The 121,617-nt window shown below is 44.5% G+C and overlaps 2 protein-coding genes across 2 annotated transcripts; one reads left to right on the top strand and one right to left on the bottom strand.

Moving 5' to 3' along the window:
* Positions 1–35,111: 35,111 nt before the first annotated feature.
* SIX6 (SIX homeobox 6) lies at positions 35,112–37,405 on the bottom strand. The gene is made up of 2 exons (XM_033062866.1): positions 36,625–37,405; positions 35,112–35,489 (listed from the first exon to the last, which is right to left on the bottom strand). The coding sequence occupies exons 1-2, from the start codon at positions 37,194–37,196 to the stop codon at positions 35,321–35,323; spliced, it is 741 nt and encodes a 246-aa protein (XP_032918757.1). The 5' UTR covers positions 37,197–37,405; the 3' UTR covers positions 35,112–35,320.
* Positions 37,406–47,651: 10,246 nt separating this feature from the next.
* Positions 47,652–72,772, top strand: C6H14orf39 (chromosome 6 C14orf39 homolog). The gene is made up of 17 exons (XM_042779378.1): positions 47,652–47,700; positions 48,020–48,076; positions 50,958–51,084; positions 54,663–54,752; positions 58,091–58,278; positions 58,735–58,777; positions 59,323–59,443; positions 60,557–60,651; positions 65,164–65,355; positions 65,756–65,849; positions 67,881–67,966; positions 68,060–68,124; positions 69,236–69,303; positions 69,624–69,763; positions 70,275–70,410; positions 71,811–71,868; positions 72,499–72,772. Exons 1-17 carry the CDS (start codon positions 47,652–47,654, stop codon positions 72,699–72,701), a joined length of 1,812 nt encoding a protein of 603 aa, XP_042635312.1. The 3' UTR covers positions 72,702–72,772.
* Positions 72,773–121,617: the final 48,845 nt, after the last annotated feature.

The raw sequence follows: 121,617 nt of genomic DNA, 5'->3' as shown, positions 1-121,617 counted from the left end.
GGGATTGCCAGCAGCTGGAATGAGTCCAGGTGTGTGGTACTGGCAGGATTAGGCCAAGGCATCCTGACTCCCTCTCTCCTGGGTAGGTGGTTTTATGGAGCTGCCTGTCACTTGGCAGCCAGTGGCTGCTTCTGCTGTTATCCAGCCTGAAGATAAAGTACTCTTTAACAATTGTTTAACTATTCCTGAAGTGCTTCAGGATCTGCAGGCTCTGTAAAAGAAACAGCACATGCCCGGAGATAACTCTTCACCTCTGAGCTTCTCCCTTGCTCCTGCTTTTCTCTGCACTGCAGCTCATGCGTGCTGCACAGGTGGGAAATCTCTCTGGCTGCCCACCCAATGTGCTTTGCTGTCAGTAATTTTGTACCCAAGGAAAATCTTGCTGCAGGGTGACACTGCTGGAGATTGTACAAGCAGCCTTCAGGGCAGGTGCTGCAGAAGAACACAGCAGAACACAGAGCTTTGCACATCCTGGCTGTGGCAATCTGTGTCCAAGGATGGATTTTGCTGTTCCTACTGGGGCTGAAGCTGTCAGGTTTTCTGAGGACACCAGGTGCTGTGTGGGGAGAGCAGAGGTGGCAGAGGCCGGATCTACAGGAGCTTGGGTGCAGTAACCTGAGATATTGTCATCTTTCCCAGCTGGATGTGGATGCAGTTTTAAATATGGAAATGGAGGAAAATTTGCTTTAATCTTCAGGCAGAGAGAGCAAATTACCAGGCTCCCCAAGAGATTTTTAGTGCTCACCCCAGGTGCTGCCTCAGGCTGCCTGGAAGGAGGGCACCAGGCTGAACCCCCATCCCGTGCCACCCTGTCCTTCCTTCCTTCCAGACTTTTCACCAAGTGCAGGAGCATTCCCTCTCTCCCTGTGGTTTGTAGCACTCATCCACATCTCCTCAAGTTTTAAAGAGAGGCTGAACTTTCTCTGAAGCATATAATCCCAATCCTAATAATGGGGTTAAAGAGGCAGATTTAGTTCAATTACGGTTTCCTGTTTTCATTTGTCCAGCGCTTTTGGAAAATACCTCTGTGGGCAGAGTGACTCCTCATCCCTGTCTTAGCTTCTCACCCACAGCTTAGTTCTGTAGGGATAGAGATGCTCTGGTGTCTGCTCAGACTCAGATGGATTTCAGCTGTGATAGAAAAGATATGGAAATCCTCATGCCTGCATCTCAGGATGGAAGAAAGGGGGAAAACTCTTCTTTTTCTGACTCCAGGATGGAAAAACTTATAAGATGATAGCTGGAGAGTGGATCAACCCTGTCCTACAGGAGGGGAAACTGAGACCTGGGGAGATGACAGACCTGCTGAAGGTCAGAGCAAGGGCAGGTGATGGGGTGGGGAGGGTGGAGGGTGCTCTGCACTCCCACACTGCCTCCCTTTATAGTCCCCATAATAGTCAGCACAGCTTATCATTATGTAACACAATATTCCTAATAACATGAGACAAAACCAATTGACTAAAAAACAATGCCAAATGAGGCTTGTGGCTAACACTCCCAGAAGAAATTGTCTCTTTTGTAGAACTGAAAAGAAAAAAAAACCCAACAACAAAAACAAACAAAAAACCCCACGCAAATTAGAAACAATTGAAAAATGAAATCACATCTGCAAACTATCAGGGTGCTTCTCCTGAGCCCCAAAGGGATCCTTTGTCCTCCCACCCCTGCTCCCACTGCCCTGTATGGGGTGGGTGTCACAGGGACATGCAGCTCTGTCCATAACAGCACAGGAGAGATTTTGTGGCAGTGATAGAAATGCTGGCAGACACAGCCTTGGTGCATGCTTCATTCAACAAAAGGGCAACATCATCCTATAGCAAATCAGAAATGTGTTTAGGGAATTAATATTTTCCTACACCTAATGTCCTGGAGCTGGCAGGGAAACACGAACAGAAAGAGTTGAAGAGGGAAAGAACTCCAATTTACAAACTGCTGTTCCCTTCCTGGGAGCCCTGTGAGGCTGGGCAGAGGCCCTGGCACAAAGGAACTGCAGAACTTACCCAGGAATGCTGCCAGGGGCTGCCTGGGTCTGCACAGCCAGCAGCTGCCCTCTGCCCACCCAGCAGGGCTTTGCTGCAGGGACAGCACCAAAGTGAGCAGGAGCTGGGAATGCTGTGCAGGCTCAGCAAAGCTCATTGCAGGGCACAGTTCTGTCCCCTGTGGTGGTGGCTTCCAGCCCTGTAGGCAAACAGGACCACTGAGGGTTTCCACCACGTGCCCTTCTCAGTGGATCTGGGATGGGGATGCTCTGCCTGTTCCAGCCACCCCCTGTGTTTGGGGTCTGTTGGGTCAAGAGTGGGGAAGCTCCTGGTTTTACACTGCTGGGACACTCAGGCTGGGACACACACCACTGCTGTCCTGTGGGAGGGGGAGAGGCTGAAGCTTGAGCCTGGAGGAATCCCCCAACCCTGGAAATGTTCAGGGCCAGGCTGGATGGGGCTCTGAGCAGCCTGGTCTAGTGGAAGGTGTCTGCCCATGGGATGGTCTTTAAAGCCCCTTCCAAGCCAAACCATTCTGTGATTTCTGTGATTCTATGATTTTCTATTTTCAGAAGTGCCCCTTCAGGCAACATCTCCAAAAGCCAAGGAGCTGCTTGATGAGGAGGTGGGATTATTTCTTGAGGGCAGCAACACAGGGGAAAGATGTGGGGCTGCTGAAGCTGTGCTGTTCCCAGGGACATGGTGCCTGCTGAAGTGGACAGACACCCTCAGAGCAACAAGCAGGCCACGAGGCTGGAGCCACCTGGAGCTGTACCAGCTGCATCTACTGTCCTTGTGGGCAGGATCTGCTTCTGATCCCCCCAGGTCACCTTCAGCTGGGTTCAAAAAGCCCTCAGGAGGGCAAAGGCAAAGCAGGGCTTGAGGATGGGGAACTGCAGGAGGCTTGCTCAGAGACCCCAGCTCTGCTCTGCCTCTGAACTCCCCAAAGGCAGGGCTGGGCTGGAGGAGACCTGCAGCAAAGGGACGTGGGCTCTGCTGCTGGCCTGAGAGACTTGTATCACCCCATGGGACCCTGCCTCTGGCGTGGTGGGGGACAGTGGTGTGGCCCAAGCCTGTGATGATCGTGGTGAGGATATCAGCAGCTGGTCACCCCCACCAGCCCACTCCAGCCTGCTCCCACTCAGGGCTGAATCCAAGCCTAGCAGAGGAGTTTTAGGATGGAGGAGAATAAAGCCCCTACATGGTGATGATTTTCAGGGAGGTGTTTAGCAGGCTTGATCCAGGCTCACAGCACACCAAACGTCCAAGCAGCTCATCACAGTCCCTTCTAGTTTATGGATGTGTCAAATTTGCTAATCTACTCTAGATGAGAAAAAGAGGTGATGCTGCAAGACCTGAAGGCATCAGTACAAGGGGGGTTTATTAAAATCCTCTAAACCAGAAGGAAAAGAGGCCAAAGGAGCCAAAGCTGTGAACAGGACTGAGACACAACAGGTTCTCCCAGCAAAGGGGAGTCCCAGGTGCACACCACAATAGCTCCACAGCAGCAGCAGAGTTAACTTCAAACCTAAAACATTTTCTGAAGGACAAACCCTGACTTGCAATGGTTGATTTTTTGTGCCATGCCCAAAAAACCTCCCAGAAACCCAGAGTGGATGTCTCATGGGTGCACTCAGCCCCTGCCACTCCGTGCCCTTGGGCAGCACACGAGGGGACTGTGCTGGCAGCAGAGCATCGAATGGGACTGCAGGATGAGCTGTCCTTGGGTGCCCCAGTATCTGGGTCTGCACCCCCTGTGCTCCTCTGGATGATGTTTGGGATGCTTGGCTTTGCTCTGTCCTCATCCCTCTCCTCTGCCAGGGTTACGTAGGCACAGCTATTTGCTGGTGGCCTCCAGGGAAACCGTATATCCTGCTCTGCAATCGGAGACCAGGTGCCCACGCAGCTGCCAGATTTGAAAGAGGAGCTGGCAGGAGGGGAAGAGGCCAAGATGGGTGTGCCGAGCGAGGGGGGAATCACATCCATCCCAAGCAGGGCTCATCCCATCCCTGCACAGGGAAGGACTATGGAGAGATGGGGAAAAAATCCTTATTTACAAGGAATCTCTCAAGGCAACACGCAAAGGGCCGGGGGCTGAGGGCAGATTTAAATTAAACCTCCTGCCCAGTGATCCATGAGGAAGGCTCGGGCGCTCAAACAATGAGCAGGGAAGGAAAGCTGAAATGATGGTCACCAGGAGAACCTGAAACCCGCGGTGGGGAAAACAAATAAATACAGCGAGGAGCCTTCCCCATCCCGGCTGAGGCAATCTGTGCTTATGCAACCCTACCCCAGGGCTCCCTATCTCTGTGTACAATCTGGGCTGATAAGATTGTTCCCTGCTGAAAATCAAAACCACAGGGATTCCAGGCGGCTCAGCCGGAGTCAGATTGTCCACCTGAACACCGGGGCACTTTCATGTGGAAAAATAATCGCATGGTTATTTAGCTGGAATAAGGAGAGGGGGGAGAGAGAGGTTCTTGGAGGGTTTGGAGGTGGGTGCTGGATGTGTGCAGGACGGAGGGGATGCCAGCAAAGGCCACCATCCCAGGGACGAGATGTCCCCACATGACAATTGTTGCCTGAAGCAATCGTAGGAAAAAAAGCAATGGGCTCTTGTCCAAACCTCGCTGGTTTTTAGTGAGAACATCGTGGGTTCTTTTAGGGTGCGGGGACTTGCAATTGGCAGCTCTGGTGCAATAAAGCCTCAAATAAAAGTCACAGGAGTGACAGTGGAAGCAGCCATTGCCACTTTTAAGGTTTTTTTGGGTGGAGCAGCACATGATTAATGTCTACACTGAGTGGGAGACGGAATACATAAACATCTCCTATATATACACATGTACACAGAGAGATAAATGTACCTGATAGAGCCACTGTGTAGAACAACTCACCTGATCAGCCATTCCCAGGAGCAAGATGTGCAGGATTAGATCCTTGTTTGCAGTTATAAAGTAGATAGTGGGGGGGTTTGTCTCTATTGTAGCTCTAAAAGCCGTGTTTTGGGGCATGTGCCTCATCAGCCAGCTGATTAGATCCCACCTGTTCTGAATGTCAGTCCTTCCACCAAGAAAAATATTGTTATTTGGGGAAAATGGCAGCAAGGGATTGCTTGGTGATGCTGCAAATGGAGCCTCTTTTCGCTGAGATGGGAGTGGGATGCTCAGATCCTGTGCCCTGAAGCAGAAGCAGGACAATACATGACCACCTGAAAAAGCATCTGTGTTTGTTTTATGCATTTAGCACCACATACTGACAAATTTTAAATGCTGTTGAGTGAATACATACAGCAGAAATGTCCACTGGAGGGGTGGCTGAGACAGGCTGGGAGTTGGGCTCCCAACCCCTTGCCAAGTTCCTAGTCCAAGGGCAAAGATCCTGGTAAAAAGCAGCTCCAAGTGCCATGTGCACTCCTATGACTCCTGCTCAGCAGCTTCACAATTGGCGTTTTCCCGGGGAATTTGTGGCTGACTTTCTGTCTCTCCCTGCTGCAGGAAAAACCATGTGAGCTAGGAGGGGATTAGCTCAACATACAGGGTGGGCTGGGCTGCACATGTGGCGTTATCACCTCAACAGACAGACTTGGCTAAAAAGGAATAAGAATCATTGCTCCCCCTGCTCTGACAGCTCTCCTCATCCCTCAGCTCCCTCCAGTTACAGCAATCCTGCTATAAAAGAAAATCTGTAAAACTGTGCTTGCATGGAATATATCCCTTTAATCTTGCAGAGGTGCTGTGTTCCCAGGGCCACTGCCAGCCCAGGAAAGGCTGCATATACACATACAAAAAAAACCAAAAAAAACCACACTCACAGGTTTTTGGGTGACTGATGAGAAGCAAAGTCCTTTATTCCTGCCCATGGGTATCATGTCCTGCAGTGGCTGTCCTTCTCAAGGGCTTGGTGTTCCTGGCAAAGCTTATGTGAAATGAAAATGCCTGTAATTTTCTGAAATTCCTTAATCCTGCTTATTTTCTCTCTTTCCCCGAGAGATCGGAAGCCGCAGTGGTCTCCTCGAGCCCACCCACTAATTACAAGACATGAGCTCAACCCACTGCCGGCCAGAAACAACATCACAGCACCAAACACCAGCAAGCAGCACTGAGCCCTCGCAGAAAACTGCCTGAGAGTCTGTCACCAAGAGCTTGGCAACGACACACCAGCCAAATCAAAGCCAGCAAGAAGGAAAATATCCCATTTTCCTTCCTCCCTCAGTAATCCTGCCTTTCCTAGAACCACTGCTCCTCCAGTGTCTGCATCCCACTTGTGTATCTCCTTTAGGTCTTGCTCTATTTGGTTGCCAATTTTTTTCCCCCAAATTTGTCCCATTAATCTTTCCAATTTGCTTGAAAAGGTCAAGCCCTTTCAGCAGCGCTGGGGAGAATGGGGGTTTCCAGCAGGAAGGTGGCATCTAGCAGAAAAAATCTTCTCCCTGGAGAAATTAGATCAGACAGAGCCCTGAGGAAGCTGGGCTAAAAATAAAGCCTGAACTCACAGAGGAGTTATAGGATGGGAACAGAGGCTGTGGTGCATCCCTGGTTTTATTCTTAGCAGGCACAACTGGAGAGATGGGTATAAATTTACTGGCATAAATCAGTACAGTTCATGGAAGGATGCTGTGTTTTCTTTAAATGTTGTGTTCACATTCACGGTTTTACAGCAGACCTGGTTCTTTGCCTAAATCCCCCAGGTTTGCAGTGGCTTGTGATTGCACTTTATCCAGGCTACCTTGATTTCAAGGACTGCTTCCCTCCTCCTGCTTTCCCTGTGCACAAACAACAGGCGTGTTCAGCCTCCTGCATCCCGAAAAGTGCTGCCAGAGCGAGGATGAGGCTGCTCCAGCTTTTATCCCTGCACCAAAACCTTGCCGTGCACAGGATTTCCTTGGACACCCTGCTCTGGCATGGGTTAGAAATAACATCCCAAATTCTGCTGCTGGGTGGTGGGTGAAACCACGAGGGTTGGGGATGCGCTGGGAGTGCCAGGGAGCTGGGAGTGCAGAAGTGGGAATAAAGGAGCGTGGCAGAGTGTGTGGATGTAGGGTTGGGACTGAAGTGTAGGATGGGGAGCGATGCTCGTTCCTGGGGCTGCAGTGCCACCTGCTGTCACCGCCGCTCCCCGTGCCGTGCCTCAGCTCCCTGCTGCTGGCAGAAATGAAGTTAGGCACGAAAAGGCAGCGCTGGGTCATAGGGGTGCAGTGACACCAGTGACATCCCGCTGTGCCAGCACCCCAGAGAGACCAAAGCACCCTGCAGGAATTTTCTCTTATCTCCTTCTGGATAGTCGGATGTGATTTTTCCTTCCTTCTGTGCTCAAATGTGTCCTTCAGCAGCTCTTCCCTGAATTATCACCACTTCTTGCTGGCTCTGTGAAAAGCCTGGAATTCCTCCGTGTCCATGTGCTGAGGTGGCTCAGAGCAGCTGCTCAGTCCCACCTCTGCAATTCAAGAAAACCTAAGTGTCCTTTTCTGGCTCACCCATCATCAAAAGAGGGGAGATTGAAATTGGATATTAAAAAAAAATTCTTTACTGTGAAGATGGTGAGGCCCTGGCACAGGTTGCCCACAGAAGCTGGGGATGTCCCACTCCTGGAAATGTTCAAGGCTGGGTTGGACAGGGCTTGGAGCAACCTGGGGTAGTGGAAGGTGTTCCTGCCCATGGCAAGGGGTTGGAACTGGATGGGCTTTAAGGTCCCTCCCAACCCAAACCCTTCTGAGATTCTGTAATCATTACCATTAACCTCTCAGTGGAAAAGAGAGTTTGTACCCTGCAGAAAAGCCCAAAAGAGCTGCCATTGCCTCCATTTGTGTTGAAGAAAAAGGATAGAAACCTCAAAAAAAAAAAAAAAGTTTAAAAATAATAATAATAATAATAATAATAAGAGCAGGGATAACTGAGTTGCTGAAAATTAAGCATTAAGAAAAAAAATGCTCACGAAAGCCAGATCCAGACCGGCTGGGCAGCTTTCAGAAACAACAACAATTAAGTTTGGAGGAAACCAGATACTCACCATGAAAATTTGCAATTCTTTGTTGAACAAATGTTTCCATGGAAAAGCTCTGTTTACCCTTCACTTGTCCTGTCAGCTCCTGAGCTGGGATGCTGTGCAGCTGGGCAGGCAATGCCCAGAGGACCCAGCAGATCTGGGACAGAGCACTGAGCCCCTGTTTGCCTTTTTAATCTTCTACCTGTGTGGGTAAGTGCATGAAATGCATTAATTCCTCACAGGCTGCCCAGTTTTGGGAAGGAGGGCTGCAAGGGCCTGATCCTGAACAGGGAGCAGCTCCAGCAGGGTATCCCAGAGCCTGGGATGTGCAGGGGCCAGTGGAGGATCATGCTGGGGATTTTAGGAGAAACCTGCTGGAAAAGCTCACCAGGTCCAGCCTTGATGACCAGAAGTGGACAAAACCATGAGACTCCTAGCAGGAAAAGCCTCATCTTTGAAAGATTAGACTCACACTCAAATGATCCAATTTCTTTTATTTCCTCAGCAGAGACATAAAGTAGCAGCACATTTCCAGTCCCTGCCATCCCATCCCGGGATCCAGCCGGGAATCTGCCGGGTGCAGCTTTCAGAGCCAGGGAGGTGCCCCAGACCCGAGGTTTTCTGACAGCCCTGCAGGGAGCAGGGGGGAGAGCAGGGACAGGGAGAGGCTGCATTCAAAACCACTCCTTGCACCCAGACAAAACCAATCTGGAAAAGCAAAAACGGAGGAAACTGCGGCTGCTCCTTTCGCAGGCTCCCTGCGCTGGGTCTTTAGAAGCAGAGAGGGAGAGGGGCTGGTTTGCTCTTTGCTGTGCCGTGTCCTGGGGAGCCGGGAAAGGAGCCAGGGAGAGGCTGGATCCTGGAAAGCAGCCAGAACACACTGCCAGAGGTGGGGAGCAGGGGAATCATGATGGGCTCCCCATCTCCTGTGCTGCTGGTGAGGGCTGGTCTGGGAGGAGCCCGGGTGTTGCTGGTACAGCACTCAGTGAGGATTTTTTGGGTGTCTTGTACCTGCACAGGGAAAAAGGTTTGGGGCCTTCACTGCCCTTCAAAGATCTGACTCTCAGGGTTGGTGCATCACATGCTGCTCTTGGCTGCATCCCTCTCTTCCTTGTCCAGTAGCTGTGGTCCCTGGATTGCTGGGAGCCTTTTCCTGCTGCTCCACACTCCTGTTGGGGACTGCCCCCTGCTCTGTGCAGCTCCAGCTCTGGTTTCAGCAGGAGCCTGTCCACAGCAGCTGCACCATTGTCATTTATGAGGCTGTGCTGACAAACACCAGCCAAGTTGGTGGGGACATGCCTTAATCCTCCCCTGCACCCATCCTCATGCTCCAGTGTGTGTTTGGGACTCATCTTTCATTCAGGTTCCGTCTGGTCCTCATCCCTGTCCTCTTCCCTGCCTCTCCTTTCCCCCTGAAGATGCTAAGTGCCTCTTCAGCATGCCCAGCTCCAGCATTTCATCTCAACAGGCCAAGCATTCACTCCGTGCCAAACTGGCAGGCAGCTCGCTTTCCTGGCACGTGGCCTCCTTGGCTTTCCATCCACACTGATTTCTTTTAATTTCATGGTTTCATTTTTCCTCATCTTTGAAATTCACCATTGGTTTTGATTAGGTGGACTTGCAGCCCTTGGGCTTCCAAGAACAGGAAAGGGGAGGTGGCAGCAGTGCCTCAACCCAGCTTACCTTGCTTTTGAGAGAGGGGAACTGCTCTGAGTCAGGGGACAAGAGGTGACCAAAGTGTTTTCTTTTATTCCAGCACACTCCCAGACTCCCTGCAGCTCCTGGGTCCCAGAAATGCCTCCTTGAGGAGGTGCAGGGTGAGGAGGGCATTGGTGGCAGAGAAAGGAGATGGGGCCAAGTTCCCAGCCATAAGAACTGGAATGATGGGGGCAGCCACAAAGAAAAAACAAATGTCTGAAAAGTGAAAGAAGTTGTTGATGCAGAGGAACCCCATGGTCAGCTTGGAGAAAGCAGAGATCAGTCCCTGCCTGGCAGTGACTTCCCAGGGGGAGGTTTAGAGAGGTTTAGAGCCACCTCTGATGGTCCCACACCGATCTCCAGACTGCTGAGGGTTTGTGCACCACATGCTCTCTGCTCACCTGGGACAGTCAGGCACAGAGTCTGACCTGCACAACCTTCCCCCTGTGAGCTAATTCCTTGGAGGGGGGAAATAAGAATTTTCCCTTATTGATTTTGTATGACCAGGGAATGTGGACCAACAAATAAGTTTTCATGGTTTGATCTTCAATGGTTTCACATCTGGATATAAATGTTGGAGCAAGGGAATGGCTCTGGGTTGACAGAATTTGCAAAGACATATTGGGGCATAACCAGAGCTCCCTTCCTGGAACAACATAATTGATTTGGGGTGTCAAGGAGACACATCTTCTCCCCCCAGTTCTGCTCACAGAGGCCATGGGCCAGCACAGGGGCAGGTTGGAGGGATGAAGAACTTGTGCTGGGAGCTGAGGAGGGTTTTGGGTGGGACATCTGCTCCTAGGACAGCATCTGCAGCAAACACTTCTACTTCCAGGGGAGATGTAGCAGGGATGAAGAGAAGCCTGCTGTCATCACTGCCATCCAAACAGCTCCTGGGAGTCCCAGCCTGCAGCCTCCATCCTCCCCCACATCAGGGAGAGAAGGCAGTGAGAGGAGAACCTGGCTCTGTCCCAGGGCTGAGCCCCACCACAGCAAAACTCAGCCCCACACACCCTGCATGCTTTGCCAGACCCCAAAATATCCCAGCCCCTCCACCCTGCTGCTGTTCTTTCATTTTATTTTTAGATCCATTGCTCCTGTTAGCTCTTTTCTATTTGTTTTTGGTTCTTATTATTCCTGGCTTCCCTCAGTGTTTTGCTTTCCCTCCTCAGCCCTCATCCGGATGTTTATTCTCACTGCTTGTTTTTCTGCTTTCCCGAGGTGCCTCCTGGTTGTAGCTGGGCAGAGATCTGTGTTTGGACTGGGCAAGAGCTCTCACATAGCTGGGCTGGGACCAGGCCATCATCTGGAGACACCAGCCTGGTCCAGGATGCTGTGTTTGATCCAAATGGAATGTGGCTGGTGTAGGAATGTGGCAGCCCTTGTAACAGAAGAGCTGGCAGCAGGGTGAAGGAAATGGGGAAAAAAAGGACTTATCCCATCTCTAAGGAAACCCAGGGAATAATAGTGATGAACCCAAGGTCACAGAGAGATCTGAGAGCTGCCTTACCCACGTGCCCACATCACCTCATTGCCAGTGTGGTTGTGCCTTGAAAACCAGGCTGGGCCATCAGTGCCTCTGCCTACTAAAACCCAGAAATTTCCCTTTTGAGGATAAATACACCCATGTTCACTCACTCCATACAGAGATGTTTCTGTGCATCTTCTCTCTGCTCACCCAGAAGTGATTTTCAAGCTTTGGGGGCTCCAGCTGAGACACATCCCCATGAGGAAGGTGGAAGGAGGTGTTTCCTCTACAGGCTGAGAACACATCAATGACTGAGGTCTATCACTGCTCCCCATTTGGGGCATGGGCTGGAGGGATCTTTTGGGCAAAGAGGTGGGTGCTAAGTGCACATTCCTTGTGGGAATGAGGCTTTGCCCCCAGCACTGTCAGCAGGGTCACAATAATCCCTCCACCTCTGGCTTTTGTTTTGTTTTCTGTCTCACTGGGAGACAAAGTGAAAAAGGCAGTGCAATATCTCACATCAAAGAGCCATGGTGGCTCTGGGTATTTTATTGCTGAATTGCAGATAAACACAGCACACACTGCATTTGCTGCCAGAAATATCCTGGATTCCCTAGTTAAATTATTTATTCCTGTGCAAGGGTGCAGATTTTTATGTTTTATTCTTTTGGTGTTCTTCTGTGTTCATCTTCCCATCCTATAACCTTTCTGACTGAGGTGCCCAGAGCCACATGGCCATGGGGCAAGGAAGCTCCCAGCTCATGGATGGGATGAGAACATTCTCTGATCTGTGGATATTTATTTGTAGAACAACTCAGTCATGAGACCAATGCAATAATCTGGAGCAGCCTTCCGCAGTTTTGGTACAGCTACAGTGAAATTTGCATCTGAGACATTAAAGGGCTGGTCTGGAACTCTGCACATGGGCACAGGGACTTTTTATTGCTCGACTTCAAAGAGGTTCAATAATGGGAACGAGTGTTCAGGTAGGGAAAAGCTCTTTCTTTCCATGTGCAAAAGCGTGCCAGAGGACACACAGGCATCCCTGCACACACGGAGTTACAGGGCTCTGGAGGGAGTTAAAACAGAGCAGGCTGAGGAGTTTGCATCAAAAATAGTATTATTTTTGGAAGGAAAAGTCAGCTGACACAATGGCCCAAGCTGTCAGGATCTTTTAGCTTTGGGGAGTGGGGGAGTGAGGGGGAGAAATCAAAATGAAAACCACTCAGTTGGCTGAAAGGAACCAAAACCATGGCAATTTTTGATCAGCTTGAGGCCAAAGCCTGCAGGGCTTCCTGAGAGGTGGAGTCTGGTGCTGTGGACACCAGCTCCAGTCCCATCTCTGTGCACTGGAGCAGCTGCCCTTGGACCATGCACAGGGTTGGGAGCCCCATCAAGGGCTGTAGGGGCAGGGTGCTCCCCAGTGGGACTGTCCCCAAGGGCTGGGGCTCCTGAGGGTCACAGGAGAAGAAATGTAAACCTTTCACTACACAGACACTGAGTCCTGTCCCTCCTGCATCAAAACTTGGCAATAAATCTGAGCTTTCTGCATGTATTTTTTTCCCCTGGATTATTGAATCTACAGGTAGAGCTGATTCTTTGTGGCTTGCTTGCTGTTTGGGGTGAAAACAAGTGTTAGGAAATCATGGGAAAAACTTCATTCATGTTTTAACCTGGGGAAACTTGGGTTTTCTGCATTCAGAAAAAGCCTCTTCCAGGAAATCACACACAGTGCAGGACATCTCCTGCAATGTGCTCACAGACATCCTTCCCTGCCCTTCCTCAGGATAAAAAAGGCTCATTTGTCAGATTCTCTGGTTTCTCTGTCATCCCTTTTGGCTCCATGGCACATGGGCACATGCTCATGCAGCTGTCCATGCCAGGGACCTGAACTTTCCCTTATCCCCAGGGAATGCAACAGCTGACATCACCTATTGCAGCTGAGGGCTGCAAGCATCAGCCACACCTGCAGAGGAGCATCTCTGGAAGTCTTAAATTTTTTGTTCTAATCTTTTCCTCCTCTGGTTTCCAGCCCATCACTGTGGGGTTTAACCCCTAACAGGGCATGCTGGCTCCGTGGACACTTTGATCCAAACAAGCCCCTCCACTGCTGCTTCCCATCCTTAAGCATCCTTAACTTTTCATATCCTTCCTGCTCTGTCCTGTACAGGAGAGAGCCAGGGCAGGGCTGAGGGCAGAGCCAGCTCTTCTCCTGCCAGGGTGTTTCACTAAATGGAAATAAACCCAAGGAAGTAATTCCAGGAGCCCTGTGCCAGCCGTGTTTGCAGAGGTTCTGTCTCTTCCTGGTCTGGTGAAGAGCATGGAGGCAGTGCCAGAATCCTTGGAAAAATATTCAAATGAAGTCTCAAAGAGGAGTGATGGTGCTGGAAAAGGGCCTGGCAGCCTGTCCTGTTTGTGGTGTGGGTGAGATGGATGGTGTTACACCCAGGCTCAGCTCCACACTTTGCTTTTGATTCCTAATAATTGTAAAGAGAAATAAAATTAGTCCTTATCAGCCTTGCCCATCCCATGGCTTTCCCTGCTCCTTTAAACATCCCCCCATTTTTTTCTTTCATCATAAACTCTTCATTGAGATCCTGAGATCCTTCACACCCTGTTTCTCCGGTTTTACCTGGACAGCAATTTCTGGAAAGCTGGGACTGCAGTGGTTTCCTGCCAATTTTCTGTAGCTCTGCAGTAAACCTGGGTCAAACCAGTGGCTCATGCTGTGCTCTGGATCCAAACCCGTGCTGACTCTGCTACCCAGCCCCAACCCAGGGATGCAAATCTGGACGAGCTGTAGGTGGTGGGGATGTGACACTTTGGCAGAAGGGGAGGGGGATCAGCCCCTCTCCGGCTGCCTGTTTCCAGAGGGAAGTGGTGCCAGCTCTGGGGCTGTTTCCCGGTGTTTTGTGAGCAGCAGTCCCGGGGGCTCAGCCCAGCTCTCACCTCCCGCTGCTCAGAACCTCCGCTGGCTGCGGATTTTAATTACCGGGGTTTGGCAAGCCCGGGAGGCAGCAGTGACCCCGCTGTGCCACCTCCGGGCTGGAGCCTGTGCTTGGGGACATTTCCTGGAGGATTGCTGGATCTATTCCCAGCACAGGGCACGGGTACAGATGTGCAGGGCAGGACCAGCAGCTGGAGCTGCCTGGGGTGGGCAGGGCAGTGAGGCTGGGACATCGCATACACAGCCTGAAACATTCCCTGTGCCTTTCTGTGCTCGGGGAGGGTGGGATCTGCTGACAGCAGGGAAGGACAGTGCTGTGGGACAGTGCCACAGTGCTGACCAGGTGCCAGCAACCACACCCAGGAGAACTGGAGGTGGCACCCAGGCCAGAGCAGTCTGACAGAGACGCTTTCCAGCAGATGTTGTTTCAGTGAACTGGTTTTGTCCCTTTCTGTTGATATACACATTTTTGGAAAGCCTTTTTTTCCCAGGCTGGAATGGTGCTCAGGTTAAGCACGGAGACAGTCAGCACAGAGCTGGCCATCCTTGATGCCACCTAAACCTTGGGGTGACAAATTTCCCTGGAGCACATTTGCCAACATCCAGCAGCAGCCACAGCCCTGGCTGGAATACAGAACTTCTCCCACATTCTGTCATTCCCATTGGCCTGCCAAGGCTCAGGGACAGGTCGATGTGGCACCACAGACCAATCTGCCACAGCACACACAGGGGAGGGATCAATCACACTTTAATTCCCCTGCAGGGGAACATTTACACCCTCGGGGCACAACCATCATCTCCTGGCACCTTGGAGGGAACAGCTGCTCTGATTTTGCTGCTGTATAAATGACATAGGAGGGACAAAATTCTGCATATCTCTGACAAGTCCTTTTCTGACAGATGAGCTCTGACCTACTTTGCAGTGGAGCCAGATGTTTAAATTTATGAATGCAGATGTATTTCCCTCAGACCTGGGAAGGAATGTTGTATTGCTGCCCATCTAGGCGGCCTCTTGGGCAGAGGAGCTGGATTTCACAGGAAAATATCACTTGTGGTTCAGTCCTGAAGGTTTTAAAGGAAAGGAAAACATGAGATCATGCCATGCCTTTTCAAAGGCAATCCCAATGGTACAAACCAAGGAATGTTCAAGTGATAACATTTATATCAAGCTGAAAACTGCTGCTAGGAAAGAATTCCTAACCTGACTTTTCAGAGGGTCATGTTTTCACAGTTTTTGTCTTGGCACTGGTTATGGCTCCTTCCCTGGGGTTTCACACTTGTTGGTATCCAAACAGAATTTTTATGGTACAGGGCACATTTTACCAAATATTTCCTCATTCTCTCAATAAATCCCTTGTTCAACCATGCAAATGTCAGAGCAGCATCCCTGGGACCCCCCTCCCAAAGCAGTGCTGATGTATCTGGAAAACAAACATTATTTTGCTGCTGACCTCCTGTGAGAGTTTTACTCCTTCCAAGTACCCCAGGTGGCAATACAAGTTTGCAAGAGCACCTTAAAAGTGCCAATATCCTGAAATACAAATTTGATATGAATCCCACTGACTGTATTTGATGTGGGTACCTGATTTAGGGTCATTTAATTTGCAGCTTTTACTGTTTTAGAAGTTATCGGGATTTCTGAACTGTAAGCCAGTTTAGAACCAACACACGGCTAAGACAAATTTAAATACAGAATAATGCACCAAGATATATAATATTTCTATCTATTTTCAGATTTTAAAGGTACTTGTTCATTGCCCACACTTCCCAAATTAAAACAACATAAAGATGCTTGGATTTGGTATCAGATACTGTTAGGGGCTGAAATCAGAGCATATAGGCTCAAAGGAAAATATTCAGAAAGATTTAAGGTATAAGATTTAAGATTGTACAAATTTTGTGTTCTGTGGGATGTCTGATGCTGTGTGATGTCTGGGAAAGGCTCTACCTGTCTTTTAGAGAAGTGTCACTAAGGCACTAATTTATCAGATTAGCCAAAATCTTTTCCTGCTGGAGGCAGTGAAGCAAGAGCCTGATGAACCAAGAGTAGAGCAAAATTCTTGACTTTGGTGTTGTCCAGATTCAACATGAGGAAGGAGTTCCCTCTGGCATCCTCCAATAAATCCATAACCCTACTGGCAAGGATGCTGTCCCAGGAGAGTTGCATTTGGAGTTCTTACAGCTGCAGTGCATGGGGCACACACAAATCCTCTTTTTTGGGTGATTTTTGATGGACACAAAGCACCTGTAAGTCCATTTAATAAGGACCTTGATCATGTCCAGGTATTAAAATTCCAAGAGACAGTGGAATTTCCTGGTTGCCCTTTTCCATGGGAGAGGACTTGTCCAGTGCAGGCTTGGCCAGCAGTGCAAGCATGGAGTATTTTCTGTTCCAGGCATCATGGGCAGGAATTCTCACCTTCCAGGCTGGCTGGCTGCTGAGCTGACATGAGTTTGCCCTGCACTTTTGGGGTTTCACACCTAAAGCTTGTCCAAGGCTCTCTCCAGCTCTCTCCATCCCTTTGGGAGCAGCTGCTTTTCCTGCTGCTCCTCTTGCCACGGGAGGGTGGAGGAGCACAGGGAGGAGCAGGCACGCACTTGTCCAACAGCTGAGGGCATCATTTGATGTGGCACAAGGCTCACAACGCTGTGGTGACAACACAAGTGACACTGACTGCCAGAGAACCACCCTCACACTGGAGGATCCTTGTTGTGATCTCTCAGGAGCTCGAGATGACACCTGGGTGTGTTAAAGGTCTCTGTAGTCCAGCCTGAGAGCCAGAGAGAGTCTGGAGTCTTCTTCTGTAGTTTCCAGAGGTTGTTTATTTTATCTTATCTCAGAAGTTCTTTCCCTGACCAGCTGAGGTCCGTTCAGCAGGTCAGTCCAAGGCACACTGCCCACCTTCAGGGCTGTATTATCTTTTTATACTAAAAACTACATGAGCATTATTTACAGTTATCTTCCAATGCCTATCACTTATATTGCACAGTCTAGTTCTACTCTAAACAAATCTAAAAGTGCCAACATCACCCAGAAGATGGATACCAAGAAGAAGGAGAAAGAACATGCCCAGATTTCTTCATCTTGACTCTGGACCCCTATTCTAAAAAGTCTTTAAAATTTACTTTTATACCTTGTGATAAACTAACTTATACACTACTTATTTTTTTGTGACTTGTAACTCTTCATGCAAAGGTGGTAATTTTTCCCAGGGGTTAAAATCAAAGGCACAGGGGTCTTGGGCTCTGTGCCAAGGCTTCTGAGCCCCCTGCCAGGGTCTCAATCCATCCAAGGCAGCCAGAGGGATGTGCTGGGTTCCCACAGATCCTCTTCCCTCCAGAGCAGCTTTACCTGAGCCTCAATGAGATCAGCTGCACCCCAAACTATTCCCCAGGCACCCGCACTCCGATGTGCTGTCCCTGAGGTGACAGTGGCGCTGGTGTCCGCAGGACAGCGAGCTTTCCACAAGGTGGCATTAAGAGACCTGGGCTTGCTCTCGCAGAGCTCAGATCCTGCAGGATTTGGGGTTTCCATGGGAGAGGGGAGGAGGTGGGATTTGTCCTTTGAGGGTCAGCCTGACACACGGCACTGCCTTCCTGATTTGTCCTCAAATCTCAGCAGGGAAGGGCAGGCACGGACAGCAAACACTCGGATGGATCGCCAAGGAAATCAGTGTGCTCCTCTCTGTGCAAAAAATCTGCAGCAGGGGGATGGGTGGGGAGGGAAAAGGAGCAGTGAGCAATGGGGAATGGCAGCAGGTACCAAAAACCCTCAGAGAGGATGATGTCCCAGCTTGATCCACAACTGATATATCCAGATGAGGTTAGTTTTTACAGGGCAGCAAAGTCAGAGAGAACCCCCAGAGAGGGGGGAACAAACACAACCTGTGGTCCTTTTTTCACAGCTCTAGAACAACCCCATGGTTTTATTCACTGTGGGCTGGGAGATGAGGTTTGCCAGCCCTTACCCCGCAAATATCATCCCTGGGGTGTGCCCGAGCTCCTGCTAAGCTTTTTGGAGGCAACACTCAGTTCTTCACCCCTCTGGGGCAGCCCTGGGTGAGCCCTTGGGAAGGGGGTATCTGCACCACTTAATTAGGGGCTTGTCTGCAGTTCCTTCTGTCTTCACTCAGAGTCAGGATTAAAAACACGAGGGAAATGAATTTCTCATGTTTGGGCTTGGTTGTTTATTAAATCTTATCTAAAGGGGGTTCAGCAACACTTCTAGCTATCAGCTAAAAGTGAGCAAAATAGAGGTGAATCCAGCTGCTACAAGGTCTCTTGAACAATCCAATAGAGAATTAACACCTATATTATCTATACTTTTGACCCAATAACCAAACTCCTGTTAACCACAGTGCAGCACCAACTGTCCAACCAGAAACTACTACCTGAGATCATGAAGAAGGAAGATGAACACCAAAAGAGACACCACCCAAAATCCTCCATCTTGTCCCTTACCTAATAGGTACTACATTATAAAAACCTCAAATTTAAAACCCTTCACCATGTGAAATCACACACTTCTATGTAACTACACACCTGTGATTCCAACTCCACCACTCAATTTTGGAGCCTTCTCCAAAGCCTCAGGTCACAGCAGTGTTCTCAGGGGTCAGTGCCAGAAAGCACAGAAAGCTCAAAATCCCAGGTTTCTGGGATCCAACAAGCCCTGGCTGGGCTTGGCACTGAGATGAGCAGTACATCAGGAGGATGGGATCAGACCCTGAGTAAAACATTTGAGTGTTGTTTTGGTTTTGGTGAGAGCCAGACTCCAGTGGGATTATTAAAGCATTGCAGCCCTTGGAGAGATTACAAACCAAACCAAAAAAATGACAAATGGGTGACCTCATCCTTTGGGCAGAAGCAGGAAAGGGGAATCATCTGTGTCCCACAGAGATCTGTCAGACACAGGGCAAAGCCAGCAGTGGGGTGACTGCAGGCTCTGAGGAGGTGCAGTGCAGCAGGCTGCAATTTGGGCAATATTTCACAAAATGCTGTCCACTGCTGCCATAACCAGAAGAAGCTGCACTGTGGATCAGTGTGCAGGGGTGGTGGCGTGTTGGTTTGCTTTTAAAAATTGTTGAAGTCAGTGAGTCAGAGGCCTCTCTGAATTCTCCAGAGAGAAATCAGTGTAGAGATTAAATTTAAAAATTTAGATGGATTGAAGTATGTTAAGCTACTCACACATAAAGCAGAAGTGTAAGTTTAAGTTATAAGTAAGTGAGTTAGTAAGCAAGTTTTAGTATGAGCTCTAATGCTTTAATAAATAAAAAGTTCAAATGCCAAAGAAAAAGTGCAAGTTTTAGTGAAGGTTGGAAAACATATTAGTGCTGTCAGTGGAGGCTTCAAGAATATACTTTTAAACATAATAGAACTGTAGTTAAAATATTGCTTACATTTTCCAAATAAAATAAAATAGACCATACATGTAGTTTATATGTAACTTGGCATGTTAAGAAACTAGAATTCTAATAGGTTAAGGAGTGGTGGTCCAAGAGTGTGTCTTAGCTTGTTGAGAAAATTCTGTATAAGAACATGTATTAGGAAGAGCTGGTACTTTTTCCCATTGTTTTTGCCACCACCTTTTGCCACTGCTTATTACCATTACTTTTGCTACCACTTTTTATCCTCCTTTTATACCATTACTTTGCTTTGCTTTGCTTTGCTCACCACCATCATCAACACCCAAAAAGAAGGTAAGAGCTACTGCAACAACATCAGCTTCCCTAGACCTTGACAGAAGCAGTTTCTGCTTGTGTTTGGAGCTTAGACTGATGCACCTTTGCAATAAACAACTTTTAAACAACAATTAACTGCTTTGCTCATTTTAGAAAACAACCCGACAAAGCTGGTGCCTGAGAGCACCCAAAGTCTAACCTCACAAAAAAACATTTTTAAACTTTAAAAGAAGACTAATAATGATGATAAAACAGTAACTAAGGGCACAGCTGTGTCTGTGGGAGCTGAGGTGCTCTCACATGGTGGAGCTCTTGCTCCGTGGCAGCGCAGCAGCCCCGGACCCCCACCCCAAGGGCTCACTTTTCTCTCAAAAACTCGGAATTTGGCTGTGGGACATGACAGCAAGAAGGGATGTATCCAAACCACCGCCTAAATTTCAGAGTGTTTTTTTTCAGAGCGAGCAGCTGAGTCAATGGGAGAGGCTTTAATCAGGTAGAGGGGGTTGAAGTGGGAATTGGAGGTCAGATCTTACCCAGAACTTTGCCTCAGGTGCACTTGGACCTCTTGGAGTGAGTCCAGAGAGGCCACGAAGATGCTCAGAGAGCTGGAGCAGCTTTCCTGTGGGGACAGGCTGAGAGCTGGGGAGTTCAGCCTGGGGAAGGGAAGGGGAGACTTCTAAACTGGGCTTATAATAAAGTGGGAAAATTACTTTTTACACAAGCAGGAAGCGGCAGGAAAAAGGGGGAGCAGTTTTAAATTAAAAGAGAATTAGGACTAAAAGATACCTAGATTAGGTATTAGGAAGAAATTCTTCCCAGTGAGGGTGGTGAGGCCCTGGTGCAGGTTTGCCCACAGAAGCTGTGGCTGCTCCAGCCTGGAAATGTTCAAGGCCAGGTTGGATGGAGCTTGGAGCAACCTGGTGGAAGGTGTCCCTGGCGTGGGGGCTGGAAAAAAATAGTCTTTAGCATTCCTTTCAACCCAAATGATTACCATTCTATGATAATTGTATTACTACCTAGGGAAAAAATAAATTCTGTCTAGAGAAAAATAAAATTTAAAAAGTCTCAACAGCTCTGGCTGCTCCTCCCTGAGCACAGGGACCCCCTGCTCCTGCTGCCTGTCCCTGCTGCCACCTCAGCTGTCCCAGGCCTTGACCAGCTCAGGATGGGTCCAGGGAGAGTTTGTGTGGCTGATCTGTGCAGTGATGATTGGTGCCAGCCTGGGGAGCCCTGCCCTGGCACTGAGACAGCAGAGCCTGACACTGCACCTGGACACACAGAGACAGCTCTGCTCATCCTTCATCACACACCTTCCATCCTCATCCACACCTGCATGCTCTCCTGGGCAGGGTGTTCTGGACCCCTTTTCTCTCTCCCACCCTCAGCAGCTCTGAGATCTCACTCCTTTCCAGGCACAGATTGGTAGCTGCAGGGAGTAGCTGGGGATCAATGGCACCTTTAAATAGCCTGACCCAAAGCCTCTCTAAGCAGCTGGCTCTGCCAAGCAGTGATAAAACTGCCTGGCTATAAGCTTTTCTATCCAAACATTTAATGTTAACATTGCCAGATAAATTCTTCCCTTCCTTTGCAGGCAGTGGAGGAAGACAATACCTGTCCCATGAGAGAGACACATCCACCTGAGCAGCAGCTTTTGTGTGAGAGGGTCATTACAGCCCTGGCATCCCAGTCCCAGATCCTGCACTCCATGGGCCAGCACTGAGCCTGGGAGCACCCTGGAGTATCCCAGGCGTTTTTTGAGAGGCTTTTCTGGGAAGCCAATGGGGCAGAAGATTGTGTTTAAGTGCTTCCCTGGCTTGGGGCTTGTATTTACTAATAATCATAGTTAATCTCTGCCTCATACAAGTCAGCCTGCACACACATCTCGTTTAAGCTTTATAAGATGTGCTTTTGTTTACTGCAACCACCTCTGAGCCATCATTTCCTCACAAATGGCCTATGAATAATCAGTTATGTGCTATTAATGTTGTATGGCAATGTTCAGTGGCAGAGGAGCAACAGAAATCTACTGGTCTTCAAAGGAAAACCTTGAATAACCCTGTGCAAATCCAAGTGTTTTCAGCCTGCTGCCAAGGCTATGAATATTGCAGATATTACATGTCTTTGTATGGTATTTGTTAAATAATTAAGATGGAGGAAGAGATTTTAGCCTAAATGGCTGCTTGAAGTTGCAGCATTATAGAGACCTGCAAAATTATTGCTGGAACCCATAAACACAGGTTTGCTTTTGGATTCAGTCTCTTAACATTTTGTATAGGTTAGGCAGCTGTTTCCCAAAGATCAAGTTCAGGTTACAGCTCATCCTGGAGTTGTGAAGAGACAAAAGGGAGAGAGAGATAATGAATGGACAGCAAAACCCTGTTGGGCTAAGAAAATCCAAGTGCTCTTGGGCATCATCCTCGATGATTTTTTACATTGTGCAGAAGGTGGTTATAGACTGGGGGGGTTGTTTGAAATATCCTCAGAATTCCCTGAGCTGGTATAGAGGAAATTTAATTCTCACAGAATCATAGAATTGTCAGGTCCAACTGATAACCCAGCACAGGCATGTTCATCAATAAATTGTGTTCCAAAGTGCCACATCCACAATGCCTTTTGAACATGTCAGGGTGGTGACTCCACCACTGCCCTGGGCTGCCTGTTCCAATGCCTGACCACCCTCTCAGTGAAGAAATGTTTTTAATATTAAATCTAAACCTACTCTGACACAACTGGAGGCCATTCCCTCTTGTCCTGTCACTTGTCACCCAAGAGAAGAGCCTGACCCCACCTGCCTGCCCCCTCCTGTCAGGGAGCAGTGGAGAGTGAAAAGTTCCCCCCAAGCCTGTTTTTCTGCAGGCTGAAAAACTCCTTGACTTGTCCCCTGGACCAAACTCCTTGCTGTCCTGTCCCCTGCCCCTTCCTATCTCTCTGGTCAATGCAGTGAAAGCCACACAGGAGCCACTCAGCTCCCCCAGAGCCCTGGAGAAGAGCTGCAGGATGGTGCCAAGCCAAGACCAAGCCTGTGTTTGTCAGGTTTTCATAGAATCACAGAACAGTTTGTGCTGTAAGTGACATTTAAAAGTCATCCAACCATCCCTCTGCAGTGACACCTTCAACCAGACCAGGCTGCTCAGAGATCTGTCCAACCTGGCCTTAAATGTTTCCAGGTCTGGGCAGGCTGTGCTGTGCCTCACCACCCTCATCAACAACAATTTCTTCCTCATATACACTCCACATTAGTTTAAAATAATTTTTAAAAAATCATTACCCTTTGTATTTTAGAAAGTTTGTCTCCACCAGTATTCGATGTGTTCAATTCAACAGCAGCTGAATCCTCATCCTTTGGTGGGTTGCACAGAAAGATCTGCCTCCTGGGATCAGCTGAAGCCATGGCTGGCAGGTTGGGCACCTTCACAGCCTCACATTGGGCTTCCAGGTGTGAGGGCTGCTGCCAACACCCAGGGGATTTTCACACATGCTGAGAGGCAGACAAGAAAAATGAACTCTCTCTGGCAACTCCGTATGGTTTTGTCTTTCCCATCAGCCATCTCCTGGGAAATGAGCTCCATCCTCCCCTGCCTGCAGGCTGCTGGGAGAGCAAAAGCAACTTGCAGTCACCCCAAATCCTGGTGCAGGGCCAAAACCCAGCTCAGGCCAACCCCTCTAAGCAGGGGAGAAGCCCCCCTAGAAGCAGCACCCCCAGCCCACTGTGCTGTTCAACCAGGCTTGACTGCTTTTTTTTCCCTGCAGTCACCTTTGGGCCCTGGCAGTAATCTCAAAGCATCTGCTCCAAATCATCCAGGATTACAGGAATTAAAAAAAAACCCAATTAGAGACCCAGGGTCCTGCAAGCACAAATCCGTTTAGCCCTAATCCAGGCTGCTGCCCCTTCCCAAAAGGCAAAGGGATGCTCCTTGGGGGCTGGTTTTTGTGTGCCTCAACACCTCCTCCTCTCCTCAGCCTGAATTCACCCATTTCTGCCCCAGCAGCAGCACCAGGGGACCTGCTCATGTCAGTGGGGAAATGAACACTTGGCTTTGGGTTCTCAAACCAGCAGCACAGACGTGGGGGGCAGTGCCAGCCCCTTCCCCTGGGCACACCCAGAGGGGCTCCCAGGGGACTGTGGATGGGCAGGGGTTGCAAACACATCTGAATGTGCCACAGTGCCTGTCAGGGTCTGGCCACCAGGCAGAGGCTCCTCCACACCTTGCTCACCACCGTGTCCATCCCTCTGTGCCACCAAGGCCACCCCCAGGGCTCTGCTGTGCTCTGCACTCACCATGGACTGGGACACCTGCAGTCCCATGCTCACTTTGCTGGCAATTCAGCTGGAAATGCTCTTCTGAGATAAGACACAGAAACTGGAGTCTTTCAGTAGAGCAGAGACTGAAAACCCATTAGGAAAATGTCTCCTTTCCTTTGAAATCCTCAATTTCTTTCAGTGCTTCTCCAGCTGGTTAAACCTTTCACCTGCAGTCCTAAACATCTAAGATAAAAATGCATTATCCATGGAGTGTCCCAGTACACCCATAAACTCTGAATAACACATTTTAATCAACACTGGATCCCTCTTGTGTGTGGTGACCTTTGCATCTGTTTGTAAATTTTACATCCAGAAGACATCCATAAGGAAAACAGTCAATGCTTTCATTGTTAATAATTGAATGGGAAAATCTTTGAATTAATATTCAAGAACTCAGGGGGTTTATATGCTTCTAAGAGATGGGTGAGTGTTACAGCAGGAGAGAAACAATGCTTTTTTTTTTTTTTGCTTGCTTTTTTTCTTATATGTAAAGCAAGAAAAGGTGCTCACAGCAGAGTTTCCAGATAGGTGATGCTGTGACAATTTAGGTGTGCTGACTAGGTGGTAAAAGCTTTCACAATTCAAAGGAAAATTGTGAAATTTGTGGGTGGGAAATGCTTTTCTGTCTCAAAAAGTCCCTCACTGTGGGGATCCTCCCTGCACCCTGATCTTTTCTGTCACTTCCTCCTGCTGCCAGGCCATGCTCAGCTCTGGGCTTGGTGTGACAAGGACAGGTGGGGGTTGTGGAAAAGATGTGTGTTGTTAGCAGAGGGGTCCTCGTTGGTGCCAGGTCTTTCTGTGAGCCTCAGTGGGGATTAGATAAGACCCAGAGAGATATGGGAGCAGGGCTTGTCCAAGGGTGATGGGAGAGGGCTGGAAAGGAGGGGACCACAGGGGTTGAAAAGATGCTGAAGCAAAAAGCACAAAGAGCACATGGACAAGGGAGAGTTTGTGATGAGCAAACAGACACCGCAGGGCAGAGGATCCACCGTGAGAACATCCAAGCACTTCCTCCAAGTGCTTCAGACTTGACCCAAACCCTGTTGGTTTTGGGGTCTGGCACCTCCAATGGCTCAGTGCTGCAGGGATCCCAGTTCCCTTTGGCTGGTGACTCTGAGGGTGTGAGATGGGGCTGTGGCAGGGCCACATTCGTCCTGTGAGCCTGGGCAATGCCAGGACATCTGTGTGCTTTGTCCTTGTGGGACACCAGAGCCATGACTCACCCACCATGGCAGCATAGCCCTCAGCTCACAGATTTCTGCATTTGCTGACTTTTACTAAAATCTTTGTTAATGTGGTGTATCCCTGACTTTCAGGTCCATCAGCTTCCTTGGAACCTGGAGCTTTCATCCATCTCCTGGTAGGAGATGCAGCTGGATGTGATCAGTCCTGACTTGTTAAGGACAGCACCCACTAAAGGACTCTCCTTGTGAAGAAAAATTTGCAAGATAAAAAATACAGGCAGCTCATTTTTCTAAGACTAGTTTCTGAAACTTCTCTGAGGCAGAAATGAAAGACAGGAATAACACCACACAACACCCAGAGCTGTGTACTTCTTCCATCCCTCACAAAGAGAAAAAGGCTGGAAGCTGAAAATAATCCTAGACTTCTGCATAATGGCTAATTTTAATTTGACTGAACTGTGGGTGCCCCATCTCTGGCAGTATTCAGGCCAGGTTGGACAGGGCTTGGAGCAACCTGGGAGAGTGGAAGATGACCCTGCCCATGGCAACAGGTTGGAATTGGATGGACTTTAATTCCCTTCCAAAGCAAAGCAAAGCAAACCAAACCAAACCAAACCAAACCATTCTATGTTTCTATGTTTCTATGATTCTATGATTCTATGATTTTATCCACTTTGACACCCAGCACAAGAGTTTCCTTCTAGCTCCAGAAGGGAATCTGCAGTCCATCTCTCCAAGGTCTAAGGCAGTGAGAAGAACTCTCTGAATTTTCTTAATGCCCAACAGCCCTGCCTCTGCTGGGGATACAATGCAGAATTGCAAGGGTGGAAAAAAATATCTTCTCTTAGGTCCTGTTGTAAAGCTAGTTAAAAAGTTTTTAATATTCAGGTAATTAAAGCCCTGAGGGTTGTAGTCTCATGCTGTTGTAGAAGGATTTGATCTAATGGCATGGAAGTCAGCAGGAGCCTGTCTTCTGGTCTTAAGATGGGTTTGGTTCTGGCTTGGATTGTACACAGTGTAGATCTCAGCAATAAATATGGAAGGAAATATTGCTTATATAGTTATGCAACAAATAATTAACACCATTCTATTAAAGAAATGAAAGCAATTCATTAATTACGCCTGCTTTGCAATGTAATGAAGGAATCATTCTGCTCCATCACTCTTGGTGTCTTCTGATACTTTGTGCTGCCAGGCACTTCATGTCTTCTCTGAGCTTAAATAAATGTTCTGTAAGTGCAAGAGATCACCAATGCCAGTGTGAGCAGCTGGGCCAAAGCCCTGGGCCAAGGCACTGTGCTCTCACGTGTGTGTGCTTGGAAGGTGAAACTCAGAAACATCCCAGTGACAGGGTCAGTCCTGTAACACAAACAAACCTGAACAGACAAAATGCATCCCTACAACCCCATGCAGGCAGTGGCACACAGAGGTGACATGTGAACAGCCAGCTGTAATGCCTGGAAGGCCGTGAGCGCCTTGGCAAGGTGACTTATTCCTTACAAAACACAGGAAATTGTTAAAAGCAATAAAGATATCAAATGAAAATCGTGCTGCAGCGCTGCTAAGAACAGCCTTTCTTCTGTCACCCTGTCCCACACAATGTGGGTAGGATCCTGCAGCCCCTCAGTGCTTCCTGGCACCACAAAAACCCCCCTGATGGCAGCAGGACTGCAGGGAGGCTGAGGAGCACTGATCATGAAGGTGACAGTGCAGGACCAGGGCAGCACACGGTGACAGATCAGCCCTGCTTCTGCAGTGCAGGGGAGCAGAAAAAAAAAGGCATTTTTGATGAAATAGTTGAAGCAGTGGGGATTCACTGAACCAGTGTTATGCTGTCCATGCAGCTTGCTCAGTTTGCTGTTGCTAGCAATTCAGATATTGTCCAAGCTGTCCTGCTCATCAGTGCATGAACTCTGAAAACACTTAGCCACTACCAGCTCTGTGCATTATTTCAGCTGGAAGAACCGTGGTAGGTAAAGCAGCGATGATGGATCTAAACGATAATAAAGTCTCCCTGTTAAAAATTTAAAGTGCTATACAACTATTTTTAGTGACCTCTCCAGCTGAGATAATGCAGAAAGCTAACTAGATGTGAACATCCATCTTAGGAGAATTGATTCTTGCAGTTGGCAAACCAAGGTGAACTGTAGAAGGTTAATGTTCATGCTCCAATACAAGAGATATCAGCTATATGAAAAGATGCATACTGTACATGTAAAGTAATAACCTATTCAAAGGCTAACGGGGATGCAATGGTTTTTTTCTTCCTTGAGCATGTTTATTTCCATAATGGACATTTATTTTAGACAGAACACTAAGAGCTCCCTCCATGGCAGCCTCCTCCCTCTCCTCTCTGTGTGTGTAATGTGTGGGCATGAGGGAGGGAGAAGAATCTGGTTTTGATTCAGGAAAGTGAGCATCCAAGCATTCAAGCAGGGCCCAAACCTAAGTTCTTGTGTCAGCATTTTTCAAATTCAGGCTTTTAAAATGAGGCAACTGCACTTTGTGGCTTCCTAAATAAAAGAGCTGAGCACCAGCAGCTCTCTCTCTGCAAGGAGATGGAGAGCACCGGGTGCCCTTGCAAAAATGCAGCACATATTCCAGGGCTGCTACAGCAAATTCTTTGCTTCTCAGAGCTCATTTATCTCAGAAGAGCTCCACATCCAGTAATGCAGCCTGCTGCCCTGCCCCTGCAAACCCTCAGATGGCAATTAGCAACATCAATAAGTAATAGAACAAATACTTTGTCTCTAAAAAAACAAGCCGCAGGCAGAGCAGCTCATTCACTTTACTCTGAGACTGTGCTAAAAAACTTAATTTTTAATATTTTATCTGCTTAAAGCCCCAGTCCTACAAACACTTAATTTTGAGATGAGACACTTGAAAGCCAAAGTGTGATGAAGGAAGGGTGAGAGGCAAGACCTGATGCTTGTAAAGAACCATATCCATCAAGTCTGGTGCACACCAAGGATGCTGCTGGGGAAGATTTTTAGCAGAGTTCCTATGGCTCACCTCTTTAGCAAAGAGACAATGATTTTTCCATCAGAAACAAAGCCTAAAGAAAATGGCAGAAAACAGCTAAAATACTGTAATAGGAACATTTATTAACATGAACTAGGAATAAATTGAAATATTACTGGGGAAAATAGCTTTAAAAAGTTGAAAAATAGTGAGACCACCAAGAAGCCATGAGCTTTGTGCTCTTAAGTAGCAACGTGGCTCTAGTGCTGCTTCAAGAACCATTCCTTGCAGAAGACATCCCACCACTGGAGCCCTGAAGTCCCTCTGACCCACGAGTGACCTGCCACACGAGTCTGCCAGGAAACACTCCAGCAGGTTAAGCTTAACAACCAAACTGGTTTGCATCTCTCCTTCAGCACCTGGGGCTCTCAGGGGATAAAAAGGATCACCGACTGAGTGGGAACAATACTCACAGAAATCAACTCTGGCCTCAGGAGTCTCCTCTCACTCTGCAGTCAATAGGCAGAGACGAGCCTTGGCAGACAGTGAACTTGATTAGAGAGATGATCTTGGTTAAAACTGCCTAGATCTCCTTGCTGCTAAGGACAGAGGGGGAGGAGGGTGGGGCTGGCTCTGAGGCAGCAGAGCCTGATTGACGGGGCTGGATTACTGCACCAGCGTAACCAGAGCGGGATTAGGTGCCCTGAGTCACCTACCTGAGCACTGCTCTCTCCCACTGACCTCACAGCAGCCCCTGGACATCCCCCCATGCCAGTTCTGGGGACATCTGTCCCCAAGGTGGCTCCAGGGACTGCTGCAGACCTGCTCTAGTGGAAGGTGTGGTAGAGAAAGTGGTTGCAAGCCAAGGTGATTTTGAAGAACAACCCATAAAGTCTTCAAATTGCATTAAGAAATGACCTGGCCTGAAGAGCAGTTTCCAATATAAATGTCCTGATAGAGATGTTTATGAGAGGGCTTTTTCCCCAGCCTGCAGACACAGTGATTTTCTCCCTGAAGAATGGTTGTTCTCGTGTTTCTTCGAGGTGTGTGAAAGACCCTGGGGCTGTGTGTCCCTGTGTGTGGCTGGTTCACTGTACATTTATGGGGAATTACCCTCCCATACCAAGACCTCTCATTCCATCCTCAGTTACCGTGGAGTTGCAGCTACATGTTATGAAAGCATTTCAAGAATTGTTTCTGAAGAGGCACATGCAATTTCAGTCAGGGAATGGGGAGGAATGGGATGACTTTGTTCTGAATGGAACCACTAATGGCATTGGAGCAAGATTCAGACCAGCAAAAGGCTTCCAGATTAAAAAAACCACAAACAAGTCCTGCTCTCCTGTTGTAGAGCTCTCTGTTGAAATCAACAGGTCTTGAAAAAGAAGATGTAGTGCTGGGTTAAAACTTACTGCTTGACCTAGAGAAGCCCCAGATAGTGTGCCATTGGGGTTACTATGGAGTTATTGAATAAAGGCTGAGAAGCTTGTTCTGCTGATCAATACCTGTGTGTGCATGCAGATCTCAGCAGTGGCTGTTTGTCTCTTAGAGGCTCCACTCTGAAACCTTTATCCAGCTTTTGTGGAGTTTTCAAAGGGCTTGAACTTCTGAGACCAGTGCAAATTAGTTGTGGATGCTCAGGACAAATAGATGCTTCCATTCTGTTCCCACCTCTAGATTGGTACAACCTCTCTTCTCACATCTTTGCTTTACATTAGACTGCTAAAAAAAAAAAGGAGGGAAAAAAAAGGGGTATCAGGAGGAACAGCTTTAAATGGAAATAAAGAGATGTGTCTAAATCCTTTAGGCTGTTTGGGATGTCTCAAGTGATTTAGTCTGGCTGTATCTGTACATTAAAGCATATGAGGGCACTGAGGTTCATCACTTATCCTATTAAAACGTTAGAAGAGTCCCTGGCTCGGGTTTGCCTCAGACCAGAGCTGTCTCACACGATCCCTGGGGAAGAGCTCAACAGCTAGCATGGCATGCAGAGTCTTTCCCATGAACACAGCCACCTTATTGGGAGGGCAAAGGGGCTGAAAATCATGGAGCAGTGACCCCACCAGCAGGCAGCAGTATCAGGACAAGTCATTTAATAGACCAGACATGGCAGAGTGCCTTCCTGCTCCGTGGCAATAAAGAGATAAAACCCTTCCAGGTGTTTTCCAGTCAGGAGCAGGTCCTGGATGAAGGTGTGATAGGGAAAAGAGAGACCACCCCTTAAGTCTGGTCTCTGTATGGACACCCTCCTGATGAGGCTATCCTGGTTACCTGAAAATGAGCTGCAAATGCAGATTTTGGAGACAGTGAGCTGCAAGTCTTGTCTGACACCATTTATTTGGCTGCCAGGTGGGGAGGAAGTCCTGGAGGTCCCACCAAGCCCCTCCTTGGGCATTCCTGGAAAGGAGATGCTTTTCCCTAGCAGTAAGTGGGGAGGATGAGGATCCCATCCTGCCCATGCTGGGTGTGAGGAGCACCCACAGAAGTGGGTTTAGCTCAGCACTGTCAGACAATCCCAAGATAAAAGACAAGTCTCCTGGGTTTTACTCCAGACAGTGAGAGAAGAGCTTGTAAAGGGAAAGCATGGATGACTGGCACGATTTTTAGGATTTCTGGGACAGAAATAGTGGAAACAGCAGTGAGGGCTGATCCTCTGGGTTCAAAGCTGGAAATTTCCTTCCAAACTGTATTTCTTGCAGGGGAAAGTGTGTGCCAGAGAGGTCTATGTCACAGATCAGAAGGCAGCAAGGTTAAAATGAGCTTTCTGGAGAATTTTTGTAATTTAGGGGAGTTTAGACTGGATGCAGCTAGTGATGAAGGAAGGGAAGCCTTTTCCTGGCCTTTGACTGGGGGTCTTGTAGCCAGTCCTGACAGAAGGGAATCTACATCCAAGGGCTTTTTCTGTCACCCTGGTGCCAAGAATAAATGCAGATAGAGTGCAAAGTGCTGTTAGCCTCGGAGGATCTAAGATGAAATGTTTCTTCCCTGGATCCTCAGCTAGGTTTCACCCTCTGGGCGCCCCTCATGGGGGCACACCAAGGTCAGCCCAGGGTTCAGGCTCCTTTGGGGTGCTGGGGACAGCGGGGTAGCCTTGGGGAAGGGACAAGGGAAAGGACAGATCAAAGTCTGGCAGTTCCTGCACCCCACAGTGCCCTTTCCTTTTGGCCTCTGACACTTCCATCCTCCTCTCCAGCGAACACAAGAGGATCTTCTCCTGGAGAAGAAAGAAATAACAGAAATATGGCAAAGCTGGTGCCTGGCATTGCTGAGAGGTGGGGGCAGACAGGGCTGGGGAGTATTACGCTCTCTCTCACGGTATTACCCCAGCAGCAGCCAGGGGTAACTGGATCTGCGAGAGTCTGATCCTCCCAAGCCGTTAATTGGATGCATGAAACATCCAAAATGCAGCTCACTCTCCTGCTTCCCACAGCTATGACACACACACACACTGTTCTTGTCACACAAGGGTGTTTCCCCCTGAACCCAGCCCCCTCCTACATCTCCCAGCACCCAGCTCCAGGCCAGCAAACTAAAGCTGACCCTGTACAGGAGCCCACCCAGCCAAGAGAAGTGCTGGTGGTGCAATATTCAATAGACTTCCAGACACCTCCTTTTTCTGTTCTGAAGATAAAACATCTTGGGGCAAAAGGGGCAAAAAAAGGCAGTGGCAGAACAAATAGGGAACAGTCCCTTTTGTGGGACTGGGCTTGGGGATGGAGTTGGGATGAACACTCTGCAAGGCTGTGCAAACTGGAGCACGAGGATGGGCGTGAGGGAGCACCCACATGAACCAGGCAGCAGCTGGGGCATCCCCCAGTCTGGAGAGGCTGGTGTGGCTGCTCCAAGGCTCTTGCATCCCCCAGCCCTCCCTCCACCCCAGTTTCCACTGCCAGCAGCAGCAGTTCTCTGCAGTGTGGGACTGGGACAATGCTCCCTGGATAAGTGGGCCTTCTGTCCCCAGCTGCACCAGAGCCAGGCTCTCTCCCCAACCTGCCAACCTACAAGCCTTTTGCTTCTTCCTTTTTTGTTGTTGTTGTTGCAAGGGTTTTTCCTGATTTTTTTTTTTTCGCTTGCAAAATCAATTTATGGACAGCTCACTCATTTTCCCCCTTGCAAACTTATTAGGTATTCAGTCCCGGCTAGCACTCGTAAGCATCCTTTGTCCCAGGGAGGGCTGGAGACCCCTTCATTAGCAGTGATTACCTCTGAGCAGTTTGACAGCCTCCCAGCCTGCTTACAAGACTTTCCCATTCAGCCCTGCCCGGGGCTGCCCCGTTTCTCAAAAGAAACGGAAATATTCAAACATTTCTCCCCCCTTCCCAGCTGAAGAGAGGAAAAGCTGTTTCTCTTCTCCGCCCTCCCCATTCACTTCACTTTTGATACAATATTTTCCTTCTTTGTTAAGCGAGAGAGAGAGGGGTCAAGGCAGACTTTTTAGTGACCCTTTTCGGAGCGTTTTGTTTAATGTAAATACAACCTCTTTCACTCTTACCCGTTTATAATTATTATTATTATTATTTTTAAAACAACCGGAGGCTCGGGAGGGCGACGGCTTGGGCTGAACTTTACGGGGAAAAAAAATTCTGAAAAAGCCAGAGGAAGGACATTCGATAAGAGAAGGGAAAGGACAGTTGAAAATAAAAATCAAACGGGGGGACGAGGTGGGGAAACCGCGGGTTTTTTTTATTTTGGGTCTTATTGGTGGAACTAAAGGCGCCGGCGCAGCCCCGCGGCCGCTGCAGAGCTCCGGCGGGGAAGAAGCGGAACTGCGAGACACTCGGTTCTCCGTTCTCCCACAGCAAGCAGGGCCGGGCAGAGGAGAGGGACTGCTCTTCCCACCGGAGCTCCGTGCTCCTTTCCCCTCCCCGGCCACTCTCTCCGAAGGGTTTGTGCTCTTTGCCGCCAGCATCCGAGGGAGGGTCCCTCCGCTGCCCGCATCCTTCGTGACACTCAAACCCTTTGTCGGAAGAGACACTATCATCCCCACTGCCTATGGAACAAATTCCAGGTGTTTTTACAGCGGGAGAGAAATCCCACGTTATCAGACGCTGAGCGCATGTGCTCTCCGCTCTCTTTCTATCTTTAATTCCCCACAATAAGCGCTGCTACTCTGCCCGCAGAAGCCGCCGGAGAAATTGAATCCAGTTCACTGATTTCTCGAGCAAGAAAAGAAATAAAGAAAGAGCGAGATGTATTCAAGCGGATTCCGTTTTGAGGGCGAACCCCGCTTTTGCTCCCAAAATAACCTCATGGGTGGGAAGTGCTGCCCCACCAGGGAACCCCAAACCCAAGGAAAAACCCCAACCTCGTTTGACGCTTAAACAGCACAGCCGGGCTCTTCTTGCACGGCTTAAATCCGGTGGGGTTCAGGAGGCAACAAATCTCAGAGTTTGGGGTGCAAAGCGCGCTCCGGACCCTCCCGTAGGTGGGTACCCCAAAATCAGGTGGAGACCCCGCTACCCGCCCTGCGATCCAACCCTTCCGCACTCCTAAAATGTAGATTATTCGCCTGTCACATCCCACTGGAGAAAGAGCTGCCTGAAAATTGACTTGGAAAACAGCAAAAAAATTCCTGCTACCTGCCCCATCCCTCGAGTAGTCTGTAAGGAAAACCAAGGCGCACGCATGTGGGGATGGAACGCAGATTTAGGCATAGCGGGCGTAAACGCCTTGAATCCAGGTTTTAAATTCAAACTTAGAGGGGGAACATCACTGGCGAGACGGGAATATACCTCCCGATATAAGGCAGCAGGGTTGAATTAAACTATCACGGAGCTGAAATGCCCCTGTGCCCCCCTGGCCGCTGCTCTTGCAGGCACCGGAGCCGAGCGGGAGCCGGGGCAGCTCCTGCTCCCAGCGCTGCCCGGCTTCCCCCAGTGCCAGGCTTCGGCTGCTAAATAAAACGAGCCAAGCAATCAGCTTACCGGGGAAGCATCTCTCTGAGGACAGGGGAGTAAACGCGATGAGACCGAGAAGACAAAAAAAGCACAGCTCAGGCGATTTAAAGATCAATGTCAAATTGTATAATATAAAATCCTTCGGCTGGGGAAAAAAGCTTAGCACGCTCCTTGGACCTGGCGTTTGGTCTCCTGCAGCAAAACCGCCGCAAAGCAAGGCGAGGGAGGCGGGTGGTGGGGACAGCCACAGGCACATCGCAGAGGCCGCGATTTGGGGAAATTTCGCCTCCGCTCTGGCCTTTCACTGGCATGGAGAACTGTTAATTCCCCATCTTCTCCTTGCCTTTGCCAGGTGAGGGAGGAAGCTTAGTTTCCCCGGCGGGGCTGTGCCCCAACCATTCCTCTCCATAATATTATTTTAATTTTTTTCCCTCCTCGTTCCTCTCAGAAAACTCGCCTCCGATAATCCCCAAAGCTTCAGCCCTTGGGAGAGAAGAAGATGCGGCGATGCCGCCTCCTTCCCTTCCTCGGGTACCCGCATTCCGGCTCCTCCCTGCTCCCTGCCTGGCAAAGACATCACCCCCGATCCCTGGGACCGGCTACTTCTGCTCCTGCTGAAATACCCGTGGCCTCGGAGATGTGCTCTGCGTAAACTGGAGGGCTTGAGACCGACACCGTCATTTCAAAGCAGATGCGAGGGTCGTTCACCAAATATTTTATTATGGTTTTAGGCTGCTTCATACAGTTTCGTCCTGCACATGCTCTACAAGTCACCTGTGCACATAGAGAACAAGCCAAAAATAATAATAATTAATAATAATAATAGAAAAAAAATCTACCATAGCAATCCCTTAAATAAGTAAATAAACATTATATATATATATATATAAAACCCTTTAAAGTAAAGCAAAACCCAACCAAAAGAACAGCGTCTTTTCAACATGAAACAACCCTGCGGGATAAGGGCAGGGGCTCAGACATTTTGCAACTTGGCATTCGGTTTTTTAATGATTTTTTTTTACGTTTTCCGGGCTTTCTTTAATTATTTCTTTTCAGACATCAATTCTGCAAATCCTCCCAAATAAAGGCGACAACGATTTTAACGACGTTTTTTTAATGCAGTCTGCTGCGGGGCTGGGAGGGAGGCGCGGGCGGGCGGGGAGCGCCCCGTACCCCGCGTTCGCCGGGCACTGCCAGCCCCGCTGTGCCACGGCGGTGTGTCAGATGTCACATTCACTGTCGCTGGATGTGATGGAGATGGCGGAGGTGGCCGCTTTGCTGGAGAGGCTGGCTGCGGGGCTGGAGGCGGCCCCCACCGCCTCCCCGCCGCTCTCCTCCTCCGCTTGCAGCGAGCGCACCGAGCCCTGCGTTAGGACCTGCTGCTGTAGCCTGCAAGGAAGCGGCACACACAGCATCACCGCCCACCCTCCGCACCCCGGCACCCTCCGACAGTCCCCGTGTCCCCCCCAGGGCTGCCCCACCGGCACCCCCGCTGCCCCCGACCTCCGGCTCTCACCAGTTACACCAGGTAGGGGAGAGCAATGGGTGGGCACTCGCTTCCTTAGTTCTGTCTGAAAAACCGGGTGCCCAAAGCAGGGTCAGCCCCGCTCCTCGGCTGGCACACCCAGGGGAAGGTTGTCCCTCTCCTGCCCATCCTGTCCCCAAACCGAGCCTCATCTTAGGGGTCACTAATGCCCTGCAGCAGCTCCCGGCGGTGTCTCCCGTCCAGTAGGCCTTACATCTTCCCTTAGTGGATAAAAAAGGGCTCCGGGTGACAGTACCCACGTCCCCGATGTGCGACAGCCCGGCTGAGGGGTGACAAGGGGAATTTTCCCCACCCCGGGATCCTGGGGAGGAGGTAAAGGGGGAACTCTGCTCCCTGCCCTGCTTGCCGGGACTTCTGCTTGTGTCACCAGCGTTGGGGTAACACTGCTCATTCAGAGCCGTGATTTTGTTCTGTAACATATATAATTTTTAAATTTATATATCTATTTACGTTGTATTTCTATTTTATATTTATATATATAAAATAGAAGCAAGAACAATATCCCAAGGAATGTTCCCGGATGGCTCGGGTGGAGGAACAGGGCACAGCGACTGTGGCAGGGCCCGCAGAGGGCACGGCCGGCTCTTCTCAGGATGTACATATCTCAAACCGGTATTTTTATGTCCGGGCCAAACTTTGAAGGGGGTCTGTCACCTGTAGGTGACTCTGCTCAGCCCCCCTCACGGCCCTTCTGCCGGTGGCTCCAGGTCGCCCCTCTCCTGCTCCCCCTGTCCCGCTCCCCCACAGGGCAGCCAAGAGGGAGCCCAGCGCGGGGATCCTCCCCTATTAAATCGAAGTGATTAAAAAGCCTTAGCGTTTCCCCGCTGCTCCTGCTTTGTCTCGCTGCATTTCCCGGGGACAATTCTCCCAGGCTCTTTTCCCCATCCTGTGCCGGCAGTCTCGCACCGCCTCCCCGCAGCCTCCGGCCTCGGCTCCCTAAGGAGCCCCGGTGTCCCGGCGGGACGGGCAGCACCTTACCTGTTCTTAGCGGCTGCTGCCCTGTCCCTTTGCCTGCGGTTTTTGAACCAGTTGCCCACTTGCGTGGGGGTAAGTCCCGTGGCCTGAGCCAGTTCCCGCTTTTTGCTGGGGTTAGGGTAAGGGTCCTGCAGGTACCACTCCCGCAGCAAATGCCTCGTCCGCTCCTTGAAGCAATGTGTCTTCTGCTCGCCGTCCCAGATGGTGCGGGGCAGCGGGAACTTCTTCCTCACCCGGTACTTGTCCACCGGCCCCAGGGGTCGGCCCCGCAGCTTCTCCGCCTCCTGGTAGTGCGCTTCCAGCCAGAGGGCTTGCAGTTTGGCGTGGGACTCCTTGGTGAACTTGTGGTTCTCCAGGATGTGGTAGAGCTCCCGGTAGTTCCCCGTGTGGAAGGCCACGATGGCCCGGGCTCTCAGCACCGACTCGTTCTTGTTGAGCGCCTCGCAGGCCGCAGGGGCCACGGGCAGGGACCAGAGGAAGCGCCCCAGGCGCTCGATGTCCCCGCTCTCCTCCAGGGTCTCGCATACCCCGGCCACCTGCTGCGGGCTGAAATTGAGGATGGGCAGCTGGAACATGGAGGCGGCGCCGGGCTCCGCTCCGCGCTCCGCGCACCCCCGGCGATGCCCGCCGCCACCGCGCTCAGCCCCGCGGCGGGGAAGGGGCAGCGGCCCCGGGCCGCCCCTCGCTCCGCTGCTGCCTCCGCCTGTGCCCGCGGAGCTGCGGCGGCACGGACGGCGGAGGGCGGAGAGGCGATGGGGACCGCTCGGCAGCTCCGGAGACTGGGGCGGTGGGCAGGGGCGAGGCGGAGGAGGATGGAGCGGGGAGGGAGGGCGGGCGGGGAGGAGGGAGGGAAGGGAAAAAAAAAAAAAAAAAAAAAAAAAAAAAGGAGGAGAAAAAAAAAAAGAAGAAGAAAAAAAGGAAACCAGAAAAGGCACAAGCGCAGCTCCCCGCCGCCGCCGCGCTGCTGCGGGAGCGGCTGATTTGCTGCGGGCTCGGCAGATTGGCTCCCAGGTTTCCATGGCGGGGCTGCCACTCACTGTCAGCCGCTGCCAATCACGGCGGAAGGCCCCGCACCGCCCCGCTCCCCGCCCCGCTCCCCGCCCCGCTCCCCGCGGCGCCCCGGCCGCTCCCCGGGCACCGCGACCCCGCCGCCCTGCCCCGCCGACCCGGGCAGGGCAGAGCCGCCCGGCCGCCCCGGGAAAGGCAGGGAGGGAGGGAAGCGGGGCCCCGCTGCAGGGCGCTGGGTGTTGGAGGGAGTGGTTTCAGCGGCAGGACTGCCGGGACCTCCGCATCCTCCCCGGTGAAGCTGCGGGGTACGGCCCGGTGATGCTCTCGCAGAGCTGCGCGCACCCGCGGGAGGAGAGGGCGATAAGGCAGAGCTGAGAAATCAGATAAAAAAAATTGGCTGCGTAACAGTGACAGTGATGCTGGGAGTGTCACTGACAATGGATGCAGCGGGAGGACCGCAGAAACAGCCGAGATTTAGGGAAAAACTACTCTTTCCCCTCTGTAGGTGACTTCTCATTTTGGTTAAGACGAGGAATTCTCTGCAAAGAGCCCAGTGCTCTTCCCCGTTCAACCAAAGCGGGGTTTTTTTTTGTTTTTGTTTTGTTTTGTTTTTTAACATTTAAGCCCTTATTGTTTTCGGCTGAATGGTCCTGAATAGACGCCGAGAATAGTCGCGAGGAGTGAGAAGTCATTTGTAGGTCAGGAAAGCGACTTAAAGCAGATTTCGGGAATCTTTTGAAATATTGATCACCTCGAAGTAATCATTCCCCGTGGGTTTTTCACCCCCTCGGTGCCCCGAGAGAGCGACAGCGGGGCTGGGTGCGAGGTGAGCCCCGGCCGCCCCTTCGGAGGAGCGGGGCCAGCTCCAGACGTCTCGGGGTGGGATGAAATCACTTTCTGAGCTGCGAGGATACTATTTATTTTCCGTAGAGAAAGGGAGGATGATCAGGAAGCCACTCTTCATCCTACAAATGGCTATTCAGTGGTTATTTCTTCACGGGAATATTAGGGACCATGCTCGGAAAGGCAGCATATATTTTGAATTAAACTCAATATGTTCTCCCCTCTGCTCTTTGCAATGTATTTTTTTCTAGAATGCTTGTCAAAAAAATCCCTTCTTAATTTGATAGCTTGTTATTGTCTCTTTTCCCCCTTATTATTTTTTTCTATTGTTTTTGTTTTCCTTTCTTCCTTTCTTTAAGAAAGCTCCTTTGCTAGTTGCCTGTAGACCGAAATTAAACAGATTTACATTTTCTCCAATCATTTCTCCGCAGAAATGGAGCTGGACTGAGGCTCGCCGTCTTTTCTTTAGTATCAAGTACAATTTGTCTTTTGCTTGTGAAGATTTGGTAAATCAGAAGGCAGATAGATAGCGCAGATGGTCGGAGGTGTCGGGTCAGATTATGGTACGCCTCAGTACAGTGCTAAGCTCATTCTGACGGAAAACCCTGATATTATTTTCACAGATCTACACAGTTCACTTGAAAAAAACCCTTCGAGCCATTTACATCATTTATGTGAGGCTCACAGCTAGCGGGATGGAAAAGCTTTCAATACTGCTCATTTTCATAAAACTCGACAGAGCTGGGGAGACATAAAAGCGCACACAAAACTCACGAGTTCAGAGATACTCTACAGAAACTTAAAAAAAATAAAAACAGTGACTTTTCAGCTTCACCCAGGTTTGATTTGCCGATCTGCTTAGGGGGGAAAAAAAGCAGGAGAAAAATTTAGACAAAAGGAGAATATAATCTATAAATATTGCCGGCAGTCCTCTTCCAGCCTTCCATCCCACCGCTGTCCTCTCCGTTAGGGAAAAACAATAATTTGACCAAGCCAACGAAAGATCCCAAATAACCTTTTCGGGCAGGAATTTAAAAAAGCCTCCAGAACTCCTCGGTATGAGCATCGGGCTTCCCCAGAGAGCGGGTGAGAAGGCGGCGACCTCGGCGGCTCCGGGCTCGTCCCCGCGGGCAGGAGCTGCCCCGCCACCCCCAGCCCACCCTGCTGAGCCCCCGGCAGCGTCCCGGGACGGGGCTGATGGAGGAAAACCTCTGCTGGGAGAGGTGTGGAAGGATAGAAAGCCTGTGTTAAAGGGTGGCTAATTTAGAACGGCCAGATGATGATGGTGGTGATGAAGGTGATTAGTAATGTTACTGAAGGGGTCTTTTTTTTTTTTTTTTTTCGCTATTTTTTAAAATCATGCACATGATCTGGCGAGGGAGCTACTGGGTTGCAGCCTAATGACCATGAACAGAGCGAGACAGGCTCTGTAATGAAAGCCAGGACTGTAGGCTAAAGAAATGAATCCTCATTATGAGCGGCTCGCAGGGGCGAGGGGCTGTCCCCCAGGTCCCCAGCCTTTGTTCCCCAGAAACCGGCCCGGATGGGGCGATGCTGGCGGCACTGCTGGGAGGGAAGAGGAAGAGAAAGAAAAGCGACACCGAAATGGACCCAGGAACCTTGTGTTAACCATTTAAAGGGTCACCCGAGGCGGAAAACCAGCCCAGCCGCAGTAGTTTTGCACCCTCTCCAACTGGGAACGATGGGTTGTGGTTTCATGAAGTGGCACGGTCCGGTGTGACTGGATTGCCCGTTTGGGAAAGGTCCTTTGGGCTCCTTGCTTTGTGCCACCTGGGCCGAGAGAGATCAGCTTCAAGGGGGCCCCTCCATCCCTTTCCCAGCTCTCAGGGAATTCTATCCATGGCCAGGACCTCGGCAGGTTGGCTCCACAAGAGCTCTACCGCCGTGCCGGGCAGGGCTTTGCCTCCGGAGCGCGACCCGCAGCGATCGCAGCGACCCCAGGAGCGACCCCATCCCCGTGGGACGCGCTGCCGCATCCGGAAAAGCCGAGATTCCTGCCGTGCCCAATTCCCGGCTCAGCCTCCATGTCTTATTAGAATTGTGGGCCAGCCTGGGGATGCACTTGGCCGTGCCTTCTTCGTTTCGGCCCTTTGCCCCCCATTTTCTTATTTCCCCCTCCCTCCTCCCATATAATAGAAACACTACCCGCGACATTAATACCCGGCAAGGATAATTACTTTTATTTAATTTTATTTTATTGACAACTTTGTCCCTTGGTACAGGTAGCGTGATGAGTTAACCCTGCAGAGACAAACCCGCTGGAGAACAAGAAATAAAATCGTATATGCAAAAATATTTATCAAAAGTATGACCAGGCATCTGTAGCATCTCGACGGCCTGCATGGAGACGGGGTTCTGGCCTCAGGATAGGACATGCTCCCCTCTCCTCAGAGCCTTAAAGCAAAAACACTCTAAGCAACATATCTATAAGCCTTCACATCAGCATTCGTCAGCTACCCTGAGTCCTGAAATCTCAGTCACTGGGGATTATTTATTTAGACGGAGCTTCGAACGCAGCAGAGGCGCGAATACATTTTTAAAGCCCTTGGTTGGCGTTAAGTAGTGTATTAAAAAATACCCTCGGGAAGGAGAAACCTCTCTTTAAAGTCTCGGTAGGATTGTCAGAGATATGGGAGTTCATTAAGGGATGCTGACCGGGAGAACCGGAGCGCAGGCAGTCCCTCGGGCGGATATCGGGGAAACCAGCCGGGATTTCCCGGCCTTGGATGGGTCTCGGCAGGACCCGGGCTGGTGCCGGGGAGCGCTGGGGACGGGAGGGGCTGGAGAGAGCGGGAGGTTCCCTGTCCTCCCCCTGGCTGGCTCCTACCCCGCTCCTGGAGCAGGTGGGGGATGCTCGGCCCAAGGACAGTGCCCGCTGTCGCGGATAGAAAAGGTAACTGGAAATGTCACCCCCCTGGAGGAGCGGGGTTTTCGGGAGCCTTTCCCACCCAGCCATCCGGGAGCTTCGATGGAGGACCTCAAGCTCTGGATGCTGGAGAGGGGGATGCTTGGTGGGGAAACGAACTGTGTTTCCATGTGTTTCACGCGCTTGCCTTATTATTTTAAAGAGTGCCATAACTGTTGAAATAAATATATCAATCGTTCCATTTCTTCCTAAAAATGAAGTTACATTTAAAGCTGTAATCTGCTTAATACTAGAGAGAGTGGGCAGGTTGTATCCACACTTAAGCTCCTGATACCTGTTGAAAGCACCGAAGAATCCCTAAAATGGTCTTGGGACAGGGAGAGGTGTTCATCCATTTTCTACTCTCACACTATATATTAATTAAATCTTTGTTCTTTGATGCATTATTTAAGTTACTTGTCAAAAGAAGAATCAGGCCACGGCTGGTATATCTGAAATTAAAATAAAGGTGCACTGAAACTCAAAATACCTAAATTATTTTGAGATTGGTAAGGAAAGACGTTTCTTGTACAGGTCCCTGGTCAAGGTTATGACTTCAGACAGAGAGGATCTACTGTCCAAGATTAATCTGTGATTTTCTTCCGGGTGTAGCTATGAAACTGGTTTTAAAGTTTCAAATCCTTTGGGATTCGTTTGGTTGCTGCCTTGACCTGCAGGTAAATAAATACACCGCCAAATCTCCTTCTACAATGAGATGTTTCTGCACAATCTTCAATCTGCTTCCATCAGGATTTCACTGAAAATTTCAACGAAAGCAACAAAACCACAAAATATTCAAATAAATAGGATTTTTAAATTAAAAATGGGAGAGAGTGTTGTCACGAAAACACTTAGCAGAAAGCAGGAATGAGGACAATTCGCAGGTTTGGGGGAGGTGAAGAACCACGGTCAGATACCCTGAGGTGTCTGAATGTTCCTGGGACTGAGCCCGGGAGAAATCCTGAGTCCCGGCTGGCCTGGGCGCTGGCACTGAGCTGGACCCCAGCCCTTCCTGGAGGAGACTCGCTGTGGTTGAAGGCTGCTCAGGAACAGGGGTCCCTCTTTTCTTGGGAGGGAGCTCCTCCGCAGCTTTGGGTACCATGTGGGAATCACACACCACCCCGGGCTTGGAAACAAGTTTGGGGCCACCGCTGAAGGCGAGCATCTGCGTGGGCTCCAGCATTGCAGCCCTGCTTCAAGGAGAAAATTTATCTCATGAGCAGCTTCGTGAGGACAGGAACCTTCCATCCCTTATCCTGGTTTCCGTCAGCTGGAAGAGCCGGCAATCAGGACTGGGGGCAGCCGCCAGAACACGGGAGAGGGGTGTGGAGCTCGACAAGAGGCAGCACAGGGACTGTCCACTGACAGGATGATGAATTTTGGGGTCTGCCAGCAGCGGGGAGAAGGTTTGGAAGCCTTTCCTGAGCCCTGACTTGACTACGTTCCTTTTCAGAGTGATGCAGCCCATTCATCATTGATTAGAGATGGTACTATGAAAGAACTCTTCCTTCTTGCCGTCGGAAATGAAAGTGGTTGTTTATGGCTTTGGGGTTAGTTGGGGACTTTTTAGAGGGATTCTGCTGGGAAGAAAGAGAAAACAAACAAGTCATAACCAGCGACATAGAAAATTCCCTTTTCTGCACTTCCGAAGGCGTTTTTTTGGTGGGTACAGAGTGACAACATCGGCTTGGAAGCCCTTATAATAAATAGATGGATAAAGGAGCTCCTAGGCCCTAAGGGGAATTAACGGGAAGTCCCTGCCGGCTTTATCCAAAGCCTGTTGAACCGACTGACCACCTTCCGGGTGAAACGGGGTCCTTGCCTCTGTGGGAACCTCAGCCTTCCTCGGCACTACTTAAATTACCGGGGCACGGCGAGGTGTTAATGTGCATCATTGAAGTCACCTCCTACTCTGCTCTTAAATTCCAATTTCGAGAAGTTTAGAGGTATTTAAATAATTGCTAAAGGCAGGACAAAGCTTTGAAGCCATTTCTCCTTGGAAAAATGTTTTGGGAAGACGGGGTGTCAAATACAGGGCCCCAGAGGCATCCCCAGAGGCATTCAGGAATTAGAGTGTCCCGAGGGGCGGCTCTCACCCTCCGGGACAGTCAGTGACATTGGTGGGAATGTTCCTGGAAAGGACAGAGCCTCACCACGGAGCAGAGGCCGCAGACATCTACCTTCCAAAAGCACATGCCTCTTTCCATATCCCTCTCTTTTTTATTTCCCTTCCTCGTGGCTGACCAGAAGCCAGGTAGGTCAGCTATTTCTCTTTGAAGGTGCATTTCTTGTTGGTTGAACTGACTGTTCTGAAAGCAGCATCGCACCTGACTGACACCTGGGCTGCACTTGGCAGAGTTTTCTGTGAGCCTCTCTCTTCAGTCCTGTTTCTATTTCTCTATCCATTCTTCTTTCATCGCCTGATGGTTTTCCCCCCTCCAGCTTGTACCTTACCCCGTAATTTATTTTCCTTTGTTTATTGATAATCTTAAATCCATCTTCTGACTCAGTAATCTCAGTTAAGAGTAAAAAACAAGCAAGTGTGAAGAATCACTTTCTAGTTTCTTGTACGCTCGGGCTGTGCATTTTTGCCTTATAATGCTGCACGTCCATAAATAAACAATTTTGTGAGCACAATTTGTGTTGAGCAAGTGATGGCATTCCACAGCATCCTTAGTGTGAAGCACTGCTCCGGGATGAGAAGGGAGATGCTTTAATGCCTTTTTAAACTATCTGAGGGCCAGGCCCGTGAGGGACTGAGGGAAGGGGGATTTAGGCTGATTTCCACCAGCTGGGTCAGCAACACGAGTGGGACCTGGAGGGCTGGATAAAGCACTTTGCACTCCTTATTTTTGTGCCACATCCCGGAGCGTGTATGTGTGTAATTAGCCCCCAGCAGGTTCCCAGACGATGTCCCGTTCTAGCGGCGCTGCCTTCCCTCCCTTCCCGGCCACCGCCCGCCTGCGCGCTGCCCCCGGTAGATGGAGCATCCTCATCGCTTTTTCGCCCGAAGCCCTCAGAAATGTTGGTCTTTCCCTCCTGAGTCCCACCGTTCAGGCAAACGGGTTTGGGGGGCACCTACGCCCCGCCGCGGTGTCCCGGGGGGAGCGGAGCGCCGCGGCCGCCGGCGATAAACCCGCTGGGTGAACGGGCTCAGCCCCTTCTCCCCACCACCGAAGCTGCTTTAGGCTTGCCCGACTAGCCCGGCTCCCAGCACCCCCGGCACGGAGCGCGGCACCTGCCGCCCTCTCCGCACCTCCGGCGGGGCTGAGGTGCCCGGGACGCGGGAGCTGCTCCGCGGGGCGTGGCCGGCGCTGAGGGGCAGCGTCCGGCGGTGAGCGGGGCTTGGCTCCTTCGTCCCTGGGTGAGTCTCTGGACGGCTCCTCGCCCTTTCCCTTGTGGCCGAGCCTGAGGCGATGCGGGGCCGCCACGTTCTGGTCGCTTTGTCGGAGCTGGTGGCCCCCAAAGGCCGAGGGTCCCCTGAGAGCCCCGGCCCCGCTCTCCGCCCTCAGGGACCCGCCGCCATTTTGTGGCGCTGTTCCGCAGCCCCCGTGGTGTCCCACCCGGTGGGGCTTTCCCCCCGTTTTTTTCTCTTTTGACAAAAATAGTTTTAGTTTTTAAGTCCCAGGACTTCAGGGAATAATTTGCAGCAAAAGCCTTTTGTTTGGTATGTGCCGAACTAAGTAAAGTGTGGAAATCTAGTGGATGCTTGCTTCAGGTCTCACGGGGTTCAGGTCTTCTCCAGGATTTCCTAAAACTGTGTGGTAAAAAAAGGGCAGGGGAGCATAAACAACACGATGAGAGGCACATTTTTATTTTATTTTATCAACAGAGATAAAAAGTCACGAAATCTAAGCTCTTCTAAATTTCAAGAAGATTCAAACAACCAGTCCCTCATAAACAGTAATGAATAGCACGGGAGAAGCACAGGTTTACTCTCAAAAGAGCCTCCCTAAAATGACAATTATTCGTATAGAGCCAACTGGAATTAATACTGCTTCACAGCCTGCAACTGGTAGAATCGAGATGTGGATTTTAAGGAAGATATTTACCTAATAGGTTATGGGTATTTTCCACCTTTTAATGAAGAACCTGCCTGTTGCCAGATGGGTTATTGAGAAGTGGATTATTAATGTTAGTGTATAATGGCTTGAGACCACATCAGGCACTTCGCTTGTGGGTTCTGCAGCCAATGCAATCTTCTAATATATGAAACTTTATTGCCGCGATTGAATTCCGTGTAATTACATTAATGCCGTGCAAAAATGCAAAATGCACAATAATAATTTTCTCCTGGCAGCATTCTGAATAGCCCCATTAGAAAGAATAGATGCAGTCTGAAGCTGGTTTACCCAGTCGCGTGTGTTACATATTTATCTTTAACAAAAATATCAGCCACAGAGGAGAATTTCCTCTGAATTAAGCAACATCCTGAGTTGGCTGATGTTTTATGCTACTTTTCTGCAGTATGTCCAAGAATCAGTCTTTGCTACAGTCATATCCCGGAAGGCATCAGATGTCAAAAGTTTGTTGCAGTCTGGTGTTACCTGCTGTTTCTAAAATCTGCAAACACCGAATGTATTAGCAGTGCAATTGAGTCTCTCAGCCCTTTTTGCTAGTGATACCTGTATCCTCTTAATTCACAGCACAGAATAGCATTTAACATTTGCAGTTACACTACTTCATTTTAACAATACCTGAATAACAAATATTTTACATGTGCATGCTTTCAGAAGCAGTATTTTCTGCAACTTTACCCTTTTCATAAATTTTATTGTAAGCCTATAGTGAAAGAAAATAAACACTTTAGTTCTCTCCAAAAGCATTATTACTCTTCTACAAAAATAGTCAAAAGATAAATATATTTGTATTTTTATGTGATGGTAATATAGTCTCTATCTTAATAATATACACCCATACAGTCTGCTCTACTGATGAACTTTGTGTTGCAGTTTATAAAACAATAAATAAAATTTCTTTGCCCCAATATCTTGCAGTTTTAATGGTGGCAGTTTCAGAAAACCAGCTAACAAACACTATTAAAATGTTTCTAGAGAACCGCTTTTAAATATATATGCTCAAAACTAATTTTTTTAATAGTAAGGAATTATTTTGGATTTTCTTTCACATAGTGTGAAAGCAAAAAATATTTCTTACTATTTTTCTTAGTATTTTCAGAAGATATTTTATTTGCTACTGTAAGTGTTTCCAGGCACTAGGAACTAGGATTTCAATCTTTTAAATTCATTTGGTAAAACTATTATCTCTTTCTCGGAGTTTTTTTCACAGCCTGTGCTAATCCAGTCACTTGGATTAGGTGTTCTGATCCTCCCTTAACTCAGAGACAAATTCATTTCTGTCAAACACCCAGCGTTTTAAACGCTGCCTCTGCCCCCTCCCGCTCCCACAGCCTCAGTGCTGCAGGATGCAGCCTTAATGCCACTTTAGTTAAATTCTGCAGTTGTTTTCTATTCCGTTTTATCCCGGATTAGGATCTCATTCTCATCGCCAATTTGTCGTGGCTTTGTTTCTCTTGCAGTGTGATGGTGAAGCCGCTGTGGGACAGTTAAAGCCCGGACAATTTCCCTCACTGTTAATGCACCTGAGCTCACGAGCTGTGTCCAGAGCGTCCTGGTGAACGGCGTTTGCATCCCTTTTAGAGACCTCCATCATCCCCATCTCTGTGAAAACAGATAACTGAATTTCTGCACACAGCAGCAGGTACAAACAGAAGGAAGAACTGATAACAATCTGTTTTCTATTTGATGAGAATTCTGTCTTTGCTCACACTTAGCATTCATCCACCTTGGGTTTAAAAGGACCTGCTGGTTGTACGGCAGGAGTGTGCAGGATGCTGAAGGAGCTTTTCCATCAGCAGCACTGCACTCCATAGGCTTAGTAACCAGCTGGAGTACAGGCTACACACTTTGCACACAAACATCTCTCCTTGCATTCTCCACTGCCTTCTGAGAACATTAAGCCTCTCAAACAGAACTGTTCTAGGAGCAACGCTTTACCTAAATTATAAATCTCCTTTTTTCCTAACTGTGGTTTAGATTCCTACAAGTCCCTTACCACCATCAGCGAGAAATTTGGTTCTACAGATGGTAATTCAAATGCAGTTAAAACTACTTTTCTCTCTTTTATATTAAAATGCGTGGTATTGTCTTGCAATTTTGACTTGTTTATTGTATCAACAAGGCATTTGACTGTGTAAATCTTTGCATTGCAGTTTTCTTTTGAAGTTTAAACAATGGATGATGTGGTTTGGACCAGCTTTGACAACGTTCTGGTCCAGATTGGTAAGTCATTATCTCACACATGTTTTATTAACAATTATGTATGCACTGCATATAGTGATATTTTCAGCTTTAAACAGTTTTATTAACTTCAAATAAATGTAGAATATTAAGCTTTTGCTTACATTATGTTTTGTTAGCTGGGAAGTTGTGGTGAGGGCTCCTGACAGCTATTTAATAGTGAAATTTCTATTGAGACATTTTGCTAAAATAATTGTTGATCAGAGTTTGTACAATTAATGCTGCACAGTATATGTTTGTTTCACAACTCCACTCATATATATATATATGTATATAATGAAGGGTTAATTTTCTTTTTAAGCTGTCGAGATAGGAAAAACTCGCAGTGCTAAGAAACAAGTGGATCATCAGATAAATTGTGAGTAGTGGTGAATTATCGTTTTATTGGGTGCTGAACACTGATTTTGTTTCATTAATCCTGGGACATGTTCTGTGTCTCGGGGGCGGAAGCAGGATGAACAATGGAAGCTGTCCCGTGTCCTGCTCTCACCCTGCCTCCTCTTTAGCCATCAATACTTGCTCATTCTCCCCAGCAGACTTTGCTTTTGCTCGAGATTTTAGCCGAGGCTGTTCAGCTGCCTCATGGACAGCCAGTTTCATGCTGCGCCATTTCCTGCTCTGACTCTGCAGCTCCTCGCAGTCTCTGGCAGCCCTTTGATTCAGCTGTGCTTGCTCAATACATCTGCCACTCGCCTCCCTTTCTTTCTTCATGTTTTTTGTTCTTTCCAGATTTGGACCTCTGCCTCACTGCATCTTCTCTCTTTCTGTTTTCTTAAAATAATGAAAGTTCTCTCAGTTGCTACTACGTACTCAAGCCTGGTTCTTCTTTTTTTGCAATCAAGCAGCTGGTTACTTTATTTGAAATTCAAAACAGTAAACCCAAAGAGAAAGTCTTGCTCTGCATCAAATTTGTTCTCCCCTGGGGCTTACAGACAACTTAATACTATGGACTTAAGTCTGGACTGACTTTTTAAACCATGCTGCTATGTGGAATCACTCATGAGAATGTCTGAAGAATAGTTTCTCTACCACAAACAGTGTGAGAACATCTGTGCTCACCTCTGGTACTTCATAGGTAGATATTCAAGCACATAGCCTCCATACAAAATAGAAAAGAAGAGAAAATTCTGGTCTAGTTTGTGTTCTTTTTGATATAACATTTCTAATAATCTTCACTGATATGTCCAAGCAAGTACTTACTCATTAAGAAGATTATCACAATTAAATTGAAGCATCTTAAACATGAAAACATCTGTAACACTAAATCTGGCACACCTTGCATTCTGGTTTAACTCTCCAGTCACACAACTGAACCTTAGGGATGAGGCTTTTCATGCAGCATTAGGGTAAATGCCCTTAGGGAAAGTCTGAAGGCTGTAGTAACATGGCATAGCTGCTTTTGTGTTAAGTTCAGAGATACCTAAATATGTGTAAACACACAACCAGCACTCAGACTTTCAGCAGTTTGAGTTAAGTCTTTATAGAACTTAGCAAAAAATAGTAACACTGATGTAATTTTGTCTCTGTGTGAGTATTACTTGGCAGATGAACAGCTGTAGCATTCAGCCTTGGACTTTCGGTATGAGATTCATCAGGCTGTTTGGCTACAGTCCCTTTCTTACCATGGAGGGTAGCAGGCACTTTTAGGGTGTGATTTCCCTTATCCTGAAGAAACAGTTTGAAATGGTTAGATAAAATAAACTTTAAAGGTGTCAGCTTGTCTCAGCTGGGTGTAGCTGCAGCCATGGGTGTGTTGTTCTGGAGAATTTCCCTGCACTAATGTTGGGTGAGATGGATCTCACCCACCAGGTCCTTGTGAAAGCACAGGTTAGTTGAACAGCTCACGGAAGTGCTTACCTGTAAAAAATTCTAAATGAGATGTGAAGTGTGTATTTTGTTAATAGGGTTGTGTTACATTTTGGTACATTCAAAAAGTCATCCACAGGGTTCTGCCACAGTCAGCTGTTTATTTACAGAAATGAAACCATTTCAGTTGCCCAATATTTATGCTTCATGCTAAGCAAAGGCAAGTTACTGACTTCAGATATTGAAAATATTAAGGGATTGAAGATAACCCAAGATTTAATTTACATTGAAAAATTTTTGGTTTTCACTGAGTGACATTTCTTTGTGAGAAGTGGTTTATTTTCTGCTGTAAATGCAGAGGCTGTTGAAAATTAATATATAGCAAGTAGTGTAAAACCAGAGCCAAATTTCAGGATGACCTGAAGTTTCAGAGCAGTAATTCCAACTCAAGGCCCATCTTACATCACTAAGATGCTTTAAGTAGATGAGAGAAAGACAGGATATGATTGACCTGTGTGTAGGGTCACCTACTCTGGCATTTAGTGCTTCAGGGCAGCAGTGATAGCAAGGGATGATTTAGCACTGAAATGTTGTATAGAAAAAAAGAACTAAAAAATGCAGAGAAAAAAATGTCACCAAGTTGTGCTTATTGCATTGCAAGGTGAGTATGCATGATAGCTCTCACAGCTTTTACTTGTGAAGAGAATACTAATCTTGTTCAACAACATGGATTCTCCTCTGACCACTCATTCAGAAAGTGTTATCAGCTGTCTGCTGTCAGAAGAGGCAGAATTAAGAGTTTGCCTTAAGAATCTCCACAAATACAGTGGAGAAGCTGTCATTATAATGCACTTTTAAATTAATTAACCTGTGTCCCATATTAATGTATCATACCTCACACATTCCTGTGTTGAGTAAAATTCCTTTTTATTTTAATTTTTCTCTTTCTGTTTTCCACTAATTGCTTATATGCCTTTTGTGATGTTTTTATTTTTCCTTTATTGTAGTCAACTTTGCCACTCAGAACATTTGACTTTCTGAGCTTTTGCAAAAGAATACAAATGTTTGAGAGAGGGTCCTGGTTCTGGCTAGAGAGTGAGTGAGCAGTGCATGGTTTGGAGTGTTTCAGTGGGAACACTGAATTGGAGGATACCCACTCACAGTTATTACTTCAGTTCTACACAGACTGGGATTCAGAAAGCGCACAAATGGCACTTTTACAATATTAGATGATTATTAAGGTACTCACCATGCAGCTGGAAATTTGACTCACTTTGTTGTTACCTTGCTTTACTGCAGGCTGTCCACTCACCTTGCATTTTGGAGATTAAGTTTTTGGGAAGGAATTTTTGATCACTCTGAATGCAGACTTTTATTTCATGGATTTTTTGAAAATGCATGAATATACTTTAAAATTTATTTTTAAATTTCAGTGTGCACTACAAAAATCACAGAAGAAGAGAATCAAATTGCTTGGTTGGAGGAAAATATAAAAAAAGATAAAGAGGAACTTGCTGATCTGCAAAAGCAAAATGAGGTCATCAAGAAGAGCTGTGATGTGTGAGTATAAAACAGCCTGAGCTCTGAGTAGTGGCTGGCATTAAGGAGTGAGGAAGGAAGGAAAAAATAAGTATGGGTGTGTTCTGACAGCAGTGATATTAAAGAAAACTTTAGTATTTTCTTGCTTTTTTTAAACTGCAAATCTTTAGGTATAAAATTTACAGTATTACCCATCTGCTGAAGAAGAATTATATATTTTATATATATATTATTTATTATAAATTTGGGTTAGTTTTTATTAAAATCCCGAGTTGTCAGAAGATCACAGGTACTATCTTTGCAGCATGCATTCATGTAGTGAGGTAATAGAAGCAGTTTTTCTACACTTGGATGCATCTGAATTTTGTCAAATTTGACCAATATTAAGAATACTGTTAAAAAAACCAACTTTCTAAAACCAAACATCCCTATTCTTAGTTCACAACAAGTTTCCTGTTACTTTTTGTCCTGTACATATTTTCACACAAGATGTGCCATAACTGCCTCTCCATACAAAGGTGAGTGCTTCTGCTGGCAGATTCCAGTATCAGTTTTGCTCCAGACTCCTATATTTGTCTTCTGGGCAATCTTTTGATGAATGCAAGGGCTGCCACTCACAGTTTTCCTTACATAAATGTTTGTATCAGAGAATTAGTTCAGGTTTTAAATGCTGATCATTTTTGGATCTTAGTAATCAGAAGCTTTTTAAGACATAATATATCTGCAAGGAGTTTTATCTTCCTGACACAAAATTTTTAAGAATTAAAACCTCAGGGTAGCTGAAAAGGCAAATCTACATTTGATAATACAGAGAGTGCATCCCATGTGATAAAATCCATCAGAGTGTTCCATTTCTCCACAATCTGACTAGTTCCTCAGCAGCTGGAGTGAGGATTTGTTGGCAAATTGTGTTTTGTTTTCTTATAATTCTATATCTAAAGGTAAATAATAAAAACATCTATTACATACATTTGAAATTTTTTTTTTGCTATGTGAATGCAGAGTGCGGGTGTTTCTGAGAATAAAGAGGGAAGCAAAGATGGCATTGGGGGTCCTTTCTAGGTTTATTTTGAACTCTCAGAAAGAAAAAGAAAGAATGGAATCATTAGTGAATAAAGTGAGTGTAGTGGCTGGCTTATTTGAATGAATTGCCATTCAATACTGATTTGTAGCTTTACCATTAAAAGAATTGGGAAAAGATCTAAACTTGGTAAAAAAATTCTTTTTTCCCATTTCATTAAGTTCTTTCCTCCAATGTAGTATAAAATGAACACTTACACAAGTTTATGAAACTATCCACACTGCTTCCTTTGATATATTTTGAAGCTGCAAATCTGTTTGCAAATGACAAACTGTTAAGTGATGCAAATGAAGGAGTAAAAAATTAAGGGTAGAACTAAGGATCTGATCTAAATTTTAATCATTTCATCAATTCAATGGGTTTTGGCTCAAGTCCTACAAAGAATAATTAATGGCATTAGTGTAAAGAGACTGAAAATGAGAAGTGACTCATTAATGAATACATGTATTCATAGAAGGACAATGCTTGCAGAAGAGTAGAGACTTTGTGTCTTAAATTATTGGAAATGTCATTTAACGACAGAGTGAAAACTGCAATAAACAAGGCCTGGCTATAAGATCAGACAATTAGAGCACTTACACAGTAGAATCACCCCAAACTTCTAAAATTTATTCTAGTTGACACTCCATCTATACTGGACATGATTCTAATGTTGGTTTTGTAAATTCAGATACTGTTTTGGAGTCACAATCACCCTCACAGCTGACTAATTGCCAGTGATGGAGCTCAATAGAGCTCTCAGAGAAACAACGTTGTGTCTGTGTTACCAGACATTATGAGTATATTGAAGCAGATTTGAAAACTTTGAACAAAATACAAGGTTCTTGTATTCAACAAGTCTAGAAAAAATATGATATATGGGATAGATATATTGGGATAATACTGTGTTTTCTGAAGAAATACATATTGGTCTATGTAAAAAAGAAAATGACCCAAATGAAACATATTTTTGGACAGGTGATGACATTTTGCTAATATTTAGTTTCTTGAAGGATTCAAACTAGAAATGTTGATCCCAGAGCAGTAAGGAATAACGAAATGCTGTTGGTGGAACCTATTCCAATTTTATTGTTTCTCTTACCATTTTAAAATTTGGATGCAAGGATGGTGGGATTTCATGGAAATAGAAGATAATTTTTAAAAAGCCACATGAACTCAGAATGTTCTTAGGAAAAGAAATTGTTGTCCCTCTAGCCAAACTGCAGGGTAATTTTATTGCTTTCAGAATACTGTGGATAAAGATTTTTTCTATACCCAGGCTGATGAAAGGAGGGACAAATAAATGTGATGGCTACCAAGGCCATCCATGAGACAGTGATGCATTTAGCAAACAAGTCAATGAGCTGCTTGAATCCTGCATACCTGCTTGTGTTCACAAACCACTGTTCTTGTACCACATGTGTTTTCTATGTCCATAGAATAGATCTGAACAAAAAATGTAACTCACAACATGGCTTGTAGTCTTATTAATAAAATCTCTATGAATTTTACATCTCAGGTTTTTTTCCTTCAAACAAAGTAATGGAGTTTTCTGAGTAAAAGAACATCACAGTGTCTGGTGTGCAGGCACATTTTAATATAAGTTTGTTGGTTCTTGCTTTTGAAAAAAATCTGACCCTTTTGAAATTGAGCTTTCTGCTGAATTTGCAGTAGATAAGGTGAAGTAACATTTTGTAGTTCCACTCTTAATCACCAGTGGTGTCCAAACATTTGTGCCAGGAGTGCTGGATTGTTTATGTTTCTTATACCTTCTTTTTTATTCCAGACAGGAGACTTTTTTTTCAAAAACTTTTTAGTATACCTCTCTTAAAGATCACATCTGAGTTTCACTTGAATCAGAAAGTCAATCTGGCAGTTTTTCCTGTGGTCCCTATCCAAGGCAGAGGTATCACTAATGCTTGGATGTTGAGAAAGTCCTGCTCTTTCAATAGTCAGAGTATTCTGTGAAGCTGCTCTGCTCTCAGTGCCATCTGCAGCATCCTGCTGTAGGAAAGTCACCTCAGTGCTTTCTGAGCAGGACTTGCTTAGAAAATGGAGGAAATTCTGAGTTTGTAGCTGCTGCTTGCATTTAGGTGTGAGATGGGTGCTGGTGATACTGGTGAGAATGAAGCTGTGGGTGTCTCCAACAAGGAGATTCAACATATCTAAAGGATTTCCTGATGTGTTGAGGACCTAAAGTATGGATTCAGATGCCTGGTTACTTAGCATTAGCTCCAAAAATTTAGGGTGTTCATTCCATTAATTCCTTAAAAAGTGCTTTGTAATGCTTCTTAATTCTAAATATTTATTTTTTCTTTTTATTTTTTCCTTGAATTTTCAGTTTTAAAATATTAATAAAATAAATGTCTGCAAAATATTTCTGTACTAAGAAATTGTTGTCCCTACTATGTTTAACTTTCAAAAAATTAATAAATCATTTGTAAGCTAGCTAAAGTAACTTGATGTCTTCTTTTCTAAGTGTTTTTTTACTAAGAAAGACTGCTAATATGCTTTTGTTTTCTGTTTACTTTGTCCACAGCTGGAAGCCTACCTATACAGTTCTTAAAAAGCATGAAGCATATTTGAAAAATGAAATTGCAGTTGTAAAGGAAGATATAGAAAATGAGAGGTATCTATGAATGGGATGAGATTTCCTGAAGTAGTACTGACTACACTGACTAAACTGATCAGCAAAATTAGTGCTGTCTGTATGAAAAAATTATTGCAAACTTTTCAGGAATTTGTAGTCATTTATAAGTGACTGAATAATTAATTTTTTTTGTTTACATTACTATGAGATGATATATTATTTTGTAGTTGCCAAAGAAATATGATAAAATATGAATTCTTGAAATTCAGTTGCTTTCCAAATGCCTATTACAGTTTTTCAGAACATTGTATGATTGAAGAAAAGCCCAATAAATAAAAACAATTAATTTTTTCAGGTAACAGTTAGAAGCATTCAGATAATTTTATGCTTTTCATTATTTCTGAATATGAATTGCATAGGATTATTGGAATATACAAATCAAGTTTTTGCATACTGTTGTATATTCTTCAAAATAATCACAGAACATACAAATTCACTCTTAGGTCCTGAAAAATGAGAAAGTGCCTCAGAAATGATCTGAAACCATTTCAAGACCAGTTGTAGGCAAGCTTCTAGTCAGCATTAATTGCAAATTCAATTCTGTTCAGTGAGTGGCATCTCAGGTGTTTTATTTTCATCAATTAGTCTCAGCATTGAAAAGAAATTATTAATTGTGTGATGTAGCTGCCTGCAGTCAGTGAAATAAAGAACAGACCCTGAAGATTCTCACCGAAATGTTCCAAATGTGCTGTGCCAGGGTAACCCTCCAAAGTTCTATTAAACAAAGTAAATCTATCTCCATTTTAGAGAGGCTGCTCACCTGCACTGCTCTGCCAGGGGGTGGAGGCTGCTTGGCCCTGGGGTGCAAAAGTCACAGCAGACCCCTCCAGATACCTAAATACCAGTTTAGAGTTGTAAATGTAGGTAATTTGAAACATTGGCTTTGAGTCTTTTGTAATCATTCTTTTTGCCAGTTGTCCAAGACAGCAGAAACAGCATGCCTGAGAGCCTTTAATTAACTCACTTAGTAGCTTATCTTTCTTCTTCCTGTTCAGAGCTCTAAATTTGGTGAAAAATAAGGCTAAATTGGCTTTCTATGAGTATATGATTAAGCCATTTTGGCTTTCACTAATTTGAGCTGACAAGCCAAAGAAGCATTACTTTTAAATTGCTTCTTTAGATAACTAGTTTCAATTCCAGCATTAAAGTGTTTGATCTGTTTTCCTGAGCTTAATTATAAGACATCATGACTACAAATCACAAAATAAATTTAATTCATGTATTTTTCAAAACTGTGCCCCAAATATAGTCTCTCTGCACCAAAGCATTTGATGATATGTTCAAATCAGCAAGATGTGCATCCAGCAAATTCCAATATTTAAATTAGGAAGAAAAATAAGTGTCTTTAGAACTTTATCAGCTGAATGTTCTCTTCAGTCTTGCATTTGGGGGGCACTGAGGACATGTAGCTTTAGATGGAAAGATGTTTTTAAAAGATGGGCAGATCAGTTCATGTTTAATTAGGCACATACAATGGAGGTTTATAACATGTTTTTAAATATTTTTTTTGTTGTTATTGGTTTCAAGAATGTACAAGAATGCATACATGAACTGGAAGTTAATCCTGGAAATAAGTGATATGAAGAAGGAAAAAGTAGTAAATTGCTATCCACATAATGTTCAGGGGGTTGTGAGTGCTGCCCTTTTCCTGTTGTAATTAGATTAAAACTTTTTCTAAATAATGTGAACAGTGGTGAATTCTCAATAGTCTCTGTTATCTGCATGAACTGGAGAACATAAATTACTTGGAGAAAATATTAAAAATAGTGGTGATTACTCAAGACCATAAATATTATCTGTGAAAAATAGATTTTTAGGAAAAGAATATAAAGTTTCAGGATTATATTCACAAGCTTGAAATGTACCTGTTACAACAAATTATTTCTCTTATTTATATGATTTAAATTTATTTGTAATGCATTCCAAGTTTATCAGCAAATTCATTTTTTGATCAGTTAATTAAATAGAACTGGATAGTTTTCATCTTTCATGCCTGGGAAATTTTGTACAGTATACAGAAATATTAAGCAAATCAAAAAACTTAGATACCTGAGACCACCTGTGTAGAAAAGCAAGTAGGTTAGTGTAATTTTCTGTGTGAAGTCTGGGAAATATCAATTCCAACCTTTGATTCACAGTGTTGCCTACAACTTCTCTCCCCTAAAGTTTAACAGTCACTTTAACAGGAACTCGTGCCTGGCGTGTAGTTTGATTTGAAAATTAGAATCTGACTGTGTTTTGCTTTGTGAAATTGTTTTCCTTTTGTAAGAGCAGAAGATTCTAATATTGAATTTGGACAGAAGTTTTTCTCTCTCCCATTGCCTGGCACAGCCAGTGGGCAGCCAGGACTGTCAAATGCAGCCTTTCAGTCATGCTGCAATTAAAATTAGAAGTTTGAGGTAAAATGTGTTCCTTAGAACCAAGTCCTGTGTGCTTTGCAAGCAGTGAGAGCTGGTCCTTAATGCAGGGCAGGTTAAGAGGTGGGTTTATGGCTTTATTTTCTTTAATGCACCATGGTTTTTCCCATAAAGGAATTTCTTACTAATCTTTACTAATAACTTGATATTTTAAAATTTGCTTGTCCATTGTTCACAGAAGCTTTTCCTGCATTCACTGATGCTACTTCAGTAATTCACAGCTATGTGCTCACATGATGTCAGTGAAGTTACACTCAGTGTGACATTAATTTACAGGGCAGCCCCACAAGAAGCTGAGCATTCTGGCTCTTTGCCACTTAAACATTTGAGTGTTTGCTTAACCTTAAGTATGAATAGTCCTGTTGTTTCAGTGTGACTGATGTGTGTGTTTAAGGCTTCCCTGAGATTACTCAGCATCTCCTTGGAGGCAGCTCTTAGTCCAGTGGTGCACCAGGCTGCTCTAAATATGGGAAGTTTGGCCAAATTCTCCTCTGCTGTAGCTTTGCTCCAGCTCTACCAAAAATGATGGAATTGTGCCAACATTCACCAGCAGAGACTTTGGCCTGCAGAGTGGGTTTCATGATAACTACACAGGGAAAAACACATTTGTCATCTGTCAGGCTGCCTTTGAGTATGGTATGATCTACATTTCCTTCAGAACAGGGAGGTTTGGCTGGTTTTTACATCATGAATATTCTTTGTTACATACAGCATAGTCTTCCTTGAATATAGGAGAAAAATTCCAAAAATAAAGGCAAATATTGTCATATTAAATATAATGTGACTTTTAGTTCTGTGGTAGCAGCAAATTAACTGAGCTGATGCCACAAATTTGTAGGTTTGTTCATTATAAACAATGGTTTCCTGTGGAAAAAAAATGAATTACCTGTATTTTTATAGGGAAATATATGAGAATTCCATAGCCCAGTGTAGAAAGACTTTGGAGGAATACCGCACAAAATATAAAGATTCTGCTCTTGCCCAGGAGTATTACAAAAAAAAGGAAGAAGTTGAAGAAATCCAAAAGAGAGCTTTGGAATGGCTTAAAAAATGCAAATGGAAAGAAGATACTTCCTTGGATGCTCTGGGTACTGCTATTGCCAATGCTTTTATAATGTGCACTGCACATTAAATATCCATACAGGAAACTTCTAATTTTCTGAAGTTTCCTATAAGTTAATAAACTATATTATCTTTGTTACACCATTTTTAGAAATAAAAAATCTGTAGGGAATAAAAATTTAGATTATACATAGTAATATAGTAATATTCCTTCCTCCAACCCATAAATGTAGTGGGGAGAGATTTGTGATTGAACTGCTTGGGGTAAAAAATTTCTAAGTTCTTTAGATCAGACCTCTCAATATTTTAAATTTAATTTTCATCATTTTTTAGTGCTGTTTTTAATGCCATTACTGTTCTACTGCATTTTTTGTTATCTATACTAAGCCAAGATAAATGATCTGATCTATTAATTTATCTTGTATTTATTAAGAAAATGGATTTGTTGGTTAATGGTCTGAAGGTAGATTTTATTTTTGCAGAGTCTTTTCCTTTGACATCCATAAATGCTTGGGCTGTATACATGTATCCTTGATTTCTAGTGTTTGTTCAGTTGGCAGGAAAGGAGTTTTATATTTACTTTTCACAACTTTCTATTAGAAAAGAAAATCATTATTTATATATTAATTTATATTAACATATTAAAACATTTATATATTAACATATTTATATATTTAAATATTCATATATTTATTTATATATATTTATATTATATTTTTATATTTATATGTTTAAAATATATTTATATATTTATGCATTTATGTTTAGAGTGGCAGCATTGGCATTTCTCTGTGAGAAAACTGAAGGTCAAATTTAGCTATTCAGTTTAAATTTATGGGAGCATTTTGGGGAAAGAAAATAAATTTAATTTAATAGCATAGCCATCAAAAGGCTTCATTTAGAAGAAGCTTAACTGATGTTAGAGTTGAATATTTTCCCAGGAAACGCAGCTTTTTCAGAGCTTCCTGCATCTCTAGCATTTGTTTTATGGCATAGAGAGGTCAGGGATCTGATGGCATCTCTTGCTTGGAAAAATACATTGTTGTAAAAGATATTCCATGACATGGAAGTGCCTCTGTGAGGAAAAAAGCACAGGAAACCATGGAGCTTGTTGAAGCTACTGTGCAGGAAACCATCAAACTGGAAAAAGAAGCAGAAGAATTGCCAAAGAAAATTGACTACTTAAAAAAGGTGACTGTATCTTGATTTTATTTTATATAAACATGTGTTATATATGTGGTCATACACAGTACCACTGGATTTTCTAAAACATAAAAAAAGTGGTGTGTTTTCCAGTGCACAGACCAACAGGATGATTTCAGCCTTATAATTACATTTCTATAGCATCACATGTGTTTTCTTAGAGAAGAGGAGTTTACAAATGTAAAGATTCTTAAATCTTGCTTTCTGCTCAGCTCAGTTTGTGTCACAGTTTCTGCTAAGGCACCGTGTCACTGACTTTGCTGTCAGCTCAGGAAAGTACACTTGAAAATAGATCAGGGCCACTCCTCAGAGAGCTCCAGGGGTGGAGTGTGCAGCTTTCCCAGGTCCTACTGAGTTTTGAAGGGTTTCTATTTAAGTATGCTTTGCAATAAGAATAATGGAAATTCCTTCTCTCTGTATTTTTTTCCCCAAAGTACATGTGTAGGTGTATAATGCCCAGCAGTAAAACTGGATGATTGACTAGGAGAAGCACTGATTCCAAAGGGAGAATCCTAAAAAAACTCAAAGGGATTTTATCAGTACAGAATTTGTACCTATTCCTCTGTAAAAGGTCTCTTCTAAGCCTGAGTAGCCCAGTCTTGTAAAGGTTTAGTAACTTTTTATTTTGCATTGCATCTGGGTGCTTTTACCTGTGTGCATCAGATGATCAAGGACTCCATTTACTGCCTCGTGCTGAGAACAGCACGTTTTGCACAGGTGGTTTTTTCTGTTTATATTCTGTAATCCTGTTTGACACTCCTAGTTCCAGACTCAAGTCCCCCATGTGGTTTGTGCTGTGTAAACATACAGGAAGAAGGGATGTGGTGAATTTGTTCATAGATATGAAGGAGACCATGTAAAGAGCTCCAGGTTCTGATATTTAGACCCATGCTCCAAAACTTCCATTTATTCTAGTTGTTACAGTTGATCCAACAAAAAATAGTGCTTTTAAACCTTATTCTCCTTATTTCTTCAAAACCTCTTGGCTACAGAAACTGCTACTGAGGACTAATTCATCAGGTTTAGAAAACTTTTGTAACATGTAGCTAAAATAGTTCAAGTTTTGTCAGTTTTTGTGCCTTTTGTTCTTTATCTTTTAAGACCTTCGAAGAGGCTAAAGAAAAGCAAAACAATTCCCAAAAGATTGAAGAAAAAAGTCAGAAAAGTCTTGAGAAGCCAGAAGAGTTTAAAGAAAGGTACACTTCAAAATTATTTTCCCCCCTTGCATTTATCCAGAGTACTACCTCAGAATTTATACAAAGACTGCTGCAAAACACAGATTGTTGTTAAATAACGACTGGCAAGCTTCTCTAATCCTGGTCATATGATTTCATTATGTAATTTAAAAAGTTTTCTATTTCTGTGGGTTAAGGTAGTGATAACTTTTGATTCTTGGAAGCTCAATGTATCTGGAAACATGCTATAAAAATATTTGTACAAGCATTTTCTCCTCAGCTACTGCTCAGAAATCTGTGTAAGCAGTTCTGAATGCAATTGCAGTGACTGTGCAGTCAGAGATAAAATAACATGAACTCTACTAAATATATATTTGGAAAAGGAGACAGGGTTCCACATGTCACTTGTCTTCACCTCTGAACTACTTAAGAAATTTAACTCTTAATTTAGTTCTTAAAAACAAGCATGAGTGAAAGTTTCATAGACAGGATTAATGGCTTAGTAAATTAGTCAGCGATCATTTACAGCTGGGACTCACTTTCATTTGAGCTCAATTACAATGACTGAAAATCACCACCAGGACTATCTTGCACTTATCTGCAGTCCTTGTGAATGTTGAAACATCTCCTGTTGAGCTGACACTTTTAGACCAAAATTCATTTTAAAGTGAAAATATGTCTGACTTTGTCTAAAGTGATTTTGTGTGCTTGAAAACAAAACCTTTTGGGGCTTTAGATAGGCATTTAGTGGAACATATCTATAAAAAAGTGCCATTTTAGTAATTCCTAAGATTCTTTCACAGGGACCTTTTTCATCTTTAATATCTTTTTACAAACCTGTGAATCATTCAGATGATAATTTCTTTGTGGTGTGGCCTGTGCACTCATTTTTTTACCTTCTCATGTAAGATTTTTGTAACTGGCAAGAACAGAAACATGGGGAAACAAGAAATCCCCTTAGTTTTAAGACAAGGTAAAAAAAGATGAGAAGCACTCTCTTTGAATTTTCAAACAAACCCATATGTGTTCAGTCTGCAGAACACAAAGTATCAGTTAAAGCCCTGCTGTAAGAGAGATCCATGCACTGGGTAGGGAGGTGTAAGAATCCCTCAGTGGTAAGGAATCCTCATGGAGCACTTCCAGACCTGCCATTTGTGCATTTCTTTTCCTGTCATGGAGTCTGCTTGTACCTTCACCTGAAGTTGGGTATGTTCCACAACATAAAGGCTTGTTGAAAATGGCATAAATTTGATTTCTGAATATCTTTATCTGACATTAGTGTATTAAAAAAAGCATGGAAGTCACCTCTTATGTAACTATTGTGTTCAAAAGGGAGGTATTATAAGGCTGTAAAACAAAACCAAACAAACTCTGGAAAAAAAACCCCACAACAAACAGAAACTGTATATTGAGAAAAAGAGCCCTAGGAAATAAAACCTTTGCAGACTCAAAGCAAGGTACAAAAATACAGCAGCAGAATGTGGGTACCAAAGGCAGGAGTTTCTTTTGGGCTGTCCTGCACACTACAAAGTTACTACTGAGCAAAAAGATCTTTGTGAAGAAAGGTGATATCTTCATTTTCTGCCACAAAAGAAGAAGAAATAAAAAGGAGTTGTACTGTGAATCTCCATGAACTGGTCCAGACCAGCATGGCACCAGTAGCATCAAGGGAAAGAACTGAAGAGAGCACTGAAAGCACTGGGCAGAACAATGTACAGTAATTTCACGATTAGAAGCCGCACCATTTTGACTAAAATTTTGGTCTGAACTCAGAAGTGCGGCTTATAATCAGGTGTGGCTTATATATGGACAGAGAATGAAAAGTTGCTGTTTTAGTTTGGAGGACAGGTGTCTGCTGAGAAAGGCAGGAACTTCTCTTTGAAATGGAGAATGTAAACCCCCTCCCTCCAAATTATTATAATTTTGAAATCAAAGGGCTCTCAGGCAAAGATATGGGAATTAGGAATAACAGTTCTTTTCTAGGGAAATTAAAATAGAAATACAGCACTACAAAGAAACAAACTGCAAACCCTGACACAGTCAGAGTACAACCTGACACCCGTCAGGCAGGGTGTTGGCAGCAGTCCCATTCCATGGTGGCTGCATCCTCCTGCAGTGACAGTTGTGGCTCAGTTGGAGCAGTGCTCCTGTACAAGGTGCAGTTTCCCTCCGGAGCTCCAGTGGGGATGTGGAGAAATCCGGTTTTCCTCTGGAGTCCAGTGGAGAAAGGGGCTCCCTTAGTGTCCCAAAACCTCTGTTTTTATCTTGGTAAGAAATGTTGGGCTCTTCCCCCTGGCTGGAGCAACTCCCAATGGGATGCAGTAATTTTATCAGTGCCACAGTGGGACTCAATGGCCATGAGCAGACAATGACTGGCTGGAGGAAGGATGGGTTGTGAAAAGATAAAGAACAATGCCCTGCCTGGTTTCAATGGATCTTTGCATCAGAAGTGATTGATTTCTACTGATCAAAGAAAAAAATTGGTAATATGAATCTTAGAAAAGTACTTACAAAGTTGTTTCTGGATTTCTCATGTGAACATACATAAAGATCCAGCTCCAAAGAATGCTCCTGATGAGAATACTGAACGTGGTTTCAGTAGCTGTAAATACCACAGAAGCAGGTGTGGTTCTTCATGTGTGTAATGAGATAAACTTGATTCCTTGGTGGAAATTAATATTAATCCTTGGGTTTCTTTATGCTACAAAGAAGAAAATAGTACTACGGAAATTTATTTTGCAATTCATTTTGGCTTAAAAATATCTGTTTTTCTCTTTACACTTAAAAAACCCCTGCAGAATGGATCAAGATAAAGAGTTTTTATCCACTCAGATGTCTAACAATGACACAGAAAAAGAAGACAAATTATTATTCTTGTTGCTGCAATTTGGATTGTTTTAAGCTTCATGATGCAATTTTATTTTTCTTCCAGAGCTATTAATTAATGTCAGAGAAGATGTGCATGGTTTATATTTCAGTAGTGCTTTTGTGGAGGAAAGGGAGGGGGTGTACTGCATACACACAGAGTTTAACTGCAGGCTCTTTTGGAAGGCTTTGGTACTTAAAGAATGAATATCTTAATATCTTCTGAGTTTGGTTTGTAACTCTGCCTTTGAAACATTATTCTGTATAGATATACATTGTAAGGGGATTTTTTATTTAATGGAGGGTAAGTCTTTAGATCTATACAGAAGCACAAGGAAACTGACTCCAGGTACTTTTAAAAACAGAGTTTGACATCCTAAGTTCTGAAAAAAACTCAAACCAACCAAACAAAAATTCCCCCAACCACAAAAGCCTCCCCTATTTATGGCTGTCTAACTGATGACCTCAGCCACAGTAGTTGATCTTTGCATGGTGATTGTGGTAAAATGAGCCATTTGGAACAAAGTAAAACAGTTTTAGACAGAGTTCTGTGCTCAGCTCTGTTTTGATTTCTCCTTGCTTTTGAGCTCCCTGCATCTGAATGTAAAGATACACCAGCCACACACATCTTGTTTTCTGTAGTATTCATTCTTGACACAGGTTTATCTAGAGCTAATGTAACTGAAAGATTGACTTTGGTTTTTAGTTTTTTAGGTGGTAGATGTTTCATACAGTTTGTTCAGTCTCAGGTATAAATGCAACTGCAAGAGAAAACAATCCTTTTCATCTGAGATACTTGGCTGAGGTGCTTTCAGGGTTTTATGTGAGCACAATTCACATGTGTGTGTATGAGTTTAATCTGGTAGGTCCTTATATTTAGCCAGTGCTTCTCAGTGGTATTTTTTATTTATGTTGCCAATTTTACTCCACATTATCTTATAAAATGTATGTTTTATCTTATTTTGATTTATGGAGAATTTGAAGAAGAAGAAAAAGACTGACTCAGTTCTTCATTTGTTCTGAACAGCATTGTTCAGTCAGCTACAAACCAGATGTTGTAGCTAGAAGCACAGAGGCACTAAGCAGGAATGCCAGAGAGAAAATAAAATAGGACTCATTATTCTAAAAAATAGTAAATGTTCCTGTGCCAAACAGCCGCTTTACTCTTCATTGTTCTGCTAACCTTTGTCTTTCTGCACTGTAAAGGGCTATTTACCCTACACAGATAATTACCTCACAAGTGAAAACACTTGCTGCAGTTTTCTCTTTTGTGTACATGTAGTGTGAGTATTCCAGACAATCTCAGCGAGAGAGAGAGAAAAAGTGGTTTTAAATGTGAAAATGTGATTTCAGAGCTACAATAATGAGGCACTTTAATCTAAGTGTAAAACTCCACAATACGAATAATTTTCTTTGATACTGACAAAATTCAAGCCATCAATGTTCTTATGATTGGCTTATTACTCCTTTATGGCTTCTTTTTCAGAGATATTCTCTCTGGTATTATTTAAAGAAAACTTCATTTTTATCCACTACTGGTGCTGAAAGTGGTAGAACTTCTTTGACAACATGCCATGCCCTTGAGAATTTCACTTATTTGAAGCAGTTGTATTTTATGATTTCTTTTCTTTTGCAATGATTTTTTTTTTTTAATTTAAATTTGTTTAGGGTGTTTGGAAAGCGTCAACAGCCATCTTTGCCAAAGGAGAGACGTCAGCTGCATAAAATATTACCTGTCCCCTGCATTCCTCAGAAATTTGTCCAGTCTGTACAGGGTTTTAGATTCTCAAAGCCACGACCAGAAACAGGTGTAGTGTGTTCAATGACTTCAGTGAACATTTTGGGTTATTTTTGTGGAAAGTAATGGGTAAGTGATGATAACAAATCTATTGAACTGCTCAACTACTTAGAGTTGAAGCTTTCAATGGAAATGGGTGCTTACCTTTTTTATGTTCTGGAAATCTTGTGTGTCTGATTTCTCCCCTATCTGTGCAATGAGTAAAGTAACATGACAGATACACCTGATGCATGGTGTCAGAAACATCTGAAAATAATTTAGTTTCAAATATAAAATACCTTTAGCACTGTTTGCATTAGTACAGTAAATATTCAATAACTGTTATTTGTTTGATACTTTAATATTTTGTGATAGGTTTCTTTTTGCTCTCTATTAAAAGGAAAATTTAAAAGGTTTGTTCCCAAGTTCTGTTTCACAATGCAGTGCTTTGGATACTTAATCTTTCTGACAATATTATGTAATATTTGCAAATTTAGGGAGAAAAGAAAAAGAGAAACCAGTGGAACTTTCAGTGCCCACCAGCTGTTCCTCCAGCCTTGCAGATAATTTATCAGAGGTGTGTTCCTCTCCCAGTGGTGAAAATATGAAATTATATAATGTTTTGTGTAGTTGTTTAAATTTAAAATACTTTAACTATGCCTCATGGTATTATGTCTTACATAAAACCTGTTAGCACTGTAAATTGCTAATCATGGTAATCTGCAACTGCTTGGTAATCACAGCAAAAATCTTTCTTTGGTGCCTTTTCATTCTGAAAATATCTGTGTTCTTACAAAGTGTATTCTAATGCCAAAATCGAGGTGGACCATCTTATCAATTCATTTTATATAACAGTTTTAACATTTAAAGTAAGTACTGTAGATTCTGTATGCAGCAAATACTTGGAACTCTAAAGGAAGGTCAGAATCTTCTGTTACTGATGAATCATGAGCCATCTGCTCCATAATGAAGGATTTAATAAAGGACTGAGTGCACAGGACAGCCCACAGTATAACAACTCCATTCTGAGGTTTAACCAGACACAGAAATCTGGGCTGAGAGGAATAAAACCATGGTCAAGACTCCTTGGTGCACTGCAGGAGCCCACAACTCCATTTTCTATCTCTCACCCATAAGGATATAGTTACTATGACATTTTTGAAATGGTGGAGTGAATTGCAGCTTTATTCAGATCCAGTATTTTTTATTCAAATACAATAATCTAATCCAGAAGAAAGCTGGAGGTACAAGTTGCAAAGTTGTGAAAACCACCAATAGTCTCATGGAGTGCAAGACTGTTCATAGGAGCAATAGATTGTTAAAATTTTAAATGGAGAAATCAGAGGAGATAAGGCCATAAGGGGTAGAAGAGTTTGTAACTGTGTTTCCTGTGCAGGAGCTTGGGCAAGTTTCTATCTCTAAACCATCTTTCTAAGGGACATCTCACTGCATCTATTTAAAATCAAAATTTAATGAACAACAAAAAATCAGGTAAAAAAAGTTAGCATAACCACTTGCACTTTTCTAAAGAATTTCAAGGGAACTGAAGAATCACTTCAGTGAATCACTAAGTGGTTTTGAGTGGAGCCTGTGTGAGGAGACAAAGCCTTCATAACACAAGACAAGATGAAGGGCAGTGGCAGGACTGAGTGGGACAAGACCAGAAGAAATTTCGAGCAATCCTGATTTGTGACTGGCTTAGGGAGTTGGACAAGATGAGGATGATGGAAGGGCTGTTGCCAGGGTAATCTAGAGATGAGGCTGGGAGTCTGGGACCTAGACAATTGTAGGAAGCAGTAAGTCAAGGTTAAGAGAACTTTAAGAAAGGGTGATGGCAACAAGGAAAAGAAGATGGAGTCTGAGGAAAAACAAAAAGATTGGAAGAAAGAAGGTTGCTATGCTTCAGGAAAGCTGTGCTGTATACTACAGGAGTTGAGTGGCAGGTAGATTCTGCAGAACCAGCTCTTTTGTCCCTTACCCTGAAAAGAATTCAGTTTGATACATTTTGTTAATTAAAAATAAAGAAGAACTAGACACTCCCTGTAAAATAATGTGTTATTTGATGCTGAGGCATAGATTCCTCACCCTGCTCTTAAGTCACAAATACATGCTACACAGAAGAGTGATGGCTTCTGTTCTAATGAAAACCTGTCTGGTGGACTATTTTCATGTTTTCTGCAGTTTTTCAATCCCCACATGAGACCTGTGCTGACTGAGACTGATGCAGATGCTCAGTTGGCCTTCACAGGCAGAGCCAGGCCTGGCCCCAGCCCTTTCTGTGTTGGCAAGCACAAGTAACCAGTCTGCTGCAGCAGCAGCAAACCTGCATGAAGTTTGTAAATGACATAGCATTATTTGTGTTACAGAAAAGTTAATTAACCACATCTAGTTATCAGTGCTGTGACTAAGACTTCATTAAACATTTACAGAAGTGATTTGGGGTATCATGCTGTCAAAATGTAGGTAAAACAAAGAAATAGTTTTTACATTGTCTGATTCTTAGTTTCTGGTTCAAAGGGATTTCCACAGTCTAAGGAGAAATCAGAGTGATATTGTTGCAGTAACAATTTCACTTGCTGCCTCATTTGAATTTTCTTCTGTCTTTTAGATGGCTACTGGCACTGCAGGGACTAAAAAGTCACAAACTACCCCAGTTCCATCAATAGTGAGCAAACAAAACCAAGTGAAATTCAGGTAAGTTTTGTTTAAAAAAATAGCTTTCATTCTTGAGGCTGGGGTTTATAGAAATAATTCACATTTAGACAAAAATTAAACTTTGTCTTTTAGACTGCCAGATCCTCCAAAGCAAATGACTTCCAATCAACAGTTTGAGACTGAAAATGCAGTAATAGGTAATGTATTACTGTAATTTTTTGATAAAATTGGATCATATAATTATAAACCAGAAGATTCTAGAGACCAGATTTTTATTCTGGCATTAAGAGGGCCACCATTTGCATTCTTTTCCACCTTGATTGTTTAGCTCAAAATTTGAGTGTAGCAGACAGGCAGAGTCCTAATTTAAATAGAGAGTTAACTGCTCAGTAATGTGGGATTTAGTCTGCACTGACCATTGTGAATGAAGGGATCTGTCCAACATCTCTTGTAAATTCACACTTGAGTCTCAAAATACTTGGTTAAAATGAAATCCAGTCTTAATATCTAACCAGAAGGGATGAGAAAGTGCAAAGTAAAGGGATATAATAAACCCAGTAATTTAGGTATCTTGAAGAATTGGATCAGGATTATTAAAGATGAAAATTAACTGGAGAAAAACGTGCAAAATGCTTACAGAAAAAACCAGGGTAGTTACAAATACACCTGTGGGTTTTGAAATCAGGACCTGAGCTTCAGTTTAAAAATTTCTTTTTCCAATTGTTTCTAATTCTAATTTCTAACTGCTGATGTAGATGCATGTAAAAGATTATAGCCTAGATTTTCTTACAAAGAGAATACTGAAATGTAGGACCTTAACCCACAGTGCCTGAGATAGCACCCTCTGAAGCTTAAAGGAGAAGCTCTGACAGCAGTCTGATAATGTTTCTTCTCATTTCTCATCCTGACTCTTGTCCAGTTCTTTAAACCACTCTTCATCTCTGTCACATGGATGTGCTTTTTATATTGTTCCCCCCGGTTTCTATTGACTGTTGGCACTCTCAGAGGGCAATAGCTGGAATAGAAAAACACAGCACTCTCAGGGAACAATGGGCAGGTTTGAAGAACACACCAAACCACAAGCAGCAGGCAGAGTGAAGCTTTGAAAACACTAAGTGGCAGAACAAGAGGTAATTGTTAAGGACAGAGCCACAAAGTGGGTTGTTAAGAAAATCAGTCAGAACACTTCCTTACCAATAGCAATGCCAAGCTAGTGAACTTTTCTCAAGGATTCTTTCCCACAATTCATTTTTATGTGTCTGTTTAAAATGCTGGTATAATACAGGCAGTGCTGTCTTTTTTGTGCAGCAAGACAAGAAGCCAAACATGTTGATGAAAAAGCAGATGAGGCCATGGACTGCTTGTATGTACCTCAAGTAAGAAAAGCATTTCTTATGTCATAAATAGGAAGTTTGTTTAGAACAGTCAAAGTACTTGATTCAGTTGGCAAGAGGCAAGTCTCAGAAATTTGTAAAGTATCAATTGGTGCATAACATTTTCATTAATGCTGATGTGATGAACTGCTGAAACTTTTTTTGGGGAAAAAAGTCTGCATTTGAAACTAATTTCTTGCACAGAACTATAAATAAACAGGCTCAGTGCTGGCTTCACTGAGAGCTTATTCATAGTTGAAATGACTATTGATATTTTGGGAAATTTTATGTTATAAACAGCATTGTTTATTTCTTTTTAATAGGGTGTGCACACAGCTTTTAAGCCAAATGAAGACAATCCCGACATAGCAGAAAAAAGTGCAGAACCTTTCTTAAGAGCACCTAAAACACCTGACTTGAAGGGGAAACACCCACACTTCTCAAAAACACCTCCCTTTGACTTGTATGATTTCAACTTTTATTTTGATTCTTAGCAAAGTTGTATTCATATTTATTGTATAAACATTTCTGCCCTTTTTGAAAGATACTAGAGAAAGAATTTTCTAGAACGCTCTCCTGAAAATATTCAGACTTTTATCCTGAGTTATGCTTGATATTTATTAAGTTTTCTTCTCATGGTGTAATTTCCAGTTGAAGCTGTTTTGAAAGATCAGTACTTTGCTTAGAAATATATGAGACACATTGTTTCTTCCTGCAGTAATATTTGTTGTTGTGATTTCTATCTTTAAACAGGCTTTTTGGCTTTTTCTGTTTAGAGGGCAGGGAGTTGGTAAGAACACCACCTCCCTTTACTTTAAAGAATTGTGTTATCTGTTCTGTGATGCAAAAAGCAATTATTGCTGGATGCTATGGGGATGTAAAAAAGTGAAAAAAGAGGAGAAGGAAAAAATAGAGGGAAAAAGCCATCTACTTAAAAAACTATTAGTATAGTTTCTACCTTTCTGTATTTACAGCATGAAAAATTTAGGTTGTGAAGAAGCAGAATCAAAATCTCCTGCTTTCTTTTCTGCCATGAACTTCTCCCAGAAGTCACCTGGCTTTAATTTGTTTGATTCTTCTCTGTTTGGAGCACAAAATTCATCTGATGAGGTAAAAATGATTAATTGTGAACATTAAATTTCCACAAAGCAAAATAAGTGAACCAAACAGCATTGACACTGAATGTGATTTTTCAGACTGGTTATCTTTGTAGCAAACATTTTTTTAATATCTTGATCACTTTTAAGTTTGATATTCTTTGAAAATGTGTAATTCCTTTCCTGGCAATCCCTCTATGATGATTTCTAACCAAGTATGAGTCTCTCTGATATGGATCATGTGCAAATACACAGTGACTCAATTCACCAAAAGGTTTCTGGTTCAGTGTTACAGTGCAAAATTAAAATTCTCTAGCAGACTTCACAACTCACATGCTTCTTCTGTGTGGTTTTGTCTTGATGAAGGGAAGAAAGGACAGTTTATTAGGGTTACTGAGCAGCAAATGTGGATTAGCTATACCCAAATGGAGGAGCTAGGTAGGCAACTAAATGGAACAGGGAATGGAATCCAGGTCTTAATTTATTTGCAGGTTCCCTAACTGCAGTGCTCTAGAGTAATTTTTCTTCTATTAGGTGGATAATTGGGGATCCAGGATAGATGTGTGCAGCAGACAGGGCTTAGGTATCACTTGGCAGTGTAGAGCCAAGCCCTGTTATACAAATCAGGGATTTGAGCCCAGGTAGCTCCTGTTGCAGGGATGTGCTCAGTCATGTGGTCACTGGCTGGGAGCTGGAGCAGGGATGAGGGAAAGCACCATTTTATTCTGGGTTTGGCAAGATTCATGTGGTTGGTATCTCACAGCATGAACTGTGGTCTAGGAGAGAACACACTGGTGTGTGGTTTGTGAATTGTTAAGGAATGAGGTGGGTTTTAGATCACCCAGTGTTGTCAGAACCCACATTATTTTGTGCCTGCTCAGCAGCAGAAAATAAGAATTTACCAGGCTGTAGCAGATCTGGGATTCTTTAAAGTTAGATGAGAATTTTGAAAGACTTCAATATCTATTTTAAATCTAGCCTAAGAACTCATTTTAAGAGTGACAAGTGGTTATCCTGCTACTCCTGGCAATATCAGGCCCTACTCAGTAGGAATTATTTGTGTTGTTGCTCAGAGATTTTATAAAATGTCACAGTTTTGAATAATTTTGAATCTTTTAGATTTAAAAACCCAACACTAAGTCAGGTCAGCTTTTGGACTGTTATCAGTCTGTTTTTTTCCTAGAAAAAAGGAGGAAGAGCATTTGCAGCAAATATCATAAAACCCATCTGATCAAAGAATTTACCTTGCAACTATGGGGACTGATACGTACCTTTAAATCCAGATTTTTTAAAGTCTGCTAACATTCACTGAGGCAGTGTTTTTCTCACTAAAAGCAAATGAACATATATCAGCATTAAAGTTTACATTTTTCTTTTATAATTTGTTAAATTAAAAATTTGTTTACATTTCAGACAGAGGAAAGTTTTTCTGTGGGAAACCTGGGCTCTGTGTCCCCACAGAAACATACTGGTAAGTCTGAAACTCAGATGTACTTGTGTATGTCAGCTCTCTTCTGCTTGTGTTCCTGTGACTGACAGGCTCATGGTCCAGCTTAACAGAGCTCCTTTGGTTGTCTGAAAGGATGTTCAGCTGTGATAATGTAGCTCAGTAGTTTATTGTGCTCATTTGTGTTTTAACTAAAACTTTAGCTTAAATCTTGCCTCGCATGTTGGGCTCCAAACGTGTGATGTATCATGGAAAAGAAGAATGAGAAAGGGAGAAATAGGGATAGTGTAAGGTGTGTTTGAAGCAAAATGAGAGGACTTGCAAGGGAGAAGAAAAAGTCCAAGTATTTCAATGATTGATCACATTTTTCTCTAAATAAGCACTTTTGCAGATTCTGTTTACAAATAGCTCTGTTGCATCATGCAGAAGTGTTTTGTTGTTCTAAACCATTCAAGTGCTCCACCCTTTCTTCAATGTCAATTCTAATAACAGCCTCCTAGAAATACCAACTCTAGTGCAGCAATAAACACACAACTGTAGAGTGGTGCTCAGTGGATATTTGGCACAGTATGTTAATAAAGAATATGCTGAATGCAGTTAGATTACATCTCTCATATTTAATCTAATAACAAATATTATATGTATTCCATATAGGAAACTTCTTTGGGAAGTCAGAAAATGAGGATGCATTTACCTTTCCCTTCCTCTCAGAATCAACTTCTCATGCATTTGGAGATGGAAAAGATGATGTTGGTTTTTCATTTGCATTTGGACAGGATCAGAGATCACCAGAGTCTCCTTCTATGGGAGGTTTTCATTCTAGCACACAAAGTACAAAGCCATTTTCACTCTTTTGAATACCTTTGACTTCCTTTTAAATTCTTGTTCTACTTAGCCTTGACAAATGTTTCCAGTTTCTTGAGTTAAATACAAAGCATTTCTTCTCCTTCCATTTCTTGCAAGGATACATTATTACAATTGCTTCAATGTGTGTTCATCAACCATGCCTTTTGAGATTTTCTTGTTTATTTTTGAAATGTGTTTGTTCATAAAATGTTGTTGTATGCTCTTGCTAAATTGGCACTCATAAGCAGAAATACCATTTGAGTGTAGAGTGTTAATTCAATGTCTGTGAGAGCATTTAAACATATAGATGAGAACTTTCAGCTTCTGATAGAAACTAAATTACTTGTGTTAGTAAGAATGACTGTTGTAGCAGTTAAAGCTGAATTTGAATTAAAGACAATGTTCTTGAGTGTTCTCTGTATATCAACTGATTAATAAAATACTTAAAATAAACATTTTTTGTTAATTTTATGTGACGTTTTGTAGGTATTTCTTAACATCTGAAGTGGAATAACATTGCAATTGTAACACTTAACATCTTTCTTTTCTTTCTTTCTTTCTTTTCTTTCTTTCTTTCTTTCCTTATTTATTCTCAAAATCCCCAAATCAGGTTTCTTCCTCTTTTTCTAATGTCTTTGAAAAACAGACAGAGACAATTCCCAGAGTCCATTTGTGGTCAGTACAGGTTCTCCACAAAGGCCTTTCCTTATGGAAAGAATGGCTGTTAGGACAACGTCAGGGTTACTCAGCAAGGGATGCTGACTGTTCTGAGCCACCAGAGCACTGTGCCCTGGGAATCCCTCAGAACCATCTTCTCTAGAACCACAACTTTCATATTTATGGCCTTTGAAGGAAATACCAGATCATTCTGAAGCTATTTCTCTTTTACATATGAAACGTAGGTCACTCATTTTTGAAACTCTTCACGAATTTATGAGGGAATTTGGTTTCACAGTCACTTACTATGAGAAAACTCCCTGCCTGACAGCAGGCAAGCAAAATAAAGAGAGGTGCACATCATTCAGCAGACTTCAGAGAAGAGATGGCACATGCACAAACGAGTCAGAAGGGCACACAGACTGAGCGTGGCCAAAAAGCATCCTACCTGTAGAGTCTGCACACTCTGCCAAAAAAATGCCAACAAAGTCCCAAGGGGAGTAGAGTCCCTTCCCCCCTGCTCCCTGCAAAACCCTTAATTACCAAAAGCTTGATTATCTGTGCCACTGTTTCTTTTCTGCCAAACTCCTAAATGCCTCAGGACTATTTTAATGCCCAGAGATTTGTGAAAATTGGATTTTTTTTTTTTTAACTGGAAGTGAATCAGGAAGTTTTAGTGAAATCCTGCTGAGGTCCAGCTACTAAGGAGTGAGACAGATTTTCTAATCTACTGCCTGCCTGTCAATCTGAAAAACCTAAGGTAGAGGCAAGTTTGAGTCTGTAATTTGGGGCAGTGTTTATGGTACATTGCTGGCAGATATTCTCAGATCATTTAGAAAGCCAAAAGTTTAATTTTGTTAGCTCAGTCATTCCATAACTGAAGACCTTCCTGACGAATTCTGTTATCCATACCTAAGATATTCCAGTATAGAAGTCAAGGCTGCAGGTTGAAGTGGGAGAAACCACAGTCCTAGATCTTGCTGGATGCTAACTGACACAAATTGGATAGGCTGATTAATAACAAAGCAGGGAAAGCTGCTTCAGAAGAGCTCTCAGCATTTGGGATACTTCTCTGAGGTTTAGGACCATGAACTGCTTATGAACACACATTGGGATTTTTTCTTTGGTACCTGCCAGTTCCATCCTAGAAATGGTCCATGGTTTATGTCTATAAAATCAATAGCAGTGGTGTTGATGGGTTGCTGACACTGGTACATCTCTCACTGCCCAGTGTCGTTTTGGTTTGCCCTTTGCACACTCACTGCACCCATTCCTAGCCTGAAAGTTGAGTGAAGAGAGTTTCTCAAGGTCTGCTTGAGAACAAAACCCAGGTACTGCAGGCATCCCACACATGGCTGCAGCTGAACTGGAGCCCAGGAACCTCCAGAAGTGAGGACAGCTGGGAGCTGTAATCCCTGCAAAGCTGTGCAGCTGTCAGCAAAGGGGCAGCATGGTGACACCGTGCACTTGTGCTGTGAGTCTTTGGATGTGGGGCTGCCTTCTTGTTCTCTCCTTGGATTGCACTGAGTAAAACAGAGCTCAGGCTCACAACCCTAAAGTACTAGCAGCAAAAACCCCCTCTTAAATAAACAAGGCAGGGATTTGACTTTGAATCTTATAAAAGTGTCCTAACCAGAAGGTAGATGTTTATTTAGAGCCCTGATTTTTACTGTTCCACTTAGGTTTTTAGTGATGTTTTTGACAGAAAACCACTTCACTTGAAATATTGCTTGTAAAAGCTAATGTGCCACACTCCATTGGGTTAAATAAATAGTAATAATAAATATTTTGTGTCACCACTCTTGTAGGAAATATAATGATACCTGAATAAATAATTTTTTAAATTTGTTGAGTAAAAAACTTTGAAGAAATTTACTGATGAAACTTACACTCTTATCTGCTGCAGTGGTGAGGAAGACACCAATGCCTTGGTTTTCTTTCTCCCACAGAAATAACAGCTGTATGGTAATATCATTTTTCATTCTGCAAAGTGATCTTCCTGTAAAAAAAAATGTTTTCATTTCTAAAGTAACATAACATCATGACTGGAGCACCATTTACTATTTTTCTGATAATTTTACTGATACATAAATATAAAGCATGTTTATAAACCATTCAGGATATTTGGCTGACAAATAAGTAACTATTGTATAAGTTTGACACTAAAAAATTAATTTAGAAACTATGAGGTAAAGACTAATGTAATGACTTCCAGGGTTGTGGAATATAAGATTTATTTTCATGTACTGCTGTTTTATGCCTTCAGACACCACTTTTAATAGGAAATAAGACATTCAACAAGCTGTTCCCACTCAAAATGTTCAGAGCAATTTGTGAATTTTCTGTCACTTCAGTCCAAGAATATTGATCTAAAGTGCATATGCCCAACACAGCACTCTGCAGGACAAATTTTGTTGTGCTGTTATGTATAATACTTAAGGTGATACAACCACAAGAGTTATTTATATTTTATATCAGAAAAACTGTATGAATAGGCCAACTGATAGTGTTAAATTTCTCTTTATCACACTGAAGTGTCAATGGTATGGTGTGAGTATTCTGAGAAAAACAAAACATTTATGTTATGACATTGTAGGCTCATCTAATTGATCACTGATTTTATGTGTAATATTACAAGAGCAACCAGAATTCTGAGCTGGAAAAACTGCAGTGGTACAAGTGGTACAAACCTGGAGTCTCAGCCCACAGAGAACATTGTAGATAAGTAGTGCTTTATTTCTAACTACCTCTTAAATTACAGCACTGAACCCCATAGAAATTCTGTGCATCATTTCATCCCTAGTCTGGACTCTATACAGAAAAAAAAAAGTTTTAATTTTTTATTTCAAGACTATGAGCATAATTAAAACTTTGTGTTGGGAGTAACAGTGCATGTCTGCATGTATGTGGGTAAATGCAGGCTTTGGGGGCAGGTGAATCTCTGCATCCCAAGAAAACAATCTCACACTACAGCATTAATACGTTTAAGTATTTCAAGGAAATAAGCTTTAAGTGCTACATATTGTAACAGATTGGAATGTGTAGACTTACAGTATTAGATGGGCATAATCCCCCCAGTGCAAGGCTGATTGCAGGGCTAGCAAGAGTTGGCTAATCCTTTTGGGCCAATGGCATAGAACAAGGATTAGTTTTTCATTTACTGCAACTGAGTGGGTCATTAGGATCCAAAGACACTAATGAGCCTGAACAGGCAATTGGATTCTGGTTTCAAAGTTATGGGCTAGTTTGAAAGGAGATTGATTGTGTCTTTTAATGATTTAAAACATGATGTTTTGGTGACCTTTTGCCTGAGAAAAATGAATGAAGGCTATAACCATGGAGCACAAACCTGGAATGCTGACTTTTTTCCTCCTAAAACTTGAGTTGTTGCCAGATTCATTGCCTTAGAGGCTGAATGGCTCATTTAGAAATATCTCTGTTGCCTTGCTTTTATGTTCTGCTCTTGATGTCTCCAGAGTTGACACGAGTCACATGCAATCAAGTCTGTGCTCCTGGTGGACAGGCACTGTCCTAATATTCTCTGACTCACACCCAGGTTGTTTGCAGCTCAGCAGTTCTGCTTCCAGACACATCACTTTGTGTTCTGATGCTAACATCTTGCTGAGAAATTGCCTCTTGGCACGTTGTTTCTTGGATCCTGTACCTTGCTTGATTTGATGTGAAGATGATGCTCTTTTTAGCACTTGCAACACGTTACCTTTGGAAAGGTAAATCTCTCCCCTCATCCTACTACATCCCAGATTTTTTAATTTTCAGAAATCACTTGAATTCAACAATAATAGGTAGCTCCTATTTGGCTTAATTCAAATTAAATAAGGGTATGAATGAAACATCAAAAGATGGCCATTACCATGCTAATAGAATGTTTAGACAGGCACAAAAGGAAAATACTTTGACTGTTATGACTCTATGGGAGAAATAGTGTCAGTAGTTTTAATAACATGAACCTTATTTTCTGTATCATACCACAGTCTACAAAGCATCCACAAAATTATTTCATACAGCACAGGACTTGATCCATAATCCTTTGAGGCTTGGCTTGGGGAAGGGAAAGAAGTAGAGGATCAAGTTACAAAAAGTTCTTGCTAGTGGGGAACTAGCTCTGCTGACTGGTGGGAAGCTTGGAAGCTGACAGTCCTCACTGAAACTCAGTTTTGAGCTTGCAGTTCTTATTTGCTCCCTTCTGCCAGAGCAGGACTGCCTTGAGCTAAGTGTGGTCTCTTGCTGCCCTTTTCTTTTTCTTGGGGCACACGAGTGGCAAGTTTTAACTGTTTCCACAAAATTCATGATGCTGTGATCAGTGATGTTGCTCACTGCCACAGCTGCAAAGGGCTCCTGTCCAGAAGTTATGGGTAAAAAGTGGTTAAAAATGTTCCTTAACAATTCCAAAGCACTGTTTCCTTTGCATTCCAGGGAGATGCCAAGCCTCTGAAGCACTCTAGCCATTACCCAAGCTGTAAAACACAGTTTCTAATCGTGCCACATGGGCTTAAAAAATCCCTGGGCACAATGCATTTTTCAAGGTGATTTTTTTTTCCCTTGGGAATGAACACCACCACTCATGTATCTCACTCTGCATACATTGAAGGAGCTATCATAGGCAGCTGCTTATTTATTTTTCTTTCTCACAGCTGGAAAAGGCTCTTGGAAAACAGGCAAGTTGTTGCCAGTAGGATCTTTAGTGAGGAGGTGTTAAACCAAGGGTCACCACCTCTGCTCAGTGCACACCAGTGTTGCCACTGCTGTTGTTTTGTTGAAGGAGAGTGATGCAGAGCCATGGCTTCTCAGACTTCTAAAAATTTTTCTTCTTGATCTAATACTTATGACTTGTCATCAGAAACTAAAGAGCAGTAAAGTTCTGATAAAAAAAAAAAAGATATAAATCACAAATACATGGAAATCACCACTGAACCTCAGGGGTGCTTTTTTTTTTTTCCTCCCCAGGTTGGCCATCCAGCCAGAGCACTGAAAAGAAGCTGGTTCTGTGAAGTAGGTCATGTCTTCATGCAAACCTCCACTTCATCTTGGATTGTGCTCTTCCCAGCTTTCCAAAAAATAGATCTTTAATAAATTTCCAGCACAGGAGAAGCATTCTGATCACATAAACAGAGGGATCAGTGTTTGGGTAGCTTTTTCTGCTTTAATACTTGTAGACAGAGTGATGTCAAAATTACCAATTGTAGTGGCAAGTTTTTTAAGAATTGTTAAAAGAGCAAATACTTGGATAGACAGAAGAGATGAATTCTCCAGATCTTTCTTTTAAATAGTGCTGAGATATTCTTGTTGCTTATCAATATACAAGATACTTGGATTATTTGTCTTGTGCTGCACTGGAATCATGTATGGCCCTTAGGTGAGTTTTGCCACATTATCACAGTCATTGAGCATCCACAATCCTCCTTAACATAACAATGAACAGAGTTTGGGGGCAGATTGTCCTAAAGCAGAAAAATTTCTGTACAGTCTGAATCTCCTTGGCATTACCTTGGGAGCCTCTGTGATCCAGAGCAGAAGCAGAGGGTCAGAGTGTTGAAGCACAAGTGTTTTTTTTGGTGCACTGCATATTTATCACAGCTAGCTCACATATTGCAGTGTCAATATTTTATCAGAGAATACTTAACAACACAAAAAGGGAAAATAAAAAAAAAAAAGGATGCTCCATTGGATGCTGTATATGTTTCAGATTCCTCTGTTGAGTTTTATCTGAGCTGGCATTACTGGAATAAAGTAGATTGTCAAAGGCTGGGCAGGGTGCTTTTATCATTTGCAAGTATTGGCATAGAGTAAAATAATGATTCAAATTTCTGTTTTCTGTCTTTTGTGGCTTACTCTGTCAGTTACAGTGATGCTTTTGACAAGGGAGTGCTGCTGGGTTAGTGATTTCTTCCAGAGCTTCAGAAACAGTGAAGTTATCTGGTATCATCAGCAGATCAAGGCTGACAGCTGATGGTCAGTGCTTACATATTGTCTTTGTGAATTACAAAATCAAGTCAGGAGCAGCAAATGCATCTCTCCACTTTCATAAGGCTAATTCCATGGGATTATTTGCCAGATACTTAGATCCAGATTGGGTAAAATTTTTGGTAGTGGTTAGGTTGTGCAGAACAACTTCAGATAAGATATTGTTTGGGTTTAATGGGTGGTTTTTAGTTTGTTTTGGTTTTTATTGTTTTGGTTTTTTAGGCAGGGAAGATGAAAGTTTTATACACTGAGCATATATTTTGAAAGCTTGTAGTGTTATGGAAATATTTAGATCTCTACAGGCTCCTGAGTGGAAACTGTTATTATAAAAAATGTGGGCTTCTATTATCTGTTTTTGCCAGGTGTCACAGTACAGTGGCTCTGTCACCAATGCAGCTTTATAACCTAATGATCCACACAGGTAACATTTAATATTACCTGGAAATTATATGATATGATATATAATATTTATATTAACATGAAACATCCCCAGCTGAAGCCCTGGTCTTTGTGTAGACAGTTCTGTTATTGAGGGTTGTGATATGAATACAGTTTAATCAATGGGACTTACTTGGTCTAGTGGAGGTGTTCCTGCCCATGGCAGGGGTTGGAGCTGGATGGTCTTTAAGATTCCTTCCAAGGAATTCCTTCCAAGCCATTCCATTATTCTGTGATTCTATATTGAAAAGAAAATAGGGAGAGAGAACAGAAAATTTTAAATATTGCAGTCAAAATTAGCTGTTTACTCACATGACAAAATCATAAATAAGTACCAAGGCACACAACTGCCTTGTGCTGTATTTGGAATGTAGACCTGTGGAGTTATAATCAGTGTGACTGAGCAAGAGAAAACAATAGTCACTGCTGAATCATGTTGGTAAATGTGGCTGAGATATCAGGAATCATGTAGTAAATAAATTAAAAATAAAAAACTAAATAAAACTTAGATTTATGCAATCAGTTGCTCCTAAATAATTTAATCAGCAGACTTTTTTAATCACTGTGGGTGAGAACTGGGTAAATTTTGTGTACATAGCCCTAGTTGGGAAAACATCACTGCTGTTATGACTTGACAGATTGTTTTGTGAGCAATCCTTCCCACTCCCCACCAGTGAAAGCAAGGATGTGTCTGAATTACTGTGTAGTTATAGCTGGGAGAGCCATGCAGCAATTATCATTTATATTAGAGTGCCCACGGGGCACAGCTTTGTTTAGAGCCTCATTGTGTTACACACAATGAAAGAGTGCAGCCCTTAAACACTTTACAACTTAAAAAGACTGGCAGACAATGTAGGGATGGATGATAAAATGCTGAGTGCTTCCCAAAACTTCCAAGCAAGTTGACTGGAAATCAAATGTGACCAGTACCAGTCAGTTTGAGCTATGCAGAATCCATTACAAAGAAACTATCAACTAAAATAGTAAAGAACAGACAATTACCACTAATTTCATAGCATTTGCAGAAGGGAGAAAAACCTTAAACTAAATTCTAGGCCTTTGGGAATTGAGCTTGTTGGAAATAAAATGGAATTCCTTTCATTGATATTTCAGGAAGGAACTGTGCACCAAATTCAAACCAGGTCATTTCCACTAGATCGATGTTCCTGACGAGCTGTGCTCTGAGCACAGTTGTCATCAGGAACTTAAGCTGGGAGAAATTTATAAAATCTGATAAACAGCAGCTTTCAAAGTGTTGAATGTCCTTTCAAGTGCTTGTCAGTCTAGGAAGATGACGAAAGAGCAAATCTGATGAGGGAAAGAGAGGCAAACGGCAAGAAGGAGAAAGTTGTAGGGGGAAAAAGAGACAGACTGAGATGTAACACATTTCCTCCTGCTTACCCCTAGATTGTAGCCAAGACTTTAGGCAGGATTGATCAATGTCTGCATGTGTCAGTGCTTTCAGAGGTGGATTCAAGCAGAGGAAGGTGGATCTGTATCATAGGTGCACATCCCCAGCCCTTGGCACATTTCTTTTTATCAGGGGCTGCAGCAACAGGGCAGTGTCAGCATGAGGGACTCCAGGCAGCCCCAGGATGCTGGGTTAGTGGCCTGGGAAACCTTGTTTTTCCTATCATGAATACTGGCTCTGTTGGGGCCATTTTTATTGTCATTGCTCCAGTCAGCACTGCAGCCTCTGGCAGCTGCTGAGGAGGCAGAAAGGAGGCTGCCCATATGGCATCCTACCAAAGGTGCCTCAGTGTTTGGGAAGATCCCTACAAATGTCACTGGTGGGTCACTTCAGGCCTGATTTTATTTCAGCAAAGTCAATAGGGATTTTGGCATTTATTAGTAGGAGCAGGAACAAAACCTTAATCCCTGGTAATTCTGTTTGTATTACATTATATGCAGTGTCACAGATGTGCACGGGATACTGTGAAAAACACGGGCTCATATGCTGCTGTCACCTGCTCTGCCAAAACAATGGGGCTGAAGCCAGAGTGGACCTGCAGGAAGGCAGCTTTGGGCCACTGGTTTAGGCCACCAATTTCAGTTTTTTGCATGCTCTGGGAGAAAAACTAAATTTTGGGGAAGTAGATGTGTAAATCTAAGCTTATTGATGCCATCTCCAGTCTGACTGCTGGTGAGCTCTCAAGATGCTGAGAGTATCATTTGGCCAGATACAACCTTAGTTCCTGCTGGTGTTGTGAGATCTGGAGCAGAATGACAGACACGAGGTGAAGGCAGGGGCATTGAGACAGAGCTTCAAGCAGGGGAGGACAAGCAGGAAAACACAAAATAAGCAAGAAAGCAGGATATGAGAAAAAGAACAGGACCATGAAGCGTGAAGAAGGAACACTGGGTGGGAAAATAGATCCCCAAATGGGTCCTGTTAGTTCCAGCTGAGTCAGTGTTCTTTGACCCAAATGCTTTATCTCCTCAGTGTCTCCTCCCTGCTGGGAGCTGGCTCCAGCGAGCGCTGGGCACCACTCTGAGGACATGGCCAAATCCTGCTAGGCAGGGAGCTCTGCCTTCCTACTGCTACTGCAGCTCATTGTGAGGACCACAATGGCTGATTGCATCAACTCAGATGGGCACTGGTCTGAGGAGAGGCTGAAGTAAAGACACAGCAAGTAAAACCATTGCTGGGACAGACAGCAGCAAAGCAACGTGGAAACCCTGGTGCAGAAAGTGTCTGTGTGCTCCTGCTTATGTAACTGGCCCGTTGTGCAAAGAGCCAGCCCTGGCACTCAGCTCTGCCACACTGGCCTGGCCTGCCCAAGGCATGAAGGATCTCTTCATTTGCAGCCTGCTGACAACGTGCCCCGTTGTTCTGCAGTGCTGACCTGGACGGGCCAAGCGGGCGCTCCTCGTTTGTGAAGTGGGCTGCACTTAATCCAGGCACTGCTCCAGACCCCAGGCTCCACAAAGGAGAGCAGCTGAGCTGCTCACATGCTACAGAGCAGGACCTGTGCCCGGCCAGCTTCTTGGATATACTCTTGGGAGTGCAAGCACACCTAGAGCATGACTGGAGGATGCTTCTGTCACTGGGGTGGGATTCTTGGAATGAGCTCAGAGCTCGCTTCTTTCCCCATCTCCTTGTGACAGCCAGAGGTACCTCTGAACTTCAGCAAATGGTTTTGTTGAGGCAATTGTCCATAAGTGGCAATATCTATCGTGATAAATTTGTTTCATTTGAATTGTTTGTTTAATAAGAATTCAAGTGTTAACTGAGTCTGGTTGCACTCCAGAGCCGGGGAAGGCAGAGCAAGGACACAGCACACGTTGATTTTCAGCTTTGTCCCTCTTGCTGATACTTACAGCCTGTTAGAAGCACCACTCACAGGCTCCTGTGCCTGGCAGATCTGGCTGTTTGTGTCTTTATGATCACAAGAACTTTGTTTTCATAAACTGAATATGTGCAAGCAGGGGTAAGTGCAGGTGGAAGCAGCACAATTCCTGCTCCACACCCCCTTCAGCTGTCAGCCTCCTGCTTCCCAAAGCCCTTGTGGCTGCAGAAAGGTGTGGAATCAGTGCAGAGTCCAAATAAACTGCTGATGGATGTAAGGCACTAACAGAACCCCAGAATGGCTTGGGTTGGAAGGGATCTTAAAGATAACCTAAAGATGATCCTAACACCCCTGCCACAGGTAGGAACACCTTTCACTAGACCAGATTGTTGAAAACCCATCCAACTTGGCCTGGAACACTTCAAGGGATAGGGCATTGACTTCCTGGTGTGCTAGTGCCATTAAATAAACTTCTAATTAGAACAGCTATAAACACTATGTCACCATTTCTGGGGCCAGGCTTATTTTATTTATGTCAATCATGAGTCTCTAAATTTATTTGTTTTATGTAACCTCTGGAGAGCTGGGCCTATCTCTGGACAGTCTCCCAGTATCTCTTGTTTTCAAAGGGCCTAAAAATCAACATGTTAATAATGGCTTTGTCACCATCATCATTGTTTTTGTATGCCACAAGGTCCACACATTTTTTTAACACTTACAGGGATGGTAATTCCATCATTTCCCTGGGCAGGCTGTTCCAATACTTTTATTAGACTGAACAAGTGGGAGAAAAAGCTGAGTTGGTTAATCTGATTTAATTTCAGTTGTGATGGTGCATATTTTGGTTGTTTGAGCTGCATATTGAACAGAGTACAATTAATCTTTCCTGGAAGCAAGCTGAGTGTCTCTTACATAAAGGCTTATCCTCTGAGCATGAAGTCATGATTCTGATAAATCTGAATTATGATCTTAATAATGCACAAACACGATTCACCCCAGGATTCCCATTGAAAACACACCCATATGCCACTGAAATGCCACCATCATAGGACATTTGTTGGGAATAAATACTGTGAAGCTGTGCTGAGCTTTTAGCTCCAGGAGTTTCAGGTGAAAACCTAGTGCAAGCAGTTCTAAGTTTTGGTTGAGAAAAATGTTTTGGGTTTTATTTTTATTCACCAGGAGCACAGTCCTTGTTTCCAGGGAAGATACAGTCTTTCTAAAGCTGTTAGCAGGAAAATCCAACACTGTTCACTTGGATGTTTAATCCAAGATGTCCCTCCATGCTGGAGCTCTTCCCTTTCTGAGCCCCTGGAGCTGCTGTGGGTGCTGTGGGATGAGTCTGATCACATCAGCTTTTTGTTACAGTCCCAGATGGATAGAAAGGGTCCCCCCCTCCCCAGCAAATAAACTCTGATCAATAGAACACACTAAAGATAATAATCAGTGTTAGACCATCCCCCTGTGTCTTTATTTCCTTTATTTGATCAGGGGAGGTATTTTACTAATGCAAAATGCCACTCACCTTCCCATGCTGCAATGGAAAGACTGGAACACCCAGCATCCAAACCTCAGCTGGGGAGACAGAAAAACCCCAATTCCCAGCATTTTCACCAATCAGGATACAAGATTTATTGACTATTTACTCTTACATCTCAACCGTCATCCCTTGTGCCAGAACATTTCTTTCCTCAGCCCCACAGATCCTGTTTCCAAGACCAGCTCTCCTTGTGCATGTGCAAAACAAACCAGATTCTGCTCTACTTTCATTGTGCTTTGTGTGTGTGCTTGTGACATCATTTAAATAAGCTTATCCTGCTCAGAAAGAAAAAAACATTCCTACCACAGTTTAGGTAAACCAAGCAATTATTCTGTTACTAAGTGTAATTAATGCCTAATGATTTGCTTTGATTAATAGGACAATCAGCATCTGCTCCTAGAAATAGGGATTAGTAACCCAAGCCATCTCTAGTATTAGAAGGCAGGGGGTCCTTTTGTGCTAAACCCTATTTTTCCACATTCATCTCAAAGCAGAAAAGCCCTGTGCTATATTCTCAAAGCAGAATAAATGGGAGGTAGTACATTTTTGAAAAAAACACAGAGAAAGCTTTTTAATGTTGTCATGAATTTGTGTTTTTGAGTGAAATCAGTGCATCTCCATCCTTTAAGAAAGAAATTACTCAGATCAAATTCTCTGATAATTTTTACAAACAAAGTTAGAACCAAAGCATTTAAGATTTTGCACCTGCTAGGCTGGAACAGCAAGTTGAACTAAGTAAGAACCTATGTTTGATATTTCTGTGAGGCTGATTACTGCTGAATATTCCCAGTATAGGAAGTAACAAAATGGTATTTTATAGACATGATGTCAATTTTTCTAAATCCCCTGATCAGTTTATCTTTTTTTCCCCTCTGTGACTGAAGAATCACAACACACAATGCAGCTGCAAGGCTAATCATTCTTTAGCATCTTCTATTGATCCTGGAGCTAGAGCTGCACTGGGGTTAGGTCCAAACACTAATCCAATCGTATAACAGACATCCCCATATGGTTAGTCCCCAGCTTTGCCTTAAGCCAATCAATAATCACTTTGACAAAGAAAAATATATTGGGATTTTTTTTTTTCCCCCTGTGGAAAGGTTGGGCTCTGAATGCTCCATCTACCAAGTGTTCTGGACTTCTCAGTCACTTCAGTGTCCACTCTGAAACAGAGCTTGCAATGACTGGTAGATAACCAAGGAAATGGTCTCATTTCTGGGATTAATACTGAGACAAGGACAGAATTAACTTGAGCCACACATCTTGCTTCTAAAAGCCTTTAAAAGACACTGAACACCTTGTGAATGAGTGGGGCTTTCTTTTTAATACAAAAATGTCCTTGAAGAAACAATGCCAGTTGGAGTTACGGAACTTGGGAGGGGTGTGAGCCTCACCTGGAGGCTTTTCCTCACTACTCAGGGTTTGGACAACACAAGAACACAGAGATGTCTGCAGTAGGCACCTGGTAAGACCTTGGTTTATTCCATTTCTTGATGTTTTCACAGGAGTGTTCATCTGCTGTGATGTGTGAGTGCTGAATGCAGTGAAGAGACACCATAAATGCCAACTTTTCACGTGGCTCTGCTTCAGCTCCTCTCCAATTCTGCCTGGTTGAGGGCTGACTCCAGTGTTTGGCCTTAGGCCTCAGAAATAGCAGCTCTACAGTAATTTCACGATTATAAGCTGCACCATTTTGACTAAAATTTTGGTCTGAACCCAAAGTGCAGCTTATAATCAGGTGCGGCTTATATATGGACAAAGAACAAAAAGTTGCTGTTTTAGTTTGGAGGACAGGTGTCTACTGAGAAAGGCAGGAGCTTCTCTTTGAAATGGAGAATGTAAACCCCCTTCCTCCAAATTATTATAATTTTGAAATCAAGGGGCTCTCAAGCAAAGATATGGGAATTAGGAATAACAGTTCTTTACTAGGGAAATTAAAATAGAAATACAGCACTACAAAAAAACAAACTCCAAACCCTGACACAGTCAGAGTACAACCTGACACCCGTCAGGCAGGGTGTTGGCAGCAGTCCCATCCCATGGTGGCTGCATCCTCCTGCAGTGACAGATGTGGCTCAGCTGGAGCAGTGCTCCTGTACAAGGTGCAGTTTCCCTCCGGAGCTCCAGTGGTGATGTGGAGAAATCCGGTTTTCCTCTGGAGTCCAGTGGAGAAAGGGGCTTCCTTAGTGTCCCAAACCCTCTGTTTTATCTTGGTAAGAAATGTTGGGCTCTTTCCCCTGGCTGGAGCAACTCCCAATGGGATGCAGTAATTTTATCAGTGCCACAGTGGGACTCAATGGCCATGAGCAGAAAATGACTGGCTGGAGGAAGGATGGGTTGTGAAAAGATAAAGAACAATGCCCTGCCTGGTTTCAATGGATGGCCCATTAGCAGAATATCTCCCATGGAGATCAGGATCACTGCCCCCACCCTCAACAGATGGTGATAGAACAGATACCTTTTATCACACTCTGTATTGTAACCCAAGACAGTTGCAAACACCTGGACATGCGGCTTATAATCGTGAAATTACTCCCAGGAATTCATGCTGCAATTGCAGGACTCTGCCAGGTCAGGACTGGTGGTGAAGGATGATGACTGAAGATCAAATGCTCCCTGAAAGTTCAGGTTAATCCAGCGAATAATTCTCTGATACCAAAACTTCAACATTCAGAATGAACTGCCTTTGACCAGGTGGGAGCTGAAACAAAAGGATCATTCATGGACAGGCATAGGAAATTTTCCCCAGCAGGTCTTTAAATCAGGGAATCTAAACACCAGCAGGTACCAAGCACTTGAGATGTCAGAAAGTTCTTTGTAAGCCAGAATAGTGCAAAGTAGGAACCCAGCAAAAATAACCTGCCTAAAAGATGATAAAATCCAACTTCTGGGAAAAGTCTTTCCTGACCTTTCTCCAGCTGGAGGATGAGACTCTTTAGGTGTCTGTTCTCCAGTGGGTCCCTGAATTCCTCATTGCACTGTGGTGCATATTTTTACTTTTGCTCATAATTAGAGCTGCTTTGTGATTGGTCTTGACAGCAGTTTGAAGTGGGTTTTTGTTCAGAAATGCCACAGGAAGTTTATTAATGGAGAGATGCCAAAGGTATTAAAAGCTGTGAAGTCCCACATTACAATGGAGAGAAATTCTTGTGTATATTCCAGTGCAATCTTTGAAATACAAAAGCAGAGACAAAACATCCCTGGTGTTTCTTTCCTCCCTTGAATTCCATCTTTCACCACCCTCTTCCCTTTGCAGGTTGGTGAGTGGCTGTTGCTAAATATATGCATAATAGTGAAAAACACTACATAATACAATGCATTGAAAAAAGGTCCTGCCAGGCTTCTAGGTCAAGGGAAGGAATATCTCTTTCTTCCCTAGTTATCTTATCTGCCCATTTGTCTCCTTTTGCTTTATGAAAGAGCTGATGGGGAAGGCCTCCAGTTGATGGAACTATTCAGAAAAACAACTGACATTTTGAATCAAAATTCAGGCTGCCTCCAAGCATCACATCCCTGGTGCTATTAAACAATAATGAAATATAATGAAATCCTTATTTACTCTGAAAACAGAAGGTACACAGGTATTTGACTTCAGAAAACCCAGGAAATTGGCTTAAAAATGAAATCTGTGACAGATGGCTGTGGAATGGGTGATTTGGGTAGAACATGAAAAAAAGTAATTCTTAAACCTTTGGGAAGGAGACACAGGAGCCAACAGCAGGCAGAAGCACAGATGTTTGCACTCTTATTCTATAGAGAAGTGCATAGAAACATGGGGAAAAGGCCTGGAAAGGGATCCCCACTTCACCAAAGTTCAGCACTGGGATCACAAGCAGTGCTGACAAATTCAGGCTCAGAGGGCTCCCAGCACAGCACACATCAGTCCCCACATGCCAGTGAGTGTCCCTGCCTGCCTCTCTGACACTGACAGTGATTTTAACACCCCTGGTGTGTTAAATTTGCACCTTCAGGGTGTTTAACACTTCTGTTGTGTGGCAGTGAGGACTTGGGTGGCATTGAGGAGGATAATTTATCCCGTTCTGTGGGTAAAAGTTAAAAGCTGTAGCCTAAACCAATGACATGTCTGCCTGATTTATGCACAGATTCCTTCTTTGCCCCAAGCCTGTCATCAGTTTGACCCTGACTTTGTGATAAATCACCCACTGCTTGAGAGCTTTCTGGACATCAGCAGAAGAAACAACTCATGAAAATCCATCTACAGGTTGATGTTTCTAAGGAAGCTGGGGATAAACATCCCCAAATCCCAAAAATGCCAATAATTGTGGAAAAAAATCTTCTCAGAGTCTTGTAAATGGTTTTTCAGAGATGCAGGTTAAGTGGTTTTGTCTTACTTGCTGATTTCAGCACCTTCAGATCTCACATAGTCCTGACATGGGCTCTGCTGCCATGGAAATTGGAAATTGTCACAGACCAAGCTCTGTGCCACCCCCCTGGCCAAGGAGCACCTGAGTAATGTCTCTCTCAGGGTGACTCCTCCACCCCTGCTCCTCAGAGCTGCTCTTTGTGAGATGATTCCTGAGCTGTGAACTGATCTTGTTGCACGGCCAGGTGGGAATTACCTGTGTGTGCTCAAATTCCAGTATCAGGATTGGCACTGCCTTTCCTGTACCTGCCATGGGTGTGTGACCACACAGGATAATGCCAGAGCACAAAGCCAGGCAGGTGAAGAAGGTCTCTGTGTGCAGTTTGTCACCCTTAAAGTGTCAGTGACCCTTTAAAGTGTCACTTTAAAGCCACTGCCAGGAGCTGGGTTGAGCAGGAACACCACGAGGGCTGGGAGAGAAGCATTTGGGTGAAGAGTCACAGATTGCAAAAGCCTGTACGTGTCCCACACAACTTCACACAGTTTGCCACAGCCAATATTTCTGTAATGCATCTCCAGGCAGAGTAATTCTGCAGTGATGACCACAACCAGGGGCAACTTGGAGATGCTCCCTGGCCTCCCACCTAACAGCATCCCTGAGACCTGAGCCCTGCAGCAGGATGGGGAGGATCAGGGAATTGTGCCATGCCCATGAGATTTTTTGGTGCTGATCCCCAGAGCAGCAGCAGTTTGTGTGTAAGCAGAGTGGATCCTGCTGCAGAGTGAGGTGTGTTGGGTTTCTCCTGTTGAAATCCCCCTGTAAAAGCTTTGACTTTGTGCTCTCAGGATGTGCACCCACAGCTCCCACAGCGCTCACCAGGGTGAACTCATCTGCCTGCTGCTGACAGGACATCCCAAGGTGGCTGAGCACTGCAGGAAGCTCCATGTCCTTCAGAGGCTGGATAAGAAATGTCATTGAGCTAAAGAAAACATCAGCATTGCTACAACCACCCACTGTGCTTCACAAGAGAGATGTCTCCATCAGCTCCTGCCCCTGCCCTGCCTTCCCTCCCTCCCAGCTGCAGGTTTACACATCTCCAAAGCTTCCTGGGACAAAACTTCCCTCTGCAGCCCTCATTGCACCTCTCAGGCTCTTATTCAATGTATAACCAACACCCACTCAGCACAAAGTTCATTCTTGATACCAGAGGAAAAGTTAATGTATGAAGGAATAGAGGAATGTGTAATTGAGATTTCCCCAGAGCAGAAAGGAGTGCAGGAATCTGCCACTGCACATCATGCATCTCACTAACAGATCCATATTCATTGTGCTTAAATGCGTTCTGGTAGTTCTTATGTATTCCTTGTAGTTCCTAACAATTATATCTGATCTCTTTGTTAGGGACAGAAAATGTAGGCTTAATAGGATGTCAACAGACAAGGAGTATAAAGTAATTGCCCATTACACTATAAATGTGTTATAATCATTTGCCAGAGGCAGAAAAAGTCTAATTGAATGAAAACTCTTGATGGTTTCATTATGCTTCTATTAAAAGGCAGTCAGGCCTCTTGATCCAAATACAAGGCTTGACTCTTCTTTCATTTACATCTGTAAAAAACTGGGGGCAAGTACAATGTTAGTGATGGATTTGCAGCGACACAGAACTGGAGTAAAAGAGCTCAGAGTGAGTCCTGAGCATTTCTGAGTCAAGATGAAAGGAAAACATTTACCACACGTGGTAGAGAAAGAAAAATTCAATACAAATGACTGAATAAAATGCCAGCGCATTTATTCAAATGCAAAGCTGAATAAGATACCAGAGCTGCTCCCAGAAATTGTGGGAATCAAAATCTGTGTGTGTGGAGAAAGCACAGGAAGGGGCCAAATTCTGCCTTTCAAACTACACTCATAAAAATCCACACTAATTATTTGCTTATTAGTTACTAAATATAACTTCCTTTTCTCCATCCTCCCTGACACCCAGTCAGAACAGAGCTGTTGAAATCCTTTTCTGTCTTTGCCAAGATCAGCCCAGCCTTTCACAAGCACTCACTAACTCCCCCTTTCTCTGCTGCATCTCATTCAAGCTCCTTGTCCTTGCCTCTGTGCCCTGCACAATTCCAGCTCCCCCCTGCATTTTCCATGCCCTACGAACTCCTCTGCACTTTCCCCTCCCAGCCCTCCCCAGGTGCTCCACAAAGTCATCCCCTCACTGACTCCCAATAGTTTTTGGAGACCCTTTTCTCCCATGACCTTAAATAAACACAACCCTTGGTATCTCCACCACTAACCACACGACAACAGGGGCTGTTGTTCCTCCTCTGCATCAGCCTCTCCAAATGTGGATTTTCAGTGCTGGTGTGTTTGTCCCTGCTTCCCCAGCCCATCCACCCCAGTGCCTGCTGTGGAGTCATTTTTGAGCTCTGTGGGATGGGAATGGTGAGTTGTAGGGAGGTCCCACCTTTTGTGGAAAATGTAGATTTGGGTTTTATTCTTTCTTTCCATTGAAAGAGTAATTTGGGAAATTCTCTCTCTTTGTGCTCTGACTGAATCCAGCTGTGGCTCCTGCAGCAGGGCATGGGGGGTGAGAGGTGATCAGGCTAGGAAAGGGTGAGGGGTGACCATGGTTTAGGATTTAGGAAGAAATTCTTCCCTGTGAGGGTGGTGAGGCCTGGCACAGGGTGCCCAGAGAAGCTGTGGCTGCTCCATCCCTGGGAATGTTCAGGCTAACAAGGCTCTGAGCAGTGTGGTCTGGTGGAAGCTGTCCCTGCCCATGGAAAGGGGGTGGGATTAGATGATCTTTGAGGTCTCTTCCAACCCATACCACTCTGATTCCATGGTTCTCTGTGCTTGGGTCAGCCTGGGGTGATTGCTGGTCCCCTGCCCACAGAGGGAAGCCCTCAATGTCTCATCAGCTGCCCACAGACCTGCATGGGACAGGATTTATGCCTGGGGAGTCCTGGACTCAGGAGAATTTTGGGATGTGGCTCATAAGGTCAGAGACATCCCTAAGCTAAGCTGTCTCAGTAAAACCACTTCCAGCTTGTTTTGATTGATAAATGTTTTTGGTTTTTGTTTTTTTTTTCCCAGCAGGAGCAAGCACTGATATTTCATGCCTTTTAAAGGCTGACTTCTCTTAATTGCCCTTGGTGGGTCTCTGAAGCATCACACACAAATCCCCAAGGGTCTGCAGGCCACTGATGGGAGAGTGTTTACCACTCACTCCCTGGCTTCCTCTGAGCAGGCAAATTATTGAAGCTACCTGAGCAGAGGTGTTTGTGTGAGCTGAGGCTGTGCTCTGGAGGTAGCAAGGAGCAGAGATCTCCCCTGCACGGGGATTTTAAAGTGGTTTTAAAGCCAGGCAGCTGCTCCTCATGCTCCCTTGCACAGATGCAAGATGCTTGTGTAAGCTATAAGACAACACAAACCCCCACTGGCCATTATATTGGTTGCAGAGATGATGCTCTAACTGGAACCATCACCCAAAACAGAGAGAAAATAAATATCTATATACACTTAGCAGCAAATCTTTCCCCCAGGCTGCCCTGGCTTTCTCTCTCTGAGTACCTGCCTTCCCAGACACTTTGTTGAACACCAAGTCTTTTGCAGACTGAGAATGCAGCAAAGTTTTGCTTTCCTCTCCCCCTTTCTCAATCTGGCACTCTTTTAGATCTGCTCTGAACTTGCATCATTACCAGCACCTTTTTCAAAGCTCACAGTCAGGGTTCAGCACAGCAAGCACCTGAGTTGGTTATGTGAAAAGCAGTGAAGCTGATGTTTGGGCATGCATGACCCTTCTGTATAATATTTTGAAGGGGAAATCTCACCTTTTCATTGAGTTTGTTCTAGAAGGAACCACACTGTGCTTGGACCTCGCTGGGTGTTTTCAATCACGTCTGAAATGTTGATTTCTTTGCAGTACTCCTGAGCAGGAGCAGAAGGGAGGCAGGTGCAGGAAGGACAGGCAGAGTACAGCTGTTTCCCCATGTCCAGATGTGAACATTTGGCCAAGCAGCACCTCAGCTGAGGTGAGGTGGGGGTGGCAGCCAAGGGCAGAGATTTGGGGGACAAAGAGCACACCCCCACTGCAACTGAGACATCATCACTTCATGTTACAGCATTGCTTCATTGCCCTGTGCTGCTTTTTCATCTGCATTTGATTGGCTTGTGCATGAACAAACCACTGTATAATTCTTGGGCTGTGAATCACAGAGTAATTCAGCTTGGAAAAGCCCTCTAAGATCCTCAAACCCAGCTGTTAACCCAGCACTGCCAAGGCCACCACTCACCCATGGCCCCAAGTGCCACATCCACACACCTTCTAAACCCCTCCAGGGATGGGGACTCGATCACTGCCCTGTCCCAGTGCTTGACAACTCCTTTGGTGAAGAAATTTTCCCAAATATCTAAACTAAACCTCCCTTGTGTCTTAGTTTGGAGGACAGGTGTCTGCTGAGAAAGGCAGGAACTTCTCTTTGAAATGGAGAATGTAAACCTCCTCCCTCCAAATTATCATAATTTTGAAATCAAGGGGCTTTCAGGCAAAAATATGGGAATTAGGAATAACAGTTCTTTACTAGGGAAATTAAAATAGAAATACAGCACTACAAAGAACAAACCCCAAACCCTGACACAGTCAGAGTACAGCCTGACACCCGTCAGGCAGGGTGTTGGCAGCAGTCCCATCCCATGGTGGCTGCATCCTCCTGCAGTGACAGATGTGGCTCAGCTGGAGCAGTGCTCCTGTACAAGGTGCAGTTTCCCTCCGGAGCTCCAGTGGGGATGTGGAGAAATCCGGTTTTCCTCTGGAGTCCAGTGGAGAAAGGGGCTCCCTTAGTGTCCCAAAACCTCTGTTTTTATCTCGGTAAGAAATGTTGGGCTCTTCCCCCTGGCTGGAGCAACTCCCAATGGGATGCAGTAATTTTATCAGTCCCACAGTGGGACTCAATGGCCATGAGCAGAAAATGACTGGCTGGAGGAAGGATGGGTTGTGAAAAGATAAAGAACAATGCCCTGCCTGGTTTCAATGGATGCCCATTAGCAGAATATCTCCCACGGAGATCAGGATCACTGCCCCACCCTCAACAGATGGTGATAGAACAGATACCTTTTATCACATCCTGTATTGAACCCAAGACACCTTGGCACAACTTGAAGCTGTTTCCTCCTGTCCTGTCCTGTTCCTTGTTACTTGAAGGAAAGTTCTTTCTGGGAGCTGTACAGAGGAATTAACTGCACATTACTGTCACAGATCCTTGTACACAGCAGTGGGATTAGCATCCCTGTCTCTGTTGTTTTATATAAATACAGATACTCTCTGTTCAGGAAACCCCAGTAGAAGAAATGTGGCTGAAATGCTGCACTATGAACAGCCCTGTGTGCTGGCTGCTTTATTTGGAGGAAAAAATAAATATAATGAATGACATGATAAACTGAAGCTGGCACAAAAGATAAACAAGGATCACTAAACCCATGTTGTTTAAAGATTAAATATTGCTGCTGCTTTTAACATTACAAAACCAAGTTCATTCTAAATTATCAGGAAGATTTTATCACTTTTGATTTGCATCTAAAACTTGGTAGTTTTAACATTTTCTTTTGGTTTAATACATCCAAATAAAGGATATAAAAATGTTAGCAGAAATTAGAAGTAATTCTGCTAAAATCTCTAGACAAAATTTTCAGCTTGGAAATATTAAAACGGATTTATATGTATTTCTTTAGAAAATCTGACTTTTAGTGAGAATTGAACCATTATCTTTCCTGGTCTTGCAAATCCCCTTCAAACATAGTTACATTCTGACTTCAAAAACATTAGTATTTTAAATGTTCCACCTGATGTCTTGGAATTTCAGCTCTGAGAGGAAAGTTTTGGAAAGTTATCAAAGCATAGATTTAGGAGACTAATTTTAAGCACTCAGCCTTGAAGTTTTGACCAGTGGGATTACATTTGTAGAAACAACAGCAAAGCCCCAAATCTGGGGAAAATGACAAAGCAGAAAGATCTTCTGAAGGAAGGGCATTCCACCTCCTAGAAAAGCTGCCAAGGATTACTGTAAAGCAATAATTAATGACCATTGCTGCTGGGTCTCTAACTGATGCAGGGGGAATATTGATATAATCCTATTAGTGTGTTGCTCTCATTAATGTACTTATGTCAATTAGCTGAGCATTTTAGCAGAAAGGTGAATTTATGATTTTTTTTCCTCCATCCAACATAGATTTCCATTGCAAAAATCAATTTTGAACAACCACCAAAGATCAAGGTCCATTAATGAATCTTATCTGACACTAATGTTGTCTAATTACATTAAAATGTCACAACTAATTTAATGGCAGCAGAGCTCCCTACTCCATAAACAAACACAAGTTTGGTAACATTTCTGAAGAATTTAATGTTTGATCAGAAAAATAATGAATGGAAATTCCAGTTTTGATAATTTTCTGCATTTCTGACATTCTTGAGTGTTTTGAAATAAAGAGAAAGAAAAACCTGGGCTCAGAAGAACATTCCAGGCACTGAGGAGACCTTAGAACTGCTTCCAGTACTTTAGAAGGGTCCAAGAGAGCTGGAGAGGGAATTTCAACAAGGGTATGGAGTGATGGGCCAAGGGAAAATGGCTTTGACCTGACAAATGGCAGGTTCAGATTAAATATTAGGAATTTTTTTTGTCTGCAGGGTGGTGAGGCCCTGGCACAGTTTGCCCAGAGAAGCTGTGGCTGCCCCATCTGGATGGGTCTTTGGGCAACCTGGCTGCTCAAAAAGGGGGAGCAGAGACTGCAGGGAAAACACAGTGAGAGTTTTCATCCCCACCACAGACCTGAGCCTTGAAAATGAGTTAAAATAAGACACTGAACATCTCTTCACATGACTGAGAACTGGGGCAAGGAGGGGAGAACTTAACCTAGTTCCCACTGGGTTTTTTTTCCTTCCACAAAACAAAACAGCAGACTCTTTCACAGTTGCCAGAGCTGGAGCCTCAGTGAGAGATTATGAGGGATGTAGCCAGTGACTAAGTTCAGATACAAAAGCATTTCTGATTGGTTTCCCACCAGATGAAATTCTGTTATAAAACCTGCTGCTCATTTTCCATTGAAAGAGTAATTTGGGAAACTGTCTCTCTTTGTGCTCTAACTAGGCAGCAGATGGCTCCAGATATGTTTTACTTGGTCCTATTGATTTCACTGCACGATTTAATTTTATCTCTCAGCAGAGCAGATTAAAATATGAGAGATGCTTTATATGCTCCTGAAATGACAGAAATGTGGCCTGAGAAAGCTCCAACATCAGTCCCTCACCAAGAGCACCTCTTTTCCTTGTGTCAGCTCAGAGACATCCCTTCCTCCCCACAGTCTCCAGTAGCATTTTTTGGGTCCACGGAATAGTTTTGTCAAACCCAGTTCAAAACACAGACAACAAACAGCCAAAGGAGAAATGAGAGACCCAGAAAAAGAAGTGCAGTGTGGTGGGTTTTTTTTAAAAAAGCCCATCCCCAGTGTGTGCTTAATAAATAATTAATTGCTGTTATTTCCAAGCTCAGATCCATTTTCACACAAATGCACTTTTAACTTCAGTGATAAAAAAAAAGGGGATTTTTTTTGTTGATTCTTCTTCAAGGCAGCCTTGAAGCAATAAACCAAATTGACTGCTAAATTTAGACAAGAATACAGTCTGGCCAAGTCATCTCAGAGTCCATAAATTTATTAATAAGTGAGATCACGACGAGTCAGAAAACAATCCCTGAGATGCAGACCTGCCTCTTCTTTTACTGGGTCAAGGATAGTTTGGGGTATGAAACACATATTGTGCTCTCCAATTTATATGTCTAAGTTTGGATTTATTCTCTTAACTGTGAAAAAAACTGCATGGAGGAAGAAAGACTTCCCCTGCTGAGGGGCTGCTTGTTCCAGACCTGTGACTCCACACTTCTCCCACCCTTAGGATTTCTGCCTTTTCCAGCAGAGAGAGGGTATAAGCAGTGTTTCTATATTTTTATCTCTATATTTATCTTTTATAAGTAATATTTCCTTAATGGCAAAGGAGTCCCTGAGAGTGTATTTGAATCCCACACTGCCATCTGCGTTTTTGTGAGGACTGATGCTCAGTCACATTCCCCACACAATTCCTAACTTTTTGTCTCAGGCATGGTATGAAGGTATCCCACACATTTTTCCAGGTTAGAAAACAAACCCACAGCAAGAACAAGTGATCTGTTTCCAGTGCTGCTACAGGCAATTAAAGATCCTGTGGTGAGGTGGGAAAAGAAAGAGGTGGGATATGAATGGGGAATCCACTCCCCTCCCTGGAGAGAGGAACTGAGTCTCACCTTCCTGGGAGGAGAACAACAAGCAGGTGTCACCTCAGAGTAGTTAATGCCATCATCAGTCCTCCTGCTCTTCATCATCTCCTCCTACTTCACAAGCAAGGCATGACAAAAACCTTCCTGAAGAAGCCTGGAAATTTCTCCAGACACTGCACATGAGCCCTGGCCTTGAGAAACATCTCCCATTTCTCTCATTATCTTCCTGCCCCACAATGAACTTCTGCAGTTGCAACACTGCTACAGTGAGCAGGTCATAGATTTTATCACAGTTTTATGTGTTACACCTGGGAAAAAAACTTTGGGCAGACCTTGTGTCCCACTGGTCAGTGTTGTGAGAGGGACCGGGCATTTCCTTGGAGCTGCCCCTCTCATCTTTCTCCCCCACCATGTCCTGTATCTTCCCCACTCTTCTCCCATTCATGCCTGGGACTGGTGGCTGAAGAGGGCTCTGCTTTGCACAGACAGATTGTGGCAACAGCTGCACCTGTAACAAGGTGCATTAAAAACTGGGAGAGCCAAGAGGGAGCTGGGAGTGAGGAGGAAAGGCACCAGGTGACAGTGGGGGTGGGCTGTACCTTGTCCTCCTGGAGAGCCTGTTTTCCTGCAGTAATGCATTCTCCAGGAGCTGCTGGAGGCAAACGTGGATGGATGCTGCAGTGACTTTGGGGTGAGAGCTTGCACTCAGGAAAATCACAGCATTTTAGTGACTTAGCAGGAACTTTCCTCTGCCAGAACACTTGTGTGTCCATCACCCTCAGAGTCTGGGAAAGGCAAGAACTTGTTCTGTGCTCACCTCAGCCCAAGGCTGGGGTGGTGCCATGAGCTCTACCCTGTCACTAACAGAATGTAATTTAATCACCAGGTTTTCAGTATTGATCTATGATTGTGAATATTTCAACTCGGACTCCACCACAATTATGGGTGCAAGTCATTCCCAGACTACACTTGAAGTCCAAGCTCATGGAATCACAGAATTGTAGAATGGTTGGGTTGGAGGGGGACGGAGAGATCATCCATTTCCAACAGGAGGGTTAGAAATAGATGCTCTGGAGGGATCATTTGGGTGGATGGCTGGATCTAGATGATCCCTACCAGATCTAGATGATCCCTACCAGATCTCTGCAACCTTCCACTATCCCAGGTCATTCCTCATCCAGCCTGGCCTTGAGCACTCCCAGGGATGGAGCAGCCACAGCTTCTCTGGGCACCCTGTGCCAGGGCCTCCCCACCCTCCCAGCCAAGGATTTCATCCTAATATCCAGCCTAACCCTGTCCTCTGTCAGTTCAAAGCCATTTTCCCTTGTCCTTGTGAAAACCTCTTCCTCATGGACATTGATCAGGTAGTGCTCATTAATCCACCTGCTCCTGGTGACCGAGGCTGCCCCCAGAGAAGAGAAGCTTCTTCTTTGCAGAGAAGCTGATAGAGCCTGGTACAATTTACAGTTCTGGTGCCTTTTACACCGAGCTCCTGCTTAGAAAGAGCTACTTAACAGTCTTTAGGATTTTTTTTTTCTTCCTTTTCCTTTAAATTGCTCAAGTTGAGCACTCCACTGAGCAAAGAGGGGACAGTCCCCCAGAAGCAACAACTGCCACCTAATTTCACCAGCAGCACTTCTCCCATCTGCCTGGCCATTCTTCTTAAATTGCTGTCTAATTTTCAGTATAAAGAGTGTCTAAGGTACACACTTCCCATGATCGCAGCTTTATTGCAAACCTGTGAGAAGAAAAAAGAGCTTTTGTTGGTTTAATTCCTTGGAACTTCTGAATTGAGCTCCCCCAAAACACATGCACAGAGAAAGAAGAAAAAAAGTACTGTTTGAAAGAGTGCAAGGAAAAAGCAGTGAAACACATTTTCATGTCATTTTATTTTAAAAATAAAAAACCCAAGCAAATAATCACATATCTGCAATTAGAACATTCATCAAATATTCTGTGTTTTGAATTAGCTGTTGGAATAAAAACTAAAATTAAAATCAATGTATTTATCAGAGTGACTGATGGGTGTAAACTGGGGGTGTAATTCTCAAACACAGATCCATTCTCAGAACAACACAGACCTTCACAAATACAACTAATGGCTGATCAGCAGGTGAAAAATAAGAGCAAGAATAAGAGCAAAAAAAAGCAGGGTAAACACTTGCTGTTTGGTTGACTTCTTCCACTACAAATCTAGGCCAGATGCAGCCCTGGGTTTCCAGTCATTGAAGAACGAGCCTCGTATAAAGAAAATCTATTTTGCAAAATACACAAGTGAAAGAGCTTGGAAGGTCACCAAACCTAAACAGTTAAAAGCAATCACGTTTCAATTAGGATGAATTGAAACAAACAGGCTTTAGAGAGGATGGTAAACACAGCAATGTTTCACTGAGCATTAAGATGAACAAAGAGCATACATCTCCTGAAATGCCTTTTAAGAGCCATCTCATCCCAGCCCCGCCACGAGAGGCTGCGCCGCCCGAGCCGCCCAACTTCTCCCCGCCAAGCAAAGCACAAAAATCAAATAGTTTTTTTATCCTCCCCGTTAATTTTGAGATTAAATTAATTTCGAGATTAAACGGCATCGAGAGGACCACGTGAAGCAAAAGGGAGAGGAATGGCTGTGTGGTATTAAGAGAGTTAATTATAGATGCAGATTAAAAGGCAAGACTGAGTGGTGGAAGAAAAGGGAAGAGTAACCTCCGGCACAGAGATAGTGACATGCAGCAGTTGTCAGTCACCTAGCAACAAGTTTCCTATCCCTGCTGTGCTCTTTAATTCAGCAAATCTGCTCAGGATGTTGGGCTGTTCTCCTGACAAAACGCATTATGTAGTAGACTAAAGGATACAAAAATCCACTGTACACAACACTCTGCTCCCTATTGACCACTGATCCTTTCTCTCAACCCACAAAAGAGCCTTGCATAATGCTCTGAAAAGAGAAAAGTCTCAACAGAGAAAACATTTGCTTGTAATTGAGATTGACTACATAACGAAAATGATGTTCTTTTTTAAATTCAGCTTGTTGAGGCCATGCTTTTTGTCTCCTGGCTCTCAAAACCCATCCCTGCTGGGAAAAGGGGCAAACATTGTACAAACTCAAACCTGTGGGTTTTTTTCCCTTCTTTTCACTGGGAGCACACACGCGCACGCATGCACGCACACGCATTTTGTGGCTAAATGGGCAAGACGGGCTCCTGAAGACTTAAACAAGTTTGGGGAAAAAAAAAAAAGAGGAGACAAATAAGAAAATTGTGGAGTGTTTCTGTGTTGAAGGGAAGCTGCCTTCTGAATGGAAGCTGAGGTGAGAAAGGCAGAATGTATTTTATAATTGTTCTGGCTAACTAAGGAGCAGCACTGTCTGAGAAAATGAGTTGTTTTATTCCCAAATCCACAGAGTAAGTTATCAGCAAACTCAGGAATCACAGAATGGTCTGGGTATGAGGGGATCTTAAGGATTGTTTCTTTCCAACCCCCTGCCTAGGGCAGGGATGTCCCTCACTAGTTCAGGTTGCTCCAAGCCCATCCAGGCTGGCCTGGAACTATCCCAGGGATGGGGCAGCCAAAGCTTCTCTGAGCAACCTTAGCCAGGGCCTCACCATCCTCACAGTCAAGAACTTCTTCCTCATATCCCAGCTAAACCTGCTCTGGCTCCCTGACTGCGTTCCCAGACACACACATCCCTAGACTGTGCTCTGAGACAGTAATTACTTAAATATGAAGAATAAAAAAGGGAGTGAGTTTAAAAGACCTGAATTTTGACACAATGAACTCTACTGTGGCCCATGGCAGAGGTTTGGGTGAGTGCTCCTCACAGAGTGGCTGCTCCAGGGAGCTGGACCAGCAGCACCTTCCTAAGATTGATTATTAGATCTCATCTGGAGTCCAGAAGGAAGCAGAACGAGAGAAGGTAATGGCAGAGAAACTAAAGCCCATGCAGCTCACACAGGAGCCCACAGCAACCTCAGCAGAAGGAAACAAGACCCTGAAGAGGGGACTGATCCCACTGGCACACTCAGCTCTTTGGGGATGGAGTGAGTGCAGTTTGTCCAGTCTGTAGAACACTTTAACAGCCAAGGATCAGCATCCTGGGAGCTCCCCAAGTGCAGAAAATGGCAATGAGTCATGTCAGGCTTTTCTTCTGACATCAGCCAGCTGAGTCTGCAACTGTGCAACTCCAGGTGAACCAGTGGTAATGCCCAAAATCATCTGGAATTCTTCCACCTTCCACCAGACCAGGTTGCTCTGAGCCACATCCAGCCTGGGTTTGAACACTTCCAGGGATGGGGCATCCACAGCTTCTCTGGGCACCCTGTGCCAGTGTTTTACCATCCTCATTGCACAAACTTCTTCCTTATATTCAATCTCACTTGGCCCTCTTTTAGTTTAAAACCACTGCAGCTAAAAATTGAGTTCCCTTCCTATGGCTCCCAGTATCCAAAAAAGAGAGGTGGCTGAGCACCAGGCAATGCAGCAGAGCAATTTCCACTCCAAAAAGCTCCACAAAAGACTGAAAAAGCACCTTGGTGCCCCAGCTGAGAGAAAATGGAAAGGTGATTGTATGATTTATGGCACAAAGCTGACAGAACAGCATCACTTGGAGATTGTAGCCAGGGTGAGGGTGGTGAGAACAAAACTTCATCCCAGGAAAACAAACCCACTTGGGTTTTGCTCAAGCTCAGCAGCTTCCACCCTCACCTCTCCTAGAAAGGAAAGGGATGAAGGGCAAGGGCCATCATTTACGCAGTCTGTATTTCCAGGAATGGGAAAACACTAAAAAAATGTCCCCATTTGTACCTATAACCTCCCAAATATAACACAGACTATCACAAAGCCTGTTCAAATTAAAGGATTGGGAAGTGCTGGCATGAATATGTTATTCAGCCACAACCAAGAGAAAATAGACTTTTAAAGTTCTCTCTCTTTAAAGGTTTTGTTCCTTTGGAAACAATCAAATAGTTTTCATTTTTTTTCCTCCCCTTTTTAAACAAAACAAAAAATTATTTTCAATCAGAAAATATAAATTATGCAAGAATTGATTTCAACTGATAAGTATGAACTTAAGGGACGTCTTCAGGAGCTGGGAATGTTCAGAAGGTGATGAGCAGCAGTAGGAGAGGAGGTTTTGTGAATCCTCTCAAGAGACGCTAAAAATAAAAACCTGAAATAGTAGAAGGTTTAGAGGAATGCAATGTGGAAGAAAAGATGTGAAAAATTGTAGTGCAGGGGAAATACATCTTGTATTCTCCATAAATAAATAAAGAGTTGGTTACTGTAGAATTTAAGACTCTCTGTCATTCAGAGACTGCTTCAGACAGATTCCATAGACATGACCAAGAAAATTCCATGTGAGGATCAGTCATAGAAAATGTGAGAAAAAATATACTGAAAAAGAAAAAAGAAAAAAAAGAAAAAATAAAAGAAATAAAGAAAAAAGAAAAAAAGTAAAAAGAAAAAAAAGGAGAAAAAAAAAGGAAAAAAGAAAAAAGGAGGGAAAAATAAAAAATAAAAAAGGAAAAAATAAAAAATAAAAAAGGAAAAAGAAAAAAGGAAGAAGAAAAAAGAAAAAAGAAAAAAAAAGGAAAACCCCACAAACTAAGCAGTAATTCCTAGTAATAAATATAAGAACACACAAGAAAGTATTTCCACATAGTTTCTGGAGATTTTAAAACATGGTCTGCAGGGATATTTGTTGGAATCCACTTCCAATAACCACCAATGTAAATCTTGCCCTGGCTTAGCCCTGGGTAGCCCAAGCACACAAGCTGCAAAGGGGATCTTGTCTCCAAAAAGCAGAATTTCTGCTAAGCAGGATATTAATTTTCAGGGATAGTTTTTAGAGAAGTTTTCTCTCAGAAAAGCTAAAATTAAAGTGGACACCGGGGTCAACCCGGAATAGTTGGATCACGTCCTACCAAAAATAGGAACCACGAGGGATTCTCCTGTTGATATTTTAAACTTTTGTTCATGCAAGTTTTAATCAATTAAAATGCATTATCTACCCTCTTAACTTTCTCAGAGAGGATTATCTGACATTTACTATTCACCAGTTTTTGCTGAAAAGGTTAATAGTTCACGGGCTGGAGTTAGGGGTAAACAGAATTGATCATTCCTAATGCCCTGGCTGCAGCAGAGGGGCTTTGTGTTGACAGGCTGGGAGATGTAATGAGCCTCTAGTACATTCTTAAGGCTTGTTTCATTTGCTCTGTGAATGGGGAAAGTAAAATTATAGTCTATAGGTGTTTTCCATGGTTCTTTCATAAGCAGGCCTCCTGACACCAATTAAAGAGATTATGTCATCAACTGAAAAGAAAGCTATAACCTTGTATGTTAATGCCGTGATTACTCAAGACAGGGTCACTGGACCCAATAGAACAGGGAATGACCTTGGTGAAATTAACTTCAGAGCTCAATTCCTAATTAACTGTTTTCAATGAAAGAATGTGTGATTTCAGGCTATTGGTTAAAATAGTCACTTTTTTCTGTACAAGGACTTTGCCACCAGAAGTTAGTCTCCAGCAGCATTAAAAAAAACCAAAAAACACAAAAACCAAAAAACAAAACAGGAATAAGATTAGGAGATGGCAAACAGCATGTTCAGAGCTTCATGAAAGCAGATATTGTCCCCTGGATACTTTGCCTGAAAAAACTTATTCTTTTGAGGTTTCTTTGCCCACAGTGCAAAATTTACAGTCCTCTGGAGGAAATGACACATTTGAACACACATCCAGGGCAGAAGAAATAGAAAAAAAAAAGTTGAAAACACAGCACTACTAAGATGTAGCTATGTATAAAATATAAGTCTGTATTTGTAAGTATTTTAAATTTACCATTTTTTCAATGGAATTGCAGCATATATAAGAATTTGGCCAGGGAAGCTGTATTTTGTATTATTGGAGGAATATGAAAAGAAGGCAGGGAAGGATTTTAAGCAGCTGTCTCTCAGGTAAGGGTGGTAATGAGGTTCCAGAGGATGGCAGACTGCCAGGGCATCTCTGGACTTTGAGCTCTATTGGAGATGCTCACTCAGAGCTGCACTCTCAGTCCAGGTGGAGGCACTGACAGGGGCTGTGCAGTCCCCTTGAAACCTTTTTTTGGCACTGAACCTACCTTGGATCTCTGACCAGCTGTGCTAAAGTCACACCTGTACCTGCTTAACTTTCCCAGGAAGAAATGCACACCTGAAACATTTTCAACACTAATATCCAGCTGATCAGGTGGTCAAAAAGTAAGTTTAACCTGTCAGCCTTTTTCTACTTTCTTAAATAACTTTTTAGGTGTGGTTCAAGTCATGCTCAGACTGGGAGTACAAGTCCTGAAGATGCTGCTTATCCAACACTCCAGCAAACAGCAAATTCCCTTTCAAAATGGTTGCACAGTTAATGGCAATTGTGGAAAGACTTTAGAGCTGAGCTGCCCCTCTGAGCAGGTTCCACTCCCACAGGGTTGGGTTTCAGAGAATCATTCAATAGTTTGGGCTGGGAGGAACCTTTAAAGGTCCAGTCCCCATCCTCAGCTGTGGTTTACAGGGCTCTGTTATGTCTGAACAGGGCAGAGGTTCCCTCCTCTGCAGGCTGTGAGCAAGGCAAGCAGAGTGGATCTCCAGGGTGTCAGGGTGTCACTGTCCCCAGCCCTGGATCTGCTGCTGCTACAGAACTGGGAGATGGAGCTCGCTCCCCTCTGGCAGCTGTGATGGGATGGACATCAGAGGAGGTCATGAGGGGGAAGCAGGAACCTCTGCCATCTTCCCACATCCTATTCTAAAGAAGTGATTACACAAAGTGTCCCAGAGAAGGCAGACACCTGACATTCAGAGACAGCAGAGGTAGCTCTGTGTCACCCCAAAGGGAGCCTGCAGCAAAGCCAAGCATGGACCAGCCTCCTGAAACTCCATGAGTGTTCACAATCCACATCTGTGCCAACCCCAGAGCATTCCTGGTTGACCACTGAGCCAGCTGCTCTGCTCACCTAGAGTAAAAATCCTCCTGGGCTTGGGCACTGACACTGACTGCTCACAGGAACACTGAAATATCAGAGCACAAAAAGACTTGTCCCACGGTCCCCAGGTCATCCACAGCATGTTCCAGTGAGGAGCCAGCTCTAGGGGACAGCTAAAGGGGAATAACCCTGGTGTGATCACTGATACCTGCCTGGAGACACAGGACAGGAAGGAGTCAAAGAAACATAAAGGTCTCTGAACCTGTGACCTTCTATTGCAGGCACAAAAACATTCAATTCCCTTCAAACCAACCAAATGTGGGCAGCTGCTTTCTCTAAGCAGCAAGAAAACAGAACCTCATATGGCTTCCTGGCTTTGTTTTCATTCCAGGGCTGAAACATCCCTCAGACAGGGCACAGATGAAATCAAACAAACCCCAGGGTTGGATATCACCACCCTCCCAGAGCACACTTTGGGTACCCACCTTTCACACCCCAGCCTCTGGTAAATAAATGGCACAAGAGCATTTGGCAAATTTGCTGAAAGGTGCAATTAAAAGCAAATAGGGACATTCTGCCTGCTGAAGGCAGTGTATTCTTTACTGCTTGTTTGTGGAGGAGGGAAAAGAAAAAGAAAGGAAAAGATTCCCCTCTTTCCTGTGGACCACCCATGGAACTTTTTTGTCCTCTAATTCTGACACCAGAAGAAAAAGTGGTGCTTGTTGCTCACAGCTCCCATGCACACCCCTCCCCATACAGTAAGGCTTTGGGAAGTTAATTGCATTAATGTGTTCCCTGAATAAAACAGGTGTTGTAACACCTGCATTTTCTAAAGCTGGATTTCTCTGAGCATGTGGTTTATACAGAGGTGATATTTAAGGGACTTGGGACTGCCCAGAACCACTAAATTGGGGAAGTTCATAGTGTGTGCTATAAAATCCTGCAAATTATTGATGTCCAGAGCTAAGCCTGGAGAATGCTGATCTATCTGCAGGAATTCAGTATGGGTGTGATTTTCAGGGAGTGGCCCTGGAGTCCCTGTGTGTGATTGCCCTTTAGTCCCTGCCAGGACCTGACAAAGATGCTCAGCACTTTACAGGACGCAGCTCCTGAGCCCATGGGACTGAAGCCTCCATGCTCTGTGCCACCACCTGTGCCAGGCCAGAGTGGATGGGATGAGGCAGCTTTTAGGGAATAAATATTGTAGTTGTAAAGAACATGACAGCAACAACACTACGGCTGGAAAGCCTCCTGGACTGAGGATTTCCTATCAACAGGGAGCAGCTTACAGGCTACAGGGGCTGAAGTGGAAGATCTGCTTACTCACAGGAGTAAGGGCTACTAGCAGTAGGAAGGATTGCAAGATTAAGCTCTTAAGGAATGAAGTGCTAATGGGTCTGGCGGTGAAGTGGCTCTGCAGTTGCTCACCCAGCTGAGGAGATGGCCTGTGACATAACACGCTCAGCCATGCAAGCTCCATGTGTACATGTCCATGTCATGATACCAGCAACCTGTTAAGTGCACATCATCCCTCCCACCAGAGACACGGGGGGTGCCTCCTTGTAAAAAGCATGTTCAGATCCTGAGAATATCCACTGCCTTGTGCCAACACTCATCTGCACATTGAGCCATGTCAGGGGATGCATCTGGGGTGAGATGCCCTTCCCTCTGTCCTCCCCCCCCTTCTCTGGGTTTTTCTGTGCTCTAAAGGGTCAGAGCCACAGGAAAGGGTTTGGGAAGCTCTGTTAAGGGCAGGAAGAAGATTCCTGCAGTGGAGACACAGCTTTCACCTTCCAGGGACATGTTGTGGTGCTCAGGGTGTGCAGAATGCAGACCACAAAGAGGCAAACCACTGAAAAAAGGTAAGTGATAATTAAGACAACGTGGAGAGCTCATTCAGACACAAGTGGAATTGGGGCTTTCCTCATGGTTGACAATATCCAGAAAGTATTTAAAATCTGTGAACATGAGTCCAACTCTGTGTCCTTCTAAGTACCATGGCCATGTTTCATGCAGCTTCAAATTAATAATTAATATCCAATTCTATTAGGTTATTATGATTATTACTGTCATTCCTGCTCACATCCAGCCTTATCATACTCTCATGATCTGTAAATAAAGTGCTGTATGATTTCATTCCAACTCACTACAATTTTTTAGCCCAATCAAACCTTTTGCAGACAATTGCCAGTTGCCAGCAAACACAGAGGGAAATGCTGCTTTTTTCCCCCCACTGGGTGCACTGAGTTTCCTGGCTGGAATGCAGCACTTCCATGGGATGTTTGTTGTCCTGGACACACAGGCTAGAAACACACCACAAGGGAAATAGTTTAAATGCTGGTATCAATCAAAATGTTTAGTTCAAATGCTTTAGAGCACAGAAAACCACTGGAAGGCTCTAAATATCTCCTTCAGAAAGCAGATTTACCTTGTAATGAATGTGGAATAAAATTTTCCGAGGGGAAATGAGAGATGAGCAGCAGAAATGACTGACATCCGTTTCCTTCCTTCTGTTGTGGGCTATTTTCAGACACGGATGACAATGTCTTTCCTTGCTTCTGAAGTCTCCTCTAGTAAATTCAGAATCATAGAACTGCAGAATTGTTTTGGTTGGTAAAGTCCTCTAAGACCATTGAGCCCAGCCATTAACATGGCATTGCCAAGGCCACCACTGACATGTCCCCAAGCGCCGCAGCCACACAAGTTTTAAATCCCTCCAGGGATGATGACTCCACCATTGCCCTGGGCAGTTTGTGCCAGAGCTTGACAAACCCCTCTGTGAAAAAATTACTCCTAATAGCCAAAGTAAAACTGTCCTGGCTCAACTTGAGGCTGTTTTCTCTTGTCCTGTTGTTTGCTCCTTGGGAGCAGAGCCTGACCCCACCTGGCTCCTCCCTCCTGTCAGGAGTTGTGGAGAGTGAGAAGATCCCCCTGAGCCTCCTCTTGTCCAGGCTGAGCTCCCCCACATCCCTGAGCTGCTCCTGCTGCTCCAGACCCATCCCCAGCTCCATTCCCTTCTCTGGACCAGCTCCAGCCCCTCAGTGTCCTCCTTGCACATCCTTTTCACAGGCTGAGTTGTCTGCAGTAGACACAAGAAAGAGCTCTCCTTTGCCTTTGGTTAGTTTTTCTGGCTAGCTGAGGCAAAGAAGTTCCCTAAATGATAGTTTGTTTAACTTTTTCTTAAAATTGTTCAAACCTGCTCTGGACTAAAAACCCAAGGAAGCACCTGGAGCTCACACCTGTGGCTCCCTGGGCTTGGGCTGGGCTGTGACATTTCCCAGAGCTGGAGGAACTAATACCAGAATGAGTGAGCTGGGCTGCAACCCAGGAAGAATTTCTGAATTTATCGTCTCCCTCAGAACAGCGAGAGGTTGTGCTGTTTAACATTGTTCATTTTTGTGCCTGGGAGTGCTTTGCCTTTTAAATAAACACGTTTTGTTCCCACTTCTCTCTGAAGAAATATTTTCCCGAACCAGCTGGGGGAGGAACTGCTTCAATCTGTTTCCTAGATAATCCCAATTCAGGGGTTTCCTCCCAGATTTGCCCTGAACCCAGACACAGACATTGCTCCATCCATCCCTGGGAGCGCAGAGCCAGCACACACACCAAGGACTGCTCCTCTCAGCCTCCTCACCAGCTGAGAGGTTTTTTATCCCTGACTAAAGGAGCTGGAGCCCTCTTGTGTTGAGCCCTGCATTTGCAGCGATCCCTTCGGAAATCCCTTCGGATGGAGCCACCCCAGATTCACCGGGATGCTGCAGGCGAGCTGCTATTAATAGGAACCCATCTGCACTGCTTGTCTCTGCTTCTGTAGCAGCAGTGCACATAATAAGGGGAGGAAATGGATTGCAGCTTCCAAAGACACGTGGTTATTTATAAAAAGATAAATTAAAATCTGATTATTTAAAGCCCTCCTACTCGAATCTCAGCTTCTGAAAAATGTGGCTTTTTCATCGACTCAGAGAAGCACAGAATGGTTTGGGTTGGAAGGAACATTAAAGATCATCCAGTCCCACCCCCTGCCACGGCAGGGACAGCTTCCACTATCCCAGCTTGTCCAAGTCTCATCCAATGTGGCCTTGAACGCTGCCAGGGATGGGGCAGCTTCTCTGGGCAGCCTATGCCAGAGCCTCAGAACCCTCACAGAGAAGAATTTCTTCCTAAACTCTGATCTAACCCTGCCCTCTGTCAGTCTGAAGCCATTCCCCCATGTCCTGGCACTCCATGCCCTTGTCCAAAATCCCTCTCCAGCTCTCCTGGAGCCCCTTTGGGCACTGGAAGGGGCTTTGAGGTGTCCCCAGAGCCTTCTCTTGCCAGGCTGAGCACCCCCAGCTCTCAGCCTGTCTGCAGAGCAAAGGAGCTCCAGCCCTCTGTGCATCTCCCTGGCCTCCTCTGGATTTGCTCCAACAGGTCCACTTTTTAAATCCCTGCTGTTTAATTAATAGGATACACTATGTACCAAACAGGTGGGAAGTGTGTGTTGGGAAGATGACTGTAGGAGCTGCAATTTCACTCAGATTTCAGAGATGCATGGGATAAATCAATCTGCTCACACCTGCTCCAGAGCTGTGCAATGTGAATGATTTCCACTGATTTCCACTCAGTTTGTCTAAACCTGATCTTCCAGTTTGTGGCTACAGTAGAACAGCACAAACACTTGGGAAGGGGTGGCACCTTAATGGCTGAGAATTTCCGAGATTATTGGAAACTGATGCAAATTTGGTGTTACTTTTCATTATTTTTATGTCTAAATAATGCTTTTCTGCTTCATTTAGTAATAGCAGCTTGACAGTGAATGCTGATGTTGAAACCACTTCAAATAGAAGCATCAGGCTTTTATTTTGGAAAGCTATTACTTAAGCAACCACAGTCATGTCATTTGTTCAAAGTTGGGCATAAACTGGGATGATTTTTTGCTTTAGGTTTGTATGTTTGGAGGTATTTATATTTGATAAAAGATTCTCTGCAGCAGTTGGAGCTTTCTGAGCTAAACACAGGGATGTGGCTTTCTATGACCTCCCCTTCCAAAATTCAGGCCTTTTAAGATGCTTCCAGTTGTTTATTCATGGAAAAATAAATTTATAAAAATGCCCCCAAATATTAATCACTAAAACAAAATCTGTCAGCATTTGGTTGTAAGCACAGCTATATTCAGTACAGGTAAAGGTTATATTTGATCTTTCTCCATTTTGCCTCCTGGTTCTCACCCCATGTCAAAGCCCTTGATTATAATCTGCCACAAAAGCTTCTTTGGCAGGTGATGCATTTCCTCTGCTTGTGGTTAAACACAACACCTACAGGCAAAATGATCTTCTAAGGTTCAGGACTGCGTGGCAACAGCTGGGAGAGGTGACTGGTGGGTATTTCAGCTTTTATGCTCTGGGTTTCAGAGGCATCAGGGCCTGAGTGGCAGTGAGCAGTGGCTGAGTCCCACCCCAGCACAGCTGAAAGGGAAATAATTGATGCTGATGGTACCTTTAACTGAGAGAGAATCCTTAATACCTCCTGCCAACAGCAGCTGTGTCTGAGCCAAAGCAAGGAGGGAAGGCTCTGACAGAAGACATTATGGTAATGTACTCTAATGGGACTTGCTGATTTAAATAAAGTAGCATGTTAAACACTCCAGAGTCTCCTTGCTGTGTGCCATGCCCCTATTTACAACTCTATATTTAAGATATTTGCACTCAATACAATTTGAGACAAGCCAACGCGCCCACATTACAGTATTTTTCCATTTATTTTATTCTTAAAAATTTAAAAAGGGTGCATAGAAACTTTGTCCCTTGGTGGAAACCTGACAGCTCAGAACAAGCTTTGCAGCAGCATTGCCATAGTTTACCCCTCGGATGCATCTTTTGCTGGGAAATGCTTGTCCCAAGCCCAAGGTCAGCACAAAGTCACCTGTCACTGGAAGGCAGCACTGCTGATCTCAGCAAAGAGCTAACACTTGGGTTTGTAGTTGTTAGAGCAACAAACATGCTTGATTACCCATTCATAATGGGGAAAAAAAAAGAGCAAATATTAATAAGTGTACATACTAATGGCTGCAGAGCCCATAACCTGTGTTACGGCTCTGGAGAGCACTGGTGCTGCAGCTGAGTCAGAGCAGCAGCCTGGGATGGATGTGCTGATAATGCTCACATTAAATGATTACACTGATAATGTTCACATTAAATTATTACACTGATAATGCTCACATTAAATGATTACACTGATAATGCTCACATTAAATGATTACACTCTGCTGCTCCCCTGACCTCTGCAGCGCTCTGTTCTTCAAACACCCTTTGCAATCCAGCCTCTCACATCCAGATGAGAGCAGACATTCTTCCTTCTGCTGCACAAACCCTGTCCCAAATACCTCCCCCCACCACCTTCCCTTTGTTAAATCATGCTTGTCTTCATCACCAATGGGCCAGGGGCTGTAGGTGTCTGTCCTGGGGGAAGCTGGTGGAGCTTCTCCTGCTCAGCCCCTGCACTGCTGCTCTTGGACCAGAGAATTAAAACCTGATCCTCTTCCCATCCCTTCCATCCACACAGATTACAACCTGCATTTATAAAAAGTCAGGGTTTCTTTAAACTGCAAATATCATTTGAAGTTTTAATTTCATCTTGTGTTTAACTTGAAATAAGAAACCTTTGTTTTTTTCTAAGTACTTTGACACAATTTTCTTTAAATTAAGGAATCTTAAAATGAAGAATTCTCATAGAAATCAAAATGTTTAACATTACTAAAGGCAAAAAGGTTTCTATTAACAGCTTGCATCAACATGATTCACAGCTTCCTGAAATATTTGAACCAGTGATTATTTGTTTACTCATTAGATATTCATCTTGTCCGAGATATTTTGAAGCTAAATCTTTCTCCCTCTTTTACATGGGGACACTGCTGAGTCCTTGTGGTCACACAATGATAGAATGGTTTGGGATGGAAGGAACCTTAAAGATCATCTCATTCCAACCCCTGCCAAGGGCAGGGACACCTTCCCCTGGGCTGTCCACAGAAGTTGTGGCTCCTCCATTCCTGGGAGTGTTCCAGGCCAGGTTGGATGGGACTTGGAGCAACCTGGGGTAGTGGAAGGTGTCCCTGCCTGACACCTGCCCAAGGCAGCAGGGTTGGAACAAGATGATCTTTAAAGTCCTTTCCAATCCAAACCCTTTGAGTCTGTGATTCTGGTCTTTATGGCCTTAATTGAATGTCTCTGGTGACTGCAAATAGGTGACTCTTGTCTTGAGAAGATCAGTGCTGATGAACAGGCTGCTGAAACCTGCTGACTGTGACAAACTAAGAGGAGCTCTGTGGGTGATTTTCTGTCCCTTTTGAGAGGTGCAGATGGTTACAAGCTGACACCACCCATCACAGGATGCCATGCCATGGGATGTGAAGCTGAAAAGGACAACCACCCCCAGAGCCTGTGGTGGGGCTGGTGCCTGGAAAGGCTGACCTGGAACAGAGACTGGACAGAGCAAAAGGGATAAAACTGGAATTTATTGAAAGGATTCACCTTGGGCAGTGCAAGAACCTGACCAGGGCTACACTCAAATCAAATCCAGGATGGATCCTGGTCAGGAGTTTCACACTTTTATCAGTTTTGGTTCATCTTGGGGTCAATTATCCAACCCCAGCCCCAGGCTGTGAAGTCTCAGCCCCTGCCTTGCCCCCTTTCCCTCGCTGCTGTTTCTGCTTTTTGGGTACTGGGTGTCCTGGATTCTCCAGCTGGGAAGGGATTGTTTTGTCACCACCCTGTGAAGAGAACTCACTGACACCTGATATGAAGTTTCAGAGGAACACACTAAAACAGAGATTCTGAAAAATATAAAAGCTAAAACCCAAGGCATCAGGGCAAGTGCCCATCTTCTCCCAGCCTTCTGCTGCTGCAGGAGCCTTCTGCAATGGGAGTGGTGGGATGGGAAGGCAGGCAGGGGCTGGTGTGGGGGCAGGGGCAGCTGTGACACTGTGCTGCAATGTCACAGGCTGCTGCTGCTGCTCGTGGGGCACTGGAGAATTCATGAGAATTGACAGTGAGGTCAGGGAGATAATCTGAAGGAGCTAAAGCAGCTGGAAACCTGGAGAGAAAAATGACAAATTCTTTTGCACTTTTTGAAGCTGAACCTTATTTACTTCTGGGGACAGATCATCAGAAGGACAGATGCACACCAGTGGCTAAGGTAGAAATTCCAGGAGAGTAAGAGAGCATCCCTTTAGAAATGTAGGTAATGAGTAGTAGAGGAAAAAGAGGCAAATGGATAATTTTGGATCTGAGATCAATGCTACTGGAATTTTTCTTTTGATTTAAGAAAATTTGCAGAAGAGATCTCATTGTTCAAAACCCCCAACGATACACCCAGATGCATTTCAGCATGAGTAGATCTGAAGTGTAATTCTCTCAGTGACATGACTGTCACCGTGGGTTTTTTTAGCATATGTAGGGAGGAAGGAGACAGCAGTCAGGAAGCAGCTTCCCTGAAAAGCCAAATCCTTCATTTTGCATAAAACTAAGATAATTCCTTTATTGCCACTGAATTCCTGGTTCATAGCCCTCTGTGAGCAGGTGTTTTAGGGCACAGGTTAGTTCAACACAGAGAGAACTTGTTGAGTGTCCCAAGTTTAAGTGCATCACGTTTTGGGTTCTGTAAATGCAGGAATACAAATAGACCACAAACTTTTGTGAATTGGACCATGAGTCATGATTAATTTATCATGCTGTTCTAAATGCACCAACTAAAATAACAGAAATATAAACAGGAGTTATGTAATTCCTCCTTGCCTGTGCTTGGGCCTTGCTTGTGATGGTGGAACATAAACTGAACTAGAGTGTATAAAAAGATTTCCAAGAAAAAGCCTTTGTTTAATGTTTCCTATGCATCAGATATTCCACTTGCCTCCCAGATGCATATATTCCAAATCATGCTTTTGCTGTCCACAGAAAATTCCTCCATCTATTTATACTTTCAAATCTATGATCTTATACATTAATAAATAGTAATGAAGTCCTGAAGTAAATACCAATGTGACGGTTTCACTGGAGATCTTGCTGACATTTATAAATATCTGCAGCTTTCATGGTTCAGGACACTGGCAGAGCTCACAGATTCTGTTAAACTTTATCACATAATTGTACATATGGTCCCTCTTTTGAAAGTATAATGCATGGGGTTGATGGAATATTCCTGTTAGGCAGCACTGCTTTATGAAAAGCCATGTTCCTGTGCAGATGTATTGTATTTGAGCTAAACCCACCATTTTTCATCTCAGCTGACACCAAACAGCACACACAGTCTGGACTTCCCCAAGCTATGGAAATATTGCTATCTTGTGCTTACTCACTGCTCTGACTGAGTCATCCATTTGAGTGTCTGTGCATTTATACTCCAGGAGATAATCCAACCACACTAAAAGCCATTGCACTCCTTGTGCTTGCCTTTGTCTGTCAAAGGGATTACAGGACTTGGGTCCCCATGGTGGAAACTTTACTCAGTGACCCAAGAAATACTTCCCAATTGAATTCTGTCATTGCCCTGCTCCAAAAGGTGAGACAGGGGAATTTCACAGCCCAGAACTGAACCTTGCATGAGACAACCCTAGGTCAGGGATTTTGTTGCTGTGATAAAGCCAAGGTGAAGAGCTGTAAAGCATAAATAGCAATGAATTTGAGTCCAGCTTTTCCATGTTTAAGTGATCAATGGCAAAGGACTTGAGATGGAAATTAAAATCAGCCTCAGATTCAGGGGTGGCACAGGGATTTCTGAGCCAGTTTCTTGCTGGAAACATTCAGTTCTGCCTAACTGTGCAAAAAGACAAATTTCTCAATAGACAGAGCCCTGCACACTCAGTTATCTCCCAATTACACCACAAGATGGGGAAGTGGGAGGGAATTCTCCACTCCAGAGAGCTCTGGAGGACTTTGCTCCTCATGTAACAGGGAATATCCTCACAGGCTTTAGTCTCCAAAGGTCCTGCCAGCTGAGCAGGAATCAAATAGCTGCCATCCCTGATATCTGCTAAAACTGCCAGGAAATCGATAACTTCCAGATAAAATCATGGCTGAAACTTCCTTTTTGCCATTTTTTAAATGCCCTCAGTTAAACTTTCACACTCTGAGGGAGTTCCATGCTCAGACACCCCCATCTGACTTTGGATGGAGTCCTTGGGACAGCCAGAATGAAGGGAACTGCCCAGAAAAAACTCAGTTTGTGTGCAGGTGAGACACAGGGCTGCTCCCAGAACTGCACTGGGGTGGTGAAAGGAACTTCCATCACCTGCTGGATGCATTCTGCCAGCACTTCTGAAACCCCAGCACTGCTCACATTTAAACCCAGTTAAAAGTGCTATCACTCCAGGAAACTTCTTAAAAATGAACTCCTGGGAACTGTTGTTTTAATCCTCTGGTCACTAGGGACATGAGACCTGTGTTTGGCACTGCTGCTGCTGAGATGGGGCTGGAAGAGAGCAGCCAAGGCAGAAGTGAACACTAAACCCCAGACCAGGTGGGATTTCTGCTTGCAGGCTGCAGGATGGCAGCTCTGAGCACACTACACAAACCCAGATTTTTCAGACCGTGCACAAAGCACCTTTAGACTCTCTCCAGATTTCCAGAGATGTATTTCTACTGGCCTAAAATAAATGTAACACAGAGGAAGGGAGAAGGGCTTGCTGCATATGCCACAATACAGATCAAGTCAAGCGAAAAAGGCAGTGTTGGTGGCACATGAAAAATTAGCTCCCTGGAGCAAAGAGGCAACAACTTATTTATGCTGGCTGCAAAAACTGCTTGTTCTACACACTTGTTTTCCCCTTACCTACAGCTCTCCCCAGGTAAGGATAACCAGCCTGGTAATTTTGCATATCAGATCTTTTTGCTGGTGATATTTGTAGGTGCTGGATGTGTGAGTTAGCCAATGATTCATTGCCAAGTAATTTAAGATATGTAACCCATCCTCAATTATCATTCTCATAAAGGGAGGAAAAGCAGTGATGAAAGCGTGTGCCTAAAGAAAGGTTGTGAAGTTGTGTTCTGATCCATATCTCAGAGAGTCACAGAGTTAGAGTATCCTGAACTGGGAGGGACCCACAAGGATCATCAAGGTCCAACTCCTGGCTTTTCCTCTGCTTTTCCTCCTCTGGCTGAAGACTTTGTCCAGTTTGGACATGTGTGTGACCCCAACAAATGCTGCATGTCACCACTTGAGACCCAGGGGCTGTGCAGGGCACAATCCTTGTGAAGTTTGGTTTAAAACCTGCAGAATTGGAGTGTAGGTGAGCTGGGGCAGGAGGGAAGGGTGAGGGCAGCCAGGGGCAGGAGGAAATTTCAAACCTCTTCAGCTTGCACCAGGGTAGGTTTGAAATACATATTAGGAAAAAATTCACTACTGAAAAGGAAGTTGGGCATTGGAACAGGCTTCTCAGGATGGTAGAATCATCCCTGGAAGGGCTCAAAAAAAAGTGTGGATGTGGCACTTGGGGACATGGTTTTGTGGTGAACACGGTGGTGCTGTGTGAAACAGTAGGACTCAATAATTTTAAAGGTATTTTCCAACCTTAATTACTCCATGATTCCATGAATGTTGCTAAAAATGACCACTGGAAAAATGAAGTTTAAACAGCCTTAGGTGAACTCACCAAATTAGTGCCCTGGTTGCCTGATTGGATGGATCATGCAATTCATGCAATTTCTCAAGCTGTTCTCCTGCTAACATGGATAATTACTCACAGCTCAGATAAGCCCAAAGGTACCAAAATAACATCCTTCCCACTTTTTTTTTTTTTTTAAAATTTTGATTCTCCGAAGACGAGGTCTTTTAAAGGTCACATCTTGACAGGAATTCCCCTTCCTTAACCCCCTGTTGTGCTAGAATAGATCAGTATTATTGACCTTGACAACAATGCCTGAGAGGTTTAGTGGCAATCCATTCTGTATCAACGAGCACGGAAAACTGCTGCTCATGGGCTGGGGCAGAGAGATCGGCTTCTCCTGACAAGGCACGGGCTAAAAAGATTTAATGCATCCATCTGAACGTGAATTGGATCGTAGCCTCCTGACATGAGATCCCCAGCCCCAGGGAGAGCCCTGCCCGGCGCTGTGGAGCCGCATTAGTGGCTCGTAATAGCCACGAGAAGAAACAGAGCATGACAAGAGCTAAATAACATCGGAGAGGGGAAAGGGCCAGGTTTGCCCAGCCCCTCTGATCTCCCAGACTTTTTAAAAGGTGGAAAGCAATGAAATGTGTTTAAAGGGTGGTTATTTTGCCTTTGGAACCGCTCTTTTTGTTGAAATAAGCATTGAGGAGGGGATGTGGCATAATGAAAAAAGCACCCACGGGTGGCTCGTGTTTGCTGCTCTCCCACGTTTGACTCCAGTGGATGCTCTTACACCTGCTCTGGGACAAGAGGTCCCCGTTAATTGAATTCTTCTTTTCCTCTTTTCCTCCCTGATGCCCTCTCCAAAATGATCAACAAAAATAAGAGTTGAAACTCTGGCCTCAACAAGGGCAAATCGAGTGTGCCCGTGGTGTCAGCAGGGGCAGGATTTCACTTGTTCAGTCAGAAACAGGTTTTGCCAGAATCCTGACTCTTTCCCCTCGAGTTATGGTGATTACTGGGGGAGAGGGGAAGGGGGAAGGGAGAGGGAAGAGCTATAATAGATAAAGAGGTAGATTAAAAAATTAATATCATACACAGTGGTAAAATGTACCCTTACTATTGTTATTCTGGTGGTTTATAATAAAATTTGGAAAATGAAGAAAAGAAGACAAGATAAAAATGAAGGGGTTTGTTTCAGAGGTTACCTTTCTCTGGTTTGAGGAGTTATAAATAATCCCTCCTCAAGGGCTGAGTTACCTCCCATCATTGGTCTTATCTCCACAATGCCTGTTCTATCATGCTCATTTCAGGGTCAAAAAATTCACCTTGAAAAGCCAGCAGCACACAGCAGATTTGCCTGGGATCCAAGCAGGGAGACTTGTTTACCAGCCCTTGCACTATTCCAGCACTGGGAAACCAACAGAGGCTTTGTGTGCTTGGCCTCAGGGTGTCTTTCCCTGGATCACTGTGTCTGGAAGTGCCATGGAAGCAAACTAACAGCCCTTCATGGTCTCTTCTGGAGGTGCAGGATTGCTGCCCAAGGATCAATAGCTTCTGTTTCAGTACATATATCATTGAATTGGTATGATTGAAAACAACCTTTGGGAAGAGGAGTGACACAAGTCCCAGGAGAGTCCCAGAGCAGTGAGTACAGAGACCATTGGAGACAACAAAGGTGAGAGAGCTCGGGCTTTTCATCCTGGAGAAGAAAAGGTTCCAGGGAGACCCTAAAGCCCCTCCCAGTGCCTGAAGGGGCTCCAGGAGAGCTGGACAGGGACTGTTTACAAAGGTTTGGAGGGGTAGGACAAGGGGAAATGGCTTCAAACTGACAGAGGACAGTGGAGGATGGGATGTTAGGAAAAAATTCTTCCCCACGAGGGTGGTGAGGCCCTGGCACAGGGTGCCCCGAGAAGCTGTGGATGATTCCATCATCTTGTTCTAACTCATGGACAGGGACACCTTCCACTAGAAGTGGCCCCTCCAACCCAGCCTGGAACACTCCCAGGGATGGGGCAGCCACAGCTTCTCTGGCAACCTGTGCCAGTGCATCTGTAAGGTTCCTTCCAACCCAAACCATTCCCTGATTCTGTGATTCTTCCCATCTGTTGGGGACAAGAGCCCAAACTTGGAGGAACATTTGTCTGCACACACATTTCCAAGCCCCAGTGTTTATGCAGAGACTCCTAGAAATCCACCCTCCTTTCCTTCTCAAAAGGAAGAGCACAGTGTTACTCTCCCAGTTAAAAGATGTTTCTTTATTTCATATTTCACATTTCACCCATATGAGCTCATTTGATTCCTGCAGCAGCAGAAAGTACAAAGAATTGCCAGAAGAGAGCTTTGAGAAAGCTCAGCAGCATTGCACATCTCTGGTGAGCAGAGAATCCTTTCCATCACCTACAGCATCAGTTTGGTGCCACACAGCTGCTGCAGGCCCAAGAAATCCAGCTTGGGTGGCTGGGGAAGCAAATTCCTGCCTCAGTCAGTCAGTTTGCAGATCAAAGGGGTCCTGGTGAAAAGCAAGGCACAGGTTACTCGAAATACAATCTGGGCTGGAATGAGCCGCTGTGGGGTTCCCTACCTCCAGTTGCTGCTGTTGGAATGCAAACAAAAGGGGGAGGGAGCAGAGGATGAACAAAACTCCCCAAAAGTCAAGGAAAGAACGAGGAGGAAAAGAGAAAAGATTAATAATTCCATCGCCAGCACACTCCTGAGCGGTCCATTTGTTCTTCCCGCAGGACCAGCCCCTCCTTTGCCACCCGCAGCAATCACCTGGCCCCTGGCTGCCTTCAGCCCTGTCCCGGTTTGCAGCCCGTAATTATCGGCTCCAGGGCCTCCAGCCCATCCCGGTGCCGCTCCCATTCACACGGGGAGCGCTGCAATCCGGCTGCATTGTCGGGGCACGGAGGGGACGGAAATGGGAATTACCGGGAGGGAAATGGGAATTAGCGGGGAACAAAGGGCAGGACACTGCGGAGCTGTGCCGAGTGACAGCGGGCTGGGGACACGGCACAGCCCGGGCATGGCAGAGGGGCTGGCAGGAGCTGCAGCTGCAGCAGCCACAGCCGGCCAGCCCAGGCACAGCCCTGAGTGCCAAACCCCACCAGGGCTGCTTCAGGGAGGGGTTTCAGGGGTAGGATGCTCGGTGCTGATGGAGGGTGCTCAGGTCAGGCAGTGTCACCCCCTGAATGTCACCCCATTCCATCTCTGGATGCCTCACACCGTGTGGGGTGGTCCTTTGGGCTCGGAGTGGCTCCAGGCTTTGCTGGTGGCTGCATTAGGGATCAGGTGCAGGGACGGGAAGGCTGTGAAAAGCCGTGATGCTGCTTCTTTGTTCGGCTGAAACTCCTGGAATTTGCCTGTTGCACCCATCCCTTTGTCTGGGGCAGGAACTCTCCTCAGCCAGGGCTGATCCGCCCCTGGGCTCTGCTGTAAAACAAATTCACAGTGACAATGATAACCACAGGAAAGTGAGAACTGAGATGGTTGAGGCTCGCAGCTCTGTCCTTTGAGTTGGTTTGATGCACTAAGTCCAGGTATGGATGATGAAGGGGCTCCCCCCTTAGCCCTGACTTTGTGCACACATAGAACCACAAGGAGTTTATGTTGGAAAGGACCTTAAAGATCAAGCCATCTTCCACTAGACCAGGTTGCCCAGGGCCCCATCCAACCTGGTCATTGTGAGATTTCTTGCAAGATGCTTCCAATCTTTTTGCACCTACCTGAATCACACCATGTCCTGTGTTTCCCTCCCAGAAAAATCCCAACAAAAATCCCAGTGGCCTTAAACTGAAAGAGAATAGGTTTAGATGGGATATTAGGGAGAAATCCTTCCCTGTGAGGGTGCTGAGGCCCTGGTACAGGGTGCCCAGAGAAGCTGTGGCTGCTCCATCCTGAGCAGTGTTCCAGGCTGGGTTGGGTGGGGCTTGGAACAACCTGGGGTAGTGGAAGGTGACCCTGCCCTTGGCAGGAAGGTTGGAACAAGGCGATTTTCCAACCCATCCATTTGATAACTCCGTGGTTCTGTGGTCCAGGGGAGGGCAGCAGGCACCTTCCTGCTCTTCCTGCAGATGCTTCTGACTCATGCTGATCTCCCAGAGATTAGGGAATCCAGCTTTTGAAGTGCTCTGAAACATGTGTTATAAAAGAAAATAAATTAATTGAAGCAACATTGGTCTGAGCCCTATCAATGCTGAAATCAGACAGAGGCAGGAGGAATGTCCTTTTTTCCATAGCTCCCTCTGACCCATGGGCTGGAGGAGGAAGTGGGCAGATATTTTAAACGGAGACATTACATCACCATTTTTTATATTCTCCATCTGTATGAACTGTAAGACAAAGTGGAGCCAAGTGTAATTATTCCTAAAGAAATTAAGGCATGAGCACATGCACAGCATCAAGGTGGAGATCCCAATATGGGAATCTTCCCAATTTGGCTTCTCTTTGGGCCAAATGAAGATCTGTCCCTTCTTCCTACCACCTCCACCTCCCTCTTATAAACCTGTAAAGCTCCCAGGACACCTGGCCATGCCCTGGACCATCTGTGCACTCTCTGAGACTGGTGTGACTTAAAACCAGGAGCACTGGGAAATAAATCTCTTGAGGGACACTCCTTTTACTGGGCATTTGAAACAGCAGTTTCAGCCTTGCCATTTGATGCAGTAAATATTTCTCTCATGAACAACTTATTCTAAATTGGAAAGGAGCAGCATAAAAAAGTAATAAAGCCTGCCTATCTGCAAATTGGACTTGATCCCAAGCACTGTAGGACATGGGCTCACCAGTGGGATCAGGATCCTATTCCACATGAAGCCCTCACCAGGTTTTTGCCTGTTTCTCCACGGTTTGCCCAGGTCACCCCACAATTACCCTTAGA

Source organism: Catharus ustulatus, chromosome 6 (genome assembly GCF_009819885.2).
Source record: "Catharus ustulatus isolate bCatUst1 chromosome 6, bCatUst1.pri.v2, whole genome shotgun sequence".
Taxonomy (NCBI): domain Eukaryota; kingdom Metazoa; phylum Chordata; class Aves; order Passeriformes; family Turdidae; genus Catharus; species Catharus ustulatus.
The sequence above is the reverse complement of the archived record's forward strand: the minus strand, read 5'-3'. Positions and strand labels throughout refer to the sequence as shown.

Bases quoted from the DNA above. Each gene is read 5' to 3' on its own strand.
- SIX6 (XM_033062866.1), bottom strand. From the start codon at position 37,196: ATGTTCCAGCTGCCCATCCTCAATTTCAGCCCGCAGCAGGTGGCCGGG. The intron at 35,490-36,624 runs GTAAGGTGCTGC...GCTTCCTTGCAG, and splicing joins GCAGCAGCCGCTAAGAACAG to GCTACAGCAGCAGGTCCTAA.
- C6H14orf39 (XM_042779378.1), top strand. From the start codon at position 47,652: ATGGATGATGTGGTTTGGACCAGCTTTGACAACGTTCTGGTCCAGATT. The intron at 51,085-54,662 runs GTGAGTATAAAA...CTTTGTCCACAG, and splicing joins ATCAAGAAGAGCTGTGATGT to CTGGAAGCCTACCTATACAG. The intron at 58,279-58,734 runs GTACTGCTATTG...TTATTTTTGCAG, and splicing joins TACTTCCTTGGATGCTCTGG to AGTCTTTTCCTTTGACATCC.